The sequence below is a fragment of the Coregonus clupeaformis genome, unplaced genomic scaffold, assembly GCF_020615455.1.
Source record: "Coregonus clupeaformis isolate EN_2021a unplaced genomic scaffold, ASM2061545v1 scaf0421, whole genome shotgun sequence".
Classification (NCBI taxonomy): Eukaryota; Metazoa; Chordata; class Actinopteri; order Salmoniformes; family Salmonidae; genus Coregonus; species Coregonus clupeaformis.
In genome coordinates, this window is record NW_025533876.1 from 110068 (window position 1) to 254246 (window position 144179).

The 144179-nt window shown below is 42.6% G+C and overlaps 6 protein-coding genes, 1 long non-coding RNA gene, 2 other non-coding genes and 1 pseudogene across 14 annotated transcripts in view; 2 read left to right on the forward strand and 8 right to left on the reverse strand.

Annotated features, from left to right (window-relative positions):
• Positions 1-6324: 6324 nt before the first annotated feature.
• On the reverse strand, positions 6325-14719 carry LOC123480969 (zinc finger protein GLI4-like). Of its 2 annotated transcripts, none has more exons than XM_045215306.1 (3): positions 14705-14719; positions 8954-9054; positions 6325-7339 (listed from the first exon to the last, which is right to left on the reverse strand). In XM_045215306.1, the coding sequence occupies exons 1-3, from the start codon at positions 14715-14717 to the stop codon at positions 6401-6403; spliced, it is 1053 nt and encodes a 350-aa protein (XP_045071241.1). In that variant the 5' UTR covers positions 14718-14719; the 3' UTR covers positions 6325-6400. The 2 variants fall into 2 exon arrangements, with proteins under 2 accessions (XP_045071241.1, XP_041726506.1); XM_041870572.2 differs by having other exon boundaries at positions 8927-9054.
• Positions 14720-15311: 592 nt separating this feature from the next.
• Positions 15312-19759, reverse strand: LOC123484724. The gene is made up of 3 exons (XR_006658657.1): positions 19718-19759; positions 19335-19517; positions 15312-15352 (listed from the first exon to the last, which is right to left on the reverse strand). It is a non-coding gene; the product is annotated as an uncharacterized LOC123484724 (long non-coding RNA).
• A 6849-nt stretch (positions 19760-26608) lies between these two features.
• LOC121556651 lies at positions 26609-31190 on the reverse strand. Its single transcript, XR_006658654.1, has 3 exons — positions 31006-31190; positions 29780-29904; positions 26609-27994 (listed from the first exon to the last, which is right to left on the reverse strand). It is a non-coding gene; the product is annotated as a zinc finger protein with KRAB and SCAN domains 8 (transcript).
• A 4371-nt stretch (positions 31191-35561) lies between these two features.
• Positions 35562-50263, reverse strand: LOC123481108 (annotated as a pseudogene).
• Positions 50264-52646: 2383 nt separating this feature from the next.
• LOC123484722 (gastrula zinc finger protein XlCGF48.2-like) lies at positions 52647-63733 on the reverse strand. 3 transcript variants are annotated; one of them, XM_045215304.1, is made up of 4 exons: positions 63573-63733; positions 63296-63331; positions 54072-54202; positions 52647-53871 (listed from the first exon to the last, which is right to left on the reverse strand). In XM_045215304.1, the coding sequence occupies exons 1-4, from the start codon at positions 63580-63582 to the stop codon at positions 52744-52746; spliced, it is 1305 nt and encodes a 434-aa protein (XP_045071239.1). In that variant the 5' UTR covers positions 63583-63733; the 3' UTR covers positions 52647-52743. The 3 variants fall into 3 exon arrangements, with proteins under 3 accessions (XP_045071239.1, XP_045071238.1, XP_045071240.1); XM_045215303.1 differs by having other exon boundaries at positions 63296-63334; XM_045215305.1 differs by lacking the exon at positions 63296-63331.
• Positions 63734-64712: 979 nt separating this feature from the next.
• Positions 64713-82019, reverse strand: LOC121556660. The gene is made up of 6 exons (XR_006658656.1): positions 81509-82019; positions 80441-80570; positions 79888-80070; positions 74450-74611; positions 73953-74064; positions 64713-67515 (listed from the first exon to the last, which is right to left on the reverse strand). It is a non-coding gene; the product is annotated as an uncharacterized LOC121556660 (transcript).
• Positions 69661-71421, forward strand: LOC123484723. Of its 2 annotated transcripts, XM_045215310.1 has the most exons (3): positions 69708-70688; positions 70793-70931; positions 71063-71421. In XM_045215310.1, exons 1-3 carry the CDS (start codon positions 70343-70345, stop codon positions 71343-71345), a joined length of 768 nt encoding a protein of 255 aa, XP_045071245.1. In that variant the 5' UTR covers positions 69708-70342; the 3' UTR covers positions 71346-71421. The 2 variants fall into 2 exon arrangements, 1 of the variants encoding a protein (XP_045071245.1); XR_006658655.1 differs by having other exon boundaries at positions 69661-70931; positions 71045-71311.
• On the reverse strand, positions 70948-72540 carry LOC121556688 (putative nuclease HARBI1). Its single transcript, XM_045215307.1, has 3 exons — positions 71828-72540; positions 71415-71717; positions 70948-71186 (listed from the first exon to the last, which is right to left on the reverse strand). Exons 1-3 carry the CDS (start codon positions 72538-72540, stop codon positions 71144-71146), a joined length of 1059 nt encoding a protein of 352 aa, XP_045071242.1. The 3' UTR covers positions 70948-71143.
• Positions 82020-84841: 2822 nt separating the features above from the next.
• On the reverse strand, positions 84842-85820 carry LOC123481339 (gastrula zinc finger protein XlCGF49.1-like). The gene has a single exon (XM_045215311.1). The coding sequence runs from the start codon at positions 85672-85674 to the stop codon at positions 85003-85005; it is 672 nt and encodes a 223-aa protein (XP_045071246.1). The 5' UTR covers positions 85675-85820; the 3' UTR covers positions 84842-85002.
• Positions 85821-131409: 45589 nt separating this feature from the next.
• Positions 131410-144179, forward strand: part of LOC121556668 (zinc finger and SCAN domain-containing protein 32) — a 15991-nt gene continuing 3221 nt past the window's right edge. The window contains exons 1-3 of one of the 2 annotated variants that reach the window (XM_041870559.2): positions 131410-131904; positions 132279-132406; positions 135852-136040. In XM_041870559.2, the coding sequence (XP_041726493.2) occupies positions 131622-131904; positions 132279-132406; positions 135852-136040 (600 nt within the window). In that variant the 5' untranslated portion in view covers positions 131410-131621. Of the gene's footprint in view, positions 131905-132278; positions 132407-135851; positions 137312-144179 lie in introns of those variants that run through there. The other variant, XM_045215313.1, reaches the window with a different exon arrangement.

Below are 144179 nucleotides of genomic sequence, written 5' to 3' on the forward strand. Positions count from 1 at the left end.
TCTTTGTTGCCTCTGATTAATGCTCTCCTTGCCTGGTCTGTGAGTTTTGATGGGCGGCCCTCTCTTGGCAGGTTTGTTGTGGTGCCATATTCTTTCAATTTTTTAATAATGGATTTAATGGTGCTCCGTGGGATGTTCAAAGTTTTGGATATTGTTTTATAACCCAACCCTGATCTGTACTTCTCCACAACTTTGTCCCTGACCTGTTTGGAGAGCTCCTTGGTCTTCATGGTGCCGCTTTCTTGGTGGTGCCGCTTGCTTAGTGGTGTTGCAGACTCTGGGGCCTTTCAGAACAGGTGAAAATATACTGAGATCATGTGACACTAAGATTGCACACAGGTGATCTTTATTTAACTAATTATGTGACTTCTGAAGGTAATTGGTTGCACAAGATCGTATTTAGGTGCTTCATAGCAAAGGGTGTGAATACATATGCACGCACCACTTTTCCGTAATTTATTGTTTAGAATTTTTTGAAACAAGCTATTTTTTTCATTTCACTTCACCAATTTAGACTATTTTGTGTATGTCCATTACATGAAATACAAATACAAATCCATTTAAATTACAGGTTGTAATGCAACAAAATAGGAAAAATGCCAAGGGGGATGAATACTTTTGCAAGGCACTGTATATGGAATAGCCTACTGTATGACAAAAGGGGTCTGTATCGAGCAGTCGCAAATATATATATTTTTCATGGCACACGAGACACCTGGGTGATTTGCGCCTGTCTCAGTGGACTAATCCATTGAGGAGGCCGCGGGGATGCCACGGTCCAAGAATATTGGGATTGTGGCTCAGATGCACAAGGCACGTCTCTCTTCAGAATGCGCTCTCTCCCGCCATTTCGTGCGTATTTATTGTTTCATAACTTCATTGTGTGCATTGTTTGTTGTCTATCAATTCCCCATTACATACATCACCAGTAGTAGCCTACATTTACCGTTAATTCTCAATTTCTAATCTGCAATGTTAGTTTTGTTATGGTAATTTCTGTTAATGCATTCAATATATTATTATTACAGTCATTTACCGTTGTCATTGTCGGAGTGGACGTGTTTTGCAGAACTCAAAACCTATGCTACACTTGTGAGAAACAAGTTTTCGTTTATTTCATTCCATTTACGAGTTTTGTCAATTTATTCATAATCTTTTGTTTGAAACGATCCTGTCAGTGTTGAGTATGGATGCGCACCAGATTACGCATATTGAAGTAGGACTAGTCTACCTGGCCTGTGTGCAAATGTTGGCCTATAAATGTGCCCATTTGGGGATGTCTGATAGTATTTCTGATTGTCTTAACTCACCACCACTAATAAGCTGTGGAGCTTCTCAAAGTATTTTTTCTTCACCTCAAACAGCAAGTAAACAAAGTCTGTTTTAAGAATCATTTGAGAATGACAATAGTTCCTCAAAGTATTTGCACAATATTTCCAGCTCTCCCCCTTTCGATAACCACTCGGCCTGAAAGGGAAAAATTTAATGCTCTGATCCAGTGGAAACGTCATAAAATACCTGATTACTTCTTATCCCTTGCACAAATAGTCTACAGCTGTGTCTGTCCCGAGCTCACTGGCTTAGGAAACTCTGAGGGCCCAGAATATTTTATACAATGTTTCAAGTTTGGTTGTGCGAGTTTTGGGGCGACCCAGTTGATACAATGTTTCAAGATCGTTGCACAGGCCATGCGTAGCCAATTTGATTTATAGGATATTTAATTTTATCCTGATATTTTCTACCTGCGGCTGCAATGTTTTGGTGTTGGCTTTATGTAGGTTATTATTATATAGTTGGCAATAAAAGTTACTTTTAGATTTGTATAATTTTCATTTAGATAGAATATAGATTAACCACAGACAATGATTTTGAGATACAAAGATTATTATAAATTAAATGAAACTGTTCCATGAAAATGTGCATATGAAAATCATAACTGGCACGCAGATTGGTAGAAATTGTAAGATAAATTGGCACTCCAAATAGAAAAGGTTGCGGGTATAATGGCAGAATCTGCGAAGCAGCAGCGGGAGGAAGGTCGGGAACATGTATTTTTCTTCTGGATAGGCTATCTTGATTTCTGGCTCCCTCTTGACACGTGTGTGTTTTCATTTAATCAAACAGCATGCTTAAAGCATCAGACAAGTTCAGTACATATAGCTTAGTTGATTTTATTAAAACACATAGGGTGTCTATATAGGCCTATGGAAAAATACACGTTTTAAAATGTCGACCAATTGATTGGTCAAAAGAAAAGACAACTCTTGGTGGACCAAGATCTGCAGGAAATTAGCTTTTGATGCCCCAAAATACTCTGAGGGAGGACCCCCTACATTTTGAATGCTTAGCAGGACACAAAAATTGTCCAATTCACATACTTATCAAGAGAAAATCCCTGGACATCCCTACTGCCTCTGATCTGGCGGACTCACTAAACACGAATGCTTATTATATTATATTTTATTTTTATTTTTAGGAGGTGCCTTGTTTGTAAATGATGTCTGAGTGTTGGAGTGTGCCCCTGGCTAGCCGTAAACTTAAAAAAGAAAAAAAAGAAAATTGTGCCATCTGGTTTGATTAATGAGGAATTTTAAATGATTTTTACTTTTACTTTGGATGCTTATGTATATTTTAGCAATTACATTTACTTTTGATACTTAAGTATATTTAAAACCAAATACATTTAGACTTTTACTCAAGTAGTAATTTACTGGGCGACTTTCACTTTTACTTGAGCCATATTCTATTACGGTATCTTTACTTTTACTCAAGTTTGACAATTGGGTACTTTTCCCACCACTGCCTGCCATGTTATGTCTTCCCCACTTCTAAAACCAAAGTTGCGCCCCCGTTTGAAATTGTTGCATGTTGCGTTTATATTTTTGTTCAGTGTAGATCGATTATGCATGATGCATCCTATTGTTTAATGAGTAAATAATAGTAAATGTAGTACATAATGAATCTGGTTAGAATATGATAGCTATCTTGCACAAAGACACTAAGTATTCAGGGGAATTATTGCATATTATCCAGAAACTCATCAATACCCAATTCTGGTTAACCATATGTGGTTAACATCTTAACGTAACACATGTGCAGAGGGGAACCGCGGGGCGACAGGCACTGAGCTATAAATGAACGGCGACAGGCTCTGTATCCGTCAAGCATCTTGACACTTCTGGTTAGACTGGCGAGGAAGCGCTCTCGTATTGTCTTCTCTGCGCACTCCTGTGCCACCTTCAGTTCCAGTAGCTGTAGTTTTCTCCACAATGCCCTGGCTTTAAATTATTTCCAAACGAAACACTGCATAGTCGTCGTCTACTGAATTCGCTAGCACCTCCATAACGGAGACTATTTGAGTGTGAAAAACCATAGTTAGCCATGGTTAGGTAACGTTAGCAGGTAGCTAGCTTAGTAGCTAGTGTTACCTAGATCAGTGATTCTCAACTGGTTTTGACTTGGGACCGAAACTTAACCTGGTTGTCTCAGTCGCAATCCAATATTCACGTCACAATTTTTTGTTGTTGCCAAAACGCAATCTGGAAAAAAAGAAAAAGAATGCTATATTGATAGTAAATGTACCAATTATATGACAAGGGAACAAGTCCCACCTTTTCCATTGTAAATTTTGCCAATTTTCTTGATGAAGAATGTTAAGCTCAGTAAAATCAACATAATCAGCTAAATAGCGCTGCTAATAACTCTGAAAATACTGAGATCAAAACAAAAAAATTACATTAAAAAAATATATAGGTTCATTATCATTTCTACACACTATCTACTTGGTTTTAGTTTAAGTTCAGACTGGAGTATTTTTCATAAAAATACAAATACAAATTTTTTGACACTCAAAACCTCCCGACCCACCAATTGAGAATCGCTGGTCTAAAGCATACAAAGCAGAAAGACCATAGTTTCCAAATTATCTGCGGGACAAAAACTATATTTTCTTCCCAAAATTGTCTGTCTGACCACCTGCAGCATGAAATATGCTGACTGTGCGGCAATGATCTCTGTCGAGGCTCTCATAAATACAGCCCTCCACATCAAACAACCTCTTTATTAATGGGCCTTTTCTCATTTGGTAAAAAATCCATCCTCCGCCATCTCTCCTCCGTCCTCTCTCGTCTGTGACCGGGAAACAGATGTGGTCGAGGAGATGTCAATTTGTTAGTAGTTGAACTGAAGAGGGTCCTCCCCTCCTCGATAGCCACCTTTCGTTGAGGATATTTGTGTATCCTACTTCACAGAAGAGTTTTGAAATTTTCCAAAAACCCTTTTTTTGTCAGAGGAGATAAGCATGCACACATTTAAAAACAATATGCTATCAGTCCTTGGCAGAAAGTAGTTGTATTTTGTAATTTATTTGAAAATACCAACTCGAGGTAGTCAAATAGAGTTTCAACTAAAACGCAACTATTTTCTTTGATATTCAAATACAGGTCTTAGAAAAACAAATAATATTTGAAAGTATTTTGAACACCTCTCAGAAAACAAAATAATATTTGGAGGTATTTGAATATATGCAAATTATTTGAAAAGAAAAAACTACAACAGTCAGACATGGTGTCCCAGGTCTGAATTAGTCCCTTATTAGAAGGAGAGGATGAAAACCAGAAGTGCTTTGGCCCTCCATGATCGACATTGAACAGCCCTAACATAAAGGAACATGTGAGAATGTGAGCTGACCCAGATGCTTAAATGAGGGACTTAGTAATCCAAAATTCCCTCTTACTCCAAGACACTTTGCATGATAACTATAATACAGTGGGGGAAAAAAGTATTTAGTCAGCCACCAATTGTGCAAGTTCTCCCACTTAAAAAGATGAGAGAGGCCTGTAATTTTCATCATAGGTACACGTCAACTATGACAGACAAATTGAGAAAAACATATCCAGAAAATCACATTGTAGGATTTTTAATGAATTTATTTGCAAATTATGGTGGAAAATAACTATTTGGTCACCTACAAACAAGCAAGATTTCTGGCTCTCACAGACCTGTAACTTATTATTTAAGAGGCTCCTCTGTCCTCCACTCGTTACCTGTATTAATGGCACCTGTTTGAACTTGTTATCAGTATAAAAGACACCTGTCCACAACCTCAAATAGTCATACTCCAAACTCCACTATGGCCAAGACCAAAGAGCTGTCAAAGGACACCAGAAACAAAATTGTAGACCTGCACCAGGCTGGGAAGACTGAATCTGCAATAGGTAAGCAGCTTGGTTTGAAGAAATCAACTGTGGGAGCAATTATTAGGAAATGGAAGACATACAAGACCACTGATAATCTCCCTCGATCTGGGGCTCCACGCAAGATCTCACCCCGTGGGGTCAAAATGATCACAAGAACGGTGAGCAAAAATCCCAGAACCACACGGGGGGACCTAGTGAATGACCTGCAGAGAGCTGGGACCAAAGTAACAAAGCCTACCATCAGTAACACACTACGCCGCCAGGGACTCAAATCCTGCAGTGCCAGACGTGTCCCCCTGCTTAAGCCAGTACATGTCCAGGCCCGTCTGAAGTTTGCTAGAGTGCATTTGGATGATCCAGAAGAGGATTGGGAGAATGTCATATGGTCAGATGAAACCAAAATAGAACTTTTTGTAAAAACTCAACTCTTCGTGTTTGGAGGACAAATAATGCTGAGTTGCATCCAAAGAACACCATACCTACTGTGAAGCATGGGGGTGGAAACATCATGCTTTGGGGCTGTTTTTGGGGCTGTTTTTAAGCAAAGGGACCAGGACGACTGATCCGTGTAAAGGAAAGAATGAATGGGGCCATGTATCGTGAGATTTTGAGTGAAAACCTCCTTCCATCAGCAAGGGCATTGAAGATGAAACTTGGCTGGGTCTTTCAGCATGACAATGATCCCAAACACACCGCCCGGGCAACGAAGGAGTGGCTTCGTAAGAAGCATTTCAAGGTCCTGGAGTGGCCTAGCCAGTCTCCAGATCTCAACCCCATAGAAAATCTTTGGAGGGAGTTGAAAGCCCCAAAACATCACTGCTCTAGAGGAGATCTGCATGGAGGAATGGGCCAAAATACCAGCAACAGTGTGTGAAAACCTTGTGAAGACTTACAGAAAACGTTTGACCTGTGTCATTGCCAACAAAGGGTATTTAACAAAGTATTGAGAAACTTTTGTTTTTGACCAAATACTTATTTTCCACCATAATTTGCAAATAAATTCATAAAAAATCCTACAATGTGATTTTCTGGGAAAAAAATCTCATTTTGTCTGTCATAGTTGAAGTGTACCTATGATGAAAATTACAGGCCTCTCTCATCTTTTTAAGTGGGAGAACTTGCACAATTGGTGGCTGACTAAATACTTTTTTCCCCCACTGTATGTCAGCTAAAGAATGGTTCCCTCATCTCAAGCCACACTGCTACGATTTCTCCCCAGTGTGGACACTCCTATGTTTGATAAGGTTACTCTGGAAGGAGAAGCTCTTGTAACACAATTTGCACTTGAAGGGCCTCTCCTTGGTGTGAACGGTCTGGTGCTTCTTCACATAGTTCGCCTCAGCGAAGCGCTTCCCACACGTTGGGCAGGCGTATGGCTTGTCGGCGTCCGTCCTAATGCTCGGCCTCCCACGTTGTGACCCAATGACACCAGAGGAGGTAGAAACAGGAGCCACCACCCTCAGGTGGTTAGTCTTTGAGCTCCCTCCTTGACCTCTAGCCATTGTTTGTGTGTTGTTGGGATTGTCTGCAGTATTATAGGCTAGGTACCTCTCATGGTGAACGTCCATCCTGACCCTGTCTATATTGGTGGGATAACCATGAGGCAGCTGAGGAAGGCTAGACCCAGACCCAGGCTTTCTATGAACCCAGTCACCAGGCATTAGAAGAGATCTTGAAGGAGAAAGACTTCCTGTGAGACTCCCACCAGCCGGATCTCCCACCACTCTCTGTGAAGGCTGAAGCCCAGGCTGACCTGCTCTGTTCATCATGGATACTGTGGCGTTTGCATCATAGGAACAGGAGGGTCTATCTCTATCAGCCCCAGGCCCTGCTTCATCCCTGCACTGAGACTGTGAAGAGAAGGGCCTCAGTTGCTGACTGGATCCCTGATTGGAGCCTCTGTCTCTCTGATGACCACCAGGACTGAGGGGGTTCAGTCCACCTGTCCACTGGTTGTGTTCTGTGTGGTGGTGGGGTCTCTGTCCTTTGCGGTATGGTCCTGGTTCCGACTCGGGAAGGAAAAGTGACTGCTCCTGATCCAGTGTCCTGATCCGGGGCCAGGGTTTGTGACCAGCCGCTTCAGAGGTCCAGTCTCTCCCGCCAGCAACACCGGATATCAGCAGGTCCTCATGGACTGCAGACTGTAAACACAAATTGAACAGAAAAGCATTTAGGTTTATATAAGAAAAACTATTTGCTGTACACACAAACATGACATGATATTATAAAAATGTTAACCACAGTCAAGCTGCTCTCTAACACTGTGATTCAAGTACCTAACAATATGGAGCCATTGGAGTTTAATATAGAAAAATGTCCATATGTGTTGATTCAAAAATGAAGTATAACGTTTTGGTTTCACTGAGATAAGGAAAACTCATTGTATCATTTTTGTGCAATGATACAAAAATAACCAAGTCAGTCAGAACAGAGTCAATGTTGTATTTAATTTCAACAAAATGGTCATACCCTCACATAGTGAAGTACATTATTTTAAATGTACAGAACAACATGTGACAAGTAGAATAACTTTTCTCACTATGGTAACACTTTACCTTCTCTGTAAATCTGGCACCCGCACTTTGACAAAATGAACTTTAGAATACTTTGGAAAAGGTTCAGCATTGCATTACACTGCTTCACTACTTTATGTCAAGTAAACATGAATCAAGGCACTCATTTCCACATTATAAAACACCAGCATCAAACAACTGGACAAGGTTGTCACTTTTCATCAGTGAAGCATTTTTACAGACACCATCACACCAACCACATCATACAGCCAAAACAAACAGAATTAACTTCAAAGTAACTAGTATTACATTACATGTCACTATACATAGGCCGTGTGCATTTTCTGCTGGTGTATCCCGAGGTAGCTCCTCTCTGAGAACCTCTTCCCGCAGTGCGTACAGGCTCTTTCGTGTGGATCTTCAGGTGCATCTTCATCTGGTGCAAGAACCTCTTCTCACACTGGGGCAGCTCTAGGATTTCTCCCTTGTGTGGACTCTCTGGTGCCTCTTCAGGTTGGACGAGTGTGAAAAACTGGCCCTGCACAGGTGGCAGCCGAACGGCTTCTCCCCTGTGTGGACCCTCTGGTGCCTCTTTAGGCTGGACAAGTGTGAAAAACAGGCCCGGCACAGGTGGCAGCTGAACGATGTCTCCCCCGTGTGCAACCTCTGGTGGATCTCCACCTGTTTGGGGAAACTGAAGGTTTTCCCACAGAACGAACACGGGAAGCGCTTCTCTTTGCCACCGGATCTACTGATAGCATTACTACTACTGTCATTTGTCAATGGGCTTGTGTTGCCATTTAGTGTTGAGGCACTGGCATTGTCTGAGGTCTGGTTTAACATTAGGAGAGTGTGAGGAGGATGAAGGCCAGGGAGTGTCTGTGTTGTCACAGGGTCCATGTTCCAGTTGATAGATCCTATAGAAGGCAGGCTGAAGGCAGCACTTGTTATGGGGTTAACCTGAGACGCCATCAGTCTCTCTGAATCACAACTATAGGAGCAGGACGGAGCATCGCTAGCCAAGTCTGTGTCTGTTCTCAAACAGACACCTCCCCGTCCCCGCAGACCAAATCTAAGCCTTGCTCTGGTCCCAGCCAGTCTGTTGTCATGGAGACTAAGGTCGGTTGTTGTTTTGTGTTCCACTGTCTGTTTCTGGTTGTGTTTAACAGTGTTGTTCCCCAGCCCAGAGTTGAGGATGCTGTCCCATCCACTGACCTCCACTATGTCGCCTCTGTTCCTGACCTGCTTGGTAATGCTGTCCCCTGGGCCCTCGGCTGCACCCATCTGGGTCTGGGAATCCAAGATGGCCACCCATTCTCCTCTGTTAGCCTCCAGCCAACCACCTGCAGGAAGAGGTTACAAGATAGACTTTACAAACATGGTTGAGAACTCTACATATTTGTATTTATAAGGGATCCCCATTAGCTGCTGCTCTTCCTGGGGTCCAAACACATTAAGGCACTTACATCACACATAAAACAAAAGCTAAAACGGTACGTCATATAACATTATTACACCACTACATATCTACAATACAAAATATATAATGCCACCATACAACAAAATTACAATGTACGTGTGTGTAGAGTGCGTGTGCGTATGCGTGTCTGTACCTGTGTGTGTGTGTCTCGTCACAATCCATGTGTACGTGTGTATGTTATCGTGTGTGTGTATGCATGTGTCTGTGCCTATGTTTGTGTTGCTTCACAGTCCCCACTGTTCCATAAGGTGTCTTTTTATCTGTTTTTTCAATCTGATTCTACTGCTTGCATTAGTTATCTGATGTGAAATAGAGTTCCAAGTAGTCATGGCTCTATGTAGTACTGTGCGCCTTCCATAGTCTGTTCTGGACTTGGGGATTGTGAAGAGACCTCTGGTGGCATGTTTTGTGGGGTATGCATGGGTGTCCGAGCTGTGTGCTAGTAGTTTAAACAGACAGCTCGGTGCATTCAGCATGTAAACTATTCTTACAAAAACAAGTAGTGATGAAGTCAATCTTTCCTCCCCTTTGAGCCATGAGAGATTGACGTGCATATTATTAATGTTAGATCTCAATGTACATTTAAGGGCCAGCCGTGCTGCCTTGTTCTGAGCCAATAGTCCAATTTTCCTAAGTCCCTCTGTGGCACCTGACCACACAACTGAACAGTAGTCCAGTTGGGACAAAACTAAGGCCTGTAGGACCTGCCTTGTTGACAGTGTTAAAAAGGCAGAGTATCGCTTTATTATGGAGAGACTTCTCTGCATCTTAGCTACTGTTGTATCAATATGTTTTGACCATGACAGTTTACAATCTGGGGTTACTCCAAGCAGTTTAGTCACCTCAACTATCTAAATTTCCATATTATTTATTACAATATTTAATTAAGGTTTAGTGAATGATTTGTCCCAAATACAATGCTTTTAGTTTTTGAAATATTTAGGACTAACTTATTCCTTGCCACCCATTCTGAAACTAACTGCAGCTCTTTGTTAAGTGTTGCAGTCATTTCAGTCGATGTAGTAGTTGACGTGTATTGTGTTGAGTCATCCGCATACATAGACACACTGGCTTTACTCAAAGCGAGTGGCATGTCATTAGTAAATATTGAAAAAAGGGGCCTAGACAGCTGCTCTGTGGAATTCCTGATTCTACCTGGATTATGTTGACGAGGCTTCCATTAAAGAACACCCTCTGTATTCTGTTAGACAGGTAACTCTTTATCCACAATATAGCAGGGGGTGTAAAGCCATAACGCGTTTTTCCAGCAGCAGACTATGATCGATAATGTCAAAAGCCGCACTTTAGTCTAACAAGACAGCTCCAACAATATTTTTTATCATAATTTTCTCACAGCCAATCATCAGTCATTTGTGTAAGTGCTGTGCTTGTTGAATGTCCTTCCCTCTAAGCGTGCTGAAAGTCTGTTGTCAATTTGTTTACTGTCAAATAGCCATTTTTTCCAAAAGTTTACTAAGGGTTGGTAACAGGCTTATTGGTGGTCTATTTGAGCAAGTAAAGGGGGCTTTACTATTCTTGGGTAGCGGAATTACTTTTGCTTCCCTCCAGTCCTGAGGGCAAACACTTTCTAGTAGGCTTAGATTGAAGATATGGCAAATAGGAGTGGCAATATCGTCCGCTATTATATTCAGTAGTTTTCCATCCAAGTTGTCAGAACCCGGTGGCTTGTCATTGTTGATAGACAATTTTTTCAACGCATCCACACTCACTTTGCACAATTCAAAATTACAATGCTTGTCTTTCATTATTTGGTCAGTTATACTTGGATGTGTAGTGTCGGCTTTTGTTGCTGGCATGTCATGCCTAAATTTGCTAATCTTGCCAATGAAAAAATTATTCAAGTAGTTGGCAATATCAGTGGGTTTTGTGATGAATGAGCCATCTGATTCAATGAATGATGGAGCTGAGTTTGCCTTTTTACTATCATTCTTTATATTATTTATCTTTGTTTCATAGTATAGTTTATTTTTATTCAGTTTAGTCACATTTGCAGTACGTTTGACAATCGGCTGTGCAGCCAGACTTATTTGCCATTCCCTTTTGCCTCATCCCTCGAAACCATAAAATGTTTCAATTCCTCATCAATCCACAGGGATGTAACTGTTTTTAAAGTCATTTTCTTAATGGGTGCATGCTTATTAGTAACTGGAATAAGCAATTTCATAAATGTGTCAAGTTCAGTGTCTGGTTGTTCCTCATTATACACCACAGACCAGCAAATATTATTTACATCATCAACATAGGAATCACTACAAAACTTATTGCATGACCTCTTACACACTATATTAGGCCCAGTTTTTGGAACTTTGGTTTTCCTAGATTTGGCTACTATATTGTGATCACTACATCCGATAGATTTGGATACTGTTTTAAATGAAATTTCGGCAGCATTAGTAAAGATGTGATCAATACATGTTGATGATTTCATTCCTGTGCTGTTTGTAACTACCCTGGTAGGTTGACTGATAACCTGAACCAGGTTGCAGGCACTGGTTACAGTTTGAAGCTTTTTCTTGAGTGGGCAGCTTGATGAAAGCCAGTCAATATTGAAATCACCCAGAAAATATACCTCTGTAGATATCACATACATTATCAAGCATTTCACATATTATCAAGATGCTGACTGTTAGCACTTGGTGGTCTATAGCAGCTTCCCACAATAATGGGCTTTAGGTGAGGCAGATGAACCTGTAGCCATTTTACTTCAACAGTATTTAACATGAGATCCTCTCTAAGCTTTACAGGAATGTGGTTCTGAATAAAGACCGCAACACCGCCCCCATTGGCATTTCTGTATTTTCTGTAGATGTTATAGCCATATATTGCTACCACTGTATCATCAAAGGTATCATCTGAGTTTCAGAGTCACAATATGAATGTCATCTGTCACTAGCAAGTTATTGATTTCATGAACCTTGTTTCTTAGGCTACATGTGTTCATGTGGGCTATGTCTAGCACTTTTCTGGGATGCTTGATTGTTTTTATTGCTTTACTGGGAAGCTTATCAAAAGTAGACATGACAATGTTATTTATGTTTGAGCTGATAGTGCAGGGTGAGCTGCACACAGTGGACTTCCTACTAGGGCACACCGCCTCAGTGCTAACAGTATAACTCTGGTTCATAGGCTCATGATTAGTACATACAATAGATGTAGGATCAACAGAGGCATTCAGGGCAGTTAGAGGGACATAAATTAAGTTACTTACATTGTGTCTGCCAACACCCCTGGGACAATGTACATTTGCAGCAGCACTACGACAACTCAGCGACACAATGGTATGGATTATCTGAGCTGGGGTCATTGATACGTCATTGTCAACGCAGCCTTGAAATGCATATGGAGTTTTTTGAGTTAAGTTCATACATTATAATGTGTGTTTTTGTAAGTAAACACAAGTTCTATATAGCCAGGAATAGAGCTAAGCACAGTCAAAATCCTAGAGGAAAACCTGGTTCAGTCTGCTTTCCAACAGACACTGGGAGACAAATTCACCTTTCAGCAGGACTTCGCCAGAAAGACTCACGGCTGCAATCCCCTCCTCCCCTCCTCCCTTCTCCAGACCATCTCCGGTGACCTTCTCCCCTACCTCACCTCGCTGATCAACTCATCCTTGACCGCTGGCCATGTCCCTTCCGTCTTCAAGAGAGCGAGAGTTGCTCCCCTTCTCAAAAAACCAACACTCGACCCCACTGATGTCAACAACTACAGACCAGTATCCCTTCTTTCTTTTCTTTCCAAAACTATTGAGCGTGCCGTCTTTAGCCAACTCTCTTGCTATCTCTCTCAGAATGACCTTCTTGATCCAAACCAATCAGGTTTCAGGACTGGTCATTCAACTGAGACTGCTCTTCTCTGTGTCACGGAGACTCTCCGCACTGCTAAAGCTAACTCTCTCTCCTCTGCTCTTGTCCTTCTAGACCTGTCTGCTGCCTTTGATACTGTGAACCATCAGATCCTCCTCTCCACCCTCTCCGAGCTGGGCATCTCCGGCGCGGCTCACTCCTGGATTGCGTCCTACCTGACCGGTCGCTCCTACCAAGTGGCGTGGCGGGAAGCTGTCTCCGCACCACGTGCTCTCACCACTGGTGTCCCCCAGGGCTCGGTTCTAGGCCCTCTCCTTTTCTCCCTATACACCAAGTCACTTGGCTCTGTCATATCCTCACATGGCCTTTCCTATCATTGCTACGCTGACGATACACAACTAATCTTCTCCTTTCCCCCTTCTGATAACCAGGTGGCGAATCGCATCTCTGCATGTCTGGCAGACATATCAGTATGGATGACGGATCACCACCTCAAGCTGAACCCTGGCAAGACGGAGCTGCTCTTCCTCCCGGGGAAGGACTGCCCGTTCCATGATCTCGCCATCACGGTTGACAACTCCGCTGTGTCCTCCTCCCAGAGTGCGAAGAGCCTAGGCGTGACCCTGGACAACACCCTGTCGTTCTCCGCCAACATCAAGGCGGTGACCCGCTCCTGCAGGTTCATGCTCTACAACATTCGGAGAGTGCGACCCTGCCTTACACAGGAAGCGGCGCAGGTCCTGGTCCAGGCACTTGTCATCTCCCGTCTGGACTACTGCAACTCGCTGTTGGCTGGCCTCCCTGCCTGTGCCATTAAACCCCTACAATTCATCCAGAATGCCGCAGCCCGTCTGGTGTTCAACCTTCCCAAGTTCTCTCACGTCACCCCCCTCCTCCGCACACTCCACTGGCTTCCAGTTGAAGCTCGCATCCGCTACAAGACCATGGTGCTTGCCTATGGAGCAGTGAGGGGAACGGCACCTCTGTACCTTCAGGCTCTGATCAGTCCCTACACCCAAACGAGGGCATTGCGTTCATCCACCTCTGGCCTGCTGGCTCCCTTCCTCTGCGGAAGCATAGCTCCCGCTCAGCCCAGTCAAAACTGTTCGCTGCTCTGGCACCCCAATGGTGGAACAAGCTCCCTCACGACGCCAGGACAGCGGAGTCACTCACCACCTTCCGGAGACATTTGAAACCCCACCTCTTTAAGGAATACCTGGGATAGGATAAAGTAATCCTTCTAACCCCCCCCAAATTGTAAAGTGGTTATCCCACTGGCTATAGGGTGAACGCACCAATTTATGAGTCGCTCTGGCTAAGAGCGTCTGCTAAATGACGTTAATGTGCCCTTGAGCAAGGCACTTAACCCTAATTGCTCCTGTAAGTCGCTCTGGATAAGAGCGTCTGCTAAATGACTAAAATGTAAATGTAAAATGTAATGCAATCGCTGCCAAAGATCATTCTAACATGACCTTATGTGACTTAGATATTTCTGAATTTCATTTTCAAAAATGTCTCTAAACATGTTTTCACTTTGTCATTGTGGGTTATTGTATGTAAATGGGTGAGGATTCTTTTGTTATTTTTTAAAATAAATTTTGAATTCAGGCTGTAACACAACAAAATGTGGAATAAGTCAAGGGGTTTGAATACTTTCTGAAGGCACTGTATGTATTTCTCCCTTACCTTGCTCCCCCATCTTTAGTCCACTCAGCAGATCAATGCTCTCTGGTCCATCTTCTATTGTCTCCTCTTTGACTAGCAGCAGATCAGGCTTCCCATCCTCCATGTCTACTGACTGTAAGAGAAACAGAGAGAGAGGATGTTGGATCAAGAAAGCTGATTTGAGCACCCTGCTACGGAGCATCTTCTGATTGGGCAAAGAGGGATTGCTATGAGTACTATGCAAGCATGTTAGTTAATTTGATTACTTGACAGTCTTTAATAGTTCTATAATTCAAAGGCATGGTCAAGACCTGGGCCCGTATCCACAAAGCATCAAAGAGTAAGAGTGCTGATCTAGGATTAGGTCCCCACCTGTCTAAATAGTATTTTTCATTATGATCTAAAAAGCTAAACTGATCCAGATCAGCACTCCCGCTCTGAGAGGCTTTGTGGATACGAGCCCTGACCTAATACCATTCAGACAGTAGTTCACAGTGGGCTCACCTCAGTAAGACTGTGTGTGGTCCTGTGCTGCTCAGCTGGTTCCTCTGTGGGTTCAGGAGGAGGTGTAGTCTGGTTGTCCTCCATGACCATGGTCCCCTCAGGGCTCCCCAGACCCTCCTCACACCCCTCCTCCTTCACCAGCAGCACCTCTGGATCCTCCTCCTCCTGGAAGAGAGAGGTGATACAGATTACACAGACATACACTCCCTCAGGTACGTACGTACGTACACACACACAGATAATAAACACACTTTTAACATGGAGTGTTTACCCATCCACACTACGTTTGAGCCCTATACTGTAGTTACCGAATTATTTCATTGTTGTTAAACCCATCATGGTGGACATTAATATGATGTGGGTAAAAACAAGTCAGCTATGATAAGTCAAAAGTCATCATCAGACAAACCTGACTAAACTGTAAGTGTATATTGGTTGTAAAGCGCCGTCAGGTGTATGGAGAATAGGGTGAGATCAGAAGTGATATATAATTAAGAGAGTCAATGAAAGTCTTAGAATGAAAAGTCCCATTTTGTGTTTATTAAACATAAACAAGTGTTAAATACACCATATGAAAACCACACATACATATGTATCTCTGCGTGCCTGGCATACATCTCAGCTTGGATGTTAGCCCACCACCTCAAGCTCAATCTCGACAAGATGGAGCTGCCCATCTTCCCGGGGAAGGCCTGACCGCTCCAAGACCCCTCCATCACGGTTGACAACTCCATGGTGTCCCCCCTCCCAGAGTGCAAAGAACCTTGGTGTGACCCTTGACAACACCGTCATTCTCTGCAAAAATCAAAGCAGTGACTCGCTCCTGCAGGTTCATGTTCTACAACATCCGTAGAGTACGACCCTTCCTCACACAGGAAGCGGCACAGGTCCTAATCAAGGCTCTTGTAGTCTCCCATCTAGACTACTGCAACTCTCTGTTGGCTGGGCTCCCTGTTTGTTCCATCAAACCCCTGCAACTTATCCAGAATGCCGCAGCCCGTCTGGTGTTCAACCTTCCCAAGTCCTTCCATGTCACCCCGCTCCTCGACACACTCCAATGGCTTCCAGTCGAAGCTCGCATCAACTACAAGACCATGATGGTTGCCTACGGAGCAGCAAGGGGAACTGCCCTTCCCTACCATCCGGCTATGCTCAAACCCTACACCCCAACCCGAGCACTCCGTTCTCCCACCTCTGGTCTCTTGGCTGCATCTGCTCAACCCAGTCAAAGCTCTTCTCTGTCAAGGCACCCCAATGGTGGAACCAGCTTAACGCTGACGCTAGGACAGCAAAGTCCCTGGCCATCTTCCAAAAACGTCTGAGACCCTACCTCTAAAAAGAGTATCTTAAATGAATCCACGCAACCCACCCCTCCACACACCAAAAAATTATATAAATAAATTGTCTTTACCTACCAGCACTGACGTTAATGATAACTACTTTGAGGGAAAATGTACTTGCTACAACTATGTTGTGTGGTTATCTCACCCAGTTTAAGACGAATGCACTAATTGTAAGTCGCTCTGGATAAAAGTGAATGCAGAATTACTAAAATGTAAATATAAAATGTGATGTCTCAACTAAAAATCTGCATTAACTTGATAAACTGTATAAATTCTAATTAAAAGTGACTTGGGGAAAAAATTTAGTTGTTGAATGGAAGTAATGAAACAGGCATTTGTGAACATCATATAGCTACACAGTACAAACAATATGTAACAGACTTTAGGCTTATATACAGTGCATTCTGAAATTTTGTTACGTTACAGCCTTATTCTAAAATTTATATTTTATTATTTGAGATTCTTTAAATAGCCACCCTTTGCCTTGATGACAGCTTTGCACACTCTTGGCATTCTCTCAACCAGCTTCACCTGGAATGCTTTTCCAACAGTCTTGAAGGAGTTCCCACATATGCTGAGCACTTGATGGCTGCTTTTCCTTCACTCTGCGGTCCAACTCATCCCAAACCATCTCAATTGGGTTGAGTTCGGGGGATTGTGGAGGCCAGGTCATCTGATGCAGCACTCCATCACTCTCCTTCTTGGTCAAATGGCCCTTACACAGCCTGGAGGTGTGTTTTGGGTCATTGTCCTGTTCAAAAACAAATGATAGTCCCACTAAGCACAAACCAGATGGTATGGCATATCGCTGCAGAATGCTGTGGTAGCCATGCTGGTTAAGTGTGCCTTGAATTCTAAATAAATCACTGACAGTGTCACCAGCAAAGCACCCCCACACCTCCTCCTCCATGCTTCACAGTGGGAAGTACACATGCGGAGATCATCCGTTCATCTACTCTGCATCTCACAAAGACACAGCGGTTGGAACCAAAAATCTAAAATTTGGACCAAAGGACAGATTTCCACAGGTTTAATGTCCATTGCTAGTGTTTCTTGGCCTAAGCAGGTCTCTTCTTATTATTGGTGTCCTTTAGTAGTGGTTTATTTGCAGCAATTCGACCATGAAGGCCTGATTCATGCAGTCTCCTCTGAACAGTTGCAGTTGAGATGTGTCTGTTACTTGAACTCTGAAGCATTTATTTGGCCTGCAATCTGAGGTGCAGTTAACTCTAATGAACTTATCTCTGCAGCAGAGGTAACTCTGGGTCTTCCTTTCCTGTGGCGGTCCACATGAGAGCCAGTTTCATCATAGCGTTTGATGGTTTTTGCGACTGCACTTGAAGAACTTTTAAAGTTCTTGACATTTTCCAGATTGACTGACCTTCATGTCTTAAAGTAATGATGGACTGTCGTTTCTCTTCGCTTATTTGAGCTGTTCTTACCATAATATGGACTTGGTCTTTTACCAAATAGGGCTATCTTCTGTATACCAGCCCTACCTTCTCACAACACAATTGATTGGCTCAAACGCATTAAGGAAAGAAACTCCACAAATTAACTTTTAAGAAGGCACACCTGTTAATTGAAATGCATTCCAGGTGACTACCTCATGAAGCTGGTTGAGAGAATGCCAAGAGTGTGCAAAGCTGTCATCAAGGCAAAGGGTGGCTATTTGAAGAATCTCAAATATAAAATATATTTTGATTTGTTTAACACTTTTTGGGTTACTACATGATTCCATATGTGTTATTTCATAGTTTGTCTTCACTATTATTCTACAATGTTTTCTGCTGACAACAATGAAAAGTAATCTTTGTCTTTAATGCAGGGTTAGATCTAAATGTCAGAAGCTATTGAGTGGAATGGTTACTTTCTATGTTATAGAGTGGAATGTTTTTTCTGCTGGTGTATCCTGAGGTAGCTACTCTCGGAGAACCTAAAACCGCAGTGCTTACAGGCAAACGGCCTCTCTCCCGTGTGGACCTTCAGGTGCATCTTCAGCAGGTTCTGGTAGGAGAACCTCTTCTCACACTACGGGCAGCTGTAGGATTTCTCCCGTGTGTGGACCCTCTGATGGATCTCTACCTTCTGGGGGCAGCTGAAGCCTTTGTTACAGAACATGCAGAGGATCCATTTCCCTTTACTATTGCATTATGTTGCTCCCCCTCCCCGAGCCTTGGCCCTTTGAGTTCAATACCTGATCAGCAAAAAAGGACGTGGTCATGTGAATCGGAAGGCGCTATCAACGTGGACACTGGGTCGCAATCCCAGAGCGTGTATAAAGGGGAGTGGGTTGCAACATTTGGATTTGTCTCTAAGCTTTCCCTGTAATCTAAGAAATCTCTGCCTTGTGAGTGTCCTTCTCCTAAGTGAGTCTCGTCTACATTCCATGTCAGCGGAGCGTCATCCTCAACTTTCACAGTCGCCTCATCTACCACTATAACCTCCCCTTTCTTATCTAGGCACCCTTCAGAGTATACACTACTACTGTACCGGTTCCAGTCCCCTCTAGACTGATCAGTCTGTGTCTCTAAACCCAAGGGCATGTTGCCAGGGTCCATCTCTGTAGTGTAAGAACAAGACGGATCATCAACACCAGTGTCTAATGAACCATCCTCTGCCTCGGATGAAATATCGGTAAGACCTGAGCCGGGAGCAGGAGGACAGCCCAGTGGCCCCAGCCCCAGCCTCTCTGGGTCTGGGTCTGATCTGTGGTCAGATTCTGTTTGTAAGAGCCTGTGTGTTACAGTTAAAGTCTTGGTGTCGGTCTCTGACTTGAGGACCACATTCAGCGTTCAACTGACCTCCGTGATGCTAAATCGGGACCTGGCCTGGGGCGCAGTGGTGGTGGTGAAGTCCTCGATGGCTACAGGGGGCACCACTCCAGGCGCTGCTCCAATCTGGATGTCTCTGCTGTGTCGTAGGTCCTCCTCTCTTTCAGACGTCTCCTGCTTGACTCCAAGACCTGCAGCCTCTGCATCTGCAGACTGACACAATAAGAGGGGAGGTTATTACAGGTACATGAGTAGCACTGGATAACAATGTAGTAGAGAAGACTCACAACCTGCCCTATGGCAGATAAATGAGGACGTACACGTAAGCAAGTGAATAGCTGAGGGGAGCCTTTCTGAAATAAACTGGTCACATTTGATGTACTGTAATTTTGATGTAATACTATTACACTAACCTCTATCACGATAACATGTTGGGTTGAGGTTCCACTCCCCTCATCAACAGTTATTGGTTGGTCATCTCTCCATGTATTGTGTTCTGCTGGCTTCACAAAGCTCCTGTGGCCTCCAGTGAGATTTCCTTCACCTGAGAGAGTGATTGGGGGAAAAGAGGTGGTTAGGTTAGGTACTGTGTTGTCAATGCTCATGTTTTAAAAGAGTAAATAATAGGAAATGCAGTAAATAAATTCTGGTTAGAATATGATATTGTCTTTCTGCAACTTAGCTAAGTAATGAGGGGAATTATTGCATACTATCCAAAAAACTGACCAAGACCATAGGTTAACACATCTAAAGTCATATGTGCAGATGTGAACGGTCGACAACAGCCTAGCCTTCTGCAAAATGTACCTCTTGCCATCCCTCTGTATCGGTCGAGGATCTTAACACTACTGGGACGACAGGCGAGGACGCGGTCTCGCGTTGTCCTCTCTGCGCGCTCCCGTGCCACCTTCAGTTCGAGTTGCTGTAGTTTCCTCTGCAATGCCCTGTTTTCTTTCTGGCTTTGAGTTATTTCCAAACGAAACACTGCGTAATCGTCATCTACGAGTTTACAGACCTCGGCCACGGCTGCATTCGCTAGCACCTCCATAATGGAGGCTATTTGAGTGTGAAAAACCATACAGTTAGCCATTGTTAGCAGCTAGCTAGCTAACGTTACCAAGATAACAGATATATCAACCAAGTCCTGTCTAAAACGCGAATTAAAGACTACCTGGGGCAAGTATGTGACGCTGTGTAGTTAAGAGTCATATTTTGAGTTCGTGTGTTAATCAACATCTAAATAACTAATAAAAACACTAACGTTGAAATTGTTCTTGGTCACTTGTTCACGTCCGTTTACACTTCTACTTCCGTGGTTTTTAAATGGCGGTTGGCAACCAACTTTAGTGATGCATTACCGCCGCAACCTGGACTGGAGTGTGGACCAGCGACAGGGAAGGTCTAAAGTTGAGCTCTACCCAATTAAACCCTGCCTTCTCCCTAAGGAAACGGAATACATAATTAAATATATCACCGTAAGGTTTTCTTAAATTCAATTAAACTCCTCGATACCATTATTCCTTAATCATAACAAATGGTCTCTTTCCCTCCCATATCGCTGGCACTGAAATGGAATGTGTTCCACTGTCTCGATCTCCTGGCAGTGATTACACTTCACAGTTGAATGTGTCCCAGTCTCAGCCTTGTGATTAGACTTTCCTCCCTTCTCTCTAGGCCTGAGGACCTCCCTGCCCCCACCTTTTTCTGGATCTTATACAGGTGTCTTCCCTTTCCCTCGCTGTTCCACAACTCTTGCCATTTGTTTTTATCACTGTTCTTGTCATTTTTGTATCACTTCTTATTAACCCCTTGGCCTCTCCTTTACTGAAGAGAAAGGATCATATTGGTTGGCATCATAGCTTAAAGAGTATGTGGTTAAATTAAAGGTCAACTGCCCCTTAGAACCAAATTATCTGATTTTAAACGGCCTATGTGGCATCGATATGACTCAGAAACATTCATTCTAGTGTCAAAATGTACTACAAAGTAGAAATGGGATCATGTTGGTCATAAAGTCACATAGTTGTATGGATCTGTGAAAAACGTTTAACTACAGTAAGTGTATATTTTTTTGTTGAAGGATTCTTTCACGCTGATGAAAGAAGGCCCATGTTTTGTTGAAAGATAAGGGCCATATGTTTCCATAGCCGTATCGCAAGCGATGATTATTTACATTTTTAAACGTTCAAACACAGCATCGGGATTATAGTTCACATGAGCCAGTCGTGGGCGAAGTTAATCGCTGAAAACTGTAGGGAGAAGGCAGAATATTATTTATGTCTGTAATAAAGCCCTTTTGTGGGGAAAAACTCATTCTGATTTGCTGGGCCTGGCTCCCCAGTGGGTGGGCCTATGGCCCACCTACGTCTGCGCCCCTGCCCAGTCATGTGAAATCCATAGATTATATTTATTTTGCATCCGCTGGTACCAACCATTCGTCTGTGTGATTAACGAGGACTGAGCCAGGGTGGTGTTTGTGAGACAAGGGTGGATCTGAAGGGGCCTGGAGCCAGGTCTTTTCTTACAATAATGTCTGTAGAGGGGTTTGAGCAAATTATTAAAAGGTGAGACTCACTAACACGCACATTTAACATGTTTTGCTCTAGATTTATGACCTCTTGGCGTAATGGTTAAGGTGTTGGCTTGGCAGTCGCTGGACCCAGGTTCGAGTCCCGGTCGGGGCTTCCCCCTGAATTTGCTACAAAATACTTACATGGTTGGTTTCATAAACTAACCCTAATTGGGAAAAAACATTTGCTACAACTTCTGAGTCCATTGGAGAGGATCAGTTTGAGCAAAGTGAGGTGTCGCTGATCTACAAATAGTATTCCCTGCCAAATAATAGGCTTTGTGCAATTAAGATTCCTAGAGCTACGCCTCCCTGGCTTAGGCCATCCCCCCATCAAACAACCAGACATTGATTGATTGATTGATTGGAGACAGCTTGTGTCTATTAAATAACATTTCCTAGAATTTTCTACCTGCAGCAACCCTAGTGGATAATGCTGGAAATACCAGTAAAACAAAAACACTGGCCCTAATTATACCAGAGGCACTTAGGCTACAGGTAGGGATTAGGGAAGTTAAAAAACTTTGCCCAACTACACTGAACCAGTATACCCAACCGGCCTCACAACAGCAGACCACGTGTAGCCGGCCCAGGACCTCCACATCCGGCTTCTTCACCTGCGGGATGGTCTGAGACCAGCTACCCGGACAGCTGATGAAACTGGGTTTGCACAACCGAATAATTTCTGCACAAACTGTCAGAAACCGTCTCAGGGAAGCTCATCTGCGTGCTCGTCGTCCTCACCAGGGTCTTGACCTGACTGCAGTTCGGCTTTGTAACCAACTTCAGTGGGCAAATGCTCACCTTCGATGGCCACTGGCACACTGGAGAAATGTGCTCTTCACAGATGAATCCCGGTTTCAACTGTACCGGGCAGATGGCAGAAGTATGGCGTCGTGTGGGCGAGCGGTTTGCTGATGTCAACGTTGTGAACAGAGTGCCCCATGGTGGCAGTGGGGTTATGGTATGGGCAGGGATAAGCTACGGACAACGAACACAATTGCATTTTATCGATGGCAATTTGAATGAACAGTGATACCGTGAAGAGATCCTGAGGCCCATTGTCGTGCCATTCATCCGCCGCAATCACCTCATGTTTCAGCATAATACACAGCCCCATGTCGCAAGGATCTGTACACAATTCCTGGAAGCTGAAAATGTCCCAGTTCTTCCATGGCCTGCATAGTCACCAGAAATGTCACCAATTGAGCCTGTTTGGGATGCTCTGGATCGACACATACGACAGCGTGTTCCAGTTCCCGCCAATATCCAGCAACTTCGCACAGTCATTGAAGAGGAGAGGGACAACATTCCACAGGCCACAATCAACAGCCTGATCAACTCTAAGCAAAGGAGATGTGTCGCGCTCCATGAGGCAAATGGTGGTCACACCACATACTGACTGGTTTTCTGATCCACGCCCCTACCTTTTTTTAAGGTATCTGTGACCAACAGATGCATATCTGTATTCCAAGTCATGTGAAATCCATAGGTTAGGGCCTAATTAATTTATTTCAATTGACTGATTTCCTTATATGAACTATAACTCAGTAAAATCGTTGAAATTGCAAAGCTCAGTCCCTCTGGCAGATGGTGGTACACCCTATGATAATGAACCCACTCCTCGCTACCTTGAGTCACTGCACTTTCCCTAGCTTACTCTCCACCCACCCAGATACATCATACAGATCAGACAAAACTGGTGGGAGAACCTGCTCTTTCCACGAGACTGACCAGGTGAAAGCTATGATCCCTTATTGATGTCACCTGTTAATCCACTTCAATCAGTGTAGATGAAGGGTAGGAGACAGGTTAAAGAAGGATTTTTAAGCCTTGAGACATGGATTGTATATGTGAGCCATTCAGAGGGTGAATGGGCAACACAAAATAATTAAGTGCCTTTGAACGGGGTATGGTAGTAGTAGGTGCCAGGCACACCGGTTTGTGTCAAGAACTGCAACACTGCTGGGTTTTTCACGCTCAACAGATTCCCGTGTGTATGGTCCACCCTCCAAAGGACATCCAGCCAACTTGACACAACTATGGGAAGCATTAGAATGAAAATTCCCATATTGTGTTTATTAAACAAAAACAAGTTTTAAATACACCATATGAAAACCACACATACACGTCTCAACTACAAATCTGCATGTACTTGATAAACTGCATTCATTTTCTCATTAAAAGTGTTTACTGAAGAAAAGTAGTTGAATGGAAGTAATGAAATAGGCATTTGTGAACATAATTTAGCCTACACAGTACAAACACAATGTTAAGGCTTTTTAGGCATATATATGCTGAACTATCATGGTCCAAACACACCAAGACAGTCGTGAAGAGGGCACGACAAAGCCTATTCCCCCTCAGGAGACTGAAAAGATTTGGCATGGGTCCTCAGATCCTCAAAAAATTCTACAGCTGCACCATCGAGAGCATCCTGACTGGTTGCATCACCGCCTGGTATGGCAACTGCTTGGCCTCCGACCGCAAGGCACTACAGAGGGTAGTGCGTACGGCCCAGTACATCACTGGGGCCAAGCTTCCTGCCATCCAGGACCTCTATACCAGGCGGTGTCAGAGGAAGGCCCTCAAAATTGTCAAAGACTCCAGCCACCCTAGTCATAGACTGTTCTCTCTGCTACCGCACGGCAAGCGGTACCGGAGCGCCAAGTCTAGGTCCAAAAGACTTCTCAACAGCTTCTACCCCCAAGCCATAAGACTCCTGAACAGCTAATCATGGCTACCCGGACTATTTGCACTGCCCCCCACCCCATCCTTTTTACGCTGCTGCTACTCTGTTAATTATTTATGCATAGTCACTTTAACTCTACCCACATGTACATATTACTTCAACTACCTCAACTAGCCGGTGCCCCCGCACATTGACTCTGCACGGTACCCCCTGTATATACAGTGGGGGGAAAAAAAGTATTTAGTCAGCCACCAATTGTGCAAGTTCTCCCACTTAAAAGATGAGAGGCCTGTAATTTTCATCATAGGTACACGTCAACTATGACAGACAAAATGAGAAAAAATTTCCAGAAAATCACATTGTAGGATTTTTAATGAATTTATTTGCAAATTATGGTGGAAAATAAGTATTTGGTCAATAACAAAAGTTTCTCAATACTTTGTTATATACCCTTTGTTGGCAATGACACAGGTCAAACGTTTTCTGTAAGTCTTCACAAGGTTTTCACACACTGTTGCTGGTATTTTGGCCCATTCCCCATGCATATCTCCTCTAGAGCAGTGATGTTTTGGGGCTGTCGCTGGGCAACACGGACATTCAACTCCCTCCAAAGATTTTCTATGGGGTTGAAATCTGGAGACTGACTAGGCCACTCCAGGACCTTGAAATGCTTCTTACGAAGCCACTCCTTCGTTGCCCGGGCGGTGTGTTTGGGATCATTGTCATGCTGAAAGACCCAGCCACGTTTAATCTTCAATGCCCTTGCTGATGGAAGGAGGTTTTCACTCAAAATCTCACGATACATGGCCCCATTCATTCTTTCCTTTACACAGATCAGTCGTCCTGGTCCCTTTGCAGAAAAACTGCCCCAAAGCATGATGTTTCCACCCCCATGCTTCACAGTAGGTATGGTGTTCTTTGGATGCAACTCAGCATTCTTTGTCCTCCAAACACGACGAGTTGAGTTTTTACCAAAAAGTTATATTTTGGTTTCATCTGACCATATGACATTCTCCCAATCCTCTTCTGGATCATCCAAATGCACTCTAGCAAACTTCAGACGGGCCTGGACATGTACTGGCTTAAGCAGGGGGACACGTCTGGCACTGCAGGATTTGAGTCCCTGGCGGCGTAGTGTGTTACTGATGGTAGGCTTTGTTACTTTGGTCCCAGCTCTCTGCAGGTCATTCACTAGTTCCCCCCGTGTGGTTCTGGGATTTTTGCTCACCGTTCTTGTGATCATTTTGACCCCACGGGGTGAGATCTTGCGTGGAGCCCCAGATCGAGGGAGATTATCAGTGGTCTTGTATGTCTTCCATTTCCTAATAATTGCTCCCACAGTTGATTTCTTCAAACCAAGCTGCTTACCTATTGCAGATTCAGTCTTTCCAGCCTGATGCAGGTCTACAATTTTGTTTCTGGTGTCCTTTGACAGCTCTTTGGTCTTGGCCATAGTGGAGTTTGGAGTGTGACTGTTTGAGGTTGTGGACAGGTGTCTTTTATTTACATTTACATTTTCTGTCTTTTATACTGATAACAAGTTCAAACAGGTGCCATTAATACAGGTAACGAGTGGAGGACAGAGGAGCCTCTTAAAGAAGAAGTTACAGGTCTGTGAGAGCCAGAAATCTTGCTTGTTTGTAGCTGACCAAATACTTATTTTCCACCATAATTTGCAAATAAATTCATTAAAAATCCTACAATGTGATTTTCTGGAGGAAAAAAATCTCAATTTGTCTGTCATAGTTGACATGTACCTATGATGAAAATTACAGGCCTCTCTCATCTTTTTAAGTGGGAGAACTTGCACAATTGGTGGCTGACTAAATACTTTTTTTTCCCCACTGTATAGCCTCCCTACTGTTATTTTATTTTACTTCTGCTCTTTTTTTTCCCTCAACACTTTTTTTGTTGTTTTATTTTTACCTTTTTACTATTATTTTTTTTTGTTAAAAATAAATGCACTGTTAGTTAAGGGCTGTAAGTAAGCATTTCACTGTAATGTCTGCACCTGTTGTATTCGGCGCATGTGACCAATACAATTTGATTGGATTTGATTTGATTTATATCCCACAATGTCTGGGCCTTACACTTCAATGCTCTTAGTTGTTGTGGAAATTGACCCACTACTGCTGTTTACTTTGTGCATCTATGTCATCTCGCTGAATCCATCTTTAACGCAGGGTTTGATCTAAACGTCAGAAGCTATCGAATGGAATAGTTACTTTCTATGTTATAGAGTGGAATTGTTTTTCTGCTGGTGTATCCTGAGGTAGCTCCTTTCTGAGAACCTCTTCGCTCAGTGAGTGCAGTCGAAGGGCCTCTATCCCGTGTGGACCTTCAAGTGCCTCTTCAGATGGTGCTGGTGGGAGAACCTCTTCTCACACTGGGGGCAGCTGTAGGGTTTCTCACCTGTGTGGACCCTCTGGTGCCTCTTCAGGCTGCCAGCCTCAGCGAAGCGCATGTCACACTGGGTACAGCTGAAGGGTTTCTCCCCTGTGTGGACCCTCTGGTGGATCTCCACCTTCTGGGGGGCAGCTGAAGCCTTTGTTACAGAACATGCAGAGGAACCGTTTCTCTTTACTATTGCCTGATGTTGCTCCCTCTCCCCGAGCCTGGGCTCTAGCCCTGTCGTTGGCGTTCAATACCTGATTGAAAAGGACGTGGCCGTGTGAATCGGAAGGCCCTATCGACATGGACACTGGGTCGCTATCCCTGAGTGCGTGTAAACGGGAGTGGGTCGCAGCATTTGGATTTGTCTCTAAGCTTTCCCTGTAATCTAAGAAATCTCTGCCCTGTGAGTGTCCGTCTCCTGGGTGATTATCTGCATTCCATGTGGTAGGAACCTCACCCTCCACTTTCACCTCATCTATGATCAGACCCTCCCCTTTCTTATCTAGGCACCCTTCAGAGTATTCACTACTACTGTACTGGTTCCAGTCCCCTCTAGACAGATCAGTCTGTGTCTCTAAACCCAAGGATATGTTACCAGGGTCCATCTCTGTAGCGTAAGAACAAGACAGATCATCACCACCAGAGTCTAACTCATCACCACATGAATGAACTGTCCTCTGGCTCTGTTGAAATACTGGTAAATACTCTGAGCCAGGAGCAGGAGGACAGCCCAGTCTCCCCCAGGCCTAGTCTCTCTGGGTCTGATCTGTGGTCAGATCCTGTGGGTAAGCACCTGTGCGTTACAGTTAAAGTCTCTTTGTCTGTCTCTGACTTGAGGATTGCATTCAGCGTTCCATTGACCTCCGTGATGCTTCGTCGGGCCCTGGGCTGCGATGCGGTGGTTGTGGGGTCCTTCGTGACTACAGGGGGCGCTCCTGCCACTCCAGTCTGGATGTCTCTGCTGTGCCGTAGGTCCTCCTCTCCTTCAGACCTCTCCTGCTTGACCCCAGGACCTGCAGCCTCTGTATCTGCAGACTGACACAAGGAGGTAGGATGTTATTACCATTACATGATTAGATCACAATGTCGTAGGAAGTCTTACAAGCCCTATGGCAGATAAATTGTGACTCGTTTCAGGAAACTAGGCGTATGTCACACGTCACTACTTCACAGGAGCGGCATTTGAACGTAAACATTTATTTTTATCAAAATGCGTTTTTGGCAGAAATGCCTTCTGGAACGTTTACTTTCATGTGCCTTAATAACAAACTTGTATTCCATCCATAAATACGAATACAATTGTTAAATGACGAGCTTAGTTGGTTTAGCCACGGAAAAAGACAGGAAATTCCCGCTAGCCATGATTGGCTGAGATAATGGATGGGCTGGACATGCCGGGAGATTAGTTTGGATTGGTCTGCCATGTAGCCTGCTTCTGTCTATAACGTGAGCTGATCAGTATGTGTTGACAGTCCTTTCTACTGTGCTGTTTTTGAAAGATATAACGTTAGCCATCGAGAACTACACAAGTTTTGCTACTTTTCTCAACAACATTGATGCCCTGAATTTAGCAGGCGCTATTGACAGATCAGTTGGAAAAAGTGATGGGCTACTTTCTGCACACGCCACAGTCAGTGTGAACCGGAGTGACTTGACAACGCTGGCCAAACAAGATGTAGCTACAAACAAAACTGAGTTAAATGGTTCCAGTCTGCCGTGAAGCGTTCATCCATGTATACGGGTAAGAGCCTAGCTACATTTTCAGAAATAAGCTTCTAATTTTGTCAGAAAGTCGTTTTTATTGCAAGTTAAAGCGTACTGTTAATTAGCTAGCAAACGTTAGCTTGCTGGCTCGCTAGCTAACGTTACGTGTATGATCTTTGTAGTATTATTATTAGAATCAGAAATCCATTTGCATTGCTAGTTATAGCCTAATGTTAGCTAGCTAACATTGAACCTAGTTTGTTAGCTTTAGCTACCTGCAGATTCATACTACACAGCTATGTCAATGTTTGCATTGGTAGTAGTAGCTAGCTAGCTAGATGTCTAAACAAAAGACTCCACTTCGGCCGGATTATTACATGACCCATCAAATTAGCCAGGTGTGTCTGGGGGTGATTACGGCCATCTATTGTATTTCATGAACATGTGTACATGTCTAGACAATAGTGACCCATCCACTTAGATACATGTGGCTGGGTGGTGGTTATATAATTTCCTTCACATGACCCATCAATTTAGACTAGTGTGTCGGGTAAGCGTCATCTAATAATGATAAAATATGTATTAAATATTTTTATCTGGACACTTCCTGCTTTTGATATTACTACTATGCAAGTAACCACTTCACTGTACCATTAACACCTTCTGTATTGTGTGCACGTGACAAATAAACTTAGATTTTATCTGATAAATATTGTGTGTTTACCACATGGCCTGGTGTGAATCCTTAAAGAGATGGGTGGGGCTAAGGCTTAAGAGGGTGTAAACGATGCTAAATGGGTGTTGACAAAGAATTGGTCTCCAGTAAGTGTACCAAAACATTCAAGAGCCATTTTCTCAAAAGTGGGGAGAAATTATCAACTTTCAGAGCAGAATTACTTTCCCATTGTTCCTCAACTGTAGTGTATGATATACCCTTTTCTAGCTCTGAGTCTCTACTTTTATCCCATGTAAAAACACAATTTCAAATTTTGCTACATAAGACCGAATCGAGGCGGTCGGTCACAGTGAATAGCTGAGGGGCGCGTTTCTGAAGTAAATGTCCACATTTGATTTCCAAAGTAACTGCAATATTTTATGCAACACTATTACACTAACCTCTATCAAGATAACGTGCTGGGTTGAGGTTCCACTCCCCTCATCAACAGTGATTGGTTGATCATCTTTCCATGTATTGTGTTCCACTGGCTTCACAAAGCTTGTGTGGCCTCCAGTGAGATGTCCTTCACCAAAGAGAGTGATCGGGGAAAAGAGCTACTGTCAATGCTCAATGTTATATTGTACACTATTGACAGTTTTGACACTGTCTAGAATTGGCAAAGACGTAAGGTAACACTTCTCATAACTTCTTGATATACTAATTATTATTTAATGTATTATGTTCCATGCATCACATTGTTTTCATTGAGTAAATAATAGGAAATGCAGTAAATCAAGAGTCTGGATAGAATATGATTGTGTCTTTGCCCAAGAAGGCTAAGTAATTATTAGCTACATATTGTAAAACCAGATAATGTGATTTAACCCAAACATTTTGGTAACCATTGTACTGGGAGTTACATGTCTGGCTATACAAAACGTCTGCAGAGATGTTTCAACTAACCTTGTATTGGCGATACTATCTTTGTTCTCGATTTGTGGAAACATGAATGTCATAAAATGTCAGTGTCCAGTTGTAGGGGTCCATTTGAATTTAGAACACTTGTAAAATAAATACTCCTTGAAGTACTCCATGAACTAATCCAAGAACGTGTACGCCGCCATCTTGGGTATTTCAAGTCTTCTCTCATTGATCGAGACAGGTGGGGGGTCCACCCCAAAGTGCTGCATTACATTTACATTTTAGTCATTTAGCAGACGCTCTTATCCAGAGCGACTTACATTTAGTGCATGATGACAAGACACCTGTCTCATCAATGAGAGAATAATTGAAATACACATGATGGCGACACACACATTGTTGTTTTACTTCATGGAGCAAAACATTGATTTATTTTTAATAACGGAGCATTTTCTAAATTCAAACGGAGCCCCTGCATCTGGACACGGACATTTTAGGAGACTCCTGTTTCCACCAATTGAGAACTAAGATAGTATTGCCATTACCAGGTTAGCTGAAACATTTCTGGCTATGTTTTGTATTGGCAAACCTGTAACTCCCAGTACAATGCCTGGATAAAATTGTTGTTGTTGCTCAAATCACATCATGTGTTATAATTTACATCTGAACACATGCGCAGAGGGGAACCGCGGCGACAGGCACCAAGTTACTGTACATATGAACCGCGACAGGCAGAGCAGCATCGGCCTTCTGCGAAACGTACCTCTTGCCATTCCTCTGTATCGGTCGAGGATCTTGACACTACTGGGACCACTGGCGAGGCCGCGCTCTCGCACTGTCCTCTCCGCACGCTCCCGTGCCACCTTCAGTTCCAGTAGCTGTAGTTTCCTCCTCAATGCCCTGTTTTCTTTCTGGCTTTGAGTTATTTCCAAACGAAACACTGCATAGTCGTCGTCAACGAGTTTACAGATATCTGCCACGGCTGCATTCGCTAGCAGCTCCATGATGGAGGCTATTTGAGTGTGAAAAACCATACAGTTAGCCATTGTTAACCAACGTTAGCAGCTAGCTAGCGTTACCTACTGTAGATAACGTCTATGAACCAAGTCCTGTCTCCAACGCGAATTAAAGACTGCATGGGGTACACGTTATGCTGTGCAGGTAAATAAAAACGCTAACGTGGAAATTGTTCTTCGGCACTGTTCACTTCCGTTTACACTGACGAGAAAGGATGTTACATAGAATTAGGAATTAGAATACCAGTACTAGAAAGGACATAAACCTTCTCATTGGTCGTCACTAGTTACCACAGCCACAAAGTCACAAACCCCGCCCATTTCCACAATGTAGTTTCTTAAAATAAGATGTTTAACTTAACCTTATGGCTAACCTTAAATTAAGACCAAAATGCAAATTTTTGTTTTCATTAATTTGTACAATATAGCCAATTTTGACTTTGCCTGTGGTAGCCCTTCTTATGATGGGATAAAGGTCAGACATTTCTGTCAGGGAGTTGGTCAAACATGCTTTGCCAGTGCTGTGGTAAAATAATGAATTTGAAGAATGTATCTTCACTGTATGTTTGTTAGCTAGCTAGCCAGCCAGCCAGCCTGTTTTAGAGGAATGATTCAATGAATTTTTCAAAATAACTGCCAATATGCCATACACTGGCTGAAATAAGTTGATGATAGGACTTAGACAAGTTGTAAATGCAACAAGTACTGATTTCGTATATTAGCACTCACAGCTTTCCAAGAAAACACAACTTGAGACATTTATGGTCTGTTTACATATATTTTAGAGGCTATTTATACAGAAAATGTATAAAACCCATCAACTGTTTCTATAATTATGACAATATTTTACGTTGAAAATAATTATATTATACAATTTCTGATATCACATGCGTTACTTTTATTTTCCTGTAGAAGTAAAATCAGGATTATGCCTCTACTGCCGTTAATTCCAATTAGACTGGTTTGGATATCTCCCTGACCGATATGGCTGCCATTTTCGTGCCATTCTTGAACTTTTAGGGTTTAGTAATTTAGTAGGATCTCTATGGGATGTTATTACATTTACATTTTAGTCATTTAGCAGACGCTCTTATCCAGAGCGACTTACAGGAGCAATTAGGGTTAAGTGCCTTGCTCAAGGGCACATTTACGTCATTTAGCAGACGCTCTTATCCAGAGCGACTACAAATTGGTGCATTCACCCTATAGCCAGTGGGATAACCACTTTACAATTAAAAGGTTGAGAATATTTAACATTTACATTTTAGTCATTTAGCAGACGCTCTTATCCAGAGCGACTTACAGTTAGTGAGTGCATACATTTTCATACAGGCCCCCCGTGGGAAACGAACCCACAACCCTGGCATTGCAAGCGCCATGCTCTACCAACTGAGCTACAGGGGACCTATTATTGATTGGCATCATAGCTCAAAGGGTGTGGCTAAATGAAAAGGTTATATCATGCGCACTGTTATTTGAAATATGGTACTGCTTATTACAGTACACATCAAATCTCCTATTCATGATCAGTATCTTTCAAGCGCAGAGCAGACTTGTTTAGAAAGAACAGTGTGTTAGCAAGAACAGTAGAATAAAATACAATCACATTACTTTATTCCATCTGCATCACCCCAGTAAGGTAAATATTCAACTGTCCTTTATCTAGCCTAGGTTTACTGTCTCTCTAAAAACAGGTATTTACTCAAGCCTGTTTCAAATGACAAGTTAACAAAGGGTTAATGAGGGGTATTTGGTTAATTACCCTCCTAAACAGAAGTAAACAGGTTGTATACTCTGACCCAGTTTGTAGAGACCAGTCTGTCTGGAATATCATATACAGGTGCACTTTAGGTCATAATATTTCACCTCAGTCATCACATGACCTGAAGGTACCCTTACAGGCCATTTACGGCCTATAGGTCAAGGACTGTAGACTAAAAAGGTGCTGTATGGTCAGGCCTATAGGGTCAAGGACTGTAGACTAAAAAGGTGCTGTATGGTCAGGCCTATAGGTCAAGGACTGTAGACTAAAAGGTGCTGTATGGTCAGGCCTATAGGTCAAGGACTGTAGACTAAAAGGTGCTGTATGGTCAGGCCTATAGGTCAAGGACTGTAGACTAAAAGGTGCTGTATGGTCAGGCCAATAGGTCAAGGACTGTAGACTAAAAGGTGCTGTATGGTCAATCCGACGTCTGCATTGGCCGTGCTGCATTTACGGTGATATGGCCTCTGCAGAAGTCAGGGCATTCATACTTCTTGCACTTAGCCAAGCAGCACAGAGCAGTTCTGAAGGAAGTTGTCAAGGAAGTGAGTTTGTGTTTATACTGGACCTCCCGCCCTCACCTACCGTCAACCAATTATGTCAATGCGGAGCTATACGGAGCCCTCCACATTGTTACAACATTTGAGAGGCGCACGTCGATGTGGTATAGAGCTCAATTTGGCGTCTGCGTGCCTCCGGAGGCTACGCTATTGCGTCACACCATCCATACGGCGCTTTCCCACCACATTTTCGGTTCAAGCATAAATTGGCACTTAACCCAATGACATGGTGACGTACACTCCCCTAAGTTTTTATTTGGACAGTGAAGCTAAAACTTTTAATTTGGCTCTATAGCCTACTCCAGCATTTTGGATTTGTGATCAAATGTTTCAAATGAGGCGAAAGACAGATTATGTTGTGCCCAATAGAAATGAATGGTAAATCATGTATTGTGTCATTTTGGAGTCACTTTTATTGTAAGTAAGAATATAATATTTGTATGAACACTGCTACATTAAAGTGGATGCTACCAAAGATCATACCCCCCAAGACATGCAACCTCTCCCCATTACCAATAACAGGGAAGGATAGCATGATATGTATGCCTCACTCATCATGGTAGCATCTACATTAATGTAGCAGTGTTATTATTTAATTACCTACATTATGTTATTTAAAGTTATCCCTTTGGAGCGCAATATCACGTTGTTAAAAAAATATGCCTAAATTGGGCATGCCCATCAATTGGGCAATTGAAGGCATCTAGGGCTTATGTTAACTTTGACTGTGTTTAATTAAAATAATAGACCTTTAAAATGTTGTAGGCAACATTGTATGCAACATTATCGGCAAGTGACTTGATTCCTACTGTGCCAAAGCGATTTAGAGTTGTTAAACGGGAGTGACGAGTGTGTTGATATAACGGTAATATTGTCAACAACAACAAAAAATATTGTAAAATAATATTATGCATGCCAACATATTAGGCGATAATTAAGAGAAGGCAAAGTGATCGTGTCAGGCGAAAATTATAAACATTGCAACATTTGATGTACAGTCACATTCACTGTGGTTGTCTGAAGCGTGCTAAAGAGTTCACAGCTGGCAATGCCTCATCGCGATTGGTTATTCCCCATAATTTGCAACAATGTTAATGAGCGTCATCACTATCTTTCCTTTGCGGTAACTCAAACTATCATGATTACCAGAAACTTTTGAGAGTTGATTTTACTCCTGGCTCAAGAGTTTGTCTGGAAAGTGTCTTAACATCATCTTAAAACCTACTCTGAGCAGGGAGATTCTTTGTCTTAAAAACAGGTTTTTATAGGATTCCTAGGACCTTTTCTGAGATGCTTTGTGGATAGGGGCCCAGCACAAAGAGTCTGAGAAAGTGCTGATTGAGGATCAAGTCTTATTATGATCTAAAAGACATAAGCACTCCTACTCTGAGAGGCTTTGTGGATACGGGCCCTGACCTAATACCATTCAGACAGTAGTTCACAGTGGGCTCACCTCAGTGAGACTGTGTGTGGTCCTGTGCTGCTCAGCTGGTTCCAATGTGGGTTCAGGAGGAAGTGTAGTCTGGTTGTCCCCATGACCATGGTCGCCTCAGGGTTCCCCAGACCCTCCTCACACTCCTCCTCCTTCACTAGCAGCACCTCTGGACCCTCCTCCTCCTGGAACATAGGGGTGATACAGATAACACAGACATACACTCCCTCAGGTACTTACACACAGATAATAAACACACTTTCAACATGGAATGTTTACCCATCCCAACTACATTTGAGTCCTATACTGTAGTTATAGAATGACTTCATTGTTGTTGAACCCATCATGGTGGACATAAATATGATGATGTGGGTAAATATAAGTCAGCAATGATAAGTCATCATCAGACAAACCTGACTATGTTGGTGTGTACAGTAGCTGTTTGTAAGTGTGTGGGTATATTTAGTAAGTATATGGTTATAAAGCGCTGTCAGGTGTATACAGATCAGATGTGATGTATACTAAAGAGTCTCAATGAAAGTCTTAGAATGAAAAGTCCCATTTTGTGTTTATTAAACTTAAGTGTTAATTACACCATATGAAAACCACACATACACGTCTCAATTAAGTCGTTGAATGGAAGTAATGAAATAGGCATTTGTGAACATCATATAGCCTACACAGTATGAACACAATATGTAACAGATTTGTAGGCTTATATATGCCAATGTCTGGATGCAACATTCTTCCCAGGAATCTTGTTATTCCAAATGCATCTGCGGACCTTTTCTGCTGAAAATCCAGGGTTTGATCTAACCGTCAGAAGCTATCGAGTGGAATGGTTACTTTCTATGTTATAGAGGAGTGATTTTTCTGCTGGTGTATCCTCAGGTAGCTCCTCTCTGAGAACCTCTTCCCGCAGTGCGTACAGGTGAACGGCCTCTCTCCCGTGTGGACCTTCAGGTGCATTTTCAGGTGACCAGCCTGGGCGAAGCGCATGTGACACTGGGTACAGCTGTAGGGTTTCTCCCCAGTGTGCACCCTCTGGTGCCTCTTCAGGTTGCCAGCCTGGGTGAAGCGCATGTGACACTGGGTACAGCTGTAGGGTTTCTCCCCCTGTGTGGACCCTCTGGTGGATCTCCACCTTCTGGGGGCAGCTGAAGCCTTTGTTACAGAACATGCAGAGGAACCGTTTATCTTTACTATAAGTAGGTTCCTCTCTCTGAGCCTGGGCTCTAGCCCTGTCGTTTGAGTTCAATACCTGATCGAAAAGGACGCTGCCATGTGATTCGGAAGGCCCCATCGACGCGGACACTGGATCGCGATCCCTGAGCGTGTGTAAAGGATAGTGGATAGCGACATTTGGATTTGTCTCCAAACTTTCCCTGTAATCTAAGAAATCTCTGCCCTGTGAGTGTCCATCTCCTAGGTGACTATCTGCATTCCATATGGGAGGAACGTCACCCTCCACTTTCACTTTATCTACAGCCATACCCTCCCCTGCCTCATATAGGCACCCTTCAGAGTATACACTTCTACTGCAACGGTTCCAGTCCCCTCTAGATAGATCAGTCTGTGTCTCTAAACCCAAGGGCATGTTGCTAGTGTCCATTTCTGAAGTGTAAGAACAAGACGGATTATTACCAGTCGCTAACGCGTCACCTGAATCGGGATTGGAATGAACCGTCCTCGGGCTCAGGTTTCATAAAGTAAATACTCCGAGGCGGGAGCAGGAGGACAGCCCAGTCTCCCCAGCCCAAGTGTCTCTGGGTCTGACATTTGGTCAGATCCTGTGTGTAAAAGCCTTTGTGTTACAGTTGAAGTCTCTGTGTCGGTCTCTGACTTGAGGACGGCGTTCAGTGTTCCACTGACCTCCGTGATGCTGCGGCAGGTCCTGGGTTGCAATGGTGCGGTGGTGGGTTCGTCCGTGGCTACAGGGCGTGCTCCAGCTGCTCCAGTCTGAATGTCTCTGCTGTGCAGTGTGTCCTCCTCTCCTTCAGACCTCTCCTGCTTGACCCCAGGACCTGCAGCCTCTACATCTGCAGACTGACACAAGAAGAGAGGTGGTTATTACCGGTACATGAGTTGAATTGAATAACAATGGCATAGGGAAGTCTCACAAGCCCCCCTATGATGAGAATGTACATGTAAGCAAGTGAATAGCTGAGGGGAGCCTTTCTGAAATAAACGGGCCACCAAGTAACTCATGTTTTATGCAACACTATTACACTAACCTCTATCACGATAATCTGCTGGGTTGAGGTTCCACTCCCCTCATCAACAGTGATTGGTTGGTCATCTCTCAATGCATTGTGTCCCGCTGGCTTCACAATGCTCCTGTGGCCTCCAGTGAGATGTCCTTCACCTGAGAGAGTGATTGGGAGAAAATAGGCTGTTAGTTTAGCTACTGTCAATGCTATATTGTACACTATTGACAGTTTTTGGTATGTTGTACACTATTGACACTGTCTAGAATTGGCAAGGCTGTAAGGTAACACTATGCATAACTTCTTGATATACTATTTATTGATCGATGTATTGTTTGATGAATCACATTGTTTTAATTGAGTAAATAATAGGAAATGCAGTAAATCAATAATCTGGTTTGAAGATAATTGTGTCTTTGCCCAAGATAGCCAAGTAATCAGGGGAATTATTGCATACTATCGAAAAAATGACCTACCTCTTGCCATGCCTCTGTATCGGTCGAGGATCTTGACACTTGGGCGACTGGCGAGGACTCGATTTGTCCTCTCTGCACGCTCCCGTGCCACCTTCAGTTCCAGTAGTTTCCTCCGCAATGCCCTGTTTTCTTTCTGGCTTTGAGTTATTTCCAAACGAAACACTGCATAGTCGTCGTCTACGAGTTTACAGATCTCTGCCACGGCTGCATTCGCTAGCACCTCAATGATGGAGGCTATTTGAGTGTGAAAAACCATACAGTTAGCCATTGTTAGCAGCTAACTAGCGTTACCTATATAACATCTATCAGCTAAGTCCTGAATTAAGTATGTGATGCTGGGCAGTTAAATTAGTAATATTTTTAGTTGGGTGTTAATACACGCCTAAATAACATTAAAACGCTAACGTGGGAATTGTTCTTGGACACTTCCTTTCCGTAAAGATTATATATTATATTGACAAGATAGTCGAGTGACCGCTCTAACAATGGAAATACATGTCCTCAACGAAGAAAGGCAGGCGTAAGGCGGGAGCATAGATATAGAACATGGTATATCTCTGGGCGGGAGGAGATGAGATCAAGTGGGACCATTCTAGACGATGAGCGGGCATATACGCGTGTGAACAACGGGTACAACTAAGTCGTTTTTCTCAGTTGCCTGAATGCCACGTGCATCCACTTATATCAGTACATTTGTAACAGCCTAAACATTACGAAACTTCTACTATTCGATCAAATAAGCGTCACGTAATTCGACACTCCTAGACCTTATCTCACGAGGCCCGATTTTGGGCGGTGTAAATTCTCTCGCTTCGCCTCTTCCTCTCTGCTTCCGTTTACGTCATCTTCCTGTGAGTTTCCGGCAGACTTGACGCTGTGTTGCTGACTTTTACAGGCCTGCGTGTGAATTGCACATTATGTCACAGAAAAGAGGGGGAGGATAAATAAATCGTACCACTACCTAACCCTAAACATATACAACAATATACCAATACTTTAGCCATACCAGATCCTACTCCAGGCCAACAGCTGCTGCCACTACCACATCTATTTTCTGGGATTTATACTCCATCAGTGCAGTACAATTAATAACCATAGCAATAAATCCTATCTTACTAAAACTCAACCTCTCTGGATCGCTCTCTTCAGACCTACTCACAGGGGGCTCCCAGTCAAATCACTCACCCTTGGGCTATCTACCTCTCCACTGCCTCAGCATAGGAAACTTTCTGCCCCACTCAAACTCGTTTCTCTCTCACAGAGCACTTCGTATCACCAGCTGCATGGGTGCCTCTACCCCATTCATAGACGCTAACATAACTACCTTTATCGCCTATTGATGATAGAACCGATGTTTGCTCTAAACGTGGACACGTATCGCTTGCAGTACGGCTTTGGAAACATAAGGAACGTAACTTTCATATCAGCCCCCCCAAAAAAGTTACATTACTACAGGCCTTCATAGGGTTAGGATAAGTGCTAATCACACGTCCATATCTCAATGTTACAGCACGTGTTTACAAAAGACAGAGAGACCACCTGTGCTAATTAGCTAACGAACGGAAGAAGGCTGCCAGAAACGTGTAACTGAAAATACTGTCGGGCTGAAACTGTTTCTAGAACCGCATCGTAATTGAGAATCGATTTAGACTTTTTAAGAGTACATCTTGGGCTAGGGCGCCCCCACAGTTGACACACAGTGCATTCTCTATCCTTGTCACTAAATTATGTCATGTTTCATGTTTTGTGTGGACCCCCAGGAAGAGTAGCTGCTGCTTTTGCAACAGCTAATGGGGATCCTAATAAAATACCAAATAGCAAAACACTGTGATTCAAGTACACTATGAAACCATTGGAGTTCATTATATGTGTTAAATTAAGTATGATGTTTTGTTTCGACTGAAATAAGGTGTTAAGTTGCGTCAATTCAAATCTGGTATTAGGAACAAAAGAGGTCAATACAGGTCTTCTAAAATAGACTAGTACTTTAATTAATGCAAAACACTTAAATATGACCCAGGTAAATATGATGTTCATATATACGGGTCCACTGAAATACCACGCAAGGCACTCAGAGAACTGATCCATTGTTCTAAGTTCTTCTCCAAATACTCTGACAGAGATAGTTCCCGCTCCCTGCTGGCCAATCAGAGTAGAGACTGAGCGTGGTTTAGACTTACTCAGCCTATCGTTGGCGCACAGGCTGGTCCCAGACCCTTGGCGCTTCACTGTTGCCAGGTGTTTAGTTGTTTTGCAACTTCAGACATAGTCTGTTCCTCTCCACTGTAGCAGAACACATGTCCTTGAGCGCGGTTTAACAAAGAGGCAGTGTGTATGTGTCTGTGAGAATCACAAGTCTGTCTCACCCTACTCCCTAACATTCCTCACATGAATCACAGCTTGTTATGTTAAACAATTTATATCAGTACAGTACAAACCTATTATGTTTAATAATTAATGCATTATTTCTAAGCTAGGCATCACATCTAGTTATAAGAAAATAGAACCCCACAATCCCCCTTTTCACACCCACTGGGTGTGAACCCAAAATAAGAAAACCCAAAATAAGAAATTTCAGGGAAATTTAGGATTCCCCCTATTGACACCCTCTAGGGTGTCACTCATTAAAATACAATACAAACAAAAAGAATCACACTTTTATTAATAGGCAATAATGATAATAAAAAGCCTTCAGTCCTTCCATCTACACCCAACTTGTACTAGGTTGGCTATCAGCCACCCAGGAACTTCAAACCTTCACATAAGGAAAGACAAACATTCACAATGGTTAACTTGATTAATAAAGCATAAAACACACAGATTAATACATTTTGGCCCCCTTTAGACACCCTCTAGGGTGTCACTCCACCACCTCACCAATAGCAAACCAAGGGTCATCCTCAGTCAACTTCATCTCAGTGTCTGCATCTCCTTCTTGAGCCCCTAGGAGGGGCATCATACCAGCCGTATGCACGACATCTGTAACAGACTTTCTCAGACAAGGAATTACACAGGCAGTACAGCACATTAATATTAGAAACACAACTACTAGGGTCAGAAATCCAGTAACCACCAATGATGCGAACTTAAACATTCTATAGACACCACCCCTTTCTGCCTGATCTAGAGCCAACCTCTTTTTACTAAGTCATAAGAGTGAGATGGCGGATAATTGTTCAAAAGATCCCTTCTGTTGCATCCCTAGTCCAGCCAATAAATCGTTGTTGGTCGTAATAGATATAATTAATCCAATTCACAATTTTGTTTATTGTCACCTCCCAAAAGAACGTGGTAGTAAACCCTTCCCCCAATTGTTTCATAGCTCGGTATCCATCCGATAACCCCCTTGGTATCCCAATCGCATCCATCTAAATAGGGCTATTCTCCTTCTTGTTAAAACTCCTCCTACATCTGTTTAATCATTGGTTCCTGGTGACTAATTCTAACTAGCTGAATCAGTAGAACCAGGGCGCATGTATCTAGCCACCCCTTTTGGAATTCTCTGCCTTACACTGCCTTTACTGGCACACGCCCACCACACATCGGTTACAGGGGCTGTAAGGTTTAGAATTCTCTCCTGTGCTTCCGAACTTAAGTCTCCAATTGATAATTGGTGATGTCTTTGTTTCTCTTTACCCCCATCTGGATGTTCAGTCCCCCTCGGTCTCATATCCCCATCCCCAAGTGTATTTAAACACTTGAGTCTAGGAACAATCCGCAGTGGGGGCCAAACACGAATATAATAGGATTTTATAATCCCAATTTGCTTATTGACATGTACCCCACCCGTTGGCCATGTCCCTAACCCTTATTTTGAATCTGACAGTCTGCCCTTCTCTGACTCCCATTTTGTAGGCCACTCGTCCTTGACGGTCAGGATGTCGGGTCGCTTCTCTTCTCTTTTACTTCTTAACAATGGTAAGGGCATAGCATAATTGGTGGTGGATCTTGACATATCAAGACCATTACCGAGACTATGATACAACCCAAGTTATCCATATTCCCAAAAACCGCCAACCCTCTCCTGTCCTCAGTCTTTCTGCTTGGTACTAACCCATACTCACACCTCTATAAACACCCCACAGTGATGAAAGGTCGGGGTAGGGGATCTTCGTTAACAGAGTTTACCCCCAGACCCTATTGGTTCCAGTTCTTCTCTTTAACGCTGTGTGTGTTCAACGGTGTTGGCATGTGGGCCTACCTTTTGCAGTGGGTAACGTTGACCCAAGTGGCTCTCTCAGCTATTCTAATGGCAAAGGCAGTGACCAATATAACCTGATAGGGCCCTTCCCAACAGGCCTGCTTCCAGTTTTTCTTCTTTAGGGACTGGATACTCACCAGTCACCTGGTTAGATAGAGTGGGTCACCTTCTCCTTTAGTTCACCTGTGGGGCACAAAACCTCTGACATACGGGTGTGGTTAATAAACTATCTTCACACATGTTCAGCTCTCAATTTCTATTTCTGACTTTTTTCATTTTTCTAGACTGTATCTAAATATTATTATTTTTATTTATTTTTAAGTATTTTGTCCTCTCCTTCGTCTATATTTATTATTTAATCCTACCATCTCCTATAATCCTACCATCCCCCTTTTGACACATGTTTTGCTCATGTGTCAATATTACCACCTACCTAAACAATCACTTACAGTGGGGGAAAAAAGTATTTAGTCAGCCACCAATTGTGCAAGTTCTCCCACTTAAAAAGATGAGAGAGGCCTGTAATTTTCATCATAGGTACACGTCAACTATGACAGACAAAATGAGGAAAAAAAAATCCAGAAAATCACACTGTAGGATTTTTAATGAATTTATTTGCAAATTATGGTGGAAAATAAGTATTTGGTCAATAACAAAAGTTTCTCAATACTTTGTTATATACCCTTTGTTGGCAATGACACAGGTCAAACGTTTTCTGTAAGTCTTCACAAGGTTTTCACACACTGTTGCTGGTATTTTGGCCCATTCCTCCATGCAGATCTCCTCTAGAGCAGTGATGTTTTGGGGCTGTCGCTGGGTTGAGATCTGGAGACTGGCTAGGCCACTCCAGGACCTTGAAATGCTTCTTACGAAGCCACTCCTTCGTTGCCGGGCGGTGTGTTTGGGATCATTGTCATGCTGAAAGACCCAGCCACGTTTCATCTTCAATGCCCTTGCTGATGGAAGGAGGTTTTCACTCAAAATCTCACGATACATGGCCCCATTCATTCTTTCCTTTACACGGATCAGTCGTCCTGGTCCCTTTGCAGAAAAACAGCCCCAAAGCATGATGTTTCCACCCCCATGCTTCACAGTAGGTATGGTGTTCTTTGGATACAACTCAGCATTCTTTGTCCTCCAAACACGACGAGTTGAGTTTTTACCAAAAAGTTCTATTTTGGTTTCATCTGACCATATGACATTCTCCCAATCCTCTTCTGGATCATCCAAATGCACTCTAGCAAACTTCAGACGGGCCTGGACATGTACTGGCTTAAGCAGGGGGACATGTCTGGCACTGCAGGATTTGAGTCCCTGGCGGTGTAGTGTGTTACTGATGGTAGGCTTTGTTACTTTGGTCCCAGCTCTCTGCAGGTCATTCACTAGGTCCCCCCGTGTGGTTCTGGGATTTTTGCTCACCGTTCTTGTGATCATTTTGACCCCACGGGGTGAGATCTTGCGTGGAGCCCCAGATCGAGGGAGATTATCAGTGGTCTTGTATGTCTTCCATTTCCTAATAATTGCTCCCACAGGTGATTTCTTCAAACCAAGCTGCTTACCTATTGCAGATTCAGTCTTCCCAGCCTGGTGCAGGTCTACACTTTTGTTTCTGGTGTCCTTTGACAGCTCTTTGGTCTTGGCCATAGTGGAGTTTGGAGTGTGACTGTTTGAGGTTGTGGACAGGTGTCTTTTATACTGATAACAAGTTCAAACAGGTGCCATTAATACAGGTAACGAGTGGAGGACAGAGGAGCCTTTAAAGAATAAGTTACAGGTCTGTGAGAGCCAGAAATCTTGCTTGTTTGTAGGTGACCAAATACTTATTTTCCACCATAATTTGCAAATAAATTCATAAAAAATCCTACAATGTGATTTTCTGGATTTTCTTTTCTCATTTTGTCTGTCATAGTTGACGTGTACCTATGATGAAAATTACAGGCCTCTCTCATCTTTTTAAGTGGGAGAACTTGCACAATTGGTGGCTGACTAAATACTTTTTTTCCCCCACTGTAGGTAATATTGGTAATTTATCATCCAATTGCCATCCCTTATTTTTATGTTTGAGACTGTCCCTTGCTTCTTTATTGCTCCTATCTTCCTGATCTCATTACTAAATAAATGATCTAGGTAATAGCTGTTTCGCATTAGATTGTGCCTTCCTCTGATTACTGCAGCTCATTGCATTAATTTAGTTTCAAATACCAACTTGTTTTTTATTAAAGCATACTAAAAATGAAATTTAAATGACAACATTTGATAATACCTAAATTTACTTCTATCCTGTAAAAGTAATCTAAGATTAGTACAATTGACTAGCAACAGGTATCCCTCATTCAGGGAAAGCTCTCTCTCTCTCTCTCTTCTGTTGTTTTATGGTTCAAATCATATATATTATTACCAAATTATAATCTTCTTCACACAGTATTATAAATTACCCTCAACTTAGTAAAATAAACTATCTTAAAGTCCTCCTCTCATGCCTTTAGAATTTACTAGTGTGGATGATTAATTAACACCAGAAAGTTAAAACAGAGTTCAGAGGCAATTGAAAGTATTCAACGAACTGTTCCATCCCATAGTATACCAAACATTACCATTATTCTAAATATTTCATAAATCTTACTTATCCCAAGTGTTCATTAAGTCCTCATGACATTCATTCTCATAAGAAATCATATATACCCCAAACTCAGCCAAAACCGAAAAACTCCATAAAATTCACTGTGCGTGCTCCTCCAAGACCTATCACCCTTGACCTGCTGAAAAAACCCCAAAATTGAAAGAACAAGGCTTTATAAACATCATACTAGGTGTGTTGTTTTTTGTTTGAAAAACCCAATTTGAAAAACAACAACCACAAATAGCCAGGCCCCACTTAAATACTGCCTAACTTCACTACTGCTCCCCCTAGCCCTGGGCAACATTCCAATGAGATAAGCTAATTCTCTTTCTCCTGGTTATAATTGTGCTGGCGCTATTCCCCCAGCACAACAGCCAAAGCCACTTGCATCCCCTGGTCCCCGAACTGAAAATAAATTATTGTTCTAGAATTCACCAACTATTTGCATACACCACTGGCGTCAAGCAACCCATCGAATAAAGTAATAACAATTAGAATTTATCAAAGCACTGCCTTCCAGTCAACCATTCAGACCTCCACTTGAAATCCCACAGCTCAACCCAACTCGCTTGACTGTCTCAATTTTTTTTCTCCCGCTAACCAGAGCCATAAATTATTCTCCTTTGTCCTCAACTCAATTTTCACAGCTCTATCGCCATTTCAGTTCGCTATTCAATTTCTTTAACTGTTCTCTCTGATTAGGCCCTAATTAATAAAACAAATACTTGCTATCGTTGATAAGCATACATTTAATGATATTCCTATCACTTGAACTATCTCTCACCCCTCCCCTTGCTCCTTCCTACACAACGGGGAAGGCGCAAGGGGACCTTGTAACATATTTTCATAGACCTTTCTAGAATACTTCTACTTAAGCTATCTAATTCAACCTTTCACATTTCTCAATCCACATAGCAATCTAGGTCTATAGCCCCAATGCGAAAGCTTTACCCACTGTCCCTACCTGTGTTCGAACCCGGGACCTTTAGATACATTGCCAGTCACCCCACACATTCCGCGATGCTTTCAAAGCACGCCAAACAACCACTTCCATGTCGCACAACCAGCCACGTCATCACTCCCGACTAGCCAGTCCTTTCATCTCAAACACTAAATCCCCTAGTAGCAAAAATAAAACACTCTCAAACAGCGTTCTGCATTTACCTCTATCATCGGGTTTAAAAACTAACGTAACAACATTAACCATCCTCTTTTGCTGTAGTAACGTCTGTTTGGTTCAGTTTATTTATTACGGAGTGTCCATAATACTTCTCTATTCTCAGTAATTTAACTCTCACCTCATTCAGTAACACAAAATAATGCTCTCTCTCCCTTCACCCATACCAGCCGTCGAATTCACTCATACCTCACCTCATGCCACCGAAATGCCCAACAAAACATAATAGTTCAATGGAGCCCCCTATTGGCTCTCCACTGTTTATACATTACTTCCATACCCACATTAGTTATGGTCCAATTACCCATTAAACATTATCACATTATCAAACAACGGCACAACCTTAAACTCATATGGGGCGGCAGGCAGCTTAGTGACCAAGAGCGCCGCGCCAGCAACCGAGAGGTCGCCGGTTCCAATCCCCGAGCCGACCAGGCGAAAAATCTGTCGATGTGCCCCTGAGCAAGGCACTCAACCCCAATCGCTCCCATAAGTCGCTCTGGAACAGAGCGTCTGCCAAATGACTGTAAATGTAAATATTCTCTACTTTCTCACCCATGACGTACGTTTGGGTGAGAAAGTTCATACATATATATCGTTAGAAATCTATAGGTACCTCTCAAACAATCGCCCCGCGGTGTTCCCAGCCAACTCCCAATTTACACAAATCACCCCCCTGTCTCTCCTGACTCTCCAAAAGCCACACTCTCGCTGTCTCCAGCCCCCTCCTCGCATTTCTCCCTCCTGTGTCCAGTCGGAACAGGTTTTGTCTGTTTTTCGTTTTAATTTGTAATATTCGTCCGTTATTTAATTATTTAAAGTACGTCTATCTATTTATTTAAATCAAATTATTCCCACCTAATTAGTTAAAGTCGGTGCATATTTATATTTCAACGATAAACCAAATTATTTCAGTCTAATTATTTAACCAGTATTTTGCAGGGTCAAACATCAAACGTTAAATTGAATAATAAACCAAATTGCTTCAACTTAATTATTTAAAACCAGTATTATGCTATGTCAAACATCAAACATTAAATCAAATAATAAACCAAATTGCTTCAACATAATATTTAAAACCAGTATTATGCTATGTCAAACATCAAACGTTACAGTTCAATCATATCAGTTCAAACGTTTCAGTTTAGTCATACTAGTTATTCATTATTTTACCTTTATGTTCCCAATTGTTATTAACGGGTTATACGGTTTAAGCAACCACAAACCCAACAGTTATTCACAAATTATACAGTTTGGACAGCCACAGACGTCTTTAATTCCTAATTAGTTTTCTATCAAGGTATACAGGTTTATTAATTTTAGTAACCCGCATTCACTCTTTTATTTCGTCTGCAAACACTATTTTATTACACTGGGATCATTCACACGCTCATGCATACGACACCTATACTTTACAGTGCTCCTCCGATCTGGGCGGTACCCCCAAGTACAGCTCCCTGCCGAAGCGCAACACTATAGTGTACTTTAAAGTGCTCCCTACGATCATAGCCGTACTAGTTACGGACCTTGCCATAGCGCAACACTTCCTAAAATTGTAAGTGTCCCTCTGATCCTAGCCGTATCTAGCCCTCTGATATGTGTCAGTAGCGTAACACCTTTAACCAATTATTCCCTACGCCTCCAGTTCTCACCACTGGTGATCCTAGCCTGGAGTCGACTAAAATTTAAGTGTCCCTATGATCCTAGCCGTATCTAGCCTTCTGATACGTGTCAATAGCGCAACACTTTTAACCAATAATTCCCTACGCCTCCAGTTCTCACCACTTGTGATCCTAGCCTGGAGTCGACTAAAATGTAAGTGTCCCTATGATCCTAGCCGTATCTAGCCTTCTGATACGTGTCAATAGCGCAACACTTTTAAGACAATAATTCCCTGTACCCCCAGTTCCCACCCCTGGTGGTCCTAGCCTGTGGATTTCAGTATTTTTCCCGATCCTAGCCGTACCTAGCCCTCTGGTACATGCCGGTGGAACAATACTCTATGGTACCAAGGTTTAACATCACATTCACCACAAGTTTGCATGTCACAATATGGTGCTTATCTACTCACAATAATTCGTATAATAATTCATAATTTAGTTCACTTACATCAGACAGGTGTTTCACAAAATTAATTTGGATAAAGCCAATGTGCAGAACTTTAGTTATATAACAATAGGTGTCTGCTTACCTGTTTTTAGTAGTCCGGACTCTTTGTGAAATACACCGTTCAATGACAGAGATGTCCAATGGGCCGGACAATACCCAGCGAAGTCCCTTCTACCCGATCACAGTCGGTGGTCACCAATTGTTAAATTGCGTCAATTCAAATCTGGTATTAGGAACAAAAGAGGTCAATACACGTCTTCTAAAATAGACTAGTATTTTAATTAATGCAAGACACTTCAATGGTAAATATGATGTTCGTATATACGGGTCCACTGAAATACCACGCAGGGCACTCAGAGAACTGATCCATTGTTCTAAGTTCTTCTCCAAATACTCTGACAGAGATAGTTCCCGCTCCCTGCTGGCCAATCAGAGTAGAGACTGAGCGTGGTTTAGACTTACTCAGGCTATCGTTGGCGCACAGGCTGGTCCCAGTCCCTTGGCGCTTCACTGTTGCCAGGTGTTTAGTTGTTTTGCAACTTCAGACATAGTCTGTTCCTCTCCACTGTAGCAGAACACATGTCCTTGAGTGCGGTTTAACAAAGAGGCAGTGTGTATGTGTCTGTGAGAATCACAAGTCTGTCTCACCCTACTCCCTAACATTCCTCACATGAATCACAGCTTGTTATGTTAAACAATTTATATCAGTACAGTACAAACCTATTATGTTTAATCATTAATGCATTCTTTCTAAGCTAGGCATCACATCTAGTTATAAGAAAATAGAGCCCCACAAAGGGAAACTCAGTCCCTGCAATGATACAAAAATAATCAAGTCAGTCAGCACAGAGACAATTTTGTATTTAATTTAAACAAAATGGCCATACCCTCACATGATGTGAAGTACAGTACTTTTATTGCACAAAACTATATATGTGACATGTAGAATAACTTGTCATTATGGTAACACAACCTTTTCTGTACATCTGGTACCCTCACTTTGATAAAAATTAATGTTAGAATAGTTTGGAAAAGGTTCAACATTACATTACACATATCTTTACTAAGTAATGTCAAGTAAACATGAATTAAGGCACTATCCTTACCTCACTCTAAAACACCAGGATCAACCTAAAGGGACAAAGTTTGTCACTTTTCATCAGTGAATCACCATATCATCTACTCTGCCTTATCATACTCATTCTATCCTCAGGTCACCTCATCCAGTTCCCTACTACATCTAAAACCAACAGGCGAACAGCCTCTCTCCTGTGTGGACCTTCAGGTGCATCTTTAGCTGGTGCTGGTGGGAGAACCTCTTCTCACACTGGGGGCAACTGTAGGGTTTCTTCCCTGTGTGGACCCTCTGGTGCCTCTTCAGGTTGAACGAGTCCGAAAAACTGTGTCCTGGCACAGGTGGCAGCCGAACGGTTTCTCCCCCATGTGCATCCTCTGGTGGATCTCCACCTGTTTGGGGAAACTGAAGGCTTTCCCACAGAACGAACACTGGAAGCACTTCTCTTTGCCACTGGAACAACTGAAAGCGTTACGACTACTGTAATTTTTCAATGGGCTTGTGTAGCCATTTAATGTTGATGTACTGGCATTGTCTGAGGTCTGATTCAACATTAGGAGAGTGTGAAGAGGACAAAGGCCAGGGAGTGTCTGTGTTGTCGCAGGGTCCATGTTCCAGTTGATAGATCCTATATAAAAAAAAAAAGGCAGGCTGAAGGCAGCACCTGTTAGGGGGTTAACCTGAGGCGCCATCAGTCTCTCTGAATCACAACTATAGGAGCAGGACGGAGCATCGCTAGCCGATTCTGTGTCTGTTCTCATACGGACACCTCCCCGTCCCCGCAGACCAAATCCACGCTTCGCCCTCGTCTCAGCCAGTCTGTTGTCATGGAGACGAAATTCAGTTGTTTTGTGTTCAACTGTCTGTTTCTGGTTGTGGTTAACAGTGTTGTTCACCAGCCCAGAGTTGAGGACGCTGTCCCATCCACTGACCTCCACTATGTCACCGCTAGTCCTGGCCAGCTCTGTGATGTCGTCCCCCGGGCCATTGGCTACACAGGTCTGGGTCTGGGAATCTAAGATGGTCGCCCAGTCGCCTCTGTTAGCCTCCAACCAAACACCTGCAGGAAAAGGTTACAAAATAGACTTTACAAACATGGGAGAGAAAACTCTACATATCGAGTTGTTTTAGTCAATAACCTGGTCAAGTTCATACATTATAATGTGTGTTTTTGTATGTTGTATTGATTTAATGTTATGAATGAAGACAAAATAATAGCGAGGTGCATCACTATTCCCATTGAAGATCTATTACTGTATATAGGCTATATGTATTTCTCCCTTACCCTGCTCCCCCATCTTTAGTCCACTCAGCAGATCAATGCTCTCTGGTCCGTCTTCTATAGTCTTTGAATAGCAGCAGATCAGGCTTCCCCTCCATGTCTACTGACTGTAAGAGATACAGAGTCAGAGGATGTTGCATCAAGAAATCTGATATGAGCACCCTGCCTTGGAGCATCTTCTGATTGGGAAATTAGGGATTGCTATGAGTAATATGCAAACGTGTTAGTTATTTTTCTCTCTGAATTGTTGGGAAGGGCCCGTAAGTAAGCACTTCACTGTTAGTCTACATCTGTTGTTTACGAAGCATGTGACAAATACAATTAGATTTTACTTGATTACATGACACTCTTTAATGATTTGCTAATTCAAAGGCATGGTCCCACACTTAAGACAAACTTAATCAAGACCTGGGTGGGCTCACCTCAGTCACACTGTGTGGTCCTATACTCTGTGGGTTCTGGACGAGGTGTAGTCTTGTTGTCCTCCATTACCATCGTCCCCTCAGGGTTCCCCAGATCCTCCTCAAACCCCTCCCCCTTCACCAGCAGCGCCTCTGGACCCTCCTCCTCCTGGAAGAGAGGGGTGATACAGATTGCACAGAAATATACTCCCTCAGGTACGTACACACACACACACACACAGATAATAAACACTTTCAACATGGAGTGTTTACCCATCCCCACTATGTTTGAGTCCTATACTGTAATTACAGAATGACTTCATTGTTGTTAAACCCATCATGGTGGACATAAATATGATGTTGTGGGTAAAAGTAATTAATGTTGTTCCCAATAGAAATTAATGGTAAATAATGTAGTGTCAATTTGGAGTCACTTTTATTGTAAATAAGAATAGAGTACGTTTCTAAAAATGTGGATGCTACCATGATTACAGATAATTCTGAATGAATCTTGAATAATGATGAGTGATAAAGTAAAACGCATAAAATAATCTGAAATACAACCAAAACAAACAGCAAATGCATCCTATAAATTTGTAGTCACAAGCTTGATGTAATTACATTTACATTTACGTCATTTAGCAGACGCTCTTATCCAGAGCGACTTACAAATAGGTGCATTCACCCTATAGCCAGTGGGATAACCACTTTACAATATCTTTTTTTATTTTTATATTTTTTATTTTGTTTTTTTTGTATTTTTTTAGGGGGGTAGAATTATTACTTTATCCTATCCCAGGTATTCCTTAAAGAGGTGGGGTTTCAAATGTCTCCGGAAGGTGGTGAGTGACTCCGCTGTCCTGGCGTCGTGAGGGAGCTTGTTCCACCATTGGGGTGCCAGAGCAGCAAACAGTTTTGACTGGGCTGAGCGGGAACTATGCTTCCGCAGAGGAAGGGGAGCCAGCAGGCCAGAGGTGGATGAACGCAATGCCCTCGTTTGGATGTAGGGACTGATCAGAGCCTGAAGGTACAGAGGTGCCGATCCTCACAGCTCCATAGGCAAGCACCATGGTCTTGTAACAGATGCGAGCTTCAACTGGAAGCCAGTGGAGTGTGCGGAGGAGCGGGGTGACGTGAGAGAACTTGGGAAGGTTGAACACCAGACGGGCTGCGGCATTCTGGATGAGTTGTAGGGGGTTTAATGGCACAGGCAGGGAGCCCAGCCAACAGCGAGTTGCAGTAATCCAGACGGGAGATGACAAGTGCCTGGATTAGGACCTGTGCCGCTTCCTGTGTAAGGCAGGGTCGTACTCTCCGAATGTTGTAGAGCATGAACCTGCAGGATCGGGTCACCGCCTTGATGTTAGCGGAGAACGACAGGGTGTTGTCCAGGGTAATCATTGCGTGCTAGGAATATGGGACCAAATACTAAACTTTGGACTACTTTAATACACTTACGTGAATTTGTCCCAATACTTTTGGTCCCCTAAAAAAGGGGGGCTATGTACAAAAAGTGCTGTAATTTCTAAAAAGGTTATATAGATGAAAATACATACGCTCAAATTAAAGATGACAGTCTACATTTTAACCTCAGTCATTTTCAAATTCAAAGTGCTGGAGTACAGGGCCAAAATGAGTCTCAATGAAAGTCTAAGAATGAAAAGTCCCATTTTGTGTTTATTAAATAAACAAGTTTTAAATACACCATATAAAAACTACACATACACGTCTCAACAACAAAAAATCAGCGAACTTGATAAACCGCATTCATTTTTTCATTAAAAGTGTCTTGTTAAAAAAATAAAGTAGTTGAATGGAAGTAATGAAATAGGCATTTGTGAACATCATATAGCCTACACAGTACAAACACTATGTAACAGACATTTTAGGCTTATACATCACACATCTACCCAGGAATATTCAACACTGAAATCTGTTAATCTCTTTATTCCAAATGCATCTGTGGGTCTTTTCTGCTGACAACAATAAAAATGTATCTTTGTCTTTAATGCAGGTTTTGAGCTAAACGTCAGAAGCTATCGAGTGGAATGGTTCCTTTCTATGTTATGAAGTGGAATGTTTTTTCTGCTGGTGTATCCTGAGGTAGCTCCTCTCTGAAAACCTCTTCCCGCAGTGGGTACAGGTGAATGGCCTTTCTCCCGTGTGGACCTTCAGGTGCATTCTCACCTGGTTCTGGTGGGAGAACCTCTTCTCACACTGGGGGCAGCTGTAGGGTTGTGGACCCTATGGTGCCTCTTCAGGCTGGATGAGTGGGAGAAGCGCATATGACACTGGGTACAGCTGAAGGGTTTCTCCCCTGTGTGGACCCTCTGGTGCCTCTTCAGGCTGCCAGCTTCAGCAAAGCACATATCACACTGGGTACAGCTGTAGGGTTTCACCCCTGTGTGAATCCTCTGGTGGATCTCCACCTTCTGGAGGCAGCTGAAGCCTTTGTTACAGAACATGCAGAGGAACCGTTTCTCTTTACTATTGCCTGATGTGGCTCCCCTTCCCTGATCCTGGGCTCTAGCCCTGTCATTTGAGTTCAGCACCTGATTGAAAAGGACGCAGCCGTGTGAATCGGAAGGCCCCATCAACGTGGACACTGGGTCACGATCCCTGAGCACGTGTAAAGGGGAGTGGGTCACAACATTTCGATTAGTCTCTAAGCTTTCCTTGTAGTCTAAGAAGTCACTAGCGTTACCCTGCGAGTTTTCTCCTCCTAACTGAGTCTCGTCTGCATTCCATGTCAGAGAAGTGTCATCCTCCACTTTCACAGTAACCTCATCTACGACCAGACCATCTCCTTTCTTATATAAGCACCCTTCAGAGTATACACTACTACTGTACCGGTTCCAGTCCCCTCTCATTGGATTAGTCAGTGTATCTAAGCCCACAGCCATGTCACCCTGTATCATCTCTGTCTCTGTAGCGTATGAACAGGACGGATCATTGCCAGTCTGTAACGCATCACCTGAGTCCTGATGGGACAGAACTATCCTCGGGTTCAGGTTACCGTAAACTAAATAATCTGAGCGAGGAGCAGGACAGTCCAGTCGCCTCAGCCCTGTTAAAGTGTCTGTCTCTGTGTCTGTCTCTGACTCTGACTTGAGGGCGGCGTTCGGCGTTCCACTGACCTCCATGATGCTGCATTGGGTCCTGGGGGGTGCTGGGACAGTGGTGGGGTCCTCCGTGGCTACAGGGGGCTCTCCAGCTTCTCCAGTCTGGATGTCTCTGCTTTGCCGTGGGTCCTCCTTTCCTTCAGACCTCTTCAGCTTGACCCCAGGACCTGCAGCCTCTGTATCTGCAGGCTGACACAGAAAGATAGGAGGTTATTACAGGTACATGAGTAGCATTGGATAACAATGTTGTAGGGAAGTCTCATAAGCTCCCCTATGGCAGATACATGAGGATGTACACGTAAGCAAGTGAATAGCTGAGGGGAGCCTTTCTGAAATAAACTAGCCACATATGATGTACTGTAATTTTGATGTAATACTATTACACTAACCTCTATCACGATAACGTGCTGGGTTGAGGTTCCACTCCCCTCATCAACAGTGATTGGTTGGTCATCTCTCCATGTATTGTGTCCTGCTGGCTTCACAATGTTTCTGTGGCCTCCAGTGAGATGTCCTTCACCTGAGAGAGTGATTAGGGGAAAAGAGGTGGTTAGGTTAGCTACTGTCAATGCTCAACGCTATATTTTACACTATTGACAGTTCTGACACCTAGTACAGTTACAACAGATCCAAGATGCGTACAGTGAGGGAAAAAAGTATTTGATCCCCTGCAGATTTTGTATGTTTGCCCACTGACAAAGAAATGATCAGTCTATAATTTTATTGCAAGGTTTATTTGAACAGTGAGAGACAGAATAACAACAACAAAATCCAGAAAAAATGCATGTCAAAAATGTTATAAATTGATTTGCATTTTAATGAGGGAAATAAGTATTTGACCCCCTCTCAATCAGAAAGATTTCTGGCTCCCAGGTGTCTTTTATCCAGGTAACGATCTGAGATTAGGAGCACACTCTTAAAGGGAGTGCTCCTAATCTCAGCTTGTTACCTGTATAAAAGACACCTGTCCACAGAAGCAATCAATCAATCAGATTCCAAACTCTCCACCATGGCCAAGACCAAAGAGCTCTCCAAGGATGTCAGGGACAAGATTCCAAACTCTCCACCATGGCCAAGACCAAAGAGCTCTCCAAGGATGTCAGGGACAAGATTGTAGACCTACACAAGGCTGGAATGGGCTACAAGACCATCGCCAAGCAGCTTGGTGAGAAGGTGACAACAGTTGGTGCGATTATTCGCAAACGGAAGAAACACAAAATAACTGTCAATCTCCCTCGGCCTGGGGCTCCATGCAAGATCTCACCTCGGGGAGTGCAATGATCATGAGAACGTTGAGGAATCAGCCCAGAACTACACGGGAGGATCTTGTCAATGATCTCAAGGCAGCTGGGACCATAGTCACCAAGAAAACAATTGGTAACACACTACGCCGTGAAGGACTGAAATCCTGCAGCGCCCGCAAGGTCCCCCTGCTCAAGAAAGCACATATACATGCCCGTCTGAAGTTTGCCAATGAACATCTGAATGATTCAGAGGAGAACTGGGTGAAAGTGTTGTGGTCAGATGAGACCAAAATCGAGCTCTTAGGCATCAACTCAACTCGCCGTGTTTGGAGGAGGAATGCTGCCTATGACCCCAAGAACACCATCCCCACCGTCAAACATGGAGGTGGAAACATTATGCTTTGGAGGTGTTTTTCTGCTAAGGGGACAGGACAACTTCACCGCATCAAAGGGACGATGGACGGGGCCATGTACCGTCAAATCTTGAGTGAGAACCTCCTTCCCTCAGCCAGGGCATTGAAAATGGGTCGTGGATGGGTATTCCAGCATGACAATGACCCAAAACACACGGCCAAGGCAACAAAGGAGTGGCTCAAGAAGAAGCACATTAAGGTCCTGGAAATAGAAAATCTGTGGAGGGAGCTGAAGGTTCGAGTTGCCAAACGTCAGCCTCGAAACCTTAATGACTTGGAGAAGATCTGCAAAGAGGAGTGGGACAAAATCCCTCCTGAGATGTGTGCAAACCTGGTGGCCAACTACAAGAAACGTCTGACCTGTGTGATAGCCAAACAATGGTTTTGCCACCAAGTACTAAGTCATGTTTTGCAGAGGGGTCAAATACTTATTTCCCTCATAAAAATTTTTGACATGCGTTTTTCTGGATTTTTTTGTTGTTATTCTGTCTCTCACTGTTCAAATAAACCTACCATTAAAATTATAGACTGATCATGTCTTTGTCAGTGGGCAAACGTACAAAATCAGCAGGGGATCAAATACTTTTTTCCCTCACTGTAGCAGTGCGGTCGTGTTTTCTGTAGTGTCCTTGTGTAAATAGCCAGTTTCTTTTAGTTTTTTGTCTATTTTGTATATATTTCTCAATTTTACTTTTTTACTTTTCATTCTTTAACTAAATATACTTTCCTGCAACCCGCCTCACCCAACGTGGAAAGGATTATATGATTTCTTTATAACTTTTATCAAGAAGCTGAAACTAGTCTAGGTGCAACCGAATGGCTGTGGAAGCCAGCTAGCTAGCTACTTGCTATTAGCCACCATTAGCGTCTTCACCATTGTCCGTGGCCTGCACTACCCACCAGCCAGCTCTAGCTCTAGCCTGGACAATTTGTCGGCCAGTCTGCACAGCGTGCTATCGACCCAGAGCATATTGGATTTTCTGCCGGAATCACTGGACCCTAGCGCCGGATCATCGCAATTAGCTAGCTGCAACCGAATGGCTGTTGCCGTTGGCTAATTACCATTGCCCCTTAGCAAGCACCAGTTAGCCTTGAGCTAGCCTCGAGCCTGGCCCATCTCCCGGCTATCTACCTCTCTGTCAACCGGACGGGACCTCCTAGTGTTGACACGGAGCCCCGCCGATCCAACACGACTGGTCTGCCGATGAAATCGTCTGATGTGGTTTCAACAGGCTTCCCGTTACAACGTCGACCACGAAGATCCATCTGCTAGCCCCGGCCCGCTAGCACACGCAAGCCGTGCCTCTTGCTCGCCAGTGCTGTAGCAGCCCCCGAACTACCTCCGAACTCTCCTATTGCTGTTCACTGGACCTTATGATAACTCAGCTATCCAGCTGATGCCTGCTGGACTGTTCCTTTATACGGTACCGCATCCTGTTTATGTTTAGCCTCAGCCCAAACTTTGTCGCCATTACCAGCTGTTGTCTTAGCTCTCTTGAATAACACCTGTGATTGCTTTATGCCTCTCTCCCATGTCAATATGCCTTGCTTATTGCTGTTTCGGTTATTTCTTATTGTACTATTTCTCTGTAGAGCCCCCAGTCCAGCTCAACCTGCCTTAGATAGCTCCTTTGTCCCACCCCCCCATACACGCGGAGACCGACTCAATCGGTGCCTCCAGTGATGCTATCTCTTTCATCGTTACCCAACGCTTAGGTTTACCTCCACTGTACTCATATCCTTCCATATCCTTGTCTGTACATAATGCCCTGAATCTATTCTACAACGCCCGGAAATCTGCCCCTTTTATTCTCTGTACCCAACGCACTAGAAGACCAGTTCTTAAAGCCTTTAGCCGTATCCTTATTCTACTCCTCTGTTCCTCTGGTGATGTAGAGGTTAACCCAGGCCCTGTAGCCCCCAGTATCACTCCTACTCCCCAGGCGTTATCCTTTGTTGACTTCTGTAACCGTAAAAGCCATGGTTTCTTGCGCGTTAACATCAGAAGCCTCCTCCCTAAGTTTGAGTTATTCACTGCGTTAGCACACTCCGCCAACCCTGATGTTCTAGCAGTGTCTGAATCCTGGCTTAAGAAGGCCACCAAAAATTCAGAAATGTCCATCCCCAACTACAACATTTTCCGTCTCGATAGAACTGCCAAAGGGGGTGGGGTTGCAATCTACTGTAGAGATAGTATGATAGAGCTCTGCAGGCTATCCAGGTCTGTGCCCAAACAGTTTGAGCTTGTACTTCTAAAAATCAACCTTTCCAGAAATAAGTCTCTCACTGTTGCCGCTTGCTACAGACCCCCCTCAGCCCCGAGCTGTGCCCTGGACACCATATGTGAACTGATTGCCCCCCATCTATCCTCAGAATTCGTACTGCTTGGTGACCTAAACTGGGATATGCTTAACACCCCGGCCAACCTACAATCTAAACTAGATGCCCTCAATCTCACACAAATTATCAACGAACCTACCAGGTACAACCCTAAATCTGTAAACATGGGCACCCTCATAGATATCATCCTGACAAATGTACCCTCTAAATATACCTCCACTGTCTTCAACCAGGATCTCAGCGATCACTGCCTCATTGCCTGCGTCCGTAATGGGTCCGCTGTCAAACGACCACCCCTCATCACTGTCAAACGCTCCCTAAAACGCTTCAGCGAGCAGGCCTTTCTAATTGACCTGGCCCGGGTATCCTGGATGGATATTGACCTCATTCCGTCAGTAGAGGATGCCTGGTTGTTCTTTAAAAAGTGCTTTCCTCTCAATCTTAAATAAGCATGCCCCATTCAAAAAATTCAGAACTAAGAACAGATATAGCCCCTGGTTCTCCTCAGACTTGACTGCCCTTGACCAGCACAAAAACATCCTGTGGCGTACTGCATTAGCATCGAACAGCCCCCGCGATATGCAACTTTTCAGGGAAGTCAGGAACCAATATACATCATCAGTTAGGAAAGCAAAAGCTAGCTTTTTCAAACAGAAATGTGCATCCTGTAGCACTAACTCCAAAAAGTTTTGGGACACTGTAAAGTCCATGGAGAATAAGAGCACCTCCTCCCAACTGCCCACTGCACTGAGGCTAGGAAACACTGTCACCACCGATAAATCTACAATAATCGAGAATTTCAACAAGCATTTTGCTACGGCTGGCCATGCTTTCCACCTGGCTACCACTACCCCGGCCACCAGCTCTGCACCCTCCACTGCAACTTGCCCATGCTCCCCCCGCTTCTCCTTCACACAAATTCAGATGTTCTGAAAGAGCTGAAAAATCTGGACCCCTACAAATCAGCTGGGCTAGACAATCTGGACCCTTTCTTTCTAAAATTAGCCGCCAAAATTGTCGCAACCCCTATTACTAGCCTGTTCAACCTCTCTTTCGTAATGTCTGAGATCCCCAGAGATTGGAAAGCTGCCGCGGTCATCCCACTCTTCAAAGGGGGTGACACTCTAGATCCAAACTGTTACAGACCTATATCCATCCTGCCCTGCCTTTCGAAAGTATTTGAAAGCCAAGTTAACAAACAGATCACCGACCATTTTGAATCCCACCGTACCTTCTCCGCATGCAAGTTCGGGGTGCACCTCAGCCACGCAGGTCCTAAACAATATTATAACCGCGATCGATAAAAGACAGTACTGTGCAGCCACTTCACGACCTGGCCAAGGCTTTCGACTCTGTCAACCACCGCATTCTTATTGGCAGACTAAATAGCCTTGGTTTCTCAAATGACTGCCTCGCCTGGTTCACCGTTCTCCTTCTCAGATAGAGTTCAATGTGTCAAATCGGAGGGCCTGTTGTCTGGACCTCTGGCAGTCTCTATGGGGGTGCCACAGGGTTCAATTCTCGGGCCGACTCTATTCTCTGTGTATATCAATGATGTCGCTCTTGCTGCTGGTGACGCTCGGATCCACCTCTATGCGGACGACACCATTTTGTATACATCTGGCCCTTCATTGGACACTGTGTTAACAAACCTCCAAACGAGCTTCAACGCCATACAACACTCCTTCCGTAGCCTCCAACTGCTCTTAAACACTAGTCAAACGAAATGCATGCTCTTCAACCGAACGCTGCTTGCACCCGCCCACCCGACTAGAATCACTACTCTCGGCGGGTCTGACCTAGAGTATGTGGACAACTACAAATACCTAGGTGTCTGGTTAGACTGTAAACTCTCCTTCCAGACTCATTAAGCATCTCCAATCAAAAGTTAGATCTAGAATCGGCTTCCTATTTCACAAAACAAAGCCTCCTTCACTCATGCTGCCAAACATGCCCTCGTAAAACTGACTATCCTACCGATCCTTGACTTCGGCGATGTCATTTACAAAATAGCCTCCAACACTCTACTCAGCAAATTGGATGTAGTCTATCACAGTGCCATCCGTTTTGTCACCAAAGCCCCATATACTACCCACCATTGTGACCTGTACGCTCGTTGGCTGGCCCTCACTACATATTCGTCGCCAAACCCACTGGCTCCAGGTCATCTATAAATCACTGCTAGGCAAATCCCTGTCTTATCTTAGCTCACTGGTCACCATAGCAACACCCACCCATAGTCTGCGCTCCAGCAGGTATATCTCACTGGTCATCCCCAAAGCCAACACCTCCTTTGGCCGCCATTCCTTCCAGTTCTCTGCTGCCAATGACTGGAACGAACTGCAAAAATCTCTGAAGCTGGAGACTTATCTCCCTCACTAACTTTAAGCATCAGTTGTCAGAGCAGCTTACCGATCACTGCACCTGTACACAGCCATTCTGAAATTAGCCCACCCAACTACCTCATTCCTATATTGTTATTTATTTTGCTAATTTGCACCCCAGTATCTCTATTTGCACATCATCTTTTGCACATCTATCATTCCAGTGTTAATACGAAATTGTAACTATGTTTGCACTATGGCCTATTTATTGCCTTACCTCCATAACTTACTACACACTGTATATATATTTTCTGTTGTATTTTTGACTTTATGTTTTGTTTACCCCATATGTAACTCTGTGTTGTTGTTTTTATCGCACTGCTTTGCTTTATCTTGGCCAGGTCGCAGTTGTAAATGAGAACTTGTTCTCAACTGGCTTACCTGGTTAAATAAAGGTTAAATAAAATACAATTTAAAAAATGCACACAATAATGTAGATCCCTCGTTATGTCGAGATCACGACTTATTTATCTCATGATCAAGACATAACAAAAGTTATTTTGTCGAGATCACGAGATAATCAAAAGTACCACACATCATCCATTAATTTGTTCAGATACACGATAACCACTTCATCAAGAAGCCCTGTGGCTGTGTTGATCACACTGCTGGGCATTTAAGCCCTGAACAATGCCTGACAGATGGCATTTAAGTCCTGAACAATGCCTGACAGGCAGGAAGGTCTCCCAGGCTGCACCGTCTCCCAGGCTGCGTGCCGCCCCCAAGACCACAGCCAATTACATGCAAGGAACAATGCAGCTAACTTTGCTACTCTTGTGAGCTAGCTAGTGGGCTACGTAGTCTTGTTTGCTAGCTAGCAAGCTAGCTTGTTATCAATGTTGGTTGTTAGCTTGCATAACTGATGTGTGTATCACTGTGTGCAATAACAGTTAACATGGTTTTTGAATGACTACCTCATCTCTGTACCCTACACATACAATTATCTGTAAGGTCCATCGGTCGAGCAGTGAATTTCAAACACAGATGCAACCACAAAGACCAGAGAGGTTTTCCAATGCAACAACATTGTAGTTACTCCACAATACTAACCTAATTGACAGAGTGAAAAGAAGGAAGCCTGTACAGAATACAAATATTCCAAAACATGCATCCTGTTTGCAACAAGGCACTAAAGTAATATTGCAAAACAATTTGTTATGTTTGGGGCAAATCCAATACAACACATTACTGAGTACCACTCTCCATATTTTCACGCATAGTGGTGGCTGCATGATGTTATGGGTATGCTTGTAATAGTTAAGGACTGGGGAGTTTTTCAGGATAAAAAAGAAACAGAATGGAGCTAAGCACGTGCAAAATCCTAGAGGAAAACCTGGTTCAGTCTGCTTTCCACCAGACACTGGGAAATGAATTCACCTTTCAGCAGGAGAATAACCTAAAACAGAAGGCCAAATCTAAACTGGAGTTGCTTACCAAGAAGACAGTGGATGTTCCTGAGTGGCGAGTTACAGTTTTGACACAAATCTACTTGAAAATCTATGGCAAGACCTGAAAATGGTTGTCTAGCAATGACCAAGAACCAATTTGACAGAGCTTGAAGAAATTTTAAAAGAATAATGGGCAAATGTTGCACAATCCAGGTGTGGAAAGCTCTTAGAGACATAGACTCACAGCTGTATTCGCTGCCAAAGATGCTTCTACAAAGTATTGACTCAGATGTGTGAATACTTATGTAAATTATATATTTCTGTATTTAATTTTCAATAAATTTGCAAACATTTCTAAAAACATGTTTTCACTTTGTCATTATGGGGTATTGTGTGTAGATGCGTGAGAAAATTCAGGCTGTAACAACAAAATATGGAAAAAGTCGAGGGGTGTGAATACTTTCTGAAGGCACTGTAGCTGCGTTGTTGCTTGCATGCGATTGAGTGTGGTCTTGGGTGTGGCAAACAGCCTGGGGGAAAGTTCTCGTTCGGGGCTTAAATGCCCCACGAGGGCTTAGATGCCCCAAGAGCTCTTAGCTCAAGGTGTGGGACATTTAGCTTGCTAACATTCTAACTTATAAACTGATAATGAGCTCCAAACACAAATGAAAGCATGACATTAGCATGTAATGTACCATCCCTTAGTGTAGCAATCAATAAAAACATATGCGCTGATCGACCATGGGCTCTGCTACATCAGCCATATTGTCAATCTATCATCAATGTGTCCACTCCTATTTATAGAGTTTATCTCCTGATCTCTACAAAACAACTTTTGTTATGTCATGAGATAAATAAGTTGTGATCTCGACATAACGAGGAAATGTTTTATTTATTCATATGTCCTCTCTGGACTTCCATACAGATTAATATAATAGTTTGATTAAAACGTTGACATGTTTTGCAAGAAGAACGATTTCCCTAATAATCCTCTTTACATGGACACAACTGAAATCAGGCTACCTGATAGCACTCTGATAAATGCAGAAAATTGCCAAATCAAAATCAAAGTTCTACCACAGGACCATGTTATTTTTGGAAAGCATATTTGATTCGGAGTTCAGACATATGAAGTTTGTATGTGGAAACTACTTCTAAGATGCATATATTCAGTTGTTCAGAACTCACATCTCCATTACACCGACACTGTCATTGCGTTTTTGTACACCGGAAGTACATTCATTTCCAATGGAACGCTGCGTTTGCCTCACAGCATGGCTGTTGCAGAGCGTTCTGTGTGGTGCATACATTGGATATCTCCAACAGATGGATCATATTGTATGCATAGACTTGACAGAAATAGTAGCAAAAGGTGAATGCTTAATTTTTGTTGCACACATATCCAGTAACAATGTTGGCTTGGATAATGAACAAGTTTGACTACAGAATGTATTACACATCATTGATGCAATGATGCTGTCTGTCAGGCATCACTTCACTCGCGCTTATGCCTCGATCACACGATACGCTGTATCATCTGGATATGTGTGCAACAAAAGTTCAACATTCACCTTCTGCAACCATTTCTGTCAAGCCGTCTACGCATATGTTTGATAAATCCAATGTATGCACCACACAGAACGCACTACAACTGCCTCTGCAAGGCAATGCTGCAAGGCAAACGCAGCGTTCCATTGGAAATGAATGTACTTCTGGTGTACCAAAATGCAAATACACTGTCGGTGTGATCGAGGCGTAAGGTGTTTACATGACTATTGCATAATCGGCCTACTGCCATAATCAGTTTAATATTGAATTATTACTGTGCATGTAATCGTACTCACTGTCTGGAATTGCCAATGATGTAACACTTCGCATAACTTCTTGATGTTCCACGGGTCATATTGTTTTCAATGAGTAAATAGGAAATGCAGCAAATCAATAATCTGGTTAGAATATGATAGTGTCTTTGCGCAAGATAGCAAAGTAATCAGTGGAATTATTGCATACTATCCAAAAACGGACCAAGACCCAATTCTGGTTAACACATCTAAAGACACACATGCGCAGAGGGGAATGGGTCGACAGGCCCTGCAGCCTCGGTTTTCTCCAAAAATGTACCTCTTGCCATTCCTCTGTATCGGTCGAGGATCTTGACACTACTGGGATGACTGGCAAGGACGCTCTCCCGTGCCACCTTCAGTTCCAGTAGCTGTAGTTTCCTCCGCAATGCCCTGTTTTCTTTCTGGCTTTGAGTTATTTCTAAACGAAACACTGCATAGTCGTCGTCTACGAGTTTACAGATGTCTGCCACGGCTGCATTCGCTAGTACCTCCATAATGGAGGCTATTTGAGTGTGAAAAACCATACAATTAGCCATTGTTAGCAGCTAGCTAGCGTTACCTAGATAACATCTATCCAGTATGTGATGATGTGCTGTTAAATGGTGTTAGTAAATGGCTAAATAATAACAAAAAAACGCTAACGTGGAAATTGTTCTAGGTCACTTCTTTCTTCTTCTTTGGTATTATCGCGGTTTGCAAACAATTGTTAGAGGTGCATGCCGCCACCTACTGTACAGGGTGGTAAACCATAGAAAAAATATCCATTGTTGGAAAGTGGGAAAAACCTACCTCAAACAAAATACAAAAATAGACACATAAAAAAATATACTTTATGTTCCTCGGCATGCAGATCACTGACAACCTGAAATGCTCAATCCACACAGGCAGTGTGGTGTTGCACCTCTTCAACCTCAGGAGGCTGAAGACATTTGCCTTGGCCCCTAAGACCCTCATGGACTTTTACAGATGCACCATTGAGAGCATCCTGTCAGGCTGTATCACTGCCTGGTACAGCAACTGCAGCGTCCACAACCGCAGGGCTCTCTAGAGGGTGGTGCGGTTCGCCCAATACATCACCAGGGACACAATGCCTGCCATCCAGGACATCTACAGCACCCGATGTCACAGGAAGATCATCAAGGACCTCAGCCACCCGAGCCACAGCCTGTTCACCCCACTACCATCTAGAAGGCGGAGACAGTACAGGTGCATCAAAGCTGGGACAGAGAGACTGAAAAACAGCTTATATCTCCAGGCCATCCGACTGTTAAATAGTCAACAAAGGGTATGGTTAAATGAAAAAAGTGTATGCACGCTGTTCTTTGAAATAGGGTAGTGCTTACTACGTTACACATATTTCCTAAGATCAGTATCTTTCAAGCTGAGAGCAGACTTGTTTAGAAAGAATAGAGTAGAAAATAATAGAATGGCTTTATTCCATCTACATCACCTCAGTCAGGTCAATATTCAACTGTCCTTAAACCTGTTTCAAATGACAAGTTAATGAAGGGTATGTGGTTTAATTACCCTCTTACCCCCAAAACACTTCACATGATAACTAACCCAGACATCACCTGCGTACATCTCAAGCCACACTGCTACGATTTCTCCCGGTTGTGGACACTCCTATGTCTGGTAAGGTTACTAAGGAAGGAGAAGCTCTTGTTACATAGTTTGCACTTGAAGGGCTTCTCCTTCGTGTGAACGGTCTGGTGCTCCCTCAAATAGTGTGCCCTAGCGAAGCGCTTCCCACACGTGGGGCAGGCATATGGCTTGTCAGCGTCCGTCCTAATGCTCGGTCTCCCACGTTGTGACCCAATGACACCAGAGGAGGTAGAACCATGAGTCTTTGAGCTCCCTCCTTGACCTCTAGCCATTGTTTGGGTGTTGTTGGGATTGTGTGCTGTGTTATAGGCTAGGTAACTCTCGTTGTGAACGCCCATCCTGACCCTGTCTGTATTCGTGGGGTAACCATGAGGTAACTGAGGAAGGCTAGGCCGAGGTCCATCCCCAGGCCTTCTATGAACCCATTCACCAGGCATTAGACAAGATCCTGGAGAAGACAGACTTCCCGTTAGACTCCTACCAGGGGTGTCTCCCACCACTCTCTGTGAAGTCTGAAGCCCAGGGTGACCTGCTCTGTTCATCATGGATACTGTGGTGTTTGTATCATAGGAACAGGAGGGTCTATCTCTATCAGCCCCAGGCCCTGCTTCATCCCTGCACTGAGACTGTGAAGAGAAGGGTCTGGGCTGCAGACTGGATCCCCGACTGGAGCTTCTGTCTCTCTGATGACCACCAGGACTGAGGTTGTTCAGTCCACCTGTCCAGTGGTTGCCTTCTGTGTGGTGGTGGAGTCTCTGTCTCTCATGGTTTGGTCCTTGTTCCGACTCGTGAAGGAATAGCGACGGCTCCTGATCCAGGGTTCGGTTCCGGGGCCAGGGTTTGTGACCAGCTGCTTCAGAGGTCCAGTCTCTCCCGCCAGCAACACCGGATATCAGCAGGTCCTCCTGGACTGCAGACTGTAAAGACAAATTGTACAGAAGAGCATATAAAGGTTTATATAAGAAACTCTTTGCTGTACACACAGAAACATGACATGATACTAAATGTTAACCACAGTCAAGCCAATCTCTAATACTGTGATTCAAGTACCTAACAATATGGAGCTATTGGAGTTTATAAAAATTGACCATATGTGTTGATTCAAGAATGAAGTATAATCTTTTGGTTTGACTGAGATAAGGGAAACTCAGTCCCTGCAATGAAAAATAAATAACCAAGTCAGTCAGCACAGAGTCAATTTTGTATTTAATTTCAACAAAATGGTAATAATGTGAAGTACAGTACTTTTATTGCACAAAATGGTACATGTGACCAGAATAACTTTTCTCACTATGGTAACACTATATTTCTGTTTCGGTACCCTCACTTTGATAAAATTTAATTTTAGAATTCTTTAAAAAAAGGTTCAACATTACACACAGAGCTTCACTACATTAGTAAACATGAATTAAGGCAATATCATTGCCTCATTATAAAACATTAGCATCAAACAACAGGACAAGGTTGTCACTTTTCATCAGTGAAGCATTTATAAAGACACCATCACACCAACCATCACCATATCATCTACTCTGCCTCATCATACTCATTCTTTCCTCAGTTCACCTCATCCAGTTCCCTACTACATCCAAAACCAACAGAATTAACTACAAACAAACTAGCTAATACTACATTATATGTCAACATACACTATACAAGGGCCGTGTGCATTTTCTGCTGGTGTATCCTAAGGTAGCTTCTCTCTGAGAACCTCTTCCCGCAGTGCATACAGGAGAACGGCCTCTCTCCTGTGTGGACCATCAGGTGCCTCTTCAGCTGGTGCTGGTGGGAGAACCTCTTCTCACACTGAGGGCAGCTGTAGGGTTTCTCCCCTGTGTGGACCCTCTGGTGCCTCTTCAGGTTGGACGAGTCTGAAAAACTGGCCCGGCACAGGTGGCAGCTGAATGGTTTCTCCCCCGTGTGCATCCTCTGGTGGATCTTCACCTGTTTGGGGAAACTGAAGGCTTTCCCACAGAACGAACACAGGAAGCGCTTCTCTTTGCCACTGGATCTAGTGATAGCATTACTACTACTGTCATTTGTCAATGGGCTTGTGTAGCCATTTACTGTTGAGGCACTGGCATTATCTGAGGTCTGGTTTAACATTAGGAGAGTGTGAGGAGGATGAAGGCCAGGGAGTGTCTGTGTTGTCACAGGGTCCATGTTCCAGTTAATAGATCCTATAGAAGGAATGCTGAAGGCAGCACCTGTTAGGGGGTTAACCTGAGGTGCCATCAGTCTCTCTGAATCACAACTATAGGAGCAGGACGGAGCATCACTAGCAGAGTCTGTGTCTGTTCTTTCTCGCCGCAAACCGACACCTCCCCAACCCTGCAGACCAAATCTACACCTCGCTCTGGTCTCAGCCAGTCTGCTGTCATGGAGACTAAGTTCGGTTGTTGTTTTGTGTTCGACTGTCTGTTTCTGGTTGTGGTTAACAGTGTTGTTCCCCAGCCCAGAGTTGAGGACGCTGTCCCATCCACTGACCTCCACTATTTCGCCTCTGGTCCTGGCCTGCTCTGTGATGTTGTCCCCTGGGCTCTTGGCTGCACCCATCTGGTTCTGGGAATCCAAGCTGGCCGCCCAGTCTCCTCTATTAGCCTCCAGCCAATCATCTGCAGGAAGAGGTTACAAAATAGACTTTACAAACTTGGCAGAGAACTCTACATATGGAGTTTGAGTCAATTACCTGGTCAAGTTCAGACATTTTATAATGTGAAAATAAATTATATAATAGCCAGGTGCATCACTATTTCCATTGAAGTATATCTATTATATTCTGTGTGTGGGTCTTTCTATGCGATAAAACATCAGCCTGTGCTGGAAAAAAGGTGTTCGCGAGGAATGTCCAGAATATTTGTGTCTCATTCACACTGGATCCAATATCCCTAGCGAATTGATGTTGATCATCTGTTGTCGTCTGCTTGATTTAAAGCAGGGTTTCGTAACATGACAAATACATTTTGGTTTCCATGTTACGCCTACAATTATAAACAATACAGGGGCCTTGAAGTAGCCTACTTGAAAATCAGACATTTACTCAATTTGGTGCTTGAAAAGTTGCGCTACTCTGTTGTGGTCAAACCATGTGCGGTTATTATGAGGAAAACAACATGTAATGCTGGCTTCAACTTGGCTTTCCATACAAATCCTTCCATTACAAAAGGAACCTGGTTTTTGGTTGCTTTCTCTTTTATAAAAACAACTGGATGGTGAGATTGATGCTACCGCTTTTCACGGCTTTATTATGGGTGCCTGCATCGGTCACATAGGCTACAGACAAACCGCCATGCATGCATCCAATTTATTTAGTCAGGCAACTCCACATTATTCTCATATTTCAGAATGTAATACAGTGCCTTGCAAAAGTATTCATCCCCCTTGGCGTTTTTCCTATTTTGTTGCATTACAACTGTTGTGGAAAATAATCACTATACTTTATTAAAAATCAAAGTCCTTCCAGAGTTTTTGTAGAATCAAGAATGACTTTATTACAATTTCAATAAAGCCAGGCTAATCTGCAGATTAGGGCCCCCCTCTCTCTCTCTTCCCTAGCTATATAGTCTCCTTCACCCACACCCTATCTTAAAATCCCTCCCTCTTCAGTTTCCCGCTCTTTATCGCTCCGCCCACTTCTTTTTTCTATGATTGCGGCTAAATTCAACTTTCATTCAGTTCAGAATCAATAGTAATACAATCAATCAATCCCTTATCTTGCAAAAACACTCATGTTTAGTTTAAACTCTGTTAAACCCCGCCTCTCCCGGGCTTTACCTGAAGACTGATTGTTGAACATGACAGGTCCATACTTAAATCTTACAAACATACACCCCATCCTGCTGTAATCAATCAACAAGATAGCCAAGGAGAGACAAAGGTTTTTAGCCTGAACTCTGCTCAACCCTGGCCACTTATTCCACTTTGTTTGAGGAGAGAAGCAAAAGGCCACAGTCTGCTTTGAGTCACTGATAACGTAGGACAACCATGGATTTAAGTAAGAGTGAGAAATTCGACCCTAGGTCAGATTCCCACTTTACTCACACACACACAGTGCAATGACCCAATTAAGTTCCTGGCCCAGCAACAAAGAATTCTAACTCTATGTTCGTGATTAACCCAGTTTTATCTCATAGTCCACTAAAAATATCCATCACAACCTGTAATTTACATTTAATTTTATTTGGATTTCATGTAATGGACATACACAAAAAAGTCCAAATTGGTGAAGTGAAATGGAAAAAATAAATTGTTTCAGAAAATTCAAAAAATAATAATAATGGAAAAGTGGTGCGTGCATATGTATTCACCCCCTTTGCTATGAAGCCCCTAAATAAGATCTGGTGCAACCAATTACCTTCAGAAGTCACATAATTGGTTAAATAAAGTCCACCTGTGTGCAATCTAAGTGTCACATGATCTGTCACATGATTTCAGTATATATACACCTGTTCTGAAAGGCCCCAGAGTCTGCAACACCACTAAGCAAGGGGCACCATGAAGACCAAGGAGCTCTCCAAACAGGTCAGGGACAAAGTTGTGGAGAAGTACAGATCAGGGTTGGGTTATTAAAAATATCCGGAACTTTGAACATCCCACGGAGCACCATTCAATCTATTATAAAAAAATGGAAAGAATATGGCACCACAACAAACCTGCCAAGAGAGGGCCGCCCACCAAACTCACGGACCAGGCAAGGAGGGCATTAATCAGAGAGGCAACAAAGAGACCAAAGAAACCCTGAAGGAGCTGCAAAGCACCACAGCAGAGATTGGAGTATCTGTCCATAGGACCACTTTAAGCCGTACACTCCACAGAGCTGGGCCCGTATCCTTAAAGATTCTGAGAATCCTCTCAGAGAGCTCCTAACTTAACCTAAAAATTCCTTGCCAGGAGTTTTAGCTTAGAAGTGATTCCAGAACATTTTCAGTGAACTCTGAGCCAGGAATGGATGAAAAATCCTATCTTAGTGAGGAGGTGTGGTTGACCCCGTTGCTAGGTATGAGTCATCATTTCAAAAGCCGTGATTGGTTGATCCTACAAGTTTGATGAAAATGAACTTTTGGTGATAATGAGCAAAGGATGTACCCTCAAATCAATAAACATAATTATACACTCTAATCTTATGCAGACTATAATTGTAAATAATATTTCACATTCAAGAAAATATCTGGAAAATGAATAGTAAGCTGTAGGGGTTATAGCCTAACATTAGAATCTAAAATATGTGAAAACTTAAGCTCATTACACCCTGTTCAAATAATGATTTGTGTCTCATTTGCTCATATTAATATCCTAGCTGGCATATTTTGTACTTTCACTTCCATATGGACCCCATTGAAAACAAGATGGCCTATCTCAAGGGGCTGTCCTTAATGAAGTAGAAATTGCAACGTTACAACTCAGTGTGAACTTAACGAGGGTAACACAGCTCAGCTTTTAACAATGTCTGTGATTGCTGGCTGGTCTATTTATGAAGGCTTGTTAACAAATATCCTACAAACACAGAAAATGGAGAAAAAAAGGAATCGTAAGCCGAACTGGACTGAGGAGCAAGGTTTGTTGCTGGCCCAGTTGGTGAACGAACATAAAGGTATGTTACGAGGAAAATTTGGCCCAACTGTCACTAGCCAAGGCAAGAGGCGCGCCTGGGACACAATATCCCAAACAATCAATGCCTCTTTTCCACTGGTGGTGCGGACAGGCGACGATTGTGAGAAAAGGTGGTATGTGCTGCAGTCCAAGGCAAAATATGAGATTGCAGCACACAAGCGGGAATCCTCACTCACAGGTGAGCAAAATACTATGGCCTACCACATAATCTGGCAATTTGCTCCTGCTGGCAAAGTTAATTTACATGCCTAAGTACTGTGTTCATTGACTGTTTCTTTCTAGGGGGTGGACCACCTGCAAAGCGGCTGTCCCAGGTGGCCGACACTGTCTTTCAAGTCCTGGGACACTCTGAGGTCAGTGTCACCGGGCTGCCAACAGGCATTGACACGTCAATGATGCAGGCCCTTGAAATGCAGCAAAGGTAGGACACAGGGTTATTCATATCAACAGTGTTTATTCATTGCAGAAGCCATTTCATGTGTTATCCATGCTCATTGTATTAAATTAATTTAATCAAAACAATAATTAAACTAGGCCTATGTATTTCTGTAGCATGGAGCCATCACAAGAACCGGGCCCATCAAGTTTGCCGCCTGAACCATCTGCAGCTGCTACTCAGGATAGCCCGGCGGATCAAACACCATTCCCATCCGCAGCACCTGCTCCGTCAGCATCCCTGCAGGAGAGAAGATTGCAACTCACAATTGATGTGTTTGAACAACAAAAAAAAGTCCTTTCCCTTCAGGAGGAGTACTACCGCCTTAAAATTGAACACCTAAAAAATAAACCATTTAGAGATTGTGTTCTGTGTCTTGCATTTAACAGTTGCAGGTGATGTGCAGTAAAACTGTGGTAGTTCTTAATACCATCACAAGTTCTCAAATGACATGGGGCTACAGCTTGCCTGAAATGTAAATTTGTGAAGTTTGCCCTGTAAGGCAGTCCACTCTGGGCTAGGTTCCCCTGTGGAATGTGAATATCTTCTTCACCACCATCCTCATCGTTGTCTCCATCCTCATCCTCATCGCCATCCTCCAGAGGTTCTGCAATCTGTCTAACCTTGCAAATATTGTGTAATACTGCACAGGCTATGATGAGTTTGCTGACTTTTTCAGGCCTCAGCCGCACCTCTCCGTGGAGAACATGAAAGCGCCTCTTAAGCTGGCCTATGCCACGCTCCACCACCGCTCTTGTTGTCTTGTGGGCCCTACAATAGAATACAGACCTTTAATTATTTGATGGAAATATTGCACTACTTGGATGCTCTAACATATTGCTTGCATTTCATTTCCATGATTTTTGTATTGTTTGGCTTACCTGTTATAGTTTAGTTGGGGCCCTTGGCGTGGCTGGAGGTAAGGTGTAAGGAGCCATGGTTTGCATGGGTAGCCACTGTCCCCTAACAAGTGGCAATTAGCTGGCACATAGCGTCTCTCAAAAAGCTGTCTGATGCCACTCTCGGAGAGCATTCTCGCATCATGTGTGGAGCCTGGCCATTTAGCCACAATGTCCAAAATCTTCCAGGCCGCATTGAACACTATTTGCACATTGATGCTGTGGAAATTCTTCCTGTTAACAAAGACAGCCTCGTCCTCTGATGGCGCAATTATTCTCACATGTGTTCCATCAATTACACCCACAACGCCAGGGAATCCTGCAATGTCCATAAATGCCCTTTTATGTGTGTGTAAAGTGCGGGCATCCAGCGGGAATGAAACAAATTGTGTCACAATATTAGGTTGTGACAAAGCTGTCAGTGTTTGGGTGATGACTCTGCTGACGGAGGATTGGGACAGACCCAAGTCATCACTGCTGCATTGTTGCATTTTCCCTGTTGCCAAATACCTCAGGGTTGTGATTACTTTCTTCTCCGGTGTAATAGCGTTGTGGCGTCGAGTTGGTGAAGTAATTGCATCTCTAAGGAGATCCACCACAAACATGATTCCTGCACGATCCAATCTGTAGCGTCTCAATAATACCCTGTCATCCAGTGTTTGCAGGACATCTCTCCTGCCTCCTCTGTTGGCCATTTTGTGCAGCTGCTTAGGGTAACTCCTAAGCCACTAAAAGTCCTCTTCCCTGCTCTTAGCAGATCTCGCCTTAGGAGCCCTTTTAAGCGCTAGGACTCTTGAGGAATAGCTTTTATATTAACTGGGATTTTCGTGTCACTTTTAGGGGGAAATTCTAAGAAAACGTCATGCCTCTGAGAATTTTCTTAGAATTTGGCCGCTAGGAGCCACTTTTTGCACAAAAATTCTTTAGAGATACGGGCCCTGGGCTTTACGGAAGAGTGGCCAGAAAAAAGCCATTGCTTAAAGAAAAAAAATAAGTAAACATGTTTGGTGTTCGCCAAAAGCCATGTGGGAGACTCCCCAAACATATGGAAGAAGGTACTCTGGTCAGATGAGACTAAAATTGAGCTTTTTGGCCATCAAGGAAAACGCTATGTCTGGCGCAAACCCAACACCTCTCATTACCCCAAGAACACCATCCCCACAGAGAAGCATGGTGGTGGCAGCAGCATCATGCTGTGGGGATGTTTTTCATTGGCAGGGACTGGGAAACTGGTCAAAATTGAAGGAATGATGGATGGCGCTAAATACAGGGAAATCTTGAGGGAAACCTGTTTCAGTCTTCCTGAGATTTGAGACTGGGACGGAGGTTCACCTTCCAGCAGGACAATGACCCTAAGCATACTGCTAAAGCAACACTCAAGTGGTTTAAGGGGAAACATTTAAATGTCTTGGAATGGCTTAGTCAAAGCCCAGACCTCAATCCAATTGAGAATCTGTGGTATGACTTAAAAATTGCTGTACACCAGCGGAACCCATCCAACTTGAAGGAGCTGGAGCAGTTTTGCCAGGGGGATTAGTTTTTTTTGTTTGCATCTTCAAAGTGGTAGGCATGTTGTGTAAATCAAATGATACAAACCCCATTTTAATTCCAGGTTGTGAGGCAACAAAATAGGAAAAATGCCAAGGGGGTGAATACTTTCGCAAGCCACTGTACTCATTTGAATATCAATGCATTGGCAAGGCCTAAAGAATTCATTATTCTTAAAGTGGTCTACTTTTTTTGGGACACCTTTTGCATGATTTTTGGGGGTGGGGGTTCTATATTGGGCCCTATATTTCCAATTATATAAATTATACAATTGTATAATATTGAGGTCCTTAAATTACAATTAAGTGCCTGAAAAAAAGTCCCTGAAGGTCCTTGAATTTGACTTTCCAATGTCTGCATGAACCCTGCTTAAAGGATGAATAGTCCTAGGCCTATGTTGTTGTATAGGAGTTAAGGGACAATTTGCATATATTCCTCTAAGTACACACGTGGAACTGCATGAAAATCATAAATAATTTTGTTTCAAACCATTTTGAAATTTGTATCCCAATTTTTATCTCATTATTTATAGAAAGACCCATATGTATTTCTCCCTTACCTTGCCCCCCCATCTTTAGTCCATTCAGCAGGTCAATGCTCTCTGGTCCATCTTCTACTGTCTCCTCTTTGATCAGTAGCAGATCAGGCTTCCCATCCTCCATGTCTACTGACTGTAAGAGATACAGAGTGAGAGGATGTTGGATCAAGAAATCTGATATCAGCACCCTGCTATGGAGCATCTTCTGATTGGGCAATGAGAGATTGCTATGAGTACTATGCAACCGTGTTAGTTGATTTTATTATTTTACACTCTTTAATGGTTTTAAATTCAAAGGCATGGTCCCACACTTAAGAAAAATAATTAATCAAGACCTTGGCCCGTATTCACAAAGCTTCTCAGAGTAGGAGTGCTGATCTAGGATCTTTCCATATAATCTTATTCATTATGATCTAAAAGGCAAAACTGATCCTAGATCAGCACTCCTACTCTGAGAGGCTTTGTGGATACGGGCCCTGACCTAATACCATTCAGACAGTAGTTCACAGTGGGCTCACCTCAGTGAGACTGTGTGTGGTCCTGTGCTGCTCAGCTGGTTCATTTGTGGGTTCAGGAGGTGTAGTCTGGTTGTCCTCCATGACCATGATCCCCTCAGGGTTCCCCAGACCCTCCTCACACCCCTCCTCCTTCACCAGCAGCACCTCTGGACCCTCCTCCTCCTGGAAGAGAGAGGTGATACAGATTACACAGACATACACTCCCTCAGGTACGTACACATGCAGACACAGATAATTAACACACTTTCAACATGGAGGGGCCATACTCGCTAACAAAAAAATGAGGTAGTTGAATGGAAGTAATGAAATAGGCATATAGCCTACACAGTACAAACACTATGTAACAGACTTTTTAGGCTTATACATGGCTTATACAGTCTCTAGTCAAAGTCTCCCCTTGCAGTCTGAACATCTAGCTGCCTTCAAATTCAGTCTAAAAATGGATACAATTAAATTGTTTATCTATCGATCTACACAACCTACTTCACATTTTCAAAGTGAAAGAAGAATTATAGAAAATTTTCCAAATGACTAAGAAATACAAAATGAGGAAGGATGTGTTGATTGCGTTTGTCTTCACACCCCGGAGATAACTTGGTGGAAGCACCTTTGGCAGCCATTACAGCTGTGAATCATTTTGAATAAGATTCTACCAACCTTCCACAACTCTTAAACGTGCTTTATGCTTGATACGTCAATGCGTTGCGGAGGGTGTGATGCAATTGTGGAGCCTCCGGAGGCCAAATCGAGCTCCGTACGGCAATGCCATGCCCCTCCAAAATGTTGTAACAATGCGGATGGCTACGCATAGCTCCGCATTGACATGATTGGTTGGAGGTAGGTGGGGGCAGTACGTCCTGTATAAACACAAACTCACTTCCTTGACAACAAACATTTTATTGGATGCACTCTGCTCTGCGATGCGCAAGCTTGTCATCTCAACACAAACTGTCCAACGCAGAATGCAGGAATACGGTATCGCGGTGAGAGGAACATACAGCCAAATGACAGATGAGGAGCTGGACGGTCTGGTGTCCACAATCAAGACAAATTCACCACAATTAGGATGGTGAGAGGACGTCTGAAAGCACTGGGTCATCGAGTCCAGTGGATCTGAGTGTGGGACTCAATGCATCGTGTCGAGGCTGCAGGAATTCAGGAAAGAATAGCACGACTTGGATGTGTTGTCAGAAGAACATACTCTGTTCGGGGTCCTCTTTCCCTCATACATGTGGACACCAACCACAAGTTGATCAGGTAAGCTTAGACCGCCTTCAGCTCGGGGGTACACATTTAGTCATATACAGTGCATTGGGAAAGTATTCAGACCCCATGACTTTTTCCACATTTTGTTATGTTACAGCTTTATTCTAAAATGGATTAAATTACAAAAAAAATCATAATCAATCTACACACAATACCTACCCCATAATGACAAAGCGAAAACAGGTCTTTAGATGTTTTATAAAATGTATGAAACATAAAAAACAGATACCTTATTTACATAAGTATTCAGACCCTTTGCTATGAGACTCAATTGAGCTCAGGTTCATCCTGTTTCCATTGATCATCCTTGATGTTTCTACAACTTGATTGGAGTCTGATATTATGTCTTTTATACAGTATTAATTTATGTTTGGAATATTGAGAGCTGCATAAGGATTTGGAGGATGAGGACATTCCATGTAAAAAACAAGAAGGATTGAAGGGATTGTTTGATGTGAGTACCTAAGGATTTCTAACGTTCTATATGGATTATGTGAAGATATGAAAATATGATTAATTTTATGTGTATAATCGATTACTAGGGAGTTGATAAAGTAATAATTTTTATATATTAACTTTCTCACCCAAACGTAGACGTATGTCAGGGGTGGGAAATAATAAATAAAGGTTTTCTGAGTTGGTGCCGTTAATGGATCATTTGATAGAGATAAGGTTTAAGAAATTAACTGCCCATAAGGAGTGGAATTTATAGACGTAACTTATGACATAGTACAAAGCCAATTTAGGGTTTCCATTAAACTAATTATCATTGCGTAGCTAAGGTGATGAAGTGAAGGAATTTCATTTTGTAGCTCACTTGGTAGAGCATGGCGCTTGCAACGCCAGGGTTGTGGGTTCGTTTCCCACGGGGGGGGCAGTATGAAAATGTATGCACTCACTAACTGTAAGTCGCTATGGATAAGAGCGTCTGCTAAATGACTAAAGTGTAAATGTAAGTATGAATGCCCTGGCTTCTGCGGAGACCTCATCACCGTAAATGCTGTACGGCTACTGTAGACGCCAGATTGACCATAAAATCAACTATTAGGGCAACATACAGGTAAACTGCCAAAAGAAAAGAAAAACCAACATAAAGTTGATTAATAAGGCGTTGGGCCACCACAAGCCAGAACAGCTTCAATGCATCTTGGCATAGATTCTACAAGTGTCTGGAACTCTATTGGAGAGATGCAACACCATTCCTCCACGAAAAACTCCATGATTTGGTGTTTTGTTGATGGTGGTGCATAAACACTGCCTCAGGCGCCACTCCAGAATGTCCCATAAGTGTTCAATTGGGTTGAGATCTGGTGACTGAGATGGCCATGGCATATGGTTTACATCGTTTTCATGCTCATTAAATCTCAAAAGGCACCTAAACACTCTCAGACCATGAGAAACAAGATTCTCTGGTCTGATGAAACCAAGATTGAACTCTTTGGCCTGAATGCCAATCTTCACGTCTGGAGGAAACCTGGCACCATCCCTAAGGTGAAGCATGTTTTTCAGCGGCAGGGACTGGGATACTAGTCAGGATCGATGCAAAGATGAATGGAGCAAAGTACAGAGAGATCTTTCATGAAAACTGTTAAACAAATCAAAATATATTTTATATTTGAGATTCTTCAAATAGCCACCCTTTGCCTTGATGACAGCTTTGCACACTCTTGGCATTCTCAAATACGGCGGTTGGAACCAAAAAGCTCAATTTCCTCCAGTCTAATGTCCTTTGCTTGTGTTTTTTGGCCCAAGCAAGTCTCTTCTTCTTATTGGTGTCCTTTAATTCTACCATTAATTATTGGCCTGATTCACGCAGTCTCCTCTGAACAGTTGATGTTGAGATGTGTCTGTTACTTGAACTCTGTGAAGCATTTATTTGGGCTGCAATTTCTGAGGCCTGATTCACGCAGTCTCCTCTGAACAGTTGATGTTGAGATGTGTCTGTTACTTGAACTCTGAAGCATTTATTTGGGCTGCAATTTCTGAGGCTGGTAACTCTAATGAACTTATCCTCTGCAGCAGAGGTAACTCTGGGTCTTACATTCCTGTGGCGGTCCTCATGAGAGCCAGTTTCATCACAGCGCTTGATGGCTTTTGCAATAGCACTTGAAAAAACTTTCAAAGTTCTTGAAATGTTCCGTATTGACTGACCTTCATGTCTTAAAGTAATGATGGACTGTCGTTTCTCTTTGCTTATTTGAGCTGTTCTTGCCATAATATGGACTTGGTCTTTTACCAAGTATACCCCCCCTACCTTGTCACAACACAACTGATAGGCTCAAACGCATTAAGAAGGAAAGAAATTCCACAAATTAACTTTTAAGAAGGCACACCTGTTAATTGAAATGCATTCATGAAGCTGGTTGAGTGAATGCCAAGAGTGTGCAAAGCTGTCATCAAGGCAAAGGGTGGCTATTTGAAGAATCTCAAATATAAAATATTTTAATTTGTTAAACAGTTTTATGGTTACTACATGATTGCATATGTGTTATTTCATAGTTTTGATGTCTTTACTATTATTCTACAATGTAGAAAATGGTAAAAAATAAAGAAAAACCCTTGAATGAGTATGTGTGTCCAAACTTTTGACTGGTACTGTATACACTTTGTATCCTTCATTTACTCAAGTGTTTCCATTATATTAATTGTTTCTGTCAATATTGCTCATATTCAGTCAATTTGATTGGAATAATTGATGGACAGCAATAATCAAACATTGTCTCAGATTTAAGTCAGGATCACTCATTATGGTGTGTACTTGGCATTAAAATGTGTGTAATTGGTGAAAAATACTATTCCAGGGTTAGGTATTCAGAAAACTGAGGCAGGGTTTCCTCTAACTTTTTAGTTCCCAATCCATGCCGGTGACATACATGATGCTGCCACCACAATACTTTAACTTTCTAAATCCAATTTAATCCCTTTTTAGACTTAAATTTTAAGGCAGCAAAATGTGAAGACTGTGCAAGGGGTGTGTAGACTTTCACTAGGCACTTTATATCACACAATGTATAGATGCAATATTCTACCCAGTAATATTCAATACTGAAATCTGGTACTCTTGTTACTCCAAATGCATCGGTGGATATTTTTGAATGAAATTCATCTTTGTCTTTAATGCAGAGTTTGATCTAAACGTCAGAAGCTATCGAGTGGAATGGTTACTTTCTATGTTATAGAGTGGAATGGTAATTCTGCTGGTGTATCCTGAGGTAGTTCCTCTCTGAGAACCTCTTCTCAGAGAGAAAAGCCTTTCTCCCGTGTGGACCTTAAGGTGCATCGTCAGGTGGTCCTGGCGGGAGAACCTATTCTCACACATTGGGCAGCTGTAGGGATTCTCCCCTGTGTGGACCCTCTTCAGGGTGCCAGCCTGGGTGAAGCGCATGTGACACTGGATACAGCTCAAGGATTTCACCCCTGTGTGAAACCTCTGGTGGATCTCCACTCTATGAAGGCAGCTGAAGCCTTTGTTACAGAACATGCAGAGGAACCGTTTCTCTTTACTATTGCCTGATGTGGCTCCCCCTCCCTGAGCCTGGGCTCTAGCCCTGTCGTTTGAGTTCAATACCCGATCGAAAAGGACGAGGCCGTGTGAATCGGAAGGTGCCATTGGCATGGACACTGGGTCACGATCCCTGAATGCATGTAAAGGGGGGTGGGTGAGGACATTTGGATTAGTCTCTAAGCTTCCCCTGTAATCTAAGAAATATTTGCCCTGTGAGTGTCCGTCTCCTAGGTGGCTTTGCATTCCATGTGGGAGGAGCGTCGCCCTACACTTTCAAAGTAATCTCATCTACCAATGACTACAACCTCCCCTTTCTTATCTAGGCACCCTTCAGAGTATACACTACTACTGTACTGGTTCCAGTCCCCTCTAGATAGATCATTCTGTCTCTAAATCCAAGTGCATGTTGCCAGGGTCCATCTCTGTAGTGTAAGAACAAGACGGATCATCACCACCAGTGTCTAACATCACCATCACCACGGGAATGAACCGTCTTCTGGCTCTAGTGAAATACCGGTAAGAATTCTGAGCAGGAGGCTCTGGTGGCCCCAGACCCAATCTCTCTGGGTCTGATCTGTGGTCAGATCCTGTGTAAGATTATGTGTGTTACAGTTAAAGTCTTGGTGTCTGTCTCGGACTTAAGGACGGCATTCCGCGTTCCACTGACCTCAGTGATGCTGTGCCGGCTCCTGGCCTGGGGCGTGACGGCGGTGGATAGTTCCTCTGTAGCTACAGGGGGTGCTACTCCAGCCGCTGCTCCAGTCTGGATGTCTCTGGTGAGTCGTGGGTCCTCCTCTCCTTCAGTCCTCTCCTGCTTGACCCCAGGACCTGCAGCCTCTGCATCTGCAGACTGACACAAGAAGAGAGGAGGTTATTACCAGGAATGGGAGAGTTTATCTGAATATTCGAATATCCGAACGGACGTTAGTATTCGAATACTTGCAAGTATTCATTTTGGAAGGGAAAAATCATAGGCCTATTTTTAAAATGAAAAGGCTTTTTCTCAATGAAATACAATTATATTATTTGAATAGTGAAAATATTTAAAATGCCCATTCCCAGTTATTATCGGTACATGAGTAGAATTGGATAACAATGTCACATTGAAGTCTCACAAATAAATGAGGATGTAAGCAAGTGAATAGCTGAGGGGAGCCTTTCTGAAATAAACTGGCCACTTTTGATGTACTGTAATTTTGATGTAATACTATTACACTAACCTCTATCACGATAACGTGCTGGGTTGAGGTTCCACTCCCTCATCAACAGTGATTGGTTGATCATCTCTCCATGTATTGTGTCCCACTGGCTTCTCAAAGCTCCTGTAGCCTCCAGTGAGATGTCCTTCACCTGAGAGAGTGATTGGGGGAAAAAATAGGGTTAGGTTAGGTACTGTCAATGCTCAACGCTATATTGTACACTATTGACACTGTCTAGAATTGGCAATGATGTAAGGTAACACGTCTCATAACTTCTTGATATACTATTATTGATCGATGTATTATGTTCCATGTATCACATTGTTTTCATTGAGGAAATAATAGGAAATGCAGTAAATCAAGAATCTGGTTAGAATATGTGTCTTTGCGCAAGATAGCTAAGTAATTGGGGGAATTATTGCCTATCCAAAAACTGACCAAGACAACAATTCTGGGAAACACATCTGAACACCTGCAGAGGGTAGCCAGCAGATCCTACCCGCTTGCTTACAGCTGCACAAGGATTTTACAGCTGCACTACACTTCCTGTGTAGATTAAGACATGTAGAGCCGGCGTGAGATATGGCTCAGAAAATGTATTTCAATCCAGTAATGAGAAATGCTTTGGACTCCAAATTATCCCATTATCCCAACTGTTACACAGAGAAGATTGAAGAGTGCTAGTTTAAGTAAACTGCCATTTTTGTCCTCATTCTAGCTAACAGTAGCCATTATGGAATGGCATTGATCAACAAAGGAGCTGATTGGCTGACACTGCCATTCCCAAAATAGCTGCTGTGGCTTCTGCTACCTAGCATGAGGATCAACAGTCCAGTTTTCCAGAAAAACTAGCAGTCGTTCAATTTTCTCTGTGTAACAGTTGGGATAATGGGACAATTCAGAGTACAAAGCATTTATAATCCCTGGATTGAGGTATGTTTTCTGAGCCATATCTACACAGAACATCTGTCTGACCCTAGCGCAGCTGCAAGCAAGCTTTTCGGATCTGCTGGCTAGTGCAGAGAGGAATGGGGCTACAGGCACTGAGCTACATATGAACGGGCGACCTCGGACTTTAGCAAAATGTACCTTTTTGTAATCTGTATCGGTCGACGACTTTGACACTACTGGGACGACTAGCGAGGACGCGCTCTCGTATTGTCCTTTCTGCGCGCTCCCGTGCCACCTTCAGTTCCAGTAGCTGTAGTTTCCTCCGCAATCCCCTGTTTTCTTTCTGGCTTTGAGAAATTTCCAAACGAAACACAGCATAGTCGTCGTCTACGAGTTTACAGATCTCTGCCACGGCTGCATTCGCTAGCACCTCCATGACGGAGGCTATTTGAGTGTGAAAAACCATACAGTTACTGTTAGCCATTGTTGTTAGCAGCTAGCTAGCTAGCGTTGCCTAGATAACACAAATCAACCAAGTCCTGTCTCCAACGCGAATTAAAGACTACCTGAGGTAAGTATGTGATGCTGTGGAGTTAAATGAGTAATATTGTGAGTTCCATGGTGTTAATAAACATCTTAATAACCAATACAAATTCAAAAGTAGACATTGTTCTTGGTCACTGTTCACGTCTGTTTACTTCTTCTTTGATATTATGGCGGTCCGCTAACAATTGTTATAGGTGCATGCCGCCACCTACTGTATGGGTGGTAAACTATAAAAAAACATATCAGTTGTTGGAAAGCGGAAAAATCGACATCATACAAAGTAAAAAAATGGACACAATAAATTAAAACCCATCCCACTCCTTCAGTCACATTCCAATTCAAGTCACGGATTCCTTGTACTTCATCTGCTGTCAAATCCCTGAGTCTCCCAAAAAACGTTCCGCTGCACTTACAATGATGCCAATTTAATCAGATTTCTTCTCTGTTTGTGCTGTGCAGTTAATGACCATTGCAATATATGCTACAAAGTACACCTTTTTACACACACCAGTGCAGGCTCTACTACCATTGCATACACAGCTCTACTCGTTACTTCAACTCTTCTCACGGCCTCCAGGTAGGAGACATGCTGGACAGCCCTTACTTTAGCCACTTCTGTCATCTTCACTCTAACAGGGCAATCCGTAAATTTGGGCACATGTTCGCCACCTCAATTGCAGCATCTAACCTCCACTGGCATTCGATACTCTTCCCGTCTGCATACACTTTACACCTTACAAAAGATTTAGCATTTATGGCACTGAAGGGTTTTGTGCATGTAGGCTCTTAAAGAGTATCTCACATAGCCCAACTTTACATGAGAAGGGCGAGACTGTGGATGAAGTTAATTTCTTCACTTCATCTACCATACGGGTCAGTCAATCTGCACCAACAACTCCATCTACTTCCTCAGGTATTAAATCTGCACACACTTTATGCGCCACCCCACTCTGCTTTGAAGATCCATACACCAAACATTCCACTCATATCTTCTTGAGGCACAATGCACACCTCTTCTACTCCGCAGACACACAAAAAATCTAAATAAGCCCACTTCTTGTGACTCTGACGCCACTTCACTCAATGCATCCATGACATCTATCGAGAATTCAAACGGATCTCCAAAACACTCACTCAGACTAAAGATGAGTCTAGGGGTTTCCACCACAACTTTACTTCTGTTGTTTCCTTTTTCGCCACTGACACCCACTCATTCTCACTCTCTGTGCTGTCATCTTCACCCGACTCGCCAGCAGTTTCAAAAAAACATCAGTTGCCGCCGTCTTCCTCACCTCATGGCTTTCCATACTCGGACCACTTGCGTTTACACTGAAGAGAAGGGATCTATATTAAAGATGAGATCCTAAAGGAGAAGACAGACTTCCTATTAGACTACCATCAGGGTGGTCTCCCACCACTCTCTGTGAAGGCTGAAGCCCAGGGTGACCTGCTCTGTTCATCATGGATACTGTGGTGTTTGTATCATAGAGAGAGACCATCCTATTCCTATCAGGCCCTGCTTCATCCCTGCACTGAGACTGTGAAGAGAAGGGTCTGGGCTGCAGACTGGATCCCTGACTGGAGTCTCTGTCTCTCTGATGACCACCAGGACTGAGGTTGTTTAGTCCACCTGTCCACTGGTAGTGTTCTGTGTGGTGGTGGAGTTTTTGTCCCTTGTGGTTCGGTACTGGTGGGAAGGAAGAGCGAAGGCTCCTGATCCAGGGTCCTGATCCGGAGCCAGGGTTTGTAACCAGCCACTTCAGAGGTCCAGTCTCTACCGCCTGCAACACCCAGATATCAGCAGGTCCTCATTGACTGCAAACACTAATTTTACAGAAGAGCATATAAAGGTTTATACAATAAACTCTTTGCTGTACACACAGAAACAAAATGGTTTTAACCACAGCCAAGGCCTTCTCTAACACTGTGATTCAAGTAACTAACAATATGGAGCCATTGGAATTTATAAAAAAGTTTTGGTTCGAATGAAAAGGTTAACTCAGACCCTGCAATGATACAAAAATAACCAAGTCAGTCAGCACAGAGTTGATTTTGTATTTAATTTCAACAAAATGGTCATACACTTGCATAACGTGAAGTACAGTACTTTTATTGCACAAAACAATACATGCTGAGTAGAATAACTTTTCTCAATATGGTAACACTTTTTCTGTAACCAAGTTGCTGCGGTTCCGGATTTTGTGGAACCCAACTTGCTGTTGCTAAAAATACAGAGATTTCTGCGCATGCGGGATCTACTAGCCTTCTCCTTTCAGCTGCTGCTCAGTGCTGAGTCACTCCACTGCCGCTTGTACACAAAACAGTTAGAACAAATGTAAGCACGACACAAGTTGTCTAGCAATGTTATTTTTTCATCATCATTGCAAACATCGGCTAACCAGGAGGCAGACTCCTGGCTATATGGCAGCATAACTATAAAGATTATATCATCACACAAAACTGTGTAGACAGTCTTGTTTGAGACTATTGCTATGGCAATATCCGTTACACCAGACAGATAAGGTTGTAGCCATGATACATATTTTTGGAACGTTCGTTCAAATTGCAGCTGTTCAGACATGAGGCAGCGACATCGGCTACATCATCATATCGATCAAATTGGTTTTGGGTTCAGAAGAGGGTGAGTAAATAGAGAAACGTAACACATGCGCAGAATGTGATTTAGATCCTTCGATTTTAGAAATACCTTTCCAGATGGGTGAGGCGGGGACGTACACTCTGTATTCGTAGCCTTTCTGTAAATTTGGTACCCTCGCTTTGATACAATTTATTTGAGAATACTTTGGAAAAGGTTCAACGTTACATTACACACATCTTCATGTCAAGTAAACATGAATTAAGACACTATCATTTCGTCATTATACAACACCAGCATCAAACAGGACAAGGTTGTCACTTTTCATCAGAGATGCATTTTTACAGACACCATCACACCAACCAACCATATCATCTAGTATACTCATTCTTTCCTCAGTTCACCTCATCCAGTTCCCTACTACATCCAAAACCAACATAATTAACTACAAACAAACTAACTAGTACTACATTACATGTTAATATAATCTATACATGGGCTGTGTGCACTTTCTGCTGGTGTATCCTGAGATAGCTCCTCTCTGAGAAACTCAGTGTGTACAGGCGAACGGCCTCTCTCCCGTGTGGACCTTCAGGTGCATCTTCAGATGGTGCGTGTGGGAGAACCTTTTCTCACACTGGTGGCAGCTATTGGGTTTCTCCCCTGTGTGGACCCTCTGGTGCCTCTTCAGGCTGGACGAGTGGGAGAAACTGACCCGGCACAGGTGGCAGCCAAATGGTTTCTCCCCTGTGTGGACCCTCTGGTGCCTCTTCAGGTGACAAGCTTCGGCAAAGCGCATCTGACACTGGGTACAGCCAAACGGTTTCTCCCCTGTGTGCATCCTCATGTGGATCTCCACCTGTTTGGGGAAACTGAAGGCTTTCCCACAGAACGAACACGGGAAGCGCTTCTCTTTGCCATTAGATCTGCTGATACCATTACTACTACTGTCATTTGTCAATGGGCTTGTGTAGCCATTTAGTGTTGAGGCATTGTCTGAGGTCTGGTTTAACATTAGGAGAGTGTGAGGAGGACGAAGGCCAGGGAGTGTCTGTGTTGTCGCAGGGTCCATGTTCCAGTTGATAGATCCTAAAGAAGGCAGGCTGAAGGCAGCACCTGTTAGGGGGTTAACCTGACGTGCCATCAGTCTCTCTGAATCACAACTATAGGAGCAGGACGGAGCATCGCTAGCCGAGTCTGTGTCTGTTGTCTCACGCCGCATATGGACACCTCCCCGTAGACCAAATATACGCCTTGCCTTGGTCTCTGCCAGTCTGTTGTCATGGAGACTAAGTTCAGTTGTTGTTTTGTGTTCGACTGTCTGTTTCTGGTTGTGGGTAACAGTGTTGTTCCCCAGCCCAGAGTTGAAGGCGCTGTCCCATACACTGACCTCCACTATGTCGCCTCTGGTCCTGGCCTGCTCATTGATGTCCTCCCCCAGGCCCTTGGCTGCACCCATCTGGGTATGGGAATCCAATATGGACGCCCAGTCTCCTCTGTTAGCCTCCAGCCAACCACCTGCAGGAAGACGTTAGAAAATAGACTTTAAAAACATGGCAGAGAAAACTCTACATGTGGAGTTTTTGTCAATTACCTGGTCAAGTTCATACATTGTGTGTTTTTGTATGTAAACATAAGTTGTATTGATTTCATTTTATGAATGAAGAAAATGAAAAAATTCCCATTGAAGATCTATTATTGTATGTAGGCTATATGTATTTCTCCCTTACTTTGCACCCCCATCTTTAGTCCACTAAGCAGATCAATGCTCTCTTGTCCGTCTTCTATGGTCTCTTCTTTGACTAGCAGCAGATCAGGCTTCCCATCCTCCATGTCTACTGACTGTAAGAGATACAGAGTGAGAGAATGTTGGATCAAGAAATATAATATGAGCACCCTGCTATGCAGCATCTTCTGATTGGGCAATGAGGGACTGCTATGAGTACTATGCAAACATGTTAATTAATTTGATACTACACAAAAAGTCTGAGTAGAAGTGCTGATCGAGGATCAGGTCCCCACCTGTCTATATAGTCTTCTTCAGTATGATCTAAAAGGCAAAACCGATCCTAGATCAGCACTCCTACTCTGAGAAGCTTTTTGAAAACGGGCCCTGACCTAATACCATACAGCCAGTAGTTCACAGTGGGCTCACCTCAGTGAGACTATGTGTGGTCCTGTGCTGCTCAGCTGGTTCCTCTGTGGGTTCAGGTGTTGTTGTCTGGTTGTCTTCCATGACCATGGTCCCCTCAGGGTTCCCCAGACCCTCCTCACACTCCTCCTCCTTCACCAGCATCACCTCTGGACCCTCCTCCTCCTGGAAGAGAGAGGTGATACAGATTACACAGACATACACCCCCTCAGGTACGTACACACAGATAATAAACACACTTTCAACATGGAGTGTTTACCCATCCACACTACGTTTGAGTCCTATACTGTAGTTACAGAATGACTTCATTGTTGTTAAACCCATCATGGTGGACATAAATATGATGTTGTGGGTAAAAATAAATCAGCTGAAGCCTGGTAAAGAGCCATCCAGTCCTGCTAGTTATAGACCTATTGCACTTACATAGAATCTCTGTAAACTAATGGAAAAGTTGATTGTGGGTAGATTGTTGTATTATCTGGAACATAGGGGTCTATTAAGTCCATCTCAGAGTGGATTCAGAAAAAGGAGGACTACCCTTGATGCACTGGTTACAATTAGTACCGAGGTGACCAAAACTTTGGCAATGAAGGAAGTGATGTTAATAGTATATTTTGACATAGAAAAAGCATATGATACAATGTGGAGGGAAGGTCTACTGATTCAATTGAATGACGTGTGTATAGGTGGGAGAATGTACAACTGGATTATGGATTTCTTGTTTGACCAACCTTCCAGGTCAGGTTGGGATCGGAGTTATCAGGAGAATATGAGGTGGAAATGGAACTACACAAGGTAGCACCATTAGTCCCACCTTATTCACGTTGATGATTGATGGTACCTTAGGGAACATCGGACAGGGTATAGGGGCGGCCTTATATGCAGATGATGGTGCCATTGTATTAGATAAAAGGCAAGGAGCTGAATGATCCTTATCATGGGGTTTCAAGTTATCTGTATCTAAATCATGCCACATGTTCGCTAACAAAAAGATAAAGGAAGATGTCAGTGTTCGATTATATGGACAATGATTGGAAAGGGTATTGGTTTGGGGCTATGGTTTGATGAAAAGCTTACATGGAGACATCATATTACATGTATTGAGACTAAATGTAAGAAAGTATTCAATCTTATGAGGACAATAGTTGGGCATGACTGGGGGGCAGATCTTTGCCCAGAGATTGGGAAAAGGGTTAATGAATATGGAATCAGGGACCTTGTTATTGGGCCATCTGTGGCAATAGGAAATGTGCGACTGTGGTTTTATACAAGAACAGTATGTTGATCTTAGCCTAATCCAAGGTTTCCCAAACTCGGTCCTCAGGACCCCAAAGAGTGCATGTTTTTGTTTTTGTTCTAGCACTACACTAAGCCTACTGGATGACAAATTGTTTTTAACCAAGACAGAATAACTTACTTTTTCCTACATAACATAAGTACAGCAGATCCCCTTATTGTATGGGACACTTTTAAATGTGCCTTTAGAGGCCATGCAATTCAATACTCATCTTTAAAACAAAAACATTTTAGGCCAAAAGAGTTAATCTTAAAAAGGAAATAGATGAACTAACAGTACAGATAGATAGCTATAAAAACAATACCATAGAGGTACAGAATAAGTTACAGGAAAAACAAAAAGAAATGGAGGAACTTATTCAAGAAAGATCAAGTGTAATATATTACAGAAATTAAGCGAACTGGATGGAATATGGGAAAAATGCACCAAATTTTTTTTTATCTTCAACATAGAAATGCTACCAAAAATGTTTTACAGAAACTTGTTGCAAATAACGTTCTCAATGATTCACCTAACGATCTTTTGAAAGAGGAACCAAAGTACTTTAAGTATATGTTTTCATTTCAGCCTCCTCCATTTCCAATAACTGAAGTTAATAATAAGATTTTTTTTCTTCTATTAATAGTATAAAATTTACAGTTATACAGAAAGACTAATGTGAAGGCCTAATTACAGAGGAGGAACTTCTAGATGCAATTCAAGCCTTAAGTCCGGGAAAACTCCAGGGCTGGATGGCATACCAGTTGAATTATATCAAATATTTTTCTATGTACTCAAAGATCTGTTATTAACATATTTTAACCACTCCTATAAAAATGGTAGACTATCAGATACTCAGCAAGAAGGTCTTATTTCACTATTACTGAAACAGGACCCAGATGGTAAATATAAAGATCGAGTCCACCTAAAAAACTGGAGACCCCTTACACTCCAGTGTTGTGATGCCAAAATCCTAGCAAAATGCATAGCGCATAGAATTAAAAAGGTTTTCTTGGATATTGTTCATCCTAATTAGACAGGTGTTTTACATGGACAGTACATTGGAGATAATATACAGTGCACCCCATGACTTTTTCCACATTTTGTTACGTTACAGCCTTATTCTATAATGAATTAAATAGTTTTTTTCCCTCATCAATACCCAATAATGATAAAGCAAAAACCGTTTTTTTGCACATTTATAAATACAGAAATACAGAAATATGACATTTACATAAGTATTCAGACCCTTTTGCTTTGTTGAAGCACCTTTGGCAGTGATTACAGCCTCGAGTGTTCTTGGGTATGACGCTACAAGCTTTGCACATCTGTATTTGGGGAGTTTCTACCATTCTTCTCTGCAGATCCTCTCAAGCTATGTCAGGTTGGATGGGGAGCGTCACTGCACAGCTATTTTCAGGTCTCTCCAGAGATGTTCGATCGGGTTCAAGTCTGGGCTCTGGCTGAGCCACTCAAGGACATTCAGAGACTTGTCCCGAAGCCACTCCTGCATTGTCTTGGTTGTGTGCTTAGGGTCATTGTCCTGTTGGAAGGTGAACCTTCGCCCCAGTCTGAGGTCCTGAGCGCTCTGGAGCAGGTTTTTATCAAGGATCTCTCTGTACTTTGCTCTGTTCATCTTTCCCTCGATCCTGACTAGTCTCCCAGTCCCTGCCACTGAAAAACATCCCCACAGTATGATGCTGCCACCACGCTTCACCGTAGGGATGGTGCCAGGTTTCCTGCAGACGTGACGCTTGGCATTCAGGCCAAAGAGTTCAATCTTGGTTTCATCAGACCAGAGAATATTGTTTCTCATGGTCTGAGAGTCCATAGGTGCCTTTAGGCAAACTCCAAGCGGGCTGTCATGTGCCTTTTACTGAGGACTGGCTTCCGTCTGACCACTCTACCATAAAGGCCTGATTGGTGAAGTGCTCCAGAGATGGTTGTCCTTCTGGAAGATACTCTCATCTCCACAGAGGAACTCTAGAGCTCTGTCAGAGTGACCATCGGGTTCTTGGTCACCTCCCTGACAAAGGCCCTTCACCCCTGATTGCTCAGTTTGGCTGGGCAGCCAGCTCTAGGAAGAGTCTTGGTGGTTCCAAACTTCTTCCATTGAAGAATAATGGAGGCCACTGTGTTCTTGGGGACCTTCAATGCTGCAGAATTTCTTTGGTACCCTTCCCCAGATCTGTGCCTCGACACCATCCTGTCTCGGAGCTCTACGGACAATTCCTTCGACCTCATGGCTCCCACTGGGAATGTGATGAAATAAATAAAAGCTGAAAAAAATTCTCTCTACTATTATTCTGACATTTCAAATTCTTAAAATAAAGTGGTGATCCTAACTGACCTAAGACAGGGATTTTTTACTAGGATTAAATGTCAGGAATTGTGAAAAACTGAGTTTAAATGTATTTGGCTAAGGTGTATGTAAACTTCCGACTTCAACTGTAAATAAGGTATCTGTTTTGTATTTTTTTATGGGGTATTGTGTGTAGATTGATGAGGAAAAAACCCAATGTAATCCATTTTAGAATAAGGCTGTAACGTAACAAAATGTGAAAAAAGTCAAGGGGTCTGAATACTTTCCGAATGCACTGTAAGACAAGTACTGGAAACAATAGAACACTATGAAAAATCGGGGAAACCAGGTCTGGTATTCCTTTGGTAAAGGCCTTTGATAAAGTACGACTGGAATTTATATATAAATGCCTGGACTATTTTAATTTTGAAGAATCTCTTTTACAATGGGTTAAAGTTATGTATAGTAACCCAAGGTGTAAAATAGTAAATAATGGCTACTTCTCAAAGTATTAAATTGTCAAGAGGAGTAAAACAAGGTTGTCCACTATCGGCATATCTATTTATTATGGCCATCGAAATGTTAGCTATTAAAATCAGATCCAACAATAATATCAAGGGGCTAGAAATCCAGGGCTTAAAAACAAAGGTGTCATTGTACACTGATGGTTCATGTTTTCTTTTAAATCCACAATTTGAAACCCTGCACAGCCTCGATCTAGAAAATGTTTCAAACCTCTCTGGATGAAAACCGAATTTATGATAAGTGCACCATATTACGTATTGGATCTCTAAAAAATAAAACTTTGACATTACCATGTAGTTTACCAATAAAATTATCCGACAGTGAAGTGGACATACTCGGTATTCATATCGTGAAAAAGTTAGCCAAATTAGATACGATTGTCTATTTGTGGAAAAATCACCCTGATTAATTATTTAGTCATAGCCCAGTTTACCCATTTTTACTTATGGCTGTGCCTACACCTAACGACTTGTTTTTTAAATTATATGAGCCAGACAAAATTAAAAATGGGCCTATTTATTTAATGAACATGATTTCGGAGGGCAGAAATTATTAAATATGAAAGCATTGGACCTCTCACTAAAGGCTTCAGTCATACAAAAACTATACTTAAATCCTAAAGAGTTCTCTAGCTGATTAGTAAGAATGGCTCACCCTGTGTTCAAAAATGGCCTTTTTCGCTTCATTCAGATTACAACCTCTCTGAAAATGAAATGATCTCCATAACATCGCTATTTTTAAAACAATACATCACCAAAAGTATGTGGACACCTGCTCGTCGAACATCTCATTCCAAAATCATGGGCATTAATATGGAGTTGGTCCCCCCTTTGCTGCTATAACAGCCTCCACTCTTCTTGGAAGGCTTTCCACTAGATGTTGGAATATTGCTGCGGGGACTTTGGCTTCCATTCAGCCACAAGAGCATTAGTGAGGTCGGGCACTGATGTTGGGCGAAGTTGGAAGCAAAGAATCGTCTAGAATGTCATTGTATGCTGTAGCATTAAGATTTCCCTTCACTGGAACTAAGAGGCCTCGCTGGAACTATGATAAACAGCCCCAGACCATTATTCCTCCTCCACCTAACTTTACAGTTGGCACTATGCATTGGGGCAGATAGTGTTCTCCTGGCATCCGCCAAAGCAAGATTTGTCCATCGGACTTCCAGATGGTGAAGCGTGATTCATCACTCCAGAGAACGCGTTTCCACTGCTCCAGAGTCCAATGGCGGCAAGTTTTACACCACTCCAGCCGACGCTCGGCATTGCGCATGGTGATCTTAGGCTTGTGTGCGGCTGCTCGGCCATGGAAACCCATTTCATGAAGCTCCCGACGAACAGTTCTTGTGCTGATGTTGCTTCCAGAGGCAGTTTGGAACTTCGGTAGTGAGTGTTGCAACCGAGAACAGACGATTTTTACGCGCTACGCCCTTCAGCACTCGGCGGTCCCCTTCTGTGGCCTACCACACCGTTGTTGCACCTAGACGTTTCCACTTCCCAATAACAGCACTTACAGTTGACCGGGGTAGCTCTTGCAGGACAGAAATTTGACTAACTGAGTTGTTGGAAAGGTGACATCCTATGACGGTGCAACATTGAGAGTCACTGAGCTCTTCAGTAAGGCCATTCTACTGCCAATGTTTGTCTATGGAGATTGCATGGCTGTGTGCTCGATTTTATACACCCGTCAGCAAAGGGTGTGGCTGAAATAGCCGAATCCACTAATTTAAAAAAGGGGTGTCCACATACGTTTGTATATATAGTTTATTATGGTTAAACTCAAATATACTAATTGATTTTTTTTAAAAGGAAAATGTTTAAAAATTGTATAATCTTAGTACATGATATCATAAATAGGACTGGTGGAGTTCACACACATGCAGTTAACAAAAATATATGGAAACGTCTGCTCTATCCAAAATTACAACCAACTGATTGCAGCATTACCACAAAAATGGAGGAGGCAAGTGGAAAGGGGAGAAGGTACACCATACAGGTTGCTAAATAGTTGGGAGGAGAATTTCGATGTACCGATTCACAAAACTGATACACAAAACGACGCTGGATTCGAAACAACGTTTTTCAATTTAAATTATTATTATTGCAACCAATAGAATGTTATATATATATATGGGGGATACAACTATCCCAGCTCTGCAGATATTGCTGCGAAGAGACAGAATCATTAGATCACTTGTTTTGGTACTACCTATATGTAGCTTGTTTTTGGTTGCAGGTTCAGGAATGGCTGAAAAAATGGCGCTAACTCTGCAAATAGCACTGCTGGTTGATAAGATAAATCATAGTCAATCGATCAATAATATAATAATACTCTTAGCAAAGGTGTTTATCTTTAATTTAAAATCTGTAGAAACTATGAGAATTGAAAGGTTCAGAACATTTGTGAAACATCACAGCACAGTGAAAAAAAATATGGCAGCTAGAAAGCAAAACTGGATGATCTTCAGAGATAGATGGGAGGGGTTGAGGGTAGCTGAAGGCTGGGTGTGAATACTTATGTCAATTAGATTTCTGTATTTCGTTTTCAATTCATTTGCTAAAATTTCTAAAAACATGTTTTCACTTTATCATTATGGGGTATTGTGTGTAGATGGGTGAGAAAAAAAATTGAATTCATTTTGAATTCAGGCTGTAACACAACTAAATGTGGAATAAGTCAAGGGGTATTAACTTTTTTTTGTTATAATATATATATTTAGTTTTTTTTCTATACAAAACATCCACATACAAACGACAACATACAGATGCTCACAAACATCGACAACATCACCCCTGCCCAGACCCACCTGCTCACACCCCCATCCCCAGTGCCCACATCACTCTCTGCCACATGGCCTCAAACTGCACCATTTTGTTTCTCTCCGTCGCCGATGCACTTTCAACATTTAGATAATACAGCATTTGACCTTTCCATTGGTGAAATCTGAAAAGTTATCCAAGGATTGGTCCATAAGGTTGTGTTTTTAGGGAGTGATATTGGTTCTTGTAGAATACGTTTCATTTTCTTCCATATTGTTATAGTGTTCTTAACTATGTTGTTGTTAAGGTTCTTAGCTTTATCCTTTGAAAATAGACACGTGAAAAGATTCTGGGTACGAATACTTTCTGAAGGCACTGTATTTCCATTTTGAAGCCATGCATTACTTAGAACAATGTGGACTGCAAACATGTTCAACATATTTTGCAAAGATAGGCCTAGATTTTGTTATTTCGTATTCTGTAAGCTACTTAACAAACTAGGCTATATTGGAACATTGGATATAACGGTTATTTAAAGCTTTCAGGAATTTGATTTGTATCAACTCATAAAAGGAGCCCACTAGAGTATGTTACTCCACCCAAACCTTCATAGATTTGATCTTGGTGTCTGATAAATCTAAGATGTCTCAAAGTAGTGTCATTCCCTATGGGATTAGTGATCATTCTATGATTTACTGCACAAGAAAATAAAATAAAAATGTTCTAACTGTCATAACACAATAACTGTGAGATCTGAAACATTATAAGAAAGATGCATTTATTGATCATTTGAGTAAAGTTAACTGGGACCCGGTACTTACATGTCTAGATATGAATTATAAATGTGAAAAACTTTAAATAAAGATTATTTTTAACAAAAACACAAAAAAAGAAACAGGATGGAACTGTTTCAACAAATGTTTCTTAAGCATTGTGAATACTATGGCTCCATGGAAAACTGTTAGAATTAAACAAAGAACTGAAACTTGGATGAATCAGGAAATCAGGGAAATCCTTGAGGACATTAAATCAAGGAATACTGCTTTTGTAGAATATAACAGTACCAAAGACGAAGAGGCTCTCAATAGCCACATAACCCTAAGGAACAAATCTAGTCAAATGATTGAAGATGTCAAAAAACATATTTTTAAACGAAACGAGTGAAAGTTGTGGAAGAAGTTGTGGCAGTAACTAAACATAATGATGGGCAGAAGGCAAATTGTAAAAGCGTTGGTCTGGAGGTCAGTGGGGAAATAACATTTGACAAGGAAGTGGTAGCTGATAGTTTCAATACATTTTTCACAACAGTTGCCACAAATTTGGTTGAGAAGCTACCTGATTGTACTGTGTGTTTGGTTATGGTCAGGTTTGGACGCTACAGACGCTTTCGTGAGAAGACCGATTTTCAGAATGTCTCATGGTCTAACAAACACCGCTGTAACTCGGACACCTTCCACCGCAGATGTGGAAGGCCGCTATTGGCAGATGCGGTGGATTGCGACGCAGCCCATACAATAAAAATACGATATCTCTAGCTTAAACAGATTTCGATGGGGATTTTTTTTAAATGATAATTTAATTTCCAGGGGGGCGCTGACATCAACTCTATGGGTTTTTAAACCCCCCTCTCGTACTCATCTGGAGGTCGAGCATTTTAAGCAGCTAGGCTGGCTATCTGTGGAAAAAAAGAGTAGTATTAATTCAACTTGGTCTGGTCCACAACATTATCACAGACTCAGCCCCCAGGAACTGTGGTGGAGAAATCAGAATTAGCTAAGTAACATAGATAATTAAGATGTCTGATCTGCAGAATATGCTTATATGATTGAACTGTTGAACTCTTGTTATTAGAATGTCTCCTTTTGGGCTCTGGTATGGGTAGCTGCACTTCCTCCCTTATATGGGCCTTAGTCACCTGGGGCCCAGAGAGGGGAGAAGTCAGGCTTGTCGATCACATGTCCTTGTTGCTCAGAAAGAGAGTAGCGCAAAGAGGTCAGAAGGAAACATTGTTTCCATATGTGAATGTGTTTTTACCTATTGCAAACCATGTGAAGGGATGGCGTGAGTAATGTGACCCAATCACTTGTCTCCGCAATGTCTGTGTGTCAGTCACCCCCTCCTTTGGCCTTGGGGGAGATTGTTCTCTCCCCTGGTTCCCCTTTTAGCAAGGTGGAAACTAAGTAGCAACAAATGTCCTTCTAAGTACTGAACAAAACAACAAGTTCTTTGTATTTGGGTCTAAGGTCTGGCACAGGATGTGTGGGGTAGTGTCTGGAACCATTGTACGTCATCTCTGAGGTTGCACCTATCCTGAGATAGTATATAACCCAGAGGCTCTTTCCACTCAGGAAGCTCTGACTATATCCACTCTGTGTGCATGTTGTGACAGCTCCCTTATTACTAAGTACAATAAAGATTTTTGATCAAGTATAACCTAATAATTGGTGATTGGTTCTGGCTCTCCTCATTTGTTAAATCAGAATATCCACCACAGAACCTATCCAACTAGCCAGAGACTAATATTCATTGTTTAATATTCTATTTGGTAAGAACACATTTGTATATACTGGTGCTGTTGAATGGAACAAACTACCACGGCAACTCAAAGCCATATCAACCATAAACACTTAAAAAGAATGTCAAAAGCTGACTAATGAGTGAACAGTAACTTTTTAATTGTCTGTATCTCTGTAATGTGTTGGTATCTATGTTATTGTATATTTATAAAAAAATATAAAAAAGTATGGGACTATAATGCAAATAAGTCCCAGACTTTATTGTGCAATCCCAGTAACATTTAAAAAAAGATTTGTACTGTGTGTATATGTATTTTTTAACCGACAAATAAAGATTGAATCAATCAATCGGAGTTGACGATAAGGAAATACATAAAATACCGTAAATACACAACCACATACAGTATTTAGCCATGGAGCACGTTCTGATTGGCCAGTGAGGGGTCAAACTTCGACACTCCTACAACTTATTTATTCATCAAAACCTAGCCCTTTCACGCCACCACCAGCTACTGCACCCATAATTATCGCTGTGAAAATAGGTAAAATATTTCGGACACAACCCTGGACCTATAGCCTTACCGCCAGCGCTAAGATTTACCATTGCATTAGGTTTGTTATTAAAGAGTCTTTAGAATGAAAAGTCCCATTTTGTGTTTATTAAACATAAACAAGTGTTAAATACACCATATGAAAACCACACATACACGTCTCAACAAAAAAGTCAGCATGAACTTGATAAACTGCGTTCATTTTCTCATAAAAGGTGTCTTGGGAAATGTTGTGAACATCATATAGCCTACACAGTACAAACACAATATGAAACAGATTTTTTTAGGCTTATATATCACACAATGTCTGGATGCAATATTCTACCCAGGAATATTCAACACTGAAATCTGTTACTCTCATTATTCCAAATTCATTTGTGGATCTTTTCTGCTGCCAACAATGACAATTCATCTTTGTCTTTAATGCAGGGTTTGACCTAAAAGTCAGAAGCTATTGGGTGGAATTTTTGCTTTCTATGTTATACAGTGGAATGGTTTTTCTGCTGGTGTATCCTGAGGCATCTCCTTTCTGAGAACCTCTTCCCGCAGTGCATACAGGCAAACGGCCTCTCTCCCGTGTGGACCTTCAGGTGCATCTTCAGGTGGTCCTGGCGGGAGAACCTCTTCTCACACTGTGGGCAGCTGAAGGGTTTCTCCCCTGTGTGGACCCTCTGGTGCCTCTTCAGGTCACCAGCCTGGGCAAAGCGCATCTGACACTGTGGGCAGCTGAAGCATTTCACCCCTGTGTGGACCCTCTGGTGGAGCTCCACCTTCTGGGGGCAGCTGAAGCCTTTGTTACAGAACATGCAGAGGAACCGTTTCTCTTTACTATTGGCTGATGTGGCTACCCCTCCCTGAGCCAGGGCTCTAGCCCTGTCGTTTGAGTTCAATACCTGATCGAAAAGGACGCTGCCATGTGAATCGGAAGGCCCCATCGACACGGACACTGGGTCGCGATCCCTGAACGCGTGTAAAGGGGAGTGGGTGGCAATATTTTGATTTGTCTCTAAGTTTCCCCTGTAATCTAAGAAATCACTGCCCTGCGAGTGTCCGTCTCCTAGGTGACTATCTGCATTCCATGTGGGAGGAGCATCGCCCTCCACTTTCACAGTCACCTCATCTACCACTATAACCTCCCCTTTCTTATCTAGGCACCCTTCAGAGTATACACTACTACTGTACTGGTTCCAGTCCCCTCTAGACAGATCAGTCTGTGTCTCTAAACCCAAGGGCATATCGCCAGGGTCCATCTCTGTAGCGTAAGAACAAGACGGATCATTACCGCCATTGTTTAATGCATCACCATAGCCATCCCCACGGGTAGAAACCATCCTCTGGCTCTGATGAAATACCGGTAAATACTCTGAGCCTGGAGCAGGAGGACAGCCCAGTGTCCCCAGGCCCAGTCTCTCTGGGTTTGATCTGTGATCAGATCCTGTGTGTAAGAGCCTGTGTGTTAAAGTCACTGTGTCTGCCTTTGACTTGAGGACGGTATTCGGCATTCCACTGACCTCCGTGATGCTGCGTTGGGTCCTGGGCGGTGCTGGGGCGGTGTCCTCCGAGGCTACAGGGGGCGCTCCAGCCGCTCCAGTCTGGATGTCTCTGCTTTGCCATGGGTCCTCCTCTCCTTCAGTCCTCTCCTGCTTGACACCAGGACCTGCAGCCTCTGTATCTGCTGACTGAGACAAGAAGAGAGGAGGTTATTACCCGGTACATGAGTTTAATTGGATAACAATGTCGTAAGGAAGTCTCATAAGATCCCCTATGGCATATAAATTAGGATGTACATGTAAGCAAGTGAATAGCTGAGGGGAGCCTTTCTGAAATAAACGGGCCACATTTGATTTACAAAGTAACTGTAATTTTTAATGCAACACTATTACACTAACCTCTATCATGATAATGTGTTGGGTTGAGGTTCCACTCCCCTCATCAACAGTGATTGGTTGGTCATCTCTCCATGTATTGGGTCCTGCTGGCTTCACAAAGCTCCTGTGGCCTCCAGTGAGATGTCCTTCACCTGAGAGATTGATGGGGGGAAAGAGGTGGTGGTTAGGTTAGCTACAGTCATTGCTACGGTATATTGTACACTATTGACACGGTCTAGGATTGGCAAGGATGTGAGGTAACACTTCTCAACTCCTTGATATACTATTGATTGGTGTATTATGTTCCATGCATCACATTATCATTGAGTAAATAATAGAATCTGGTTAGTATTGTTGTGGGTCATCTTTTGTATGATGCGTGGGTTACGATGATGCCACAACAAGGAATACTCTTGCTGATGCTGTTTATTACCTTCCACAAGTAAGATACCTCACACAGCACAGTGTGAATTAGTAGCAACTAGCTATAGGTATACCGGTTAGTTAGTATGTGTTAGGATGCTTATCTTTGTACAAGACGAGCAGTGCTCCAATCCCGTTTCGTTAAACCATCAAGCAAATGAAGCAATCCCTTTATCAACAGACTATCACCAGGCGCTTGCCCACTATATATGAAATACCCATGAACAACAGTAACCAATAGGATTACAGGGGACGTGCCAACACACACGGTGAGCACCATAGGATGTATGTGGTTTGAGGTGCAATGACTGTACAATCGCTATGATATTGGCTCTTCTAAGTAGCTAAGTAATCAGGGGAATTATTGCATACTATCCGAAAACTGACCAAGACCCAAATCTGGGTAACACATCTGAACATATGTGCAGCGGGGAACGGGGCTCGAGGCACTGAGATTAACTCTTGTTGATGCAAAATGTACCTCTTGCCATTACTCTGTATCGATCAGAAATCTTGACACTACTGGGACGACTGGCGAGAACGCGCTCTCGTATTGTCCTCTCTGCGCGCTCCCGTGCCACCTTCAGTTCCAGTAGCTGTAGTTTCCTCCGCAATGTCCTGTTTTCTTTCTGGCTTTGAGTTATTTCCAAACGAAACACTGCATAGTCGTCGTCTACGAGTTTACAGATCTCTGACACCGCCGCATTCGCTAGCACCTCCATAATGGAGGCTATTTGAGTGTGAAAAACCACACAGTTAGTCATTGTTAGCAGCCAAGTTAGCTAGCTAGCTTTACAGATAACATCTATCAACCAAGTCTTGTCTCCAACGTGAATGAAAGACTACCTGGTGTAAGTACGAGTTCCAGGGTGCTAATGAACGTCTAAATAACAATAAAAAAAGCTGACGTGGAAATTCTTCTTTGTTATCATGGCTTTCCACATGTTTGTGCATGCCGCCACCTACTGTACGGGAGTGTGTGGTCGACCACGTACAGTTTGTGATACAAAAATAAAAAGGAATAAAAAAATAAAAAATAAAAAATGCACCACCAACTAACCCTGGGCAAATTTGGAAAGCCATAGTCCGTCAATAAATTATATAAGAATACTCGTAGGAAAGGTTTTCATCTTTAGCTCGCAATCTGTGAATACTATACGATTAGAAAGGTTCAAAATGTATGTAAAACATCACAGCACAATTGAACAATATATGGCACATGGAAACCAAACGAGGGTGGTCTATGGTGATAGGTGGGATGGGCTGAGAGTGGCTGAGGGGTGGGATTAAAGAGCTTATGTTTGGTAATGTATTATTGTTATGTGATTGATTTATGTAAAATGTGTATGCAAAATGTGTATGTAAAATGTATGTATATGTAGCAGAAAAACTGTAAAAAAAATAATTAAAAGATATGTGTCCTCCGAAGAGGATGGGTTAATAAGAAATAAAGCCTCGGAAGGACATGACTCTTTCATTCAACACACCTTGTCTCTTTTGCTGTAAAACCGTGTACACCCAAGTTCCCTTCTTTCAGCTGCCACCACAACAGCTATTTTCTTTGATTTACATGCCATTACTGTGGTACAGTTGATAACCATGGCAATGAATGCTAAGAAGCCAACCTTACTGAAGCACAAATTCGTATCACTATGTATTGGCCAAGGCCTACTACTCACCCTTGACCCATCATCCTCTACTCTCTTCACTGCCTCAGCATATGACACCTTCTAATCTACTCTGACTCTGACCCTGGCAACCTCAACCGGTCTCGCTTGCACCGGGAACTTCTGATCCCCAGCAACATGGGCACCCCCACAATTGACAACGTTTTTCCCACCGATACTACACATTCCATTGTCCCATGCCCTCTTGCACACTTATCACATTTTGGAATCTCACTCCTACACACTGCTGCAACATGACCATAAGCTTGGCATCTGAAACACCTTAGTGGGTTCGGCTCAAAAGATCTCATGGGATAACTGACATATCCTAACATTACTTTATCAGGTAAAGACTGCTTCAAAACTCAAAAGGACAGGCCGTGTCTTCTCAGTTTCACCACGCTTGCCACAGGGTCTGTGTCGCACCAAACTGCGGGCGTCACAGAGACAGGGAATCTTCAATTTCAGTTGCTCCACCTCAACACCACCCCAGTAATCACTCCTTTCAAAGGCACACTGCTCCGGAGAGCAAAGCAAGTCAAAGGTCTTGTCCCGAGGCATGTGACGTGAAGCGCCCGCCCCCTCTGGGCGGAAGAAACACACAAAATCATCACAAGTCCACTTCGAGCTACCTTCACCAATTTCACAGTACCCAAATACTTACAGTGGGGGAAAAAAGTATTTAGTCAGCCACCAATTGTGCAAGTTCTCCCACTTAAAAAGATGAGAGAGGCCTGTAATTTTCATCATAGATACACGTCAACTATGACAGACAAAATGAGAAGAAAAAAAATCCAGAAAATCACATTGTAGGATTTTTTATGAATTTATTTGCAAATTATGGTGGAAAATAAGTATTTGGTCAATAACAAAAGTTTCTCAATACTTTGTTATATACCCTTTGTTGGCAATGACACAGGTCAAAGTTTTCTGTAAGTCTTCACAAGGTTTTCACACACTGTTGCTGGTATTTTGGCCCATTCCTCCATGCAGATCTCCTCTAGAGCAGTGATGTTTTGGGAATGTCGCTGGGCAACACAGACTTTCAACTCCCTCCAAAGATTTTCTATGGGGTTGAGATCTGGAGACTGGCTAGGCCACTCCAGGACCTTGAAATGCTTCTTACGAAGCCACTCCTTCATTGCCCGGGTGGTGTGTTTGGGATCATTGTCATGCTGAAAGACCCAGCCACGTTTCATCTTCAATGCCCTTGCTGATGGAAGGAGGTTTTCACTCAAAATCTCACGATACATGGCCCCATTCATTCTTTCCTTTACACGGATCAGTCGTCCTGGTCCCTTTGCAGAAAAACAGCCCCAAAGCATGATGTTTCCACCCCCATGCTTCACAGTAGGTATGGTGTTCTTTGGATGCAACTCAGCATTCTTTGTCCTCCAAACACGACGAGTTGAGTTTTTACCAAAAAGTTATATTTTGGTTTCATCTGACCATATGACATTCTCCCAATCCTCTTCTGGATCATCCAAATGCACTCTAGCAAACTTCAGACGGGCCTGGACATGTACTGGCTTAAGCAAGGGGACACGTCTGGCACTGCAGGATTTGAGTCCCTGGCGGCGTAGTGTGTTACTGATGGTAGGCTTTGTTACTTTGGTCCCAGCTCTCTGCAGGTCATTCACTAGGCCCCCCCGTGTGGTTCTGGGATTTTTGCTCACCGTTCTTGTGATCATTTTGACCCCACGGGGGTGAGCTCTTGCGTGGAGCCCCAGATCGAGGGAGATTATCAGTGGTCTTGTATGTCTTCCATTTCCTAATAATTGCTCCCACAGTTGATTTCTTCAAACCAAGCTGCTTACCTATTGCAGATTCAGTCTTCCCAGCCTGGTGCAGGTCTACAATTTTGTTTCTGGTGTCCTTTGACAGCTCTTTGGTCTTGGCCATAGTGGAGTTTGGAGTGTGACGGTTTGAGGTTGTGGACAGGTGTCTTTTATACTGATAACAAGTTCAAACAGGTGCCATTAATACAGGTAACGAGTGGAGTACAGAGGAGCCTCTGAGAGCCAGAAATCTTGCTTGTTTGTAGGTGACCAAATACTTATTTTCCACCATAATTTGCAAATAAATTCATAAAAAATCCTACAATGTGATTTTCTGGAAAGAAATTTCTCAATTTGTCTGTCATAGTTGACGTGTACCTATGATGAAAATTACAGGCCTCTCTCATCTTTTTTAAGTGGGAGAACTTGCACAATTGGTGGCTGACTAAATACTTTCTTTCCCCACTGTATGTACCCAGCTTGAGACAACATATGGGTCAGCCAAAAGGCAGGGATCTACTTTCTCCAAAAATGTCACTCCCACTGGGCCAGAAACATCCTTTACATGACCATCGGGGCGAGGCTGGGACTCGGAGGTCTTCACCACACCTGCCACCGCATGTACATTGCCTTTGGAAAGTATTCAGACCCCTTGACTTTTCCACATTTTGTTATGTTACAGCCTCATTCTAAAATGGAATAAAAAAATAATAATCCTCAGCAATCTACACACAATACCCCATAATGACAAAATGAAAACAGATTTTTAGAAATCGTTGCAAATGTATTAAAAATACAAAAGAGAAATACCTTATTTACATAAGTATTCAGACCCTTTGCTATGAGACTCGAAATTGAGCTCAGGTGCATCCTGTTTCCATTGATCATCCTTGAGATCTTTCTACAACTTGATTGGAGTCCACCTGTGGTAAATTCAATTGATTGGACATGATTTGGAAAGGCACACACCTGTCTATATAAGGTCCCACAGTTGACAATGCATGTCATAGCAAAAACCAAGCCATGAGGTCAAATGATTTGTCTGTAGAGCTCCGAGACAGGATTGTGTCGAGGCACAGATCTGGTGAAGGGTACCAAAAACTTTCTGCAGCATTGAAGGTCCCCAAGAACACAGTGGCCTCCATCATTCTTAAATGGAAGAAGTTTGGAACCACCAAGACTTTCCCTTGAGCTGGCCACCCGGCCAAACTGAGCAATCTGGGGAGAAGGGCATTAGTCAGGGAGGTGACCAAGAACCTGATGATCACACTAAAGGAGCTCTAGAGTTCCTCTGTGGAGATGGGAGAACCTTCCGGAAGGACAACCATCTCTGCAGCACTTCACCAATCAGGCCTTTATGGTAGAGTGGCCAGATGGAAGCCACTCCTCTGTAAAAGGCACGACAGCCCGCTTGGAGTTTGCCAAAAGCCACCTAAAAACTCTCAGACCATGAGAAACAAGATTCTCTGGTCTGATGAAACCAAGATTGAACTCTTTGGCCTGAATGCCAAGCGTCACGTCTGCAGGAAACTTGGCACCATCCCTACGGTGAAGCATGGTGGTGGCAGCATCATGCTGTGGGGATGTTTTTCAGCGGCAGGGACTGGGAGACTAGTCAGGATCGAGGGAAAGATGAACGGAGCAAAGTACAGAGAGATCCTTGATGAAAACCTGCTCCAGAGCACTCAGGACCTCAGACTGGGGAGAAGGTTTACCTTCCAACAGGACAACAACCCTAAGCACACAGACAACGCAGGAGTGGCTTCGGGACAAGTCTCTGAATGTCTTTGAGTGGCCCAGCCAGAGCCCGGACTTGAACCCGATCTAACATCTCTGGAGAGACCTGAAAATAGCTGTGCTGCGACGCTCCCCATCCAACCTGACAGAGCTTGAGAGGATCTGCAGAGAAGAATGGGAGAAACTCCCCAAATACAGGTGTGCCAAGCTTGTAGCGTCATACCCAAGAAGACTATGCTGTAATCGCTGCCAAAGGTGCTTCAACAAAGTACTGAGTAAATCTGAATACTTACAGTGAGGGAAAAAAGTATTTGATCCCCTGCTGATTTTGTATGTTTGCCCACTGACAAAGAAATGATCAGTCTATAATTGTAATGGTAGGTTTATATGAACACTGAGAGACAGAATAACAACAACAAAATCCAGAAAAACGCATGTCAAAATGTTATAAATTGATTTGCATTTTAATGAGGGAAATAAGTATTTGACCCCTTTGCAAAACATGACTTAGTACTTGGTGGCAAAACCCTTGTTGGCAATCACAGAGGTCAGACGTTTCTTGTAGTTGGCCACCAGGTTTGCACACATCTCAGGAGGGATTTTGTCCCACTCCTCTTTGCAGATCTTCTCCAAGTCATTAAGGTTTTGAGCCTGACGTTTGGCAACTCGAACCTTCAGCTCCCTCCACAGATTTTCTATGGGATTAAGGTCTGGAGACTGGCTAGGCCACTCCAGGACCTTAATGTGCTTCTTCTTGAGCCACTCCTTTGTTGCCTTGGCCGTGTGTTTATAACCAAGTCAGTCAGCACAGATTCTATTTTGTATTTGATTTCAACAAGATGATCATACACTCACATACTGTAGGTCCTTCCACATGGGACAATGACGTTTTCAACGAAAATCACGTAAGTGTTTTTTTTTGCTAAGGGGACAGGACAACTTCACCGCATCAAAGGGACGATGGACGGGGCCATGTACCGTCAAATCTTGGGTGAGAACCTCCTTCCCTCAGCCAGGGCATTGAAAATGGGTCGGGAATGGGTATTCCAGCATGACAATGACCCAAAACACACGGCCAAGGCAACAAAGGAGTGGCTCAAGAAGAAGCACATTAAGGTCCTGGAGTGGCCTAGCCAGTCTCCAGACCTTAATCCCATAGAAAATCTGTGGAGGGAGCTGAAGGTTCGAGTTGCCAAACGTCAGGCTCGAAATCTTAATGACTTGAAGAAGATCTGCAAAGAGGAGTGGGACAAAATCCCTCCTGAGATGTGTGCAAACCTGGTGGCCAACTACAAGAAACGTCTGACCTCTGTGATTGCCAACAAGGGTTTTGCCACCAAGTACTAAGTCATGTTTTGCAGAGGGGTCAAATACTTATTTCCCTCATTAAAATGCAAATCAATTGATAACATTTTTGACATGCGTTTTTCTGGATTTTGTTGTTGTTATTCTGTCTCTCACTGTTCAAATAAACCTACCATTAAAATTATAGACTGATCATGTCTTTGTCAGTGGGCAAACGTACAAAATCAGCAGGGGATCAAATACTTTTTTCCCTCACTGTATGTAAATGTGATATTTCAGTTTTGTATTTGTTTTTGCTTTGTCATTATGGGGTATTGTGTGTAGATTGATGAGGGAATTTTAAAATAAATAAATAAATATTTAGAATAACAGAATGTGGAAAAAGTCAAGGGGTCTGAATACTTTCCGAAGGCACTGTAATTCATCATCACACTCATCAGGTTACATTTCTGAGCAATCAGAAACAGCAGAGTACGGTTTGTACTTGGTGCCATTCTTCCTCAACACACATATTCCCACTGCACTCGGCTCTTCTTCTTCCTCGCTGTCCATAACCACATCTCTCCGTTCACCACGCTCATACCGCGCCTTCACCCACTGTATTGTTTGCAGAACATGCACTGATGGCCTTTCTCCAATACCCAACATCTGTTCCTTAGCCCAGTTTACTAGTCTGGCTATCTCTGGCCTCTCCATGCTCGCAGAATGTGGGCAACTATACATCTGAGAGCAGGTCCATAAGCATTCCGGTTTCCCAGAAGTGACCGGAAAATGACTGTTCATTGACTTACTGCCTTGCTTCATTGTTCTTGGTCACTGTTCACTTCCGTTTACAAAGGATGTTATTGGTTGGCATCATAGCTCAAATGGTGTGATTGAATGAAAAAGGTATGCACGCTGTTCTTTGAAGTATGGTACTGCTTATTACATTACACATAAAATCTCTTATTCATTGTCACTATCTTTCAAGCTGAGAGCAGACTTGTTTAGAAAGAACAACAGTGTGTTAGCAAGAATAGGGTAGAAAATAATATAATTACTTTATTCCAGCTACATTCACATCAGAAAGGTAAATATTTCCTTCCTCATGATGCCATCTATTTTGTGAAGTGCACCAGTCCCTCCTGCAGAAAAGCACCCCCACAGCATGACGCTGCCACCCCCGTGCTTCACGGTTGGGATGGTGTTCTTCGGCTTGCAAGCATCCCCCTTTTTCCTCCAAACATAATGATGGTCATTATGGCCAAACAGTTCTATTTTTGTTTAATCAGACCAGAGGACATTTCTCCAAAAAGTACGATCTTTGTCCCCATGTGCAGTTGCAAACCGTAGTCTGTCTTTTTTATGGCGGTTTTGGAGCAGTGGCTTCTTCCTTGCTGAGCGGCCTTTCAGGTTATGTTGATATAGGACTCGTTTTACTGTGGATATAGATACTTTTGTGCCTGTTTCCTCCAGCATCTTCTCAAGGTCCTTTGCTGTTGTTCTGGGATTGATTTGCACTTTTCGCACCAAAGTACGTTCATCTCTAGGAGACAGAACGCGTCTCCTTCCTGAGCGGTATGACGGCTGCGTGGTCCCATGGTGTTTATACTTGTGTACTATTGTTTGTACAGATGAACGTGGTACCTTCAGGCGTTTGGAAATTGCTCCCAAGGATGAACCAGAATTGTGGAGGTCTACAATTTTTTTTCTGAGGTCTTGGCTGATTTCTTTTGATTTTCCCATGATGTCAAGCGAAGAGGCACTGATTTTGAAGGTAGGCCTTGAAATACATCCACAGGTACACCTCCAATTGACTCAAATTATGTCAATTAGCCTATCAGGACATTTTCTGGACTTTTACAAGCTGTTTAAAGGCACAGTCAACTTAGTGTATGTAAACTTCTGACCCACTGGAATTGTGATACAGTGAATTATAAATGAAATAATCTGTCTGTAAACAATTGTTGGAAAAATCACTTGTGTCATGCACAAAGTAGATGTCCTAACTGACTTGCCAAAACGATAGTTTGTTAACAAGAAATGTGTGGAGTGGTTGAAAAACGAGTTTTAATGACTCCAACCTAAGTGTATGTAAACTTCCGACTTCAACTGTATATATTTTTTTATTTTTTTACTCAGACACCCGCGACCCATTCCAAACCTCCCTGCAACCCACCAGTTGAGAATTGCTTAGCTAAAGAATGGTTCTCAGATTTCCCCTGTGTACATCTCAAGCCACACTGCTACGGTTTCTCCCCATTGTGGACACTCCTATGTCTGATAAGGCTACTCAGGAAGGAGAACCTCTTGTAACATAGTTTGCACTTAAAGGGCCTCTCCTTGGTGTGAACGGTCTGGTGCCTCTTCACATAGTTCGCCTCAGTGAAACACTTCCCACACGTGGGGCAGGCGTATGGCTTGTCGGCGTCCGTCCTAATGCTCGGCCTCCCACGTTGTGACCCAATGACACCAGAGGAGGTAGAAGCAGGAGCCACCACCCTCAGGTGGTTAGTACTGAGCTCCCTCCTTGACCTCTAGCCATTGTTTGGGTGTTGTTGAGATTGTGTGCTGTGTTATAGGCTAGGTACCTCTCGTGGTGAACGCCCATCCTGACCCTGTCTGTATTTGTGGGGTAACCATGAGGTAGCTGAGGAAGGCTAGACCCAGCTCCAGGCTTTCTATGAACCCAGTCACTAAGCATTAGACAAGATCCAGAAAGAGAAGACAGACTTCCTGTTAGACTCCCACCAGGGGGGTCTCCCACCACTCTCTGTGAAGTCTGAAGCCCAGGGTGACCTGCTCTGTTCATCATGGATACTGTGGTGTTTGTATCATAGGAACAGGAGGGTCTATCTCTATCAGCCCCAGGCCCTGCTTCATCCCTGCACTGAGACTGTGAAGAGAAGGGTCTGGGCTGCAGACTGGTTCCCTGACTGGAGCCTCTGTCTCTCTGATGACCACCAGGACTGAGGCTGTTCAGTCTACCTGTCCACTGGTTGTGTTCTGTGTAGTGGTGGGGTCTCTGTCCCTCGTGGTTGGGTCCTGGATCTGACTCGGGAAGGAAGAGCGAAAGCTTCTCATCCAGGGTCCTGATCTGGGGCCAGGGTTTATGACCAGCCACCTCAGAGGTCCAGTCTCTCCCGCCAGCAACACCGGATATCAGCAGGTCCTCATGGACTGCAGACTGTAAACACAAATTGAACAGAAAAGCATAAAGGTTTATATAAGAAACACTTTGCTGTACACACAGAAACATGACATTATAAAATGCTAACCACAGTCAACTACCTAACCATATGGAGCCATTGGAGTTTATTATTTCTGAAAAAAAAATCCATTTGTGTTGATTCAAGAATGAAGTATGTTTTGGTTCGACTGAGATATAGGAAACTCCTACAGTCCCTGCAATGACACAAAAATAACCAAGACAGTCAGCACAGATTCTATTTTGTATTTGATTTCAACAAGATGGTCATACACTCACATACTGTAGGTCCATCCACATGGGACAGAGACGTTTTCAACTAAAATCATGGAAGTGGGGTACGGAAGCAATCTTTCCCATTGAAAGCATTTCAGTCAAGCCTGAATTCAAGCAATGACACACATAGTTAGAAATATACACTGCTCAAAAAAATAAAGGGAACACTTAAACAACACAATGTAACTCCAAGTCAATCACACTTCTGTGAAATCAAACTGTCCACTTAGGAAGCAACACTGATTGACAATAAATTTCACATGCTGTTGTGCAAATGGAATAGACAACAGGTGGAAATTATAGGCAATTAGCAAGACACCCCCAATAAAGGACTGGTTTTGCAGGTGGTGACCACAGACCACTTCTCAGTTCCTATGCTTCCTGGCTGATGTTTTGGTCACATTTGAATGCTGGCGGTGCTTTCACTCTAGTGGTAGCATGAGACGGAGTCTACAACCCACACAAGTGGCTCAGGTAGTGCAGCTCATCCAGGATGGCACATCAATGCGAGCTGTGGCAAGAAGGTTTGCTGTGTCTGTCAGCGTAGTGTCCAGAGCATGGAGGCACTACCAGGAGACAGGCCAGTACATCAGGAGACGTGGAGGAGGCCGTAGGAGGGCAACAACCCAGCAGCAGGACTGCTACCTCCGCCTTTGTGCAAGGAGGAGCAGGAGGAGCACTGCCAGAGCCCTGCAAAATGACCTCCAGCAGGCCACAAATGTGCATGTGTCTGCTCAAACGGTCAGAAACAGACTCCATGAGGGTGGTATGAGGGCCCGACGTCCACAGGTGGGGGTTGTGCTTACAGCCCAACACCGTGCAGGACGTTTGGCATTTGCCAGAGAACACCAATATTGGCAAATTCGCCACTGGCGCCCTGTGCTCTTCACAGATGAAAGCAGGTTCACACTGAGCACATGTGACAGACGTGACAGAGTCTGGAGATGCCGTGGAGAACGTTCTGCTGCCTGCAACATCCTCCAGCATGACCGGTTTGGCGGTGGGTCAGTCATGGTGTGGGGTGGCATTTCTTTGGGGGGCCGCACAGCCCTCCATGTGCTCGCCAGAGGAAGCCTGACTGCAATTAGGTACCGAGATGAGATCCTTAGACCCCTTGTGAGACCATATGCTGGTGCGGTTGGCCCTGGGTTCCTCCTAATGCAAGACAATGCTAGACCTCATGTGGCTGGAGTGTGTCAGCAGTTCCTGCAAGAGGAAGGCATTGATGCTATGGACTGGCCCGCCCGTTCCCCAGACCTGAATCCAATTAAGCACATCTGGGACATCATGTCTTGGTCCATCCACCAACGCCACGTTGCACCACAGACTGTCTAGGAGTTGGCGGATGCTTTAGTCCAGGTCTGGGAGGAGATCCCTCAGGAAACCATCCGCCACCTCATCAGGAGCATGCCCAGGCGTTGTAGGGAGGTCATACAGGCACGTGGAGGCCACACACTATTGAGCCTCATTTTGACTTGTTTTAAGGACATTACATCAAAGTTGGATCAGCCTGTAGTGTGGTTTTCCACTTTAATTTTGAGGGTGACTCCAAATCCAGACCTCCATGGGTTGATAAATTTGATTTCCATTGATAATATTTGTGTGATTTTGTTGTCAGCACATTCAACTATGTAAAGAAAAAAGTATTTAATAAGATTATTTCATTCATTCAGATCTAGGATGTGTTATTTTAGTGTCCCTTTTTTTGAGCAGTGTATATAACTGGATTATAGCTCCCTTCCAAATGTTGTGAATTATATATGCAGTGGCTTGCGAAAGTATTCACCCCCCTTGGCATTTTTCCTATTTTATTGCCTTACAACCTGGAATTAAAATTGATTTTTTTGTGGGTTTGTATCATTTGATTTACACAACATGCCTACCACTTTGAAGATGGAGAATATTTTTTATTGTGAAACAAACAAGAAATAAGACAAAAAACAGAACATTTGAGCGTGCATAACTATTCACCCCCCCCCAAAGTCAATACTTTGTAGAGCCACCTTTTGCAGCAATTACAGCTGCAAGTCTCTTGGGGTATGTCTCTATAAGCTTGGCACATCTAGCCACTGGGATTTTTGCCCATTCTTCAAGGCAAAACTGCTCCAGCTCCTTCAAGTTGGATGGGTTCCACTGGTGTACAGCAATTTTTAAGTCATACCACAGATTCTCAATTGGATTGAGGTCTGGGCTTTGACTAGGCCATTCCAAGACATTTAAATGTTTCCCCTTAAACCACTCCAGTGTTGCTTTAGAAGTATGCTTAGGGTCATTGTCCTGCTGGAAGGTGAACCTCCGTCCCAGTCTCAAATCTCTGGAAGACTGAAACAGGTTTCCCTCAAGAATTTCCCTGTATTTAGCGCCATCCATCATTCCTTCAATTCTGACCAGTTTCCCAGTCCCTGCCGATGAAAAACATCCCCACAGCATGATGCTGCCACCACCATGCTTCACTGTGGGGATGGTGTTCTCGGGGTGATGAGAGGTGTTGGGTTTGCACCAGACAAAACGTTTTCCTTGATGGCCAAAAAGCTCAATTTTAGTCTCATCTGACCAGAGTACCTTCTTCCATATGTTTGGGGAGTCTCCCACATGCCTTTTGGCGAACACCAAACGTGTTTGATTATTTTTTTCTTTAAGCAATGGCTTTTTTCTGGCCACTCTTCCGTAAAGCCCAGCTCTATGGAGTGCAGCTTTGCAGCTCCTTCAGGGTTATCTTTGGTCTCTTTGTTGCCTCTCTGATTAATGCCCTCCTTGCCTGGTCCATGAGTTTTGGTGGGCGGCCCTCTCTTGGCAGGTTTGTTGTGGTGCCATATTCTTTCCATGTTTTAATGGTGCTCCGTGGGAGCAGATATTTTCTATAACCCAACCCTGATCTGTACCTCTCCACAACTTTGTCCCCGACCTGTTTTGAGAGCTCCTTGGTCTTCATGGTGCCGCTTGCTTGGTGATGCCCCTTGCTTAGTGGTGTTGCAGACTCTGGGGCCTTTCAGAACAGGTGTCTATATACTGAGATCATGTGACAGATCATGTGACACTTAGACTGCACACAGTTGGACTTTATTTAGCTAATTATGTAACTTCTGAAGGTAATTGGTTGCACCAGATCTTATTTAGGGGCTTCATAGCAAAGGGGGGTGAATACATATGCACACACCACTTTTCTGTTATTTATTTTTTAGCATTTTTTTCATTTCACTTCACCAATTTGGACTATTTTGTGTATGTCCATTACATGAAATCCAAATAAAAATTCATTTAAATTACAGGTTGTAATGCAAAAAAATGGAAAACGCCAAGGGGGATGAATACTTTTGCAAGGCACTGTATATTCATGTCATAGTCATTAGTCAACTCCACTACACTCAAGTTACTTCAAACAGTGAATGCTAGCGATGGCTAACTATGCTAACTATTCTACCAGTCTGTTTAAATTAGTGTTAGCCTGCTAATAGCACACCCTGCACCGGAAAATGTATATTATTAGGGGTATGCAGTAGGTTGATAACGATATCAACAAAGTATGGGACATTTCAAACAACATTCCCAGCAGATGAGAAAACAGTCATAGTATTTAAAGTAAGAGAATGAACAAGATTTAACAAGGCAACCTTCAGTCTAATTTGTATGGGCGCCAAGGGCAGATTGAAGGATTTTTACATCTGTAGCCCTGTAGAGGGGCATGGCCACTGTGAAATGACATTCTGTGAGGGACTATAACATGAAGTACAGTACTTTCATTGCACAAAACGATACATGACAAAAATAATAACTTTTCTCACTATGTTAACACTTAACCTTTATGTAAATCTGCTACCCTCGCTGCATTTTTACAAACACCATCACACCAACCATCACCATATAATCTACTCTGCCTCATCATACTCATTCTTTCCTCAGTTCACCTCATCCAGTTCCCTACTACATCCAAAACCAGCCGAATTAACTACAAACAAACTAGTACTACATTACATGTCACTAGACTTTGTACATTGGCCGTGTACACTTTCTGCTGGTGTATCCTGAGTTTGATCCTCTCTGAGAACCTCTTCCCACAGTGCGTACAGGCGAACAGCCACTATTCCGTGTGGACCTTCAGGTGCATCTTCAGATGGTGCTGGTGGGAGAACCTCTTCTCACATTGGGGGCAGCTGTAGGGTGGACCGTCTGGTGCCTCTTCACTCCTTGCTCCAGCCAAACACTGTATTTGGTATTATTGTGTGTAGCTACGTTTGCTAGCTAGCTACCTAGCTAGCTAGCCAGCCAGCCAATAGAAAGAGCATTGCATTGTGGATTTTGTAGCCAACTTGAGCTGCAACAGATTTCCACAACGATTTCGTTAATAAATACAAAATACTCTGATTGATTGGTTAGAGACGATCCAATCGCTGATGACTTTGTTTTGTACAACTCCCCTCGTCACCACAAATGACTTCAACGATGGCAGTCTCAGACTAAAGTATGTAGCAAATGACAGAGAAGCAAAATAATTTGGTGTGAGTCGTCAGGCTAATAGAAGGCAGGCTGAAGGCAGCACCTGTTAGGGGGTTAACCTGATGCACCATCAGTCTCTCTGAATCACAACTATAGGAGCAGGACGGAGCATCACTAGCTGAGTCTGTCTGTTCTCTCCCACTGCATACAGACACCTCCCCATCCCCGTAGACCAAATCTACACCTCGCCCTGGTCTCAGCCAGTCTGTTGTCATGGAAATGTTGTTATGTGTGTGGTGTCCAAGTCAACGTTGCTAATTATGCTGTGATGATAAGAAGTCCGCTTACACTGTTCTTTGATTATAAAGATTTATTGTATCAAAGTTCACAGTATTAATTTACAGATATCTGCAGTTATATCTGGAGAGAAACGGCCAATCTGTTGATCCAATATGTTGTCTCTCCCCTTCTTTGTTTAAGACATGGTATTTATATCCTATGTGACATAGTATGGCGTGATTTTAATAAACCAATCCCCGGCTTTCACATATCTCCAAATGTCCTCTATTCCAAGAAACCTATGTAACAATGATTTTCCAAATGCTTCAGCAAAGCAGAGTAAAGTTCATCTATTACACCATTTGCAAACATCAGCAAAATCAATAGACCTTCAGACACTACATGTGTTTGACTGTCTGTTTCTGGTAGGGGTTAACAGTGTTGTTCCCCAGCCCAGAGTTGAGGACGCTGTCCCATCCACTGACCTCCACTATGTCTCCTCTGGTCCTGGCCTGCTCGGTGATGTCGTCCCCCCAGCCCTTGGCTGCAACAGTCTGGGTCTGGGAATCCAAGATGGCCGCCCAGTCTCCTCTGTTAGCTTCTAGCCAACCACCTGCAGGAAGAGTTACAAAATAGACTTTACAAACATGGCAGAGAACTCTACATATGGAGTTTTTGAGTCAATTACCTGGTCAAGTTCAAACTTTATGTTTGTTTTAGTATATAAACATAAATTGTATTTATTTCATTTTATGCAGGTGCATCACTATTCGTATTTATGTGTATATATACACATATATATTATGTTCTCTATGTATTTATCCCTTACTTTGCTCCCCCATCTTTAGTCCACTCAGCAGGTCAATGCTCTCTGGTCCGTCCTCTATTGTCTCCACTTTGACTAGCAGCAGATCAGGTTTCCCATCTTCCATGTCTACTGACTGTAAGAGATACAGAGTGAGAGGATGTTGGATCAAGAAATCTGATATGAGCACCCTGCCTTGGAGTATCTTCTGATTGGGAAATGAGGGATTGCCATGAGTACTATGCAAACATGTTAGTTGATTTGATTACTTGACTCTCTATAAAAGGATAGTTCGGATTTTGGCAACTAGCTTTGCTAACTAGATTAGCGCAAAGAATGGAAGTCTTCGGTTAATCCAGTCTTTGTGCTAAGATAGTTAGCACTGGCTCGCAAAATGACCTCTAACTTCCTGCATACTGGACACAGAGACGTAACAATGGTATCCACGAAGTTCATCTGACTCATCATTGACAAAATCCCGAATTATCCCTTTAATGGTTTAAAGGCATGGTCCCAGATTTAAGACAAATTTAATCGAGACCTGGGCCCGTATCCACAAAGTGTCTTGGAGTAGGAGTGCTGATCTAGGATCTGTCCATACAATCTTATTTATTATGAACTAAGATCAGCACTCCTACTCTGAGATACTCTGAGTAGAAGTGCTGATTGAGGATCAGGTCTTATTCATTATGATCTAAAAAGGCAAAACTGATCCTAGATCAGCACTCCTACTCTGAGAGGCTTTGTGGATATGGGCCCTGACCTAATACCATTCAGACAGTAGTTCACAGTGGGCTCACCTCAGTGAGACTGTGTGTGGTCCTGTGCTGCTCAGCTGGTTCCTCTGTGGGTTCAGGAGGAGGTGTAGTCTGGTTGTCCTCCATGACCATGGGTCCTTCACGGTTCCCCAGACCCTCCTCCTTCACCAGCAGCACCTCTGGACCCTCCTCCTCCTGGAAGAGACAGGTGATACATATTACACTGACATACACTCCCTCAGGTACGTACAAACGCACACACAGATAATGAACACGTTCAACATGGAGTGTTTACCCATCCCCACTAAGTTTGAGTACTAAACTGTAGTTACAGAATGACTTAATTGTTGTTAAACCCATCATGGTGGATATAACTATATTGTGGGTAAATATAAGTCAGCTATGATAAGTCAAAAGTCATACAAACCCGACTAAACTATTTTGACGTGTACAGTATGTGTAGGTATATTTATTTAGTGCCTTCAGAAAGTATTCAGATCGCTGGACTTTTTCCACATTTTGCTACGTTACAGCCTTAATCTAAAATTGATTCAATAAAAAAAAATCTTAGCAATCTACACACAATACCCCATAATGACAAAGCGAAAACTGGTTGAGACATTTTTGCAAATTTATAAAAAAATGACAACCTTATTTACATAAGTATTCAGACCCTTTGCTATCAGACTAGAAATTGAGCTCAGGTGCATCGTGTTTCCATTGATCATCCTTGAGATGTTTCTACAACTTGATTGGAGTCCACCTGTGGTAAATTCATTTGATTGGACATTATTTGGAAAAGCACACGTCTATATAAGGTCCCACAGTTGACAGTGCATGTCAGAGCAAAAACTAAGGATTTTGTGGAGGCTCAGATATGGGGAAGGGTACCAAAACATTTCTGCAGCATTGAAGGTCCCGAAGAACACAGTGGCCTCCATCATTCTTAAATGGAAGAAGTTTGGAACCACCAAGACTTTTCCTTGAGCTGGCCGCCCGGCCAAACTGAGCAATCAGGGGAGAAGGGCCTTGGTCAGGGAGGTGACCAAGAACCCGGTGGTCACTCTGACAGAGCTCTAGAGTTGCTCTGTGGAGATGGGAGAACCTTCCAGAATGACAACCATCTCTGCACACACTCCACCAATCAGGCCATTATGGCAGAGTGACCAGACGGAAGCAACTCCTCAGTAAAAGGCACATGACAGTCCACTTGGAGTTTGCCTAAAGGCACCTAAAGACTCTCAGACCATGAGAAACAAGATTCTCTGGTCTGATGAAACCAAGATTGAACTCTTTGGCCTGAATGCCAAGCGTCACGTCTGTAGGAAACCTGGCACCATCCCTACGGTGAAGCATGGTGGTGGCAGCATCATGCTGTGGGGGTGTTTTTCAGCGGCAGGGACTGGGAGACTAGTCAGGATGGAGGCAAAGATGAACGGAACAAAGTACAGAAAGATCCTTGATGAAAACCTGCTCCAGAGCGCTCAGGACCTCAGACTGGGGCAACGACCCTAAGCACACAGCCAAGACAACACAGGATTTGCTTCGGGACAAGTCTCTGAATGTCTCTGAATGTCCTTGAGTGGCCCAGCCAGAGCCCGGACTTGAAGCCGAACGAACATCTCTGGAAAGATCTGAAAATAACTGTGCAGAGAAGAATGGGAGAAACTCCCCAAATAAAGGGGTCTGAATACTTACGTAAATGTGATATTTCCGTTTTTATTTTTGTATAAATTTATCAAACATTTCTAAAAACCCGTTTTATGGGGTATTGTGTGTAGATTGATGAGGAACATACCCAATTTGATCAATTTTAGAATAAGGCTGTAACATAACAAAATGTGGAAAAAGTCAAGGGGTCTGAATACTTTTCCGAATGCACTTTAATGTATATTAAAGGGAATTTCAATGAAAGTCTTCGAATGAAAAGTCCCATTGTGTTTTTTTGGTTTGTTTATTAAACATAAACAAGTTTTAATACACCATACGAAAACCACACATACAAATGTCTCAACAAAAAATCAGCATGAACTTGATGAACTGCATACATTTTTCTCTTTAAAAAGAGTCTTTGGGAAAGAAATTAAGTAGTTGAATGGAAGTAATGAAATAGGCATTTGTGAACATCATATAGCCTACACAGTACAAACACACTATGTAACAACCTTTTTAGGCTTATATATGGCTTAAATATCACACAATGTCTGAATGCAATATTCTACCCAGGAATATTCAACACTGAATTATGTTACTCTTGTTATTACAAATGCATCTGTGGGTCTTTCATGCAGACAACAATTACAATTCATAATTTTCTTTAATGCAGGGTTTGATCTAAACAACAAAAGCTATCTAGTGGAATGGTTACTTTCTAGGTTATTGAGTGGAATGGTTTTTCTGCTGGTGTATCATGATGTAGCTCCTTTCTGAGAACCTCTACCCGCAGTGCATTCAGGCGAACGGCCTCTCTCCCGTGTGGACCTTCAAGTGCATCTTCAAATGGTGGTGGCGAGAGAACCTCTTCTCACACTGGGTACAGCTGTAGGGTTTCTCCCCTGTGTGGACCCTCTGGTGCCTCTTCAGGTCACCAGCCTGGGTGAAGCGCATGTGACACTGGGTACAGCTGTAGGGTTTCTCCCCTGTGTGGACCCTCTGGTGGATCTCAACCTTCTGGGAGCAGCTGAAGCCTTTGTTACAGAACGTGCAGAGGAACCGTTTTTCTTTACTACCGCCTGATGTTGCTCCCCCTCCCCAAGCCTGGGCTCTAGCCCTGTCATTTGAGTTCAATACCTGATCGAAAAGGATGCGGCCATGTGAATCGGAAGGTGCCATTGATGTAGACACTGGGTCACGATCCCTGAACGCGTGTAAAGGGGAGTGGGTCGCGACATTTACATTTGTCTCTAAGCTTTCCCTGTAGTCTAAGAAGTCACTGGTGTTGCCCTGCGAGTGTCCTTCCCCTAAGTGAGTCTCGTCTGCATTCCATGTCAGAGATGTGTCGTCCTCCACTTTCACAGTCACCTCATCTATGACTATAACCTCCCCTTTCTTATCTAAGCACCCTTCAGAGTATACACTACTACTATACTGGTTCCAGTCCACTCTAGACAGATCAGTCTGTCTCTCTAAACCCAAGGGCATGTTGCCAGGATCCATCTCTGTATCATAAGAACAAGACAGATCATCAACACCAGTGTCTAACGTGTCACCATCACCATCTCCACAGGATTGAACCGTCTTCTGGCTCTGGTGAAATACAGGTAAACACTCTGAGCCGGGAGCAGGAGGACAGCCCAGTGGCCCCTGCCCCAGTCTCTCTGGTTCTGATATGTGGTCAGATCCTGTGTGTAAGAGCCTGTGTGTTACAGTTAAAGTCTTGGTGTCTGTCTCTGACTTGAGGACGGCGTCCGGCCTTCCACTGACCTCCGTGATGCTGCGTCGGGTCCTGGGCGCGGCGGCAGCGGTGGTGTCCTCCGCTCCAGTCTGGATGTCTCTGCTGTGCCGTGGGTTCTCCTCTCCTTCAGACCTCTCCTGCTTGACCCCAGGACCTTCAGCCTCTGCAGACTGACACAAAAAGAGAGGAGGTTATTATCGGTACATGAGTGGAATTGAATAACAATGTCGTAAGGGAAGTCTCACAAGCTCCCCTATGGCAGATAAATTAAGATGTACATATAAGCAAGTGAATAGCTGAGAGGAGCCTTTCTGAAACTGGTCACATTTGATGTACTGTAATTTTAATGGAACACTATTGCACTTACCTCTATTACAATAACGTGCTGGGTTGAGGTTCCACTCCCCTCATCAACAGTGATTGGTTTGTCATCTCTCCATTTATTGTGCCCCGCTGGCTTCACAAAGTTCGTGTGGCCTCCAGTGAGATGTCCTTCACCTGAGAGAGTGATTAGGGGAAAAGAGGTGGTTAGGTTAGCTACTGTCAATGCTCAACGCTATATTGACTATTGTACACTATTGACACGTCTAGAATTGGCAAGGAAGTAAGTAACACTTCTCATAACTTCTCGCAAGATAACTAAGTAATCAGGGGAATTATTGCATACTATCCAAACACATGTGGCCAGAAGGGAACGGGGCAAAATGTACCTCTTGCCATTCCTCTGTATCGGTCGAGGCCCTTAACACTACTGGGACGACTGGCGAGGGCGCGCTCTCGCATTGTCTTCTCTGCGCGCTCCCGTGCCACCTTCTGTTCGAGTAGCTGTAGTTTCCTCCGCAATGTCCTGTTCTCTTTCTGACTTTGAGAAATTTCCAAACGAAACACTGCATAGTCGTCGTCTACGAGTTTACAGATCTCTGACACGGCAGCATTCGCTAGCACCTCCATAATGGAGGCTATTTGTGTGTGAAAAACCATACAGTTAACGTTTTCCATTGTTAGCAGCTAGCTACCGTCACCTAGATAACATTTATCAACCAAGTCCTGCCTCCAACGCGAATTAAAGACTACCTGGGGTAAGTATGTGATGCTATGCAGTTAAATTAGTCATATTTTATGTTCCATTAGGTTAATGAATGTCTAAATAACAACAATAAAAACGCTAACGTGAAAATTGTTATTGGTCACTGTTTACTTCCTTTTAGACTGAAGAGAAAGGATTTCATTGGTTGGCGTCATGGGGCTTGGATTCAATGAAAAAGGAGTGCGAGCTGCTCTTTGAAATATGCTACTGCTAGCTAGATGCATTACGAATTAAACAAAATGGTTCACAGCCATAGTCTATCCACCACTGAAATATACATAAATACAAATTAACAACAAATCACGACATTTAATTATCAGTAACCTTGACGCTCAGGTCAGACTTAGCTATAATATCTATATTATAATAATATACACACAATAATAATATCTATATTATAATAATATACACACTATATATATATATATATATATATATATATATATATATATATATATATATATATATATATATTAGTACCAGTCAAAAGTTTGGACACACCTACTCATTCAAGGGTTTTTCTTTATTTTTACTATTTTCTACATTGTAGAATAATAGTGAAGACATCAAAACTATGAAATAACACATATGGAATCATGTAGTAACCAAAAAAGTGTTAAACAAATCAAAATACATTTTAGATTTTAGATTCTTCAAAGTAGCCACCCTTTGCCTTGATGACAGCTTTGCACACTCTTGGCATTCTCTCAACCAGCTACACCTGGAATGCTTTTCCAACAGTCTTGAAGGAGTTCCCACATATGCTGAGCACTTGTTGGCTGCTTTTCCTTCATTCTGCGGTCCAACTCATCCCAAACCAAAACAATTGGGTTGATGTCTGCGGATTGTGGAGGCCAGGTTATCTGATGCAGTAGTCCATCACTATCCTTCTTGGTCAAATAGGCCTTACAAAGCCTGGAGGTGTGTTGGGTCATTGCCCTGTTGAAAACAAATGATAGTCCCACTATGCCCAAACCAGATGGGATGGTGTATTGCTGCAGAATGCTGTGGTAGCCATGCTGGTTAAGTGTGTGATTTATTTAGAATTCAAGGCAGACAGTGTCACCAGCAAAGCACCATCACACCTCCTCCTCCATGCTTCACCGTGGGAAAAATACATGTGGATATCATCTGTTCACCTACTCTGCATCTCACAAAGACATGGCGTTTGGAACCAAAAATGTGTAATTTGGACTCATCAGACCAAAGGACAGATTTCCTCCAGTCTAATGTCCATTGCGTGTGTTTCTTGGCCCAAGCAAGTCTCTTCTTCTTATTGGTGTCCTTTAGTAGTGGTTTCTTTGCAGCAATTCGACCATGAAGGCCTGATTCACGCAGTCTCCTCTGAACAGTTGATGTTGAGATGTGTCTGTTACTTGAATTCTATGAAGCATTTATTTGGTCTGCAATTTCTGAGGCTGGTAACTCCAATTAACTTATCCTCTGCAGCAGAGGTAACTCTGGGTCTTCCTTTCCTGTGGCGGTCCTCATGAGATCCAGTTTCATCATAGCGCTTGATGGTTTTTGCGACTGCACTTGAAGAAGGTTTGTGGTAAATGGCCAATATACCACGGCTAAGGGCAATCCGTGTTGCGTCATGGCTAAGAACAGCCCTTAGTAGTGGTATATTAGCCATATGCCACGCCCCCTACCCTCTGTGCGCAGGTATAGAACTCCCCCCTTCACATCTAAGCGCTTGATGGTTTTTGCGACTGCACTTGAAGAAACTTTCAAAGTTCTTAATGTTCCGTATTGACTGACCTTCATGTCTTAAAGTAATGATGGACTGTCATTTCTCTTTGCTTATTTGAGCTGTTCTTGCCATAATATGGACTTGGTCTTTTACCAAATAGGGCTATCTTCTGTATACCACCCCTACCTTGTCACAACACAACTGATTGGCTCAAACGCATTAAGAAGGAAATACATTCCACAAATTAACTTTTAAGAAGGCACACCTGTTAATTGTAATGCATTCTAGGTGACTACCTCATGGAGCTGGTTGAGAGAATGCCAAGAGTGTGCAAAGCTGTCATCAAGGCAAAGGGTGGCTACTTTGAAGAATCTCAAAAATATATATATATTTTGATTAGTTTAACACTTTTTTGGTTACTACATGATTCCATATGTGTTATTTCATAGTTTTGATATCTTCACTATTATTGTACAATGTAGAAAATAGTAAAAATAAAGAAAAATCCTTGAACGAGTAGTTGTGTCCAAACTTTTGACTGGTACTGTATGCAATATCAATGCACACAGACACATAGATATTCATCCAAGGTGACAAAGCACAAACTTGTCAAACCCCTCTTAGCATAATGATATTCTCTTTTATTGTTCTTGTAAAAAAAGATCATGGTGATTAGATAAGACCTTTAAAATAATGTCGTATACGTTTGCCAATAATTTGGGTATCACAACAATTGAGTGTGTGTTAGATTAATTTGGATTTTAAGAATAATGACTAAAGGATTTCACCCCAAATACAGTATAAATGTTAGAATTATCATGTAGTGTCAACCCACTAACAGAGGGGGCGGTACTAAACATTCAAGGGGGAAGGCGGAAACTGTTTAGAAAAGTCACCTAAAGGTGGGAGGAGTCAAGTCCAGGAGGTATAAAATCGTATGTTTGTGTCTTTGGCGCCAGAGCTCTCCATGAATAAATATACAGATAAATACTTGTGGGTTGTGGACCTTGAATCATTGATGATTAAAACCAGAGCCTTACAACCTCTGGTAATGATTCAAGCTTAGGTTGAATTAGAGATAGAAATTCACATGACAGTGTGAGTGGTGTCTAGTTTTCATAGATGTAATTTATCTTTAAAATGACCATTTGCCTCTTGTTTTTATATCAAATAAAGCAATACATTTAGTATTTTTGAGTGTTGGACAGGCCACCTTTGGCATATATGCATTGAGATGGGGTGGGAAGGATTGTTTGATTGACTGATTAAATGTATTAGATAATTCTAAGTAGTAAGCATCTCCAGCTGGAGACAACTTTACATACATTGGGGTGATAAGCATTTACATTGAATGAATGATGTAAGGCTCATAACCTGAATGTCCAGACATACAGTATGTATGACCTCTTTAATATTTGGCTTGTGTAATATGTGTGAGGGGAAATTACTGTCATCTCTATGAGGGATGTGGACAGAGAGTGCCCTTTATCCAAGCCATGCTCAAAATCAAGGCAAAGGTGCAAAGCTGTCATCAAGGCAAAGGGTGGCTATTTGAAGAATCTCAAATATAAAATATATTTTGATTTGTTTAACACTTTTTTGGTTACTACATGATTCCATATGTGTTATTTCATAGTTTTGATGTATTTACTATTATTCTACAATGTAAAAAATGAGTAGGTGTGTCCAAACTTTTGACTGGTACTGTATATATATTATCACATCTGATTCTCTGGGTCCTTTCCTTCGTGACAAATACACAACAGCTGGTAAGATTCAAAGGTCACTGCAGCTCATCCAGAACCATCTCTACAGGATCACCACAAGGCTCTGTCATCTCGCCTGTGTTATTCACCCTGAACACCGACGACTGTAGGAGCTCAGGCCCAGAGATGATGTTCATTAAGTACTCGGATGACAGTAATTATGGACACAGCAGGCAACTCAGACAGGCATCTCCAGCTCTCCTTCAAAAGAAACACTGAACACATTCACTCAAAATGTCAACCACGCCTGTTCTTTCTAAGGAAATTGAGGAAGATGAATGTACACCAATCAAGCCTCCAAGCATTTTATAAATGCTTCATAGAATCCATTTTAGCTTTTAATATTGTGGGGTGGTTTGGTGCTCTATCGAACACGTCCAAACCCATTGAACAGGGTAAAAAGAATCAGTGGGAAGGTCATCGGAGCAAGCCAGAAACCCCTCAGTGACATTTACAAAAAACGAGTGAGGAAAAAGAGGGAACAAATAGCCTTTGACATAACACACACTAAATTACCATTATAAACTGGGTAGTTCGAGCCCTGAATGCTGATTGGCTGAAAGTCCTGGTATATCAGACCATATACCACGGGTATGTCAAAACATTACTTTTTACTGTTCTAATTACGTTGGTAAACAGTTTATAATAGCAATAAGGCACTTCAGGGGTTTGTGGTAAATGGCCAATATACCACGGCTAAGGGCAATACGTGTTGCGTCATGGCTAAGAACAGCCCTTAGTAGTGGTATATTAGCCATTTGCCACACCCCCTTGGGCCTTATAGCCCCCTACCCTCTGTGCGCAGGTATAGAACTCTCCCCTTCACATCTAAGAGAGCAGCTTCTAGTTTTGTGCCAACATCCATCAAACTCCTCAACTCTTGAAGTTATTATTTGTATATTTGTGTATATACCCTGTGATTGCATAGAATGCTTCTAATCTTCTAGTTAAAAGGATGTACACTCCAGTTTGTAGAGACCAGTCAGTCTGAAATATCAAGGACAGGTGCACATTCGTTCATGTTTAATATTTCACCCATCACAAGGCCTAAAGCCTTCGGAGCCCTATACTATGAATCAGGTTTAAGGAGTTAGAGATGTAACTTTGGTTAACTCAGAGTTCAACTCGGGATAACTGGAAAAACACGTAAGTGGCTCACCTTTCAGCCAGGTACATTTCTATGGCAACGAATCCTTCAAAACTAACCTGCTCCGGGGCAGTCAGGGCTAACTCCATTTATCCTCAATGAGGAGTTGACGACCAATGAAATCCGATACACTCCCTCTCACAAAGATTGTGCCATCATCCCCTTCATTTGAGGAAGCCAACGGATTAAATATTTTATTAATCAAATAGTTTTTTTGTGGGTAAAAAAATATACTGAACAAAAATAAACACGTTTTTATTATTATTATTTTTGGGGGGGGTAGATCAGCTTTAATATTGCAGATAAATTGTAACTTCCATCAATGTAATTGTATGCATCACTTCCAATCCCCCATATGTTTTTTGTTTTCGGTTTTTTTGGTCTGATGGTGATGTGGATATACTCGGAATATATATCGCAAATGAAATAAATGATCTCACGCCAATACATTTTAATAGAAAGTTAACAAAAATAGATAAGATCTTGCTGCCATGGAAAGATAAATACCTGTCTATTTGTGGAAAATCACCCTGATTAACTCTTTAGTATTATCCCAGTTTACCTATTTGCTTATGGTCTTGCCTACGCCTAGCGAACAGCTTTTTAAATTCTATGAGAAAAAAAGATTCAATTTTATTTGGAAAGGCAAGCCAGACAAAATTAAACGGGCCTATTTATATAATGAATATGAATTCGGAGGAGAAAAATTATTAAATATTAAAGCATTAGACCTATCACTAAAAGCTTCAGTCATACAAAAATTATACTTAAATCTGAACTGGTTCTCTAGCAAATTAGTAAGTGTATCACCCCATGTTCAAGAATGGCCTTTCTCCCTTTATTCAGATTACAACCTCTCCCTTTAAGTTATTTGAAAAGGAAATCATCTCCCAAATATCACTATTTTAAAACAAGCCATAGAAAGTTGGTTGCAATTACAATTGAATCCTCCAGAAACTACAGAACAAATAATGCAACAAATATTGTGGTTAAACTCAAATATACTAATTGATAAAAAACCATTATTTTTTTAATTTTAATTAAAAAAAAGGTATAATCTTCGTAAATGATATCATAGGTAGGACTGGTGGAGTTATGTCGCATATGCAGCTAACAAAAACATATGGAAATGTCTGCTCTACCCAAAATTACAACCAAATAATTGCAGCATTACCGCAAAAATGGAAGTGGAAAGTGGAAGTGGGAAAAAGTAAGGAACTTGTCTGTCAGCCCTGCATTAAAGAACATAATTGGTTAAATAAAATTGTGATAAACAAAAAGGTATACCAGTTTCATTTAAGGAGCAAAGGATTGACAGCCGTCCCATATAGATTGCAAAATAGTTGGGAAGAGATTTGACGTACCGATTCCATGGCATAGTGTTTATGAACTGATACGCAAAACGACGCCAGATTCAAAACTTTAAATGTTTCTATTTAAATTATTATACAAAATTCTTGCTACCAATAGAATGTTATTTATATGGGGGATACAATCTTCCCAGCTCTGCAGATTTTGCTGCGAAGAGACAGAATCATTAGATCATTTGTTTTGGTACTGTCCATTTGTAGCTTGTTTTTGGAATGGCTGAAGGATTGCAATATTTACCTGGAGCTAAGCCTGCAGATAGCACTACTGGGTGATCTGAAAAGTCATAGTCAATCGATCAATAATATAATAATACTTTTAGCAAAAAAAATCATTTTCAATTTACAATCTGTAGAAACAATGAGAATCGAAGGGTTCAGAACTTCTGTGAAACATCACAGTACAGTTGAAAAATACATGGCAAATAGAAATACAATATGAATGGTGTTAAGAGATATATGGGAGGTGTTGAATGGAGCTGAAGGATGGGACTAATAAAAACTAACAACAACTAATAACAACAAGATAACTAATGTAAAGCATACTGTGTCCATAATAAGTATATAGATTATAGGTTGAGAGCTTTTGTGAAAGAGCACAGTTAGAAAGATATGGCATATAGAAGCAAACCGGATGGACATCATGAAAATGATCGGAGAGATTGAGGGTAGAGGAAGTTCAGGAGTAAAAAAACAAAATTATTGTAAAATTGACTGTGTCCATCAATGTCTATAGTATGTATAAGCTGGAAGTAAAGGCCTAAGCATTGTTGTTAACTAGTTTAGTCCAATTAGGGAAGGGGTGGTGGGGTTGGAAAGTATTAAGAGAAATATATATTTTTAAAAGGATATATATATATGTATATATATATATATATATATATATATATATATATATTTGCGAGAAAAATAAACATGTTAAGTGTTGGTTTCATGAGCTGAAATAAAAGATACCACAAATTTTCCATACGCACAAAAAGCTTATTTCTCTCAAATGTTGTGCACAAATTTGTTTACATCCCTGTTATTGAGCAATTTGAATGCACAGAGATACCGTGCAGAGATCATGAGGCCCATTGTTGTGCCATTCAAGAGTGGGACAACATTCCACAGGCCACAATCAACAGCCTGATCAACTCTATGCTGAAAAATGCTTCTTTAGCTATCCAATTGGCGACAGATTTTCATGCACATATAAAAAAATCAGCATAAAAGAAATATGCAAATTTTTCCACCAGTGGTGTGTTTCCACCAAACTGAATTGTTGTGGATAAAAATAACTGCGTAATGGGCCTCCCGAGTGGCGCAGCGGTCTAAGGCACTGCATCGCAGTGCTAGAGGTGTCACTACAGACCCGGGTTCGTTCCCGGGCTTTATCACAACCGCCCGCGATCGCGAGTCCCATAGGGTGGCGCACAATTGGCCCAGCGTTGTACGGGTTAGGGGAGGGTTTGGCCGGGGGGCTCATCGCGCTCTAGCGACTCCTTGTGGCGGGCCCGGCGCCTGCAGGCTGACCTCGGTCGTCAGTTGAACGGTGTTTCCTCCGACACATTGGTGTGGCAGGCTTCCGGGTTAAGCGGGCGGGTGTTAAGAAGTGTGGTTTGGGCGGGTCATGTTTCAGAGGACGCAGGACTCGACCTTCGCCTCCCGAGCCATTGGTGAGTTGCAGCGATGAGACAAGATCGAAATTGGGGAGAAAAAGGGGGGTAAAATACAAAAAAGTGCGTGATGACATAGTGCACACAAAATGTACTTTTCCGCTTAAGTTTTCATTTACCTAATAACATAAATCTAATGTTCAATGTGTTTCCATTGCATTCAACTCTACTGTAGCATTAAACAGCAAATGTGACTAGTCTGGTCTTGGCAGGTGCGCACTAGCCAACATATCGCAGATACAGTGTGGGTAGGCTAGTCAAGGGTTTCCCAAACTTGGTCCAAACTTGGTCCTGCTCATACCGTGCATTTTTACCAACCTGTGAAGTTCATCATAATTTATTTCATCTGTAGCCTAATAAACTTGCATGCCTTCCCGAGTCGTAGTGGGAGGACCACACACCATATCATCGCGTGACTCCAAGTTTACTTCGATATGATGGTTATTATATCAATATGTGCGCGTAAATGCGTTTCCACCGCAATTTCTCACATCATTAATTTTACAGACACAAAAAGATCCCACCATGTCGAACGAACAAATTATACCGAAACTTCCCATTTCCATCACAGCTGTCGTGATATTTTTTTATATGGTATGACTTTACTTGCATAAAAACTGTGGATGGAATTGTCGTTACTGATGAAAAGTGACAGCCTTGTCCTGTTGTTTCATGCAGGTGTTTTATAATGATGAAATTAAGATATAATTAAGATATAAGATAAGTATTCTAAAATAAATGTTATAATAGTGAGGGTTCCAGATTTACAGAAAAGGTGAAGGGTTACCATAGTAATCAACGTTATTCTACTTGTCAAATGTAATGTTTTGTGCAATAAAATTACTGTACTTTACATTATGTGAGCATATGAAATTAAATACACAAAATTGACTCTGTGCTGACTGACTTGGTTATTTTTTATTAATTGCAGGGACTGAGCTTCCCTTATCTCAGTCGAACCATACAACTCTATGCACAAGGACTACTTTTAACAATTTACACACAAAATGTTGACCAAAACTAATTTACTTGAAGAACAGTACAGATGCAAAGTTTGGTAACAGAATAACGGCACCAGCCGCACCAACCGTAGTTCTGCATCTGCAATGCTCATCAAGTAAATGTGTTTTTGTCAAATTTTCTGTGTCAATTGTTAAATGTAGTCCTTGTGCATAGAGTTGTATGGTTTATTAAACTTTGAAATCAATGGATTTTGTTTGGCATACATTTTAAAGTGAAAAATCTGAGACTGAGCGTAATTCCGTCACCGTGGAATTGCCCTTTACAGTCTGCAGTCTATGAGGACCTGGTGATCAGGGCTGCGTTCAGTACGTTTTTACATTCTGGAACGTTCAATTGAACGGAAATGGTGCTGCACTGAACAACCAGTGGGAAAATGGGGAGGGGTTGTGGGTAGGCGAACGCTGTCAGCATGGCCACTGCCTTTTAAATACGGCACTCATTGTTTCAAGCCACACCCACCAAATGGGAGCAAACGTACCTCAAAGTCTATTCAAGAACTTACAAGAACGTTTTGGAGAAACGTATCGTTCAGTACAAACCGTTCTGCAACGTAGCAAACGTTTAAGCGGAACCGAATGCACCTCAGGAGTTGCTGGCGGGAGAGACTGAAGCGGCTGGTCACAAACCCTGGCCCCGGATCAGAACCCTGGATCAGGAGCCATCGCTGTTCCTTCCTGAGTCGGAACCAGGACCGACCCACGAGGGACAGAGACTCCACCACAACCACCACACAACCAGTGGACAGGTGGACTGAACAACCTCAGTCCTGGTGGTCATCAGAGAGAGAGGCTCCAGTCAGGGATCCAGTCTGCAGCCCAGACCCTTCTCTTCACAGTCTCAGTGCAGGGATGAAGCAGGGCCTGGGGCTGATAGAGACCCTCCTGTTCCTATGATACAAACACCACAGTATCCATGATGAACAGAGCAGGTCACCCTGGGCTTCAGACTTCATAGAGAGTGGTGGGAGACCCCCCTGGTGGTAGTCTATCAGCAAGTCTGTCTTCTCCTTCATGGTCTCGTCTAATGCCTGGTGACTGGGTTCATAAAAGGCCTAGGCCAGGACCTGGGTCTAGTCTTCCTCAGTTACCTCCATGGTTATCCCACAAATACAGACAGGGTCACGATGGGGGTTCACCACGAGAGGTAGCTAGCCTATAACACAGCACACAATCCCAACAACACCCAAACAATGGCTAGAAGAGGGAGCTCAAAGACTAACCACCTGGATCACAACGTGGGAGGCCGAGCATTAGGACAGACGCCGACAAGCCGTACGCCTACCCCACGTGTGGGAAGTTCTTCGCTCATGCGAACTATGTGAAGACGCACCAGACCGTTCACTCCTTCCGGAGTAGCCTTATCAGACATAAGAGTGTCCACAATGGGGAGAAATCGTAGCAGTGTGGCTTGAGATGTACACAGGGGATATTTGGGAACCATTCTTTAGCTGACATATTATAGTTATCATGTCTAGTGTCTTGGGGTAAAAGGGTAATTAACCACATACCTCTCATTAACCCTTTGTTATCTTGTCATTTGAAACAGGATTGTGTAAATACCTGTTTTAAGAGAGACAGTAAATCTAGACTATAACAAGGACAGTTGAATATTTACCTTACTGAGTAGATGGAATAAAGTAATTATATTATTTTCTACTCTATTCTTGCTAACACTGTTCTTCCTAAACAAGTCTGCTCTCTGCTGGAAGGGTTGGAAGGGATTTTGGGGGGATGGGGGAGTTTTTTTAAAAGAAGTCAGTAGGGCTCTTTTTTTATTTTCTTAGTAGTACAGGATTAGATATGAGTGTTTAGTTTATCTTAATGTTTGTTTCTTTATTCATTTAGTCTATAAGGTGCCACAGGGTTCAATTCTCGGGCCAACTCTATTCTCTGTGTATATCAATGATGTCGCTCTTGCTGCTGGTGACTCTCAGATCCACCTCTACGCAGACGACACCATTTTGTATACATCTGGCCCTTCATTGGACACTGTGTTAACAAACCTCCAAACGAGCTTCAATGCCATACAACACTCCTTCTGTGGCCTCCAACTGCTCTTAAACGCTAGTAAAACGAAATGCATGCTCTTCAATCGAACGCTGCTTGTACCCGCCCGCCCGACTAGAATCACTACTCTCGGTGGGTCTGACTTAAAATATGTGGACAACTACAAATACCTAGGTGTCTGGTTAGACCGTAAACTCTCCTTCCAGACTCACATTAAGCATCTCCAATCCAAAGTTAAATCTAGAATCGGCTTCCTATTTTGCAACAAAGCCTCCTTCACTCATGCTGCTAAACATGCTCTCGTAAAACTGACTATCCTACCGATCCTTGACTTCGGCGATGTCATTTACAAAATAGCCTCCAACACTCTACTCAGCAAATTGGATGTAGTCTATCACAGTGCCATCCGTTTTGTCACCAAAGCCCCATATACTACCCACCATTGTGACCTGTACGCTTTCGTTGGCTGGCCCTCACTACATATTCGTCGGCAAACCCACTGGCTCCAGGTCATCTATAAATCACTTCTAGGCAAATCCCCGCCTTATCTTAGATAATTGGTCACCATAGCAACACCCACCCGTAGTATGCGTTCCAGCAGGTATATCTCACTGGTCATCCCCAAAGCCAGCACCTCCTTTGGCCGCTATTCCTTCCAGTTCTCTGCTGCTAATGACTGGAACGAACTGCAAAAATCTATGAAGCTGGAGACACTTATCTCCCTCACTAACTTTAAGCATCAGTTGTCAGAGCAGCTTACCGATCATTGCACCTGTACACAAGCCCATCTGTAATTAGCCCACCCAACTACCTCATCCCCATATTGTTATTTATTTTGCTCATTTGCACCCCAGTATCTCTATTTGCACATCAATCACTCCAGTGTTAATACTAAATTCTAATTATTTTGCACTATGGCCTATTTATTGCCTTACCTCCATAGCTTACTACATTTGCACACACTGTATATAGATGTTCTATTGTGTTATTGACTGTACGTTTTGTTTATTCCATATGTAACTGTGTTGTTGTTGTTTTTATCGCACTGCTTTGCTTTATCTTGGCCAGTTCGCAGTTGTAAATGAGAACTTGTTCTCAACTGGCTTACCTGGTTAAATAAAGGTTAAATAAAAATAAATAAATTAAAAATAAGCTGTGATTGACTACACACTCCAGTACTGTACGTGGCGGTATGCACCTCTAACGTTTGTTTGAGGACCGCCATAATATTATAGAAGAAGAAGTAAACGGAAGTCAACAGTGACCAAAAACACATTCCACGTTAGCGTTTTTATTGTTGTTTAGACGTTTATTAACACCCTAGAACTCAAAATATGAATAATTGAACTACACAGCATTACATACTTACCTCAGGTAGTGTTTAATTCGCGTTGGAGACAGGGCTTGGTTGATATATGTTATAGCTAGCAATGGCTAACGGTATGGCTTTTCACACTCAAATAGCCTCCGTCATGGAGGTGCTAGCGAATGCAGCCGTGGCAGAGATCTGTAAACTCGTAGACGACGACTATGCAGTGTTTCGTTTGGAAATAACTAAAAGCCAGAAAGAAAACGGGGCATTGCGGAGGAAACTACAGCTACTGGAACTAAAGGTGGCACGGGAGCGGGCAGAGAGAACAATACGAGAGCGCGTCCTTTCCAGTCGTCCCAGTAGTGTCAAGATCGTCGACCGATACAGAGGAATGGCAAAAGGTACATTTTGCACAAGGCGGTCTGTCGCCCGGTCGCGGTTCATATATAGCTCAATGCCTGTCGCCCCGTTCCATTCTGCACGTGTTCAGATGTGTTAACCATAATTGGGTCTTGTTAACCAGTATAGTAAGCACTTGCGCAAAGACACCATATCATATTCTAACCAGATTCATGATTAACTGCATGTCCTATTATCCACTCAATGAAAACAATGTGATGCATGGAACATAATACATTGATCAATAAATAGTATATCAAGAAGTTATAAAAAGTGTTACCTTACGTCCTTTTCAATGCTAGACAGTGTCAACAAATAAATTGTTAAACATTGACAATAGCTAACCTACACCTCTTTTCCCCAATCACTCTCTCAGGTGGACATCTCACTGGAGGCCACAGGAGCTTTGTGAAGCCAGCGGGACACAATACATGGAGCAATGACCAACCAATCACTGTGGATGAGGGCAGTGAAACGTCAACTCAGAATGTTATCTTGATAGAGGTTAGTGTAACAGAGAGCAATAGTAATGGCGTTTTTTTTGTAGTCACTAACGGAGGCTAACATCGCCATGGCTCGTTGGCCAAAGCCTATGGGAAAATGAATGTTTTTCTGGGATAAATGCCGAAAATAAGGTCTGTGGTAAACACAGGCTTAAGAGATCTTATATGTTTTGTTCTATGAGAATCTCATCAGCTAACATAACTTTTTGTGAATTTTGAAGCATTTATGTAATCAAAACAAGTAAAAAGATAACGTGAAAACAAATATAACTACACCTCAGGTCGCATACCTTTGACGCCTAGCTAACAGGCTTACACTTCGAACACACCGACTGCGTCATTGCATTTTGGTACACCAGAAGTACATTCATTTCCAATGGAACGCTACGTTTGCCTTGCAGCGTTGCAGAGGCAGTTGCAGTGCGTTCTGTGTGGTGCATACGTTGGATTTATCGAACGTATGCGTCAAACTGTATGCGTAAACGGGTTGACAGCAATGGTAGCAGAAGGTGAATGTTGAACTTTTGTTGCACACATATCTAGATGATGCTGCATACTATTTTGCGCAAAAACACAATCGGTGTGTTCAAAGCGTTAGGTCGTAAACGATTATAGGACGTCTTGGCTCGTTCAGTGTGACAGGGTCTAGGTCTGCCGATTAAGTACCACTACGTGCGGTCGTAGACTCTGACAAAGTTTTGTCAGGTTTAGAAATGTTTATCCTTTATCGGGTAGAGTGGCTGGTGAGCCGATCCCGGTGACTGACCCATAGGAACACAATATAATAGTTTGATTGAAATGTTTACATGCTTTGCAAGAAGAACGATTTCCCTAATAACCTTGTTCATGACACATCTGAAATCAGGCTACCTGATACGATTTTGTGCATTTATCAAAATCCCTAATCAAAATAAACATTATACCACAGCATCCATGTTATTGTGGGGAAGCCTATTTGATTCTGAGTTCGGACATGTTTGTATGTGAAAACTATTTCTAAGATGCATACTTTTAGTTTTTCCGAACTCACTTCACTCACACATAAGCATAGAGTGAGACTTGCTCTGCTGGTGCTGGCACATGCCCAGATCAAATACACCACTGCAGTTGACGTAGCCTATGTCGGCTGACGTAGCCTCGCAAGCCAATCGCAGAATGTGACGACAGAACTGAACCAAATTGTACAATCTGTCCAGGTTGATATCAAGATTCTGGTAACATGTAGGTCCGTTTGCGTCGCCTTCCAAAAAATTTAGTTTCACAAATGTACGTAGAACTACTGTGTAGATCCCTTTAAGCAGAAAGCTAACAAAGCTAACTAGCTTATGTTGTAGTTCAATTTTTCTGACAGTTAGAGACTTGTTAGCAACTGACATATTTTGAGCACATAAAGGCTTCATAATTCATAAATGTCATGTTAACTGAGTGATCATCATCTCATAGAACAAAACTTATAAGATCTCCTAAGCCTTGTGTTAACCTCAGGTCTTACTTTCGGTGTATATCCCCAAACCACATTATTTCCCCCCATAGGAAAGCCCAACGAACCAGAGGTAGAAAATGCTAACTCATTTCGTTTTTTTAGGACTACAAGCTGGCGAGCTCTATAGTGTTGCATAAAAAACACCCAGTTTCTTCAGTCACTCGTCAATCTTTTTAACTAATGCGAAATGAGACTTCTAACTAACCTCAACTAGAAACAATAATGTTTACTCTCTCTCTTACTTTCATGTAGGCTAATTTTGCTTTGATCTCATCAGAAGCTCTATTTTCCCCATGTGCGCTGTTATTCATTAATCTGTGTTCAGATGCGGTCTCTCGCGGTCCGCAAATGCGAGTTGCGGTTGGTTTTTTCCTATGGGAAAAAGGAATGCTATTTGTTGAATATTAGGAGTACAGTAATACTTATTAATATTTATTATTAATACTTCTGGCATTTCTGTAAAGGTCAAATTCTCCCGTTTACAAGGAAACCACTGTTATTTACCCACTAAATGGTTATAATGGGGAGAAAATCAGAGCTATACATTGTTTAACCTGTAGCCAAGGCTTTATAGTATATGGTTAATTATGGCTGGCATTGGTTATAATCTGCCACAATATCAATGTTGCCAGCTACGGTGTAGGAGAGGATAGTAGGCCTAGTTGGACAAGGCTACCTGAATGTGCACATGATGGAAGTTAGAGGTAGCCTAAATATTCATTATTTAATAGAAAATAATGCACTGACTATTATGTGATTAAATGGTTGTGACTAAGGGAGTGGAAGCTATTATGTGCATGATGGAAGTTAAGTTAGAGGTTTGTATGAACGGTTCAATAAAACAAAATAACCACAATGACTAAAATGATTACTAAAACTAGACTAAAATTGTCCAGAGTTTTAGTCAACTGATAATAACTAAAAGTAAGAAGGATGAAATTACTAAAATGGGACTAAGACTAAAAAGTATTTTAATCATAAAGACTCAAACTAAATCTAAAATACGTGAAAAATTAACACTGCAGACATCTTTCTCTGTGCTCCCAAGAGTCATCCTTCAGGCTAGTAGGCTAGCTTAGCTGGCTAGATGCCTGCTGTCTGACGAAATCACTATTTCAGTAGTTCTTCAAAGTAGATAAGGCATACTTTTAACATTGCTAAATAACAACTATTAATCAATTAAAAGCATTGTCAGGTAGAGAGAATGCGGTTGCTTAGGTATATCCTTCTCATGTCTCTCTATCGCTCTTCCTCTCCGTGTCTGTCTGCCACAGGCAGAACCAATGAGAACAGGCATATGTAGATGCAATGGATTCTGGTCATTGTAGTTAATTACCTCGTTTTCTGAGCTTAACTATGATGAGTTGGGCAACATATCCCAGAGAGAAATCTCTAGAGAAACGGTACAAACGGCGCGTTGAGCGCACACACAAAAAACAAACTAAATGGAATTCAAATAATTGAACCGAGTCGGTCAATTAGGTATTTAAAAACCGGAAATAAACCGAAATTTCGGTAAATCACTCAGCACTATAACAAGCTCTTATTTAGCTCTTATTTAATCTGAACAAATGATGACACTGCTCTGAAAACTCACCAAACTATTACTGAGGTATTTACCTATTAGAAACAATTTGAATATCAAACTCACAAAAATTATTAATTGGGATGGTAATTGTGATTGTAGCCATTTGGAGAACCAGAAAAAAACAAATTATTAAGGTGACACCCCCACACGTGATATCATTGAAAAGCCTAGAATGTATTTTCAAAGGTACAACAGGACCTAACACAGTGGCATGTATGGCCTTAGAGATACGGAACAAAAACGAATATCCGTTAGAGAGGACAAAAATGAATTGCTGAGTCTCAGGGGGATATGGGAGCTTGTGAGACTTCCCTACGAAGTTGTTATCCAATTCAACTCATGTACTAATAATAACCTCCTCTCTTCTTGCGTCAGTCTGAAGATGCAGAGGCTGCAGGTCCTGGAGGATTGTCTCTGGTCAAGCAGGAGAGGACTGAAGGAGAAGAGGACCCACGGCACAACAGAGACATCCAGACTGAAGCAGCGGATGGAGCGTCCCCTGTAGCCACAGAGGACCCCACCACCGCCCCAGCGCAGCCCAGGATCCAACGCAGCATCACGGAGGTCAGTGGAACGCTGAACACCGTCCTCAAGTCAGAGACAGACACCAAGACTTTAACTGTAACACACAGGCTCTTACACACAGGATCTGACCACAGATCAGACCCAGAGAGACTGGGGCGGGGGAGACTGGGCTGTCTTCCTGCTCCCGGCTCAGAGTATTTACCGGTATTTCACCAGAGCCAGAGGACGGTTCATTCCCGTGAAGAGGGTGATGGTGACACGTTAGACACTAGCGGTGATGATTTGTCTTGTTCTTACGCAACAGAGATGGACCCTGGCAACATATCCTTGGGTTTAGAGACACAAACTGATCTGTCTAGAGGGGACTGGAATCGGTATAGTAGTAGTGTATACTCTGAAGGGTGCCTAGATAAGAAAGCGGAGGGTCTGGTCGTAGATGAGGTGACTATGAAAGTGGAGGGTGACGCTCCTCCCACATGGAATGCAGATAGTCACCTAGGAGATGGATACTCACAGGGCAGAGATTTCTTACATTACAGGGAAAGCTTAGAGACAAATCCAAATGTCACGACCCACTCCCCTTTACACGCATTCAGGGATCCCGACCCAGTGTCCATGTCGTTGGGGCTTTCTGATTCACATAGCCACGTCCTTTTCGATCAGTTATTGAACTCAAACGACCAAAGGGCAAAGGCTCGGGGAGGGGGAGAAACATCAGGCAATACTAAAGAGAAGCGGTTCCTCTGCATGTTCTGTAACAAAGGCTTCAGCTGTCCCCAAAAGGTGGAGAGGCACCAGAGGGTCCACACAGGGGAGAAACCCTACAGCTGCCCACAGTGTGAGAAGAGGTTCTCCCGCCAGGACCACCTGAAGTTGCACCAGAAGGTCCACACAGGAGAGAAACCCTACAGCTGCCCCCCAGTGTCACATGCGCTTCACCCAGGCTGGCAACCTGAAGATGCACCTGAAGGTCCACACGGGAGAGAGGCCGTTCGCCTGTACGCACTGCGGGAAGAGGTTTTCAGAGAGGCGATACCTCAGGATACACCAGCAGAAAAACCATTCCACTCTATAACATAGAAAGTAACCATTCCACTCGATAGCTTCTGACGTTTAGATCAAACCCTGCATTAAAGACAAAGATGAATTTTCATTGTTGTCAACAGAAAAGATCCACAGATGCATTTGGAATAACCAGAGTAACAGATTTTAATGTTGAATATTCCTGGGTAGAATATTGCATCCAGACATTGTGATGTACAAAACATTAGGAACACCTGCTCTTTCCATGACAGACTGACCAGGTGAAAGCTATGATCCCTTATTGATTTCACTTGTTAAATCCACTTCAGTCAATGTAAATGAAGGGGAGGGGACAGGTTAATGAAGGATTTTAAAGCCTTGAGACAATTGAGACATGGATTGTGTATGTGTGCCATTCAGAGGGTGAATGGGCAAGACAAAATATTTAAGTGCCTTTGAATGGGGTATGGTAATAGGTGCCAGGCGCACTGGTTTGAGGTGTCAAGAACCGCAATGGTGCTGGGTTTTCACGCTCAACAGTTCCCATGTGTATCAAGAATGGTCCACCACCCAAAGGACATCCAGCCAACTTGACACAACTGTGGAAAGCATTGAAGTCAACATGGGCCAGCATCCCTGTGGAACGATTTCTACACCTTGGAGAGTCCATGCCCGGATGAATTGAGGCTGTTCTGAGGGCAAAAGGGGGTGCAACTCAATATTAGGAAGGTGTAACTTATGTTTTGAACACTCTGTGTATAAGGCACATATAAACAAAAAAAGTATGTTTCATATTGTGTTTGTACTGTGTAGGATATATGATGTTCACATATTTCCCCTTTACACTTTTAATGAGAAAATGAATGCATTTTATCAAGTTCTTGCAGATTTTTTTGTTAACACCTGTGTATGTGTGGTTTTCATATGGTGTATGTAACACTTGTTTATGTTTAACCCCTTACACTCGTGGAAATCGGCCTATATGGATAGGGCCAAATTGAAATGTTTCTAACAGAAGAATTATAAAAAGCATATGCATTACCATGGTAGCATTGGAAGAGAACACTTTAGAGATCATGGGGAAAGGATTTGACCAAAGGTGAAGACAACAGTTCACCTGACAGACGAATGAATCGAAACATCACACTGTTGATTTTATGTGCATTTTACATTTACTGTAGTTTTCATGGCATTTGTCAATAAGGAAATCTGAAAATACTGTTGTGGAAATTCTACACAGGGACACTCAAAGTCAATCTTAAATGAATCATTCTTTATTATCAGCGCGCTGGAGCGTGTCCAACCAACTCAATGCACCAAGTACACATGTCGATCAGGAGCTCCACCGGGGCAGTCCCAATAGTTTTCTTATATACAGACAAGTTCTATTTGCATGATTTATCTTATTCATCATTCATAATGAATTCATCATTAACGTTTGCTTCATGCATGTGACAGACCAATACTGGGTCATGCATGTGACAGACCAATACCTCACGAGGCTTCTTCTCTCTAAGCTGATACTGATAGTGAGGATTCCTTCAGTCAGTCACTTGCATGAACACAGAAAACGATTATTAAAAAAGCACATGAATAGAACACAGAAATTGGTTATTAGAAAATCAAACATAAAATGTTCGATCACAATACTCTGGAAACACTCAGTAACATAATACGAATATTCAATGTAATTTTTGAGTAGGAGCAAGAAAATAAAAAAAACGGTTTGAGTGAGAGGTCTAACTGGTATCTCCAAGTGGCCCCACACCTCTCCAAAGTGCGCACAGTTCCGAAGTAATTTCAATGCACTTGTATGACTCAAGGAAAGAGCATTCAACTATAAGGTGCTTTTTTGAGCTCTTCTAGCATTGCCATTGAGGAACTGAAGCAAGCACACTGTCCGTTTTTTGTTTAGAACACAGCCATTTGTCCCCACCATCACACAATTCAAGACCTTGGGACTATAAGGTTCTCACATTTTGGTCAAAAATGAGTTATTCACATAGAGTTGCTCTTTAGGTGGGCCTTCACATGTGAGATGTGTCAGATTTGTGAAAAAGTCAATTTACAATATTTTTGTTGTTGAAAGTTAGATCTGCGCAAATACCTTTGAACATGGTGCTATAAGGTTCTATCTGCAATGCAATCACACAATGATGTGTTATCAATAAAAATTATTGTATGTGCGATGATTCACTTACTGAGTCATGAAAGACATCACAAAACAGTTCTGAGATCTGGGACTTGAAAAATACTCAATACATTTTGCAGATAGAACCTTAAAGTGCCAATTCCTTTATTATTCATATCATAGGTTCTGGTCCTCTTGCAATTACTTACTTATACTTTTTCAGAAGAATGGCCATAATTTAAGCTCTTTACAAATAAATACAGGTGCCTTAGAGCATGTTTAAGTCCCATTAGAGAGGCATTGCTGTTTTTGTCTTGTTTTATATTAATACGAAAACCTCCATGGAAGGGGTATTTCACAAAAATTACAAACTTACGAAATGTTATTGATAACTAGCAAGTAGTTTATTGACTTTGGGTATCAGAGACCAAAAAATATATATTGGTTTACTCATCCAGCGCTAACCTTTAGCTGTTGCTCATTCTCCATAGGATATGGTGTATTTGTCACTTAAGTGAACTATCGCTTTAACAAATGTGTGATGAACATGAATTAATATATTTGATTTGATTAGAAAGAAGCAAGGGTATTCTCTTAATTTAGTCATTAAATGTATGTCGTTTTCTATTTAAATAATTTGCCAGATAGAACCTTATGGCTGAACCCAGATTAACATTTCAGAACCATAAGGTTCTATCTGCGATTGCACCCCCCTAAAAAAAACGGATTTGCAAATATCTCAAGATTTTTATACTCTGCACTTCAGGTACCTTTAAAGTGAGGACCTTATTGGGTTATGAAAGAAGAATTCACTACAAAACATTTCTGAGATCTGGGATGTGAACTTTGATGCTCAATATCTCAGAACGGTGCTTTGGGCAGATATAACCTTATAGTCCCAAGGTCACGAATTATGTTGTTGTTTACGCAATCCAAAAACGTTCCATTATGCAATCTGGGTCAGGAGGGCATCATTTGAAAGCTTATTCTATTACCAACATGGCTACCTAAGCTATAACATATGATCATACAGTGTTAGGCTTACAAAAGGTACTTCAGACAAACAGATTGTAATTTTGGTGCACATAGAATGGAGTCATGAGTGCATTCAAGTAAGTGCGTGTTCCGCGGCTAATTTTCTTCACAATACAACAAACAGGCTCATTCTGTTCAGGACAACCCAGGGTATAACACATGTCATCCTTGGAACTGTGGATCAAACATAGCAATCATAAACATTGATACTGTAAATGACATGAGTTTTCAAATGTGGAAATGTGAAGTGCACATTTGAACTCAGAGGTGTGTGGTTTGCTTGTATGACATCAGTGGTATTTATTATAATCCTCAACTTCTCATCTTTCAGAACACATTGACTCCTCTCACTATACAGCATTTCCATCACTCAGACAACAACAAATGTGCTAAAGTAGCCCAATTAATGGGAGGGATGGGGGCATCTTCTTGTCGCAGTGCTCAAGTTTATAATGGATGTCAGTCAAATCCCATACAGTGATGGGAAGCGGAGCTCTTACGTCATGTATAGCATGTTACTGTACAGCCACTGCATTCAAATGTAGGTGCTTATCAATGACAAAATCTGGCATTTTCAACCTGTATATGGCATGACAGGCTGTGAGTGGAAAGGGTTAATAAACACAAAATGGGACTTTTCATTCTAAGACTTTCATTGAGACTCTCTTTTAATATACATCACATCTGATCTCACCCTATTCTGCATACGCTGATAATGCTTTATAACCATTATACACATACTAATAATACCTACACATACCCGTACACTAACAAACACCTACTGTACACATAAATTGTTTAGTCAGGTTTGTCTGATTTTAAGATTTTTTGACTTATCATAGCTGACTTGTTTTTACCCACATCATCATATTTATGTCCACCATGATGGGTTTAACAACAATGAAGTCATTCTGTAACTACAGTAGGGATGGGTAAACACACCATGTTGAAAGTCGATGCCTTTCAATTATCAAACCATCAATTGCATTATGTACATTTTTGGCCGAATCCCCACCAAATTCACATAGCAATGTTAGTTATAGATCTGTTATTCTCATTGAAAGCAAGTCTAAGACACAGTAGATATGTTCTATGTGCGCTATTTCTATGCTTCCCGTTCTTAAGTTTTGTTTTTGCGTCTTTTACTTTCGGTTTTGTACACCAGCTTCAAACAGCTGAAAATACTTTTGGGTTATTGACAAGATATTTCACAGCGGTTTAGATGGTACAAAGATTCTCTACACAGGTTTGGCCATTATCCAGATTTTCATATCGTCATACTGTCCTTCTCTCAACTCAGGAAACAAAAAGCCCATTGGGCGTCTATTCCTAGAATGCTAACAAAATTGGCACAAGTAATAGCGAATTTCCATGAAGGCTGCTAGCTAAATATGCTAACAAGCGCAAACGAAAATAAACTAATTGCAAAGACAGGCAATCCAGCTCATAAAGTTATACATATATAGGTAGGAGCTACCGAATGTCATTTTTGGTGAGTTTGGACATTTACAAGCGAATGTGAATGAGAGACATTGTGCAAATGAACAAAGTTGTGACACATGCAGTACTGGCTCTCAAGCAGCATGTCTACAGCTGTGTATGTGTGGAGTCGCTAGGGTAACGGCCTGCCTGCTCTGAGAAGAGAAAAAAACGCAAGGAAATCAAAGATAGTAGTGGCAGCTGTACAAATACAGTGGGGAAAAAAAGTATTTAGTCAGCCAACAATTGTGCAAGTTCTCCCACTTAAAAAGATGAGAGAGGCCTGTAATTTTCATCATAGGTACACGTCAACTATGACAAATAAATCACATTGTAGGATTTTTTATGAATTTATTTGCAAATTATGGTGGAAAATAAGTATTTGGTCACCTACAAACAAGCAAGATTTCTGGCTCTCACAGACCTGTAACTTCTTCTTTAAGAGGCTCCTCTGTCCTCCACTCGTTACCTGTATTAATGGCACCTGTTTGAACTTGTTATCAGTATAAAAGACACCTGTCCACAACCTCAAACAGTCACACTCCAAACTCCACTATGGCCAAGACCAAAGAGCTGTCAAAGGACACCAGAAACAAAATTGTAGACCTGCACCAGGCTGGGAAGACTGAATCTGCAATAGGTAAGCAGCTTGGTTTGAAGAAATCAACTGTGGGAGCAATTATTAGGAAATGGAAGACATACAAGACCACTGATAATCTCCCTTGATCTGGGGCTCCACGCAAGATCTCACCCCGTGGGGTCAAAATGATCACAAGAACGGTGAGCAAAAATCCCAGAACCACACGGGGGGACCTAGTGAATGACCTGCAGAGAGCTGGGACCAAAGTAACAAAGCCTACCATCAGTAACACACTACGCCGCCAGGGACTCAAATCCTGCAGTGCCAGACGTGTCCCCCTGCTTAAGCCAGTACATGTCCAGGCCCGTCTGAAGTTTGCTAGAGTGCATTTGAATGATTCAGAAGAGGATTGGGAGAATGTCATATGGTCAGATGAAACCAAAATATAACTTTTTGGTAAAAACTAAACTCGTCGTGTTTGGAGGACAAAGAATGCTGAGTTGCATCCAAAGAACACCATACCTACTGTGAAGCATGGGGGTGGAAACATCATGCTTTGGGGCTGTTTTTCTGCAAAGGGACCAAGACGACTGATCCGTGTAAAGGAAAGAATGAATGGGGCCATGTATCGTGAGATTTTGAGTGAAAACCTCCTTCCATCAGCAAGGGCATTGAAGATGAAACGTGGCTGGGTCTTTCAGCATGACAGTGATCCCAAACACACCACCCGGGCAACGAAGGAGTGGCTTCGTAAGAAGCATTTCAAGGTCCTGGAGTGGCCTAGCCAGTCTCCAGATCTCAACCCCATAGAAAATCTTTGGAGGGAGTTGAAAGTCCGTGTTGCCCAGCGACAGCCCCAAAACATCACTGCTCTAGAGGAGATCTGCATGGAGGAATGGGCCAAAATACCAGCAACAGTGTGTGAAAACCTTGTGAAGACTTACAGAAAACGTTTGACCTGTGTCATTGCCAACAAAGGGTATATAACAAAGTATTGAGAAACTTTTGTTATTGACCAAATACTTATTTTCCACCATAATTTGCAAATATATTCATAAAAAATCCTACAATGTGATTTTCTGGATTTTTTTTCTCATTTTGTCTGTCATAGTTGAAGTGTACCTATGATGAAAATTACAGGCCTCTCTCATCTTTTTAAGTGGGAGAACTTGCACAATTGGTGGCTGACTAAATACTTTTTTTCCCCACTGTAACTAATCCAAAGGGTTTTGACATCTCAAACACGGCAGAAAGCTAACACTTACTTGGCAAGTTAAACTAGGGGTCGTGTTAACGCATAATTCTGTGTTTTTTACGCAGGAAAAAAATATAAAACGCATAAGAAATATCTTGCTGTGTTTTGTAAACGCAGATCTAAAATCCTGTTGTGCTATTTACAAACAAACACGTGACTGGCTCAACTGTGCTGGGGAACTAAGTAAGCTTCGTGTTGGTGCCATGTTTCATGAGCTGAAATAAAAGATCCCAGAAATTTTCCATACGCACAAAATAACGTATTTCTCTCAAATGTTGTGCATACAATTGTTTACATCCCTGTTAGTGAGCATTTCTCCTTTGCCAAAATAATCCATCCACCTGACAGATGTGGCATATCAAGAAGCTGATTAAACAGCATGATCATTACACAGGTGCACCTTGTGCTGGGGACAATAAAAGGCCACTCTAAAATGTGATTGCAGGAATGTCCACCAGAGCTTTTGCCAGAGAATTTAATGTTAATTTCTCTACTATAAGCCACCTCCAACGTCATTTTAGAGTATTTGGCACTACGTCCAACCGGCCTCACAACCGCAGACCACGTGTAACCACCCCAGCCCAGGACCTCCACATCCGGCTTCTTCACCAGCGGGATCGTCTGAGACCAGCCACTTGGACTGCTGATGAAACTGTGGGTTTGCATCAAAGAATT

Excerpts from the sequence above, each read along its gene's own strand:
- LOC123480969 (XM_041870572.2), bottom strand. Across the intron at positions 7,340-8,926 it reads ACAGAGGCGACATAGTGGAG|TCTGCAGTCCATGAGGACCT; the intron begins GTCAGTGGATGG and ends TTGTGTTTACAG.
- LOC123484722 (XM_045215303.1), bottom strand. Across the intron at positions 54,203-63,295 it reads ATCATTGGCAATTCCAGACA|GTGAAGGACATCTCACTGGA; the intron begins GTGAGTACGATT and ends TCACTCTCTCAG. Across the intron at positions 53,872-54,071 it reads AGCACGTTATCGTGATAGAG|CCTGCAGATACAGAGGCTGC; the intron begins GTTAGTGTAATA and ends TTTCTGTGTCAG.
- LOC123484723 (XM_045215310.1), top strand. The coding sequence starts at position 70,343 with ATGTCTGTGATTGCTGGCTGGTCTATTTATGAAGGCTTGTTAACAAAT. Across the intron at positions 70,689-70,792 it reads GCGGGAATCCTCACTCACAG|GGGGTGGACCACCTGCAAAG; the intron begins GTGAGCAAAATA and ends GTTTCTTTCTAG. Across the intron at positions 70,932-71,062 it reads GCCCTTGAAATGCAGCAAAG|CATGGAGCCATCACAAGAAC; the intron begins GTAGGACACAGG and ends GTATTTCTGTAG.
- LOC121556688 (XM_045215307.1), bottom strand. The coding sequence starts at position 72,540 with ATGGCCAACAGAGGAGGCAGGAGAGATGTCCTGCAAACACTGGATGAC. Across the intron at positions 71,718-71,827 it reads CCCCAACTAAACTATAACAG|GGCCCACAAGACAACAAGAG; the intron begins GTAAGCCAAACA and ends ATTCTATTGTAG. Across the intron at positions 71,187-71,414 it reads TTCACAAATTTACATTTCAG|GGATGCTGACGGAGCAGGTG; the intron begins GCAAGCTGTAGC and ends TCTCTCCTGCAG.
- LOC123481339 (XM_045215311.1), bottom strand. The coding sequence starts at position 85,674 with ATGCGGCGTGAGACAACAGACACAGACTCGGCTAGCGATGCTCCGTCC.